Source organism: Urocitellus parryii, unplaced genomic scaffold (assembly GCF_045843805.1).
Source record: "Urocitellus parryii isolate mUroPar1 unplaced genomic scaffold, mUroPar1.hap1 Scaffold_37, whole genome shotgun sequence".
NCBI lineage: Eukaryota > Metazoa > Chordata > Mammalia > Rodentia > Sciuridae > Urocitellus > Urocitellus parryii.
In genome coordinates, this window is record NW_027553327.1 from 12362448 (window position 1) to 12506626 (window position 144179).

Genomic DNA, 144179 nt, shown 5'->3' on the forward strand with positions numbered 1-144179 from the left:
AGTTCAATTGTTTTTCTTTCCCCCATGTTCTCCTCCCTTTACTCAGTCTTTTGTCTCTAATTGCACTGACAATTATATAATTTTTCCTATTAACACCTTTTCATACTTTAGATTTTCCTTTAATCTCATAAGAGAAATACTGCAAATTAATGTATTTTCTCTTTTATCTCTTGATCTTTTCTGTATTCACAACATTTGACACCTTTTGTAATATCAGCATATTATACATAGCTCAAGTCAACATCTTGGTGAACCAGAGTATATAAGTGTGTAGACTTGTTGTGTATGGATGTGAATATGTATGCAAAGGAGGTCACAATTCTACTTATACAGTCATGTAGCTTAATGGTTAGAAACCTAGGGCACTGAACATGGAATACCTGTGATCTTCAAACAGAATTGCCTCTTCATCCTTCTATAACAATAAAGAGATTATTTAACCACTAATTTTATTCAAATTTTGTGAAATAATTTATTATTATCATTGCTGTTACTGTGAGAAAAGGCATATTTAACATTTTGAGAACATATGAACATTATAAATGGATTTAAAGAACCATGGGGATAGAATAATATTTTATAATTACTATTATATTTTTATGTATTGGCAGTTAAAAATAAATATTAATGCAGAGTTCAGTATTTTCCAATGTCATGTAGCAAGAAAAGAATATAAAGCAAAACAAAAGAAAAAGCAATACAAATGATATAGGATATGATTCTAACATGGAAAAAAAAACTAAGTAACATTTTAGCTGCTAAGGTGCTTTGTATTGCCTGCAAGTGAGGATTCCCTTGCTAAAATTTTCTTCTCCTAATACTTAACAATGATATCAGTCAGTCTATAGAAATTACAAAATCTCTAAAATTTCCAAGCTTTGCCCTGATTTATTTACTCTTCATTTTCTTACTGCTAATATATTTATGCTTTTATCTGGTTACATTGCAAGATTTCCAAATATTGCCAATAAATATTTAACTTTGCTTTCTTTTCTTTCCAGATAATTTTCATTAATAACTGAACTAGGAAGTAAAATATTATGCATGTTTGTATATATGTAATTTTCACTATTTTAAATAAGACATACGTATCTTAAGGAATATACTTTAAGAAATTTTATTTTTCACACTGTGTATTTCTCATGATAAAAACAGAGCTTTTCTACAAAGAAATGTTTATATTAAATAGTATTAAAACAGTGAATCTATAGTATTTACAAAATTACTGAGATATTTAAAATTTCTTTAAAAATTGTGGCTTATAATTAATTACTATTTTACAGGAAGGGTATTGAAATTAATTTCATTTTGATTTTCTTTCTAATATTTAAGAAAATAATTACTACATCTTGGATTGGAATAAAAGGTTAAATAACTATTAATTTTTACATCTAATTTGCACATATTTACAAAGGATCAATTGTTTTTTCCTTTTAATCAGAGTTCAAAAATGAATTTATAATAGAATTCACATAATTGTAAGTACAAACACTCAATGATCAAAATCTTACAGTTTATATTACCATGTAAATGAAGAACAACCAATGATTACTAACTTCTTTCTAAATTCAAAAAACTTTTTTGATCAAATCAATTTAATTTTAATTGTTCATAAACATATAAAAATGCCTATTTATATCAAAGTATTTTCGGAAGTGAGTTTAAGTTTAATGCACTATATTCTTTACTAACCTAACATTTTAAAATTTCATATTGACTTTCTAACATAATTCAAACAGGGCATGTATTTTATTAAGTTAAGATGGTTGACTTGAAATTCTTCATAAAAGGGGAATTTATCACTGAAAACTAATGTCAAAATAATCAATTTATTAAAATATCAATGCTTCATAATTAAAGAATAAATGAAGAGAATATTCTTATCAGACATATAAGGAATTGTAAACAAGATCATTTCAAGGATAGAAAAGATACATTTACAAGTTAGTTTTCCAAAGAATACAGCAGAACTTAAACAGAACTCCACGAATGGATCATCATATTCCAAGATACAAAAAAAAAAAAATCGTAGTAGTCCAGATTCCTCATCCATATTTAGCCCATTCAGATTGCTTCAAATTCTTGCTTTTGTACTTTTCCCGTTACACCAACACCACCCTTCACAAGAGACAAACCTTCATTGAGAGTGTCTCATCAATGTTTAATTAAGTGTCCACTCTGAGAGCTCTCAAAACCCACTCATACATGTAGGTCCTCATTAAGGACCAGCCTACACATTCTTGCTTTTGGCTCAGGTGTCACTCCATAGGACATTAAATTGCAATCATTGTAGGAGGATCATATTACATCACCCATTCAAAACTTACACAGGATTCATTTATGAATATTTTGCCAGAGTGGAACTCTAAACATAGAAAAGCTTTAAAGATTCGGTGAACGTTAATTAATTACACAAACATCAAATTTATCTCATTCAGCCTATGTTAATTTTCCCAAATGCCAAATGGCTATATCATGTGACTTTTCAAGACAGTGATGAACTATTGATTAATGAGGAGATTTTGAAGTTTAAAATACATGGCATAATATGATTTATATTTTGTAAATGAATGTTGGGCATTTTCTAAAGAATATAATTTGAAGGGGGAAAGAATGGAATTGAGAGAAAAACAATTGAAAAGAGACAGGTCTAAATTCCAGGTTGTTAGCTGACTAGATTTTTATTTGTTTTCAAAATTGAGATTCAAAATATATATATAAGTAGGAGTAATTTTGATAGAGTTTGTAAAATAAATTTTGGTGACACTGAGATTTTCTTGTCTTCAGGACATCTAAGTTGTATTACAGTAATAGAATTTTAATATCCTAAAAGGAGAAAACAGATAAAGAAATAAATTTAAATATGATTGCAGTTAAAAGAATACTCATAAACATTGTTTTAAAAATGTTTACATTGAAATAACATGAAACCTTAAATCATTAGTTTAAATACTAATTTTAAAACCAATAGAAGAACACTTCTACTTGATTCTCTAATTCAAATCTAAACTCTGACCAGGTTATGCACTTACAATTTTAAGAACAGTTCTGTAGTCCTACTTATGAATGGCTGGAGGCTGAGTGTTTATGTACACAAGAGTGATAAGCTGGGGGGTCAGAGTCACAAGGAAGAGTTGTACATTTTCATTGGCATTACTTCTAGTTTTCCCGCCAAATTCTTATAGCAAAGATTCAAGAAAGTTCCTTTGTAGATCTATCAGGGAACAACAAAAGCAATCATTATGCAATACATTTAGAATGGTCCCCTTACTAAATTGCTAATTTCCAGAGGAAAGAATTTTCTACAACACAGGTTGGGAGAAAAGTATTCTTTGCACTCAAACTTCTCTAGTATTTTTTTTTTCTTCTGCAGAATGATATCACTCTAGTCCACAGAGAGGAGAGGTCAGGACTTCAAAGAAGTAAGTTGGGAATGATAAAGTCAAGAATGATGCAGAGGGGGGGAAAGCCTCTACCACTGGAAGAACACAGCCAAGACATAAGGGCTCATGAAAAAAAAACTGAAATGTAATCATAAAACTATACAGTGCTCCTTTTCCAGCACAGTCTATCACCAAACCACTGGGGATCCATGATACTGAAAGTGAATTATAGCAAAAGGAGCTGAATCGTGAAATCTCTACCTGAGGAGATGGTTAAAGACAATATGGAGGACCAAAACAAGGACACTGGAGCATTTTTAGCTTCTACATCCTCAAGGTAGAGCAAACATTAAACATAGATTAACATAAAAACTTACAACCTCACATTAAAAGCCTATTTAGTTTCTTTCATCGAGTATGTTAGGTCTAACTTTCACCAACAATAACAAAATTACATGCTAAATATGATGAGGAGAAATGTAGTCTGAAGGGTGAAAAAAATCAATAAAATGCAGATATGATGAAGATTTTGGAAGCTGAGGCAGGGATTTAAAATAACTGTGGTTAATATGTTACGAGAACTAATGAAAAAAGAAGACAACATAAAAACACTGTTAAGCAATGCTAATAGAAGGGAACTAAGAATGAACTAAGTATTAGAAAGAAAAACATTATATAAGACACGGGGAATGACCCTGATGAGCTTATCAATGAATAGGATGCAGAAAGCATCAGAGAGTTTTACACACATCAATAGAAACTTCCTAAACTGAAATGCAAAGAGAACAAGGAATGGACGCAAATATAACAGAACATCTAAAATCTGCAACACAAGTTTGAAATTAGTAATGTACACGTAATTTAGATAAGGAAAGTTAGAAAATGGAATAGAAGAAATCACTGAAGTAACAATAGCACAATCTTTCCAAAATTATAAATGATGGTATATCACAAATTTAAATTTAGAGAACACAAATCACTATAAACACAAAACTATAAACAAATGAACACAAACAAACATCATACTGAGGCATAACATATTCTAATACATAGAAAACCAAACACTAAGAGAAATTCTTTTAAGGAGTCAGAGAGAAAATGAGTAAAACAAGGATTCCAAATTATGGCCAATATCTCATCATAAATTATGCAAGCAAAGAAAGGGAGTAAAATATAGTGTTGATTTAAAAAAAATCATCCACACATGCTTGGAATTCTAAATCCAGGAAAACAACCAACAAATAATAAAAGAAAAATTAATATTTCCTGTTTTGAACAAAAACTGAGGAAATTCATTGAGAGTTGACTTTTCCCCAAAGAAATATTAAAACTTCTGGCTTACAAAAAAAAAAAAAAAGACACATCTGAAATTGCAGTCTATATAAAGAATAGTGTTAGGGAAGGAAAACATTGAAAGGAAAATAAAATCTTATATTTGTCTTAATCATACTTAATACAGAATATACGGTTTAAAATAAATGAAAACATAATATTAAACAAATGCAACATGCTCATAAATGAAATGAATGACAACAATGTCACAAAGTATAGTAAAGAGGATTCAGGAAAATAGTATTCAGATGTGAGGTATCTACAATACACATAAAGTTTAATGGTGCTTCAAAATAAGCTTAGATTTGTTAAAATACATATTTAAATTATACATCCATAGATATTGACAAAGCAGTTGAAAAAAATTCTTTAAAATGCTGAAAATTTTTAAGTATATGGAATATTGACAACCAAATAAAGGAAATACACAAACAAAAGCAAATATCATGCTTTTTGTTAAAAAACTGAATACTTTCTTTGATTTCAGGAATAAGACAAACATGTTTTCTCTCATCAATTTAATTTACCATTGAGCTAAGAATTCTAGCCAGTGCAGTTAGATAAGAAAAAATAAATAAATAAAATAAACAAATTGGAAAGGAAGAAATAAAACTGGTTCTACTTATAAATGACATGATCTTATGTATAAAAATCTTTAAAAAAGATACAAAGTCTGTATACAATAATCATCAGTGTTTTAATATAATAGTGTTTAACATTCTCCAATGAAATTACAATATTTCACTGGATAATGATTGCAGAATTTATGCCAATATTTTTTTTCAAAAAAGCATGTGTGACTAGTGAAGATTTTTTTCAATTGTGCCAGTATTACTAAATAAATCATTTATTACTAAATTGTCATTGGTGCAGGATTAGGATGCATGGAATACTTATGAATATACATTAATGAGGTGGTGACAATTATGCAGTGAAATACAGAAAATAAATTATTTATTTTATCAGAAAAACATACTTAAGTACAAGTTTAACAATTTTAAGACTTGTATGCTAATACTAACAAAAACATTGTTAAAAATTAAAATAAGAAAAAAAGATCTAACTAATTGGAAAAATATGCTATGTTCGTGGATACAAGACTTACTATTGTTAAAATGGCAGGGCTCTCAAGTGGACATAAAAATTGAGCAGAATATTCATCAGAATCTTGGATTTATTTCTGTACAAATATACAATATGGTTCTTAAATTCTTATGGAAATTCAAGGGACACTGCGGAGACAAAAAATACCAGGCAAAAAGCAACTTGTAAAGCTCTCATATTTCAATTTCAAAACTTACTCTCAGACAGTTTAATCAAAACACCATGGTAATAACATAAAGTTAGATCTGTAGATCAATAGGATAGAATTAAGAGTCTTGAAAAACTTTTACATTTGTGATTTATTGATTTCAAGGCAACCAAGATAATCCAGTAGGGTAATGTGTCTCTCCAACAAATTGTGTGGCGACAAGTGGATATAAAGTGAAAAAGAATGGAGTCCCACAAAGCAAGAAAAATAAAAGATTAATTGGGGTGCATGGAATTTGAAATATTTTGTGCTGCAAACAATGTCATAAAAAAAGACCACTTACAGAACAGGAAACGCAAAAACAAAAAAACAAAACAAAACCAAATAACCCAACACTACAAATTGTGTATTTGATAAGGGGATTGTATATAGAATAAAAAAATAATTTTAAATGCTATATTGAGACAAAAAAATTGCAGGCGTCAAAGAATTTGAACAGACTTTTCTTAAGTTAGTCAAATGACCATTAAGCACATGAAAAGATACTCAATATTATTTATTAGTCCTTAGCATAATGTGAATCAAAACTACCATGATCTACCACTTCACACCAAGTAGAGTGATTACTACCAAATATACAGTGCCAATACTGGAGTAGATATGGAGAAATTGGAACATTCATGGTAGGAATTTAAAAGTGTAAAACTACTTTGAAATACAGTTTGACAATTCCACAAATAGTAAATACAGAACTACCTTATGACAAGTCAATCCCTCTTCTAGGTTGTGGTAGTATCTTACCATGAATGTTTCAATTTCTTCACATCTACTCCAGCATTGGTACTATATATTTAGTAGTGATCACAATACTTGATATAAAAAAGTGGAAAAAAAACTAGGTGGCTTATAGAAAAAATATATTAGTTCATGGTTCTGGAATCCAGAAGTCTGAAATCAAAGTTGTGGGAATGCTACCTTTCCCCTGAAATTCTAGGGCAGAATGTTTCTTTGCTTTATGCAGTCTTATTTGGCCCAGGTTGTTCATCCCAAATCTCTGCCTCAGTGTCTTCATTTGGCCTCCTTTGCATCTCAAATCTCCCTTAAGCTTTCTTTTATGTAGACATCTTATCTCAAGATTTGTAACCAATTACACTTGCAAATACTCTTTCTCCAAATAAAATCTTTTCCACAGTTTCCTGGGAGTACAAATTGGACACATTAAAGTCAACTATAAGAACAGCTATCATGGGATGCAGAGCCCACTTGCATATCATAGGGATTTTACCTCAAAATCCTTGACCCAGTTACACTGGCAAACAACATTTTCCAAATAAAATTCTATTAATATGTTCCAGAGTTTAGGTCATGAACAAATCATTTGGGTGCCACTATTCAAGCCAGTGCATGTATGTATATATATACAGGTAGTTAAAACATGTTCACAAGAAAACTTACAGATGACATCATCCTCAATTTTACCACTTTTAAGTAAGCATTTGGTTATTCAAACATATTTCCCTGAGAGTTTTGTTTTTTATCCCTTCATAAAAATTTTCTTATACAGGACCTCATTCCTAAAGATAAATAGACATTTATGATTAATAATGATTGAGAAGTATTAGGGCTTCATAAGTCTCATTATTTATTTGTACTTAAACTTAATGGAGAGTATTGTTCCAATTTTAGAGCCAAAGCTAAAGATTTCTAGAGATGTATAATAATTAGACCAGGAGGTCTTACTCTAGAGTGTCTGTTCTATTTTAACACTTACATTGAGATATAATTCACATAGCATATAGTTTTCCCATTTAAATTATATAACTCAATGTGTATTAGTTTATCCACAGGGTTGTATTATACTCACCACAAAATCTAAGTCTAGATAATCCCTAAAGAAAGCCACATATTCATTAGCAGTCATTCCATACCCATCCATTAGGCCCAGTCCCGAGACATTGGCCTTCAGAGTCTACCATGTTTAAAATTTTTCCTCATATGTAGAGGCTGTCTAGTCCCCTCCCACTAACTGATAAGTACTACCTACAATGATTTTCTTCCCAAATTGGTTATCTCAAAAATTCCAATCTCAGTGCTTACATGCAATTATCTTGTGCATCTCCTTCATTCAACCCAAGTTTCTCCTCTTCCCTGCAAAGTCCCTAATCTTTCTTACCAAAGCAATCTTCATATTAGCCTTACCATACATAACTGGACAAGCTTCATTCAATATTTTACTGGCATTCCAACCATTCAGCAATTGACACTGAAATCTTTGTCAATGGTGTCTCATATAAAGAAAACATTTGAGCATCGTTTTTAGTATTTTAGAGTAGTTTCCCAGAAAGACAGGAAGAATATGTATAGAAACAGAGGGAACATGGAAAAGCAGAGGCAAGAAAATTTTTGATAGTTTCCATTGTTTGTTGGCATTTAATTATATCTTCTCGTTGGATTTCTCCCTTTACCAGGATACAGTGGGCTTCTTTATCTCTTCTGATTAACTTTTTTTGAAATATCTATGTCATATAGTAGAATAGCTACTCCTGCTTGTTTGGGAAGTCTGTTTGTATGGATTATTTTTTTCCTATCTTTTTAAGTTCAGCCTATGGGTGTCTTTGCTTAGAAAATGGGTCTCTTGTCCATAGCATATAGTTCGATCTTGTTTTTGATCCATTCTGCTAATTTATGTCTTTTAATTTGGGAGTTGTGATCTTTAACATTTAGTGTTAGTATGGGTATGCATTCATGGTTCCCTGGCATTTATATTTTTTGCTATATTTAATACTCTTTTGATTCTCACTTAGTATATTGCATTTTTATTGATCTTCCTTAATTTGGGATCATGGGATTTGTTTTTAAATTCTTTGGATAATCTTTGAATTACTGGCTGGGTGTTCATGACTTATTTATTTATTTATTTATTGAGATTGTTTGTTTATTCTTGTACAGCTTACAATAAATGTGCAGTGTATACTTTGATATTTGTAATTTTAATTGCTATTTTTGTATGGTGTGTATTTATATACATAAATATACATAACATAATAAATATGATATATATTATATGTATTATATATTATATTTATATTATATAAATATGAATATACTATATATATTACATATAATAAATATATAAGCACACACATACACACCTATATGGGGTAAGCATTTAACAACAGTATCAACAATTGAAAAAAAAATGAACTAGAACAGTCATTTGACAGCAGGCTCCTATTATGTTGTCTACTTTCTTAACCACATCAACTTGAATGGGGTAGGACTTGTGTCATCTATACTATTTCTATTATCTAGAGGGGTTACAATTTCTTAAGTAATATAAAATAGCATAGGGAGGCAAGAGAAAGTTTGAAGTATTTGAAAAAGTGATCATAGGAGAGGCAGGAGATAGGGGGCAGGTATCTACTCCAAAGAAGGAATAATAATAACTATTACTATTTTAAAAAGAAAGAGAGAAAGAAGAGGAGGGAGCAGGATAATAATTTGACTGTTACTGAGGAAAGAGATTAAAAAATTTGAGTTAAAGGGCCCAGACACTAGGTATGAACAAACCAGCAAATTGTAGGGAGAGCTATAAATGTATATGTAAAGTCATACATATGCGCATAGGCACACACGCGTGCGCACGCGCGCACACACACACACATTTAAAGCTCTCTCTATATATCTTGTACAGTGAGAACATATACAACCACACATGTACTCTCATGTACACTCATACGAAAAATCATGCACAATAAAAAAGTGAAAATAATACAATATACTTAAATTATGCTTGAAAAAATTGAAAAAAAATTAAAAAGAGTAAAAGGGAATATGGAAAAAAATTAGAAAAAAGAGAAAATGAAAAAAATATCAATTAGATCAAAGGGCTTTTTTCTGCTGTGGTGGTCTAATCTGTTGGTAGGGTGGTTTATCATTCTTTATTTTTGGCTCTGTATTTTTTAGCCGCTATCCCTGTGTTCCTAACCCAGCTGCCAACTGGATATAGCAGCTCTCAGTTTCAGATCTCCTAGTACTGTATGAGATAGATTTGGGAGTGCTGATGGATTATATAATCAAGGTATCAGCCCTGGAGTGCAGATGCGCTTACGTGGCTTCAGAAAGCATCTTCTCAATACCTTATACGGGATGCCAGCTACCGTGGGATTTTTCTCCCTTTGGGATCCAGAGGCTGAATGGTTTAGGCAAAATGTTCTTTGCACCTGTTTCAATATCTCTGGTTCAGTGACCCTTTGGGGATTTTTTCTTGAGTTGCTGGTAATTTCCTTTATGAATTCCCAATGTCCACCTCCTCCACCTATCTCTCTTCACATCTGCACAAGTTGCATGGGGAAAGCTATCAGCTCCTAGGAATATTTTTCTCACCTTCCAGCATGTCCTGCACTCAGAAATGGCTGTAAAATTGTGAGCAGGGGATGGGAGGAATGTCCATTACATGCTTGTGGAAGGCTGCTTGCAGATGCTTTCCAGCCAAGCCTGAGGAGGGATCACTACCCCTACAGAATGCTTTCACCGAAGCAGAATGCTTTGGATTTGGATTTGTTTTCACTGAGAGGCTTAGCCTACCAACTCTGTGTCTATTAAAATCAGCCTTCTTCTAAAAATCCACACTTTTCCCCAAGTTGATTTTTCTTTATTTTTTTAAATTCTTTATCTGCATCTCAGGTTGCTGGATCTGGCATATCTCTAAGGCATTGTTTCTCATGCTCAATTTTCTGTAGCTCTATAATTTTTTTTTTTAACAGTTCAGTGTTAGGCTTCAGTGAAGTTCTTATTTTTTTTTTCACCTCACTGGGGAGCATGCTTCCTGCTTTGTAAGTCTGATGCTGAGGAGCTGATGGGCCTGCTTCCCTTTTCCACTCCACATCTTGTCCCCAGGATCACCATTTTTAATGTCTTTGTAAGGTATTTTTGTTACAACAATGGGTTACTGGATTAGGTATACTCCAAATTTGACTTTATTTCAAAAGTTTTGTAATTCTGTCAATTTATGTTTTTCTTTTAGGTTATTCATCAGATTTTGGGAGAAATCTTATATTTTAGAACTAAGCCTTAGCAATATGATTTTCTAATAATCCTTATTATAATAGTTATTTTATAATAAATTTCTTTTTTATTAATATTATGTTTTGTTCCTTTCCTTGAGAATTCCATTTGTGCCAACAATGGATCTTTCAGTTTCTCAAAATTAACAGTCTCACCATCTTTCTATATACCTAATAGAACAATATTAGATTCCATAATAGTGAGATGTCCTGTCATTATTAATCCAGTGTAGATAAGATTTCTACCACATGGATAGCAATAAGGGAATGAATATATATTGTAACACCTTCATTTTATATACTATTATAACTCTAACTCTTTGAAAAGCAGCAAGGCAAAGATTCCAGATATAGATCAGAAGTAAGCCACTTTTTAAAAAACATTTTGTAGAGAAAGCACTATCATTAATTTCTTTTAAGTTCATATGTAAAGAAAAAATTAAAAAAACAAACTGTAGTTTTCCCTTTATTTAAAATGTTATTGAGTTTAAATCCTTTGACTGTTGAAGTCATGTTTCTCTCTTCTGTAATTTCTTCAATGGGAGGACAATATGAATGATAAGCTGCAGACCTGGCAGAAGTTGGACGTTTTTTCATATTAATTGTCATGTTAAAATGGAGTTTGATGATAAATTAGCTGTTAACTTGGTAAGATACTTTGTTTCCATTTTATGTGAATATTGGAGATTGAATAAATATCATTGGGTATAAGATTTAGTAATGATACTCAAGTTGAAAACTTTCTATTCAGTAGCATTAATAAAAGCCAATATAGCTATTTAGAAATACACTTGAATATCTTTTATTTGATTTATGTATTTAGTTAATGTTACTCTATCTTCTGTAAACTTGAGCTTAGGGGAAAACAAATGAGCTACCGTAAATTAAGCAGCCTGGATGTTATTTTTCAATGCTGTCTGGATATGTCACTAACATAAAATAGTGAAATAGAGAAAAGTTTCATTAGCCTGTGATATTTTAGGAAAACCCTTAGGTGTTATCCATCAAAGGCGTTTCTCTTAAGTAATATTTGTCTATGCTATGGCTTCAAGTATTTTGGGGGTACATTTTAAATTTGACTCGCATTTAATTTAATCAAAATATAAGGGAATAATTATTTGTTGAATTTAATTAAATCCCAGTTAATTTCCTGAACTCAAATAGTTGGTTATTTTCTCTACCAAAATTAGTATTTTCCAACTGAATGAGCTGTTTTCTCTGTTTCAGCTCAGTTCTACCATGTTGAGTTCTATTAGTCATCTCTATTAGGAATGTAGACTATTTCTTTTAAGAATATTTGTAGACACATTTAATTTTTAATCAATCGAGTTAATTTATAAGTCTATTTAAAGTTTAAAAAACTCATATTTTTTGGTCTGTTTTGCAGTACTGGGGCTTGAACCCATGGGAGTTTTACCCTGAGCTATGTCTCTAGTCCTTTTTGATTTTAAGACAAGGTCTGGGTAGGCTGTCAATAATGACCAGAAACTTAGTGAAATGCCTACCTCAGCCCCCAGAGTAGCTAAGGAGCTGTGACTACAGGCATGTACCACTGTGTCCTGCTAAAAAAGAATTAAAGTCCATTGTAGTTATCCATTCCAGTTTTCAGGCAACAGAGACCTATTGGTCAGTTTTCTGCAATAGCTGCAGGCAACTTCTTACATGTCCATAAGGGAAGACAGTTCAGATAAAATCAGTCTTTGCAAGTATCACCAAACCTGAGTATAATGCCCTAGAGAACTGAGTTCTAGTATAAATGAGTCAGGTGCAAATTTTCCTAGAATAGACAGGTATAAATGGCCTATATGAAAACTCTTAAATTGAAGTCTCTTTCCAAGTGTGAGGCAGCTACAAGCCCAGTTTTCTGAACCAACTGCCAAGTAAAGAAAATATGCAGGAGAAATCAATTTAAAATGATAAAGAGACATTCCAAAGAATGCCACCAAGGAAGAACAACTTTTAATATTCCTCCCAACAAAATGAGAGAATTTCCACTCCCTAAAAAATAACTCCATAATTGTCACTGTCTAGAAACTCCTATTGCTTGAATAATATATCCAATGGTTTATCCCAGGTATGAATTTTTATTTTGGCAAAATGAATATTGTGATTTCAATTTATGACCATATTGAAAAATTGATTTTTTTTTCTGTTCTTGGGATGCCTTTTTCAGTGCTATGCCTTTCTTTCTTCAGACATTTTTGAATCATCTCTTGGTTCTCTATCCTCGGTAGGTTATAAGCTTTCAAGGATAGGGAGCATGACTTATTTATTTTAATAACTCCCGAGCCTGCCATAATTACTGTCATATTTAAAAATTCAAGCTCTCAACTAAGCAGTGACACATTAAATCAGAACCTCTTGCTGTGATTTTTTTTTTTAAGATAACTTAGTTCAATGATTGAGTGAAATTTAAAGGAGGATAAAAGGTCACAGAATGGAAAAGAGATCCTAAAAGCAACACATTCTTTAGTTATAAGCAGAAGTCCTCTTGATCCTTACATGTCTTCTCACTGTGCCAGGACAGAAAGAATTGCTATTAACATACTCCTAATCAGCTCACTTGAGCGATAAACCCCTTTTGCAATATTCCCTCCTTTGTGCTTATAAGTTGAGCTGTCCTTGTCTGAAATGCTTGGGACCAGAAGACTTTCAGATTTGAGATTATTATTATTTTTTAAAATTTTATAGCATGTGCATATACATAATGAGACATTTTGATCATGGGACCGAAGTCTAAACAGGAAATTCATATATGTTTCCTATATACAATACACACATAGCCTGAAGTTCATTTTATACAATATTGTTCATAATTCTGCCTGTGAATTAAAATTTCATAATGTAGCAAGCCATTGGTCTTCAGAAGTTATGGATTTGGGATTTTTAGATTAGGGAAGCCTTATCTAGTATCTTAAAACATATCTTTCATTTTCTGGCCTCTACTTTCTCTCCTGAAAACTCATCTCTCATTACTTTAAATCCTTGGAAAGCAACATCTGAATTCTCCACTTGTGTAACTTCAAGCTTTTATTTAGCATGTACTCATTTTCTCTCTTAATGTCATCTTTCTTAAGGTCTCATTTTCTTCTTATTTCATTTGCATAACTTAGGAGTCTTTCTGGTTTTTACTTTACTATATCAAAGTGCCCTTCATCTTAAATCTGTATTTTGTAGAAACAAATGATATTACCTGAAAAATATATCACATTTACTTATTTTTAAATCTAATTTCTCTTTACCTATTTGTAATATGCATGATAATATAAATATAGAAATATTTTATATAATATGTATATTTACTTTTATTAAACATATATAACTAGTATGTCCTACATTTTAACAACAAATCCCTTGTTTTTCAACTTTCTAATCTCATTGTTTTGAAACATATTATTCATCAGGTGATGTTTCCTTGTATTTATGTGAATTTATACTTAAAAATTATGTATAGATAGATTCCTTACATATACTCTCTGGATATATATCTCTTTTTTACTTTATATAACATTATGCCAAAATATATTCAAATGTGCTAAAGTATAAAATCATAAAATATTAGTCAATGAATTATAAAGAAACCCTATAACCACCACCCAAATCATGAAAGTATTGCAACTCAAAATTCCTTCATTACCCTTGTTAATATGGTGGCTCCCCCTTTCTTTTAAAATGTTATCTCAGTCCTGATCACTAACATCAGAGGTTGTTTTTTTTGTTTTTTTGTTTGTTTTGTTTTGTTTTGTTTTGGTTTGTTTAAATCTAACACGAAATTATACAGTATTTTCTTTGAATAGCATTTTTGGTCTGGCTTCTTCACTCAATATAGTATTTGTGAAATTCCTTCCTGTTATTGTGTATAACAGTGTTGTGGTTTTCATGACCTTTTATTTTTATGTTTACTTATTGCTGCATGTTATCACACTATAAATATAATTTTGCTTACCTGACTTAATGTCTATGGATATTTGGATATTTTTCTATTTTGGATATTTTGAACAATTAAATTACAAACATTTTGTACCTCCCTTTTGACGTATGTTTGTGTGTAATTATCCTGCACATACCGAGTAATGAAATTGTTGAATCATAGGGTGCACATAGTTAATTTCAGTAGATAATAGCAGAGATTTCTACAGAACCACATTTATTGCTGCATCTGCTCAGAAGAATTTAAAATTGACAATCCATTAAATTTTAGCTCTGTGTGTCTGTGTGTGTTGGTGTTTCATTTTTAACTTAGGTTTCACTTGTTTTTAAAGAAATTAAACAATTTATTTGTATAGACTGAGATATCAACTTTCCAACATGCTTGTAATACTCTTTTTGCTCTCTCTTTTTTTTACTTTCCCCCCACATCAATTTCCATGTGTTATCAACCACCTATTAATCTGTTCTTCTCTTTATCTCTCTTACTATTCCTCTTTTTCTTCTTCTCTAACTTTATTATAGTCTATAAATCTTTTCTTCTTTCCAAATACTATCATTGTTTACTCATTAAAAATGCTATTGTTTCTAAATTAACTGTCTATTTATGATTTTCAAAATGTATTTTTTAATGCTTACTTCAGAATCATTGGAATAGGAAGCTTGTCTTATAATCTTACAAACTGCGATATAGTATTATAGCAATATTATAATAGCACACTGTAATAGATTCAATTTGTAGGCATTGTAATCCTTGTTTTTTAACTGATAAATAACATTGTGAGCATTATATATTAAAATCTTATTAAATTGCAAACATATAAACTTTTTTCTTTAAATATTGTATGGTCAATTTTTTTAAGATTCTAAGTTATGAATATGATACCTATGAAAATATAGAAAAAAAATTATCACCAAGGTAAAAAAGGATAAAACTGTGGGAAACAAGCATTATTTTTTTATATTTGTTTGTTTTTCAGTTTTAGTTAGACACAATACTTTTATTTCATTTATTTATTTTTATGTGGTGCTGAGGATTGAAACTAGAGCCTTGCACGTGCTAAGTGAGCACTCTATCTCTGAGCCACAACTCCAGCCCTGGAAACAAGCATCATTAGAAAGTAATGGCTCCTTGGGCTGGGGATGTGCCACATGTGGTAGGGTGCTTGCCCAGCATGCGTGCGGCGCTGGGTTCGATCCTCAGCACCACATACAAATAAAATAAAGATGTTGTGTCTGTTGAAAATTAAAAAAATGAATATTAAAAAATTCTCTCTATATATCTCTTTAAAAAATTTTTTAAAAAGAAAGTAATGGCTCACAAATTATTTCAGATGTCTGATAAAATCCATCCTTTTTATTGTTGTTTTTAATGATAATAATATATTAATATTAAAATCATGCTAACACAAAATACATATTTCAACTTGTAGAGAAAATCAACAAGAAAAAAGTTGCAGAATCCAACTTATTTTTATTTTAGAAATGATTAAGTGATAACATCATAAAATAAATAGCATGTGAAGAGAGCTAAACTAGGTGACCTGATAAGGGTCCCTTTAAATCAACCAATTCTAAGGTTCTGTGAGAAACTATCCATCAAAAACACAGGCTCAGGTGGTTTTAATACATTTCTACTGAAGAAATTGAAAGTAATGAAGAAGAGTGTACACTCAAATGACAAAGATGGAGAGGAATTCTGTAGCAAGGTTTTCTTCCCAAATAATGAGACAAAGGAAAGGGTAATACTGATGATAAAGGACTTTGAAAAGAATAGGTCATCGACTCTATACAAAGCCCCAGAATTTTAGCTTTTACTTTTGATCCCTGAAACATTAACTAATGTTTTCCTGTATTATATGATGTTGTAGAATTTGGCATGGTTATTTTAATATTTTTCCCTTATTGCTTGAAAGAGAACATAATTATAATTCAGTAAATACTTCTACTGAAATATATGCTGTTTCCAAATTTATTTGCTTTGTAACTTTGTAACACATTTCATCTTATCTAGAAATAAATTGATATTCTATTATGTATTTTTGCTAAGTTTCCTTCTTCATAATCAAGTTGAAATCAATGGTTCTAATTTTGAAAGCTCTCATGATCTTGCATTCTATGCATAACAGTCAAACAGGAAAAAATGCAGAGATTTGTAGACATTGACTTTGTTTATTAGTTAATACAAGATTAAAATTTTTTTACCTGAATTTCCTTTCATAAAAGTTACCATGATGCAGACTGAAAATGTAAGTTTTCACTTCTTCTTATGGGAAGGGAAGATCAATTTAAGAAAAGGAGAAAGTGGGATTTTGAAGATCATTGGTGGACAGAACATAGCAGAATATACTTTCCTTTAGATTGCCTTTGTCCTAAAACACAATAATGAGTATATTAAGGGCCATATGACATGATGGAGAGCTGTGGTAAAGTTAGAAAGGCATAAGGCCTATTATACTTGTTCATCCTGTTGAAACCAAAGCTAAGGCTGTTTTCACATCTACCTGTACTGGCAAGGTATATAATAGTGTTTAATGAAATACACATACAAATTTATATATACTTACACATTTATATGTGTGTATGTATGTATATATATATATATATATATAAAACACCTTAATATATATATAACACCTTAATATAACACCTTAATATAACACATTTATATGCCTGTATGTATGTATATATATATAACACCATATACATATAACACATATATATGTATATATTCTCTCTATATATTCATATATATGATATATATATATATATATATATATATATATATATATATATATATCCATAACAGGTATATGTTTGTATATACAATATATATCATGATATAGAATGTTATGTAAATTCTATATTATGTACACACTGTACATGGTGTATGTATATATATTTGTAATATATACATATGTATATATCATAATATAATGAGATATATCATAATATATTCTATATTATGATGTATGTAATGCATACAACCAAGGTTTAGGTAGAGAACAAATACTGATATAAACATTTATTTGACACCTTAAAAATAATCCAATCCCTAAGAATGAGGCTCTAGCTCAGTGATAGAGCTCTTACCTAGCATTCACAGGCCCTGGTTTCAATTATCAACACTGCAAAATAATGTTAATAATCCATGAAATTTTAGACTTTTTCATTAAATCAACTTATATTTCTTTCTATGTATTTTTGATTTGCAAAAGAATAAATGCAATTTAGGCTTTTAGAGTGTAAAATTAGGAATATAAAATCTAAAATTTTATCTTTCTTTACATGAAATCAATGGGGTTTCTGACAACTGAAATACTAAAATATCATAATAAATACCTCTAGGATGTGAACTTCTTCGATTCCTTTTAACATATCGGTCTTTTGATTTTGAATTTTGTGTGTGTGTATTATTAAAAAATTTTATAGAATTAATACAACACAATTTATAACCCAATCTTTTTTTTCCCCCTAAGGAAATCCTAAATATTGTATAGTTTATTTAAAAGAGCAAGTAACACTGAATAGGAGTATGCGAGATGAAAGAAAGATAAATTTCAAAAGTTTAAAAAATTTAGAGAGATTTTCTTAAGGTTAAAACTTTAAGGTTTTTTGTATTCCAATCAAATACTCTCCTTTGAATTCCTGTTGATTTCTCCTCTTTTTACAGAATTCCCATTCAATACATCAGTTTATAAATTTTGCATGCCAGAAGTTCCCCATAATAGAGTTTTTATTCTATGTGAACTTTGTTTTTATTCATTAAACAAAGAAAAGTGCAAGTGTTACTAGAAATCAGATTTTCTTTAAGAAGGAAGTTGGTATTTTTGGCAAAATGAACCTGTGACACATTAAAAATCAGAAGCATTGCAATTGTTCACTCTGTATACTTAACAGTGGCTTGGGTTCCCTGAACAAATAGATATTAGGGTGGTATCATAAGATTAACAGTTTTTCCACAAATCTGTAGGACACAGTGTGTCTTCATGGAGGTTTTATAAAACATGTAGGATGCAGTTTGACTAATGATTTTTCAAGACTGGTTACTGATTTACTAAATTTCCAATTACTCACACTCAGAGATGGCTAGGCTTGGATACAAAGATACATTGGGACATTGTCTCCATTCTTTCTCACTTCTTGTGTTCAAAAAAGAAAAAGAAAAATTACCAAAGCTCTTATGTAGAAAATAGTGTATATAGATAAACTAAAACAAAGGCACTATAAGCAGCAAAAGAATAAGCCATTTTAATAAAAGTTAAACTTTTAATACACCTTTAAACGGAAAGTCTAATGAATTTGAATTAATATAAAAATCTAGTTCTATCTGTTCAAATGATGCACCTTTAAACCGAAATTACTTTATACACAGATCGAGGTTTGACTTTAAATATAAGGATCTAGGTTTAAGAGTCTTACACAAAAACCTGGTTGTTCACAAATTTTAGGATAACAAAGTGAATTTTTCTACAACAGATCAATGGAACTGGTTAGAGGCTGGGTCTTTGTTAAGACCATCTTTAGACCTGACACAAGGTCTAAAAAGAAAGATGGAGTTTTGTTGTCAGTCATCCAGTGAGCGAATCTGTTAGTCAGAGAGTCTCCTGGGATTCTGCCAACTGAACATCTTCAAAACATACCTAACAGAAGTCCTAGAAGTGCTCATAAGATCACCATTCAATGTCTGAAACAAAAAGACTACTTTGAAGTTATTTCTTCTTATAGTAAAGTCAGACACAGTCTCCCTAAATAGAGCTGTCCGGCAATCTTACAATGTGTTTTTTTTTTTTTTTTTTTTTTTTGAAATCGTGGAGACAGCAATTGACAGATTTTCAGATGGGAAAGCATGTTGCCATATCTGTAGAAGTGTGGCTCCTCAGGTGAGATGTCGGGTTGGCACACACAGACGTGTTTATGGAATAAGTCTGTATCTGATTGCTTACTTTCCAAAGCAAAGTTCTGACACTGATGACTGGTTTACGAAAAGATCTTCACTGAGTTGTCAACAATCCACTGAACAGGTGTTAGCAGTTTCTGGTAGTTTTTATCATCACTACAAAGCAATTAATCTTTTTCTGCATATGTGGAAATTTTTCTCCCCAAAGGCATCCTGAGTTCCATAAGTTTGTTTAATGAAGTTGTTGCCTTGTATCCATTTTCAGGTCTCACATAAGTGGTTCAATACTGTCATTCTTGGTCACCGTTGGCCTACTTAAAACTTCTCTGTGCTTGTTTGCAGTTTATCACACTTGTTTCTCATCTTATTGATCCACAATCAAACATGGCTACCTGCTGGTTATGCTAAAACCTAATGGTCAACACCAGGTCTATGTCTGTAAATTCTCCTATTGCACAAAAGTTCCTTTAGCCAATACACAGCTTCCATGGGAAAGTCTAATGCATAATAAATTAATAAAGGCATAGTCCTCAAAAGACGGCTCTCTCTTAATCTGCTGATAGAGTTCTCACCACCTCTGCATCTACCATTGGCCTCCTGTTGGCACTCCTAACCTCCTTAGGACCAATATATAATAAATTTCTTCTGTTTCATGTATTTAATTTCATTTCTTCAGTGTGTCTCACCTGTCATACACACATTTGAATCTAACTTTTTTTTCCATGTCAGGGTCCCTCTTAGAGAGGTGGCTATTCATGGTAGGGAAAAATGGGACAAAGACCAAACAAGAGCCTCAAGGACACCTGCCAGTATAATTGAATCCCCTGAGAAGGACACTTTGGCATTAAATTTGACAGAGACATTAAGCTCTTCAACAGGATAAAGAGGCATCCTCTAGAGGACATGCTATATACCCTCTGTGACCAGATTTCTTGGCATTCATGGCTGCGGGGGGACTAGAGCAAATGACCAGTCTCAAGATACAGATCTCAAGATCAAGGAGGAAAAAAAACCATAGAAGTCCTAGAACTATACTAGGATAAATTTGAAGGATTGCTATAAAACTCCAATAATGGTGATACAATGCATGAAGTCCCAATTACTTATATTTGATAAATTATTTAAAAAATAATTTTGTTTATAAGCACTTGTTTAGAGAAACTTTAGGTTCATCAAATTTTTAAATATGTAAAGTAGCCTCCACTGCAGTTTCACTTTCTTATGATTTAGGTTACCTGAGTTCAACCATGGTCTAAAATATTAAATGAAAAATCCCAGAAATAAATGATTCATGGATTTTAAATTGTATCACACTCTTAAGCCATCTCACTTCTTCCTGTTAGACATGTGAATCATCCCTTTATTTACTGTAGCCATGGTATATATGATGCACACCCTACTTGGCCTTAGTAGCCATCCTAATTTTCAGATCAACTGTGGTAGTGTCATAGTGACTGTATAGGAAAAACAGTATTTATAGGTTAGTGTTATATTCATGATCTCAGGGATACACTGGGGGGTCTTGAAACATAGCCCCTTCAATAGGGAGTCTCCTGTAACATCAGATTTTGTGTTTTAATGAGAAGTCTATAATTACTGAAAGCCAGCATGGGTTTATTTTACTAGTATCAATTCTTATAAAATAATTTCATTTCATTTTTCTTGGAATAATGACTTCATTATATTTATTTAAAAATATTTAATTATTTTAAATAACCAAATAGCACTTTAAAAGAAAATAACACATACTTTTTTATATATCTAAAATAATTATCACTAGTCTTTAGATGATTCCTTATACTAATTCATAAATCCAATAAATATTAGTTTTAGTTTTTTACTTAATCACTTTCAGTGTTTACTTCCCACCCCATCATTGTTTCCATTCCTGTCTTATTTATTGTGAGATGCATTTTTGTACTAAAATTTTATTGTGTTTCTTAAAATTCTCACATTTAAATTTGTCTGCTTGCTTCTTCTATATTTGATGATCATCTTTTCTGAGTATAATATCCACTGGTTTCAATTCTTTTTTGTAAGATATTATGAATTTTAAGAATATTTCCATTGCCTTTAATGTTTTTCTAAAGGAAGATGAGTTACCCCTGAATTTTCTCATTCTCTATTCCATTTAACCCTACAATACTGGAGATATATTCATTCTCCTCAAAGTTCAAGAAGGGAGCCAGAAATGTCAGCAGCCTGTATTGCAGATTCACTGTGTCTACTTAATTTCAATAGTCTTGGAAGATCTCTCACTACCTTCTAGAAGCTAGGAAAAGATTTTTTAAAGTTCCTATCTTTATCTCAAGAGATGCATGTGCATTGGAGTTTTGGAAAAGTTGCATAACTTCAAGAATTATCTCATGAACTACTTATTGCTTTGTAATAACCTCATCTGAGGTAATTACCCTGCTCTTAAATGACCCACCCCTACCATATTTTATTGGTTTTAGTCTCTCCATGTTGTAGAGGGTTGAGAAGGGTATAGTTTTAGCTGCCTTAATAAAGAAACCTCCAAATAAAATATATTTCCTATCACATAAGGTTAAAATATGAGTAATCTTTGCTGGCATGGGTTTTGAGGAAGATCTCTTTTGTTATTCTACAAACTTCTGTGAAAATAAAAAGAAAATATGTTCTATAACCAGGTCCTGCTCCAGGGAAGTATAAAGAAGGAGAATTGTGAGGCAAAAGATTTTTTTTAAGGAGATGACACAGAATTCACACATGATTTCTGAGCATATTCAGTTGTTAAGAACTTAGAACCCTGTCATAGCTAAAGGAGAGGCTGTGAGGCATTGCTTAATAGGGCAGCTATGTGTTCAAATTATATTACCATGAAATCTGGAACTATAGATTTAAAGAGAAGAGTAACAGCTGAGGTGGCAACTGAAGAGTCAAGCTGAAATGAGAATGAGTACATGCTAATAGAACTACAGGATGGTCTGTCCTTTGAGGAGGACTCTCCTTTTACCTTATTATTGAAAAGCTAAGTGAAGTAAGTAAGTAAGTAAGTAAGAGAAGCTTTTAAATGTTCCCAGTGGCTTTCATCAGTAGTCCAGGAGCAAAATCATTACATTCGGCCTTGGTATAGTTCCTCTGACTTCAAAGTAAATGATGGGATTTGGGGATGGATAGAAGTCAAATTACAAAATCCATCTGAAATAGAGAAGTTATGCACTAGTCTTCAAGATTGGAGTGACCAAATGAAATAAGCAGGTTAAAAAATTAAGGTCCTCCTTGGTCTTAATAACCAATGAAGGGCTAGGTCACCAAAGTGTATCTCAAATTACCAAGGTGATCACAACTTTTCCTTCATTTCCAGATCCAAGCATTTAACAATGCCAGCACACTATGTCAAAAAGGTCTGTTAAAATCCTTTACCATCACATGAGTAGGTGGAAAACTTCTTACCAGTCTTTTCTAAAGGGCTTTATGGACATTTAAAACTATTGTGCTCATATCTTTAATCAACCATGACTACAAAATATTATTAATGCTAGGGGACACATAGCACTACTACCATGTTTGCTCTAGTCACTGACTAACATAGCATGGTCAGTTGATAAATCAAATAGAGGTTGAGATCAAGATAATTTCACAGTGAGCCAAGTGGGCTGATAACCTCATTCATTATTATTTCCTGAGAGTTCTTTATAGTAGGAATATGTGGAAGTTTGTAAATGTCTTACATGGGCTATGGACTCATGGACCTCTAAATATTGGGGCCCAATAGGTTTCCTAACTTTGTCAAATGATAGCAGGATTGTATTTTTTAAAATTTTTTTCCTTCCTTATGTACAGTGAATGTTCACTTAAATATTTGGGGTGGCACTGTCTATGACTTCCTTCCAGGGATTTAAGGCATGCATTACTTAAGGAAAAACTGCCCAGTCAGAGTTTTGTGCATTTTCCACGATTTCTTCCCTCCATCTATGCACGTCAAAGGGAGGAGTTCTATGTTCTTCTATGTCCCACGGCTTCTCAGGCATATCCAGGAAAATGGTTATGAGTTATGGAGACTTATGAAGACTATCATATCAGCAATGAAGCAGTAGAGATCATTTTAATTGTAATATTTTGATTTATCATTATTCTCTCAAACTGCTGGTGAAAAGTGGGCTAAAAATATTTGTTGGTCAATACTTTTCAACATTTATCAAATAAATTTATACTACGTTTATTGTTTGATTTCTGATACTATGTGTTTTACTGTTTTTTGTTATTTTGTAAAGTTTAAGGGAGATAGTATGAAACAGCTTTACTCTACCACTTCATCCAGATAAATTATTGCTTCAAAATGTCCTTGATCTATGTATCCCTTAATATATATTCCATTTGAATCAACAAGTTTTATTATGAAAATTCCTAACATTTATTACTATAAATAACACTACAAAAATAGGGCTTCAGGGCTGGGGATGTGGCTCAAGCGGTAGCGCGCTCGCCTGGCATGCGTGCGGCCCGGGTTCAATCCTCAGCACCACATACCAACAAAGATGTTGTGTCCGCCGAGAACTAAAAAATAAATATTAAAAAAAAATTCTCTCTCTCTTTCTCTCTCTCTCCTCTCTCACTCTCTCTTTAAAAAAAAAAAACTAGAAGTTTTAAAAAAAAATAGGGCTTCATATTAATCGTCAATTATTTTGTTAACAATTTCTTCCTAAATCTAATTATTTACATTTACAGTATTTGTAAATATGACGTTTTAGACAAATTTATATGTATAGAAAAATCAATATAAATACCAATTTCTACTGATTCTCATTATGGCTGTCAACTTCATATTTTATTAATTTTATTTATTTTCTCAAAACTTTAACCAATTTGAGAAATTTATATTTTACATTTTTTTACTATTTAATATAAATATGTTTACTATATCCTAATTTTTCCATTTTGTTTAATCACCTTTTCATGTACTTCACTCATTATTTTAAACTAATGATTTATTGATTAATATTTTACACATCTCTAATAGAATCATATGGTGGTTAGACAGGTTGAAAATATTTTTCTTTTTATTTTATATATTTTAAGATATTATAATTTTTATTAATTCAATGTTTGCTTAAAAATTCTCTGAACATTTTTTTGAGTTTTGCTTTTGTTTTTATATCTTTATCTTCACACCTGAATTAATAACAATTATCATCCTAAATTCTACTAATATTCCCATTTTTATTCTAATCATTTTGGTTTTGTTTTGAACTTGGTTAAAACTTCTGAAATGTATTTTTTGCATCTTAACATAAACAATATCACGACATAAAATTCCATACCACTCATCCTATAACCCTCCCTTTTAAAAAGTTATGATGTGATATTTATTACAATTTAAAATTGTTAATATTTGTTAAGACAATTATTATTCACTATTATAGCTACACTATCAATGTGATTCTTTATAATTTAAGAGATAACTATCTTTCAAATTTTATTCTCCCATTTTTATCTGATTTTAGCAACAATATAATATGCATTCTGTATTTGTAGGATCCCATCCAAATATCATAAATATTCTTATTAAGAGTACATCACCAGGCTAGGGCTGTAGCTCAGTGGTAGAGCACCTGCCTAGCACATGTGAGGCACTGGGTTCAATTCTCAGCGCTACATAAAATAAATAAATACATAAATAAGTGAATATTAAAAATAGTACATCATATTAAAGATTTAATCTGAAGAGAACTGGTATTCATGCAATACTGAATTTATTCATTCAAAATTTTATTGACCTTCAATAAATATCTGTAGTGATTTTTGAAAAGTACAGTTCCTGTATATTTCAGACTTTTCCATATTATATTGATCATTGCTAATGTTAATGGGTTCTTTTCTTTTTGAAATATGCTTTCTCACTGTAAAGCATTGATTTCTTTCTATTGATTTGTATCTAGAAATCTTACTAAGTGGTTTTAACAATTTTAATAAATAAGTTGATGATTTTTTTATTTTCCAGGTAAAAAAATAATGTCATCTGAAAATAATGCATATTTGTTTCCTCATCTCAGTTATTTATTATTGTTACTTTACTACTTTTGGCAAAAAAAACCATGCAAAACAATGCAAACTAAAAATGAGTTGTGACCATATATATTTTTCTGAGTTTGATGAGACTGCTACTGAGTATTACACTTTTAAGTGATGTTTTGACTCTATTTCATATAGATATTCTTATTAAATTAAGGAGTTATCTTTCTTTTATTACAGTTAAAGCTTTTGTCCAAATATTAATGGATTTTTTAAAATGCTCTTTTTCAATATTTAGAAGCCTGAGATTACACTTATTCATTTAGCCCATCTTCTGACATTAATTAAATTAATAGATTACTTAATGTTGAATGATCCTTAGATCTCTGGAAAAATCCCAACATTTTCGCAGTCTAGTTTTTAACACTGTGACATGTTTGATTTTTTAATATTCAATTGAAGATTTTTTCATATATTTGAACAAGTAAGATTAGTTTCAAGCTATCTTTAAGGATTTGGGGATTACTTCAAGTGAGTAAATGATTTGGAATATTTTATCCCTTATTAATTCTATTGAAATTGATTCAATAGCTAGGAAATTAAGAGGTCTTCTGAATTTTTGATATATCTTATCTATAAAGCCTTATGGGAACAATGTCACTATGATTGAAAGCTTTCAAGCAATTTTCCCCCAAATATTTCCAAGGCTGTTTTAGATTTTCTCTCTTGTTTTTGTGTTCATTTTTCAACAATTCTCCACAACAGAAATGGAGAATTAATTTAAATTAAATTCCTGAATTTCCATTTGCTTATCTGTTTTATTAAGAATTTAAGAACATTACCTGGAAGAATATTTGGGACACGTATATAACACAAGTTCAACCATGCATTAGCCTAGAACATGGCAAGGGAATGTAATGCATCAGGGTTAGTCTCTTGGAAGTGAGTATTCCCTCAATGTGGTTTGTCCTATATATGAAGAGAAGAAAAATGAATCTGAATGCAGTTTAACCCAACAACTGCATTTCATACTTAGAAAGGCAAAGGTGTTATGCCTGCTAAACATCTACAATCATGTTTATGTGAGGTCTTCCAGCATATCTGCTCAAATAGTGCTTATTTAAATTAGCCTTCAGTCATGAATAATGACCTTCTTAAGTTTCCTATATCTTACATCTGTCTCTGCTTCACTCCAGAGAGTGATATGATTCTGACAACACCTGTTTCCCTGACGCTGTGCAGTCTTTTTCAGTCAGTAGAATTTCCAAGTCAGAGGGTGAAAATGTCTTTTTATCTAATAACACCTATTTGAAATTCACAAGAAATTGATTCAAGCATCTGATGAATATATGAAACGTTACTTTAATTGTGCTAATACTAAAAAAATACATATATAGGTCTTGAAACATTTCTGTACTGAGATCTGAAATATCAAATATGAACATTTATCTGTAAATGAAATGAATGGTTGTTACTAATGATTGGATTGACCTTGAGTTCCCATTAATCAGTCTGAGGAAAAAGTTATAGAAAATTCATAAACCGCATACATAGAAAATTATAAAAATTTTTAAAGTTCCAAATACATCAATCTGAAGAACATGAATAAATATAAAATAAAAGATTGGCATAGAAACTACCAATTTGTTCAATTTTACTTTCATGTATAATAAATGTATTAGAAAGTCCTTAAATTAGCAATAATATTTTTTCTTTAGTTTTGAACAGGATATTTTAATAATGTACACATAAGTGAAGTTAATTTATATATCTAATAAATATAAAGAAAACCTTTATATTTTATAGTTGGTCTCCAGTGTACAATAGACTGTTATCAAAGCCCTCTCTATATTAGAAAGATTACAGAAAACCCAATGTATGTAAATGTTTCTAAATTGTGCTTTTTCTTCTTGCCCTAGTTCAGATGGCTATTCATGTTGGGTCAGTTGAGTGTTGAGAATGCCCCTTTTTCTTTGTGACAGGAATTGCACTGCTGAACTCATCATTTTAGCTACCTCAGTCCACTTAGGATATTGTTTATTTTGTTTATAAATATAAAATGCGAAGGTGAGCTCTTTGGGTTTCTGGTAGCCCAGTATATGCTTCTTCTCAGGTTCATGAGAAGGCATACTTTTTCAGATTTTTCAGTATCTGAGAATTGCTAATGTAGAAAACTTCCTTTTATTAAGAGTTTTCTATTAAGCTAATTTAATCTTGTTCTGCCACTCGCAATGAGATGATATTATGCATCTGGAATATATATAAGGGGTTTATGAATTCATTTGATGTTTGTCCTGTGGATAAGTCTTCATACCATTAGTTACTGTTTATCTTGTTCATATCACATCACCATCAGATAGATCAAATCTTGTATAGTGATAACATACTGGAGAATGCCTAATGCCTTGCAACTATTTGGCACATCTATGTCAAATAAGTTTCAAGTTTTATTAAATCTCAAGTGGTATATAGCTATTACTGTTCATCAGACTTTGCACTTGATAGTTCATATAACAACAGGATCAAAAGTCTGTCAAGACTTACATCCTCAATTTAAGGTAAAGGCATTTCTGATTAAAGTACTATTTCATAAGAGAAGAAATAATAGGTGGCAATTAAGGCACATGTATGCTTTATTGGTCTGTAGTAAATGTTTAAAGTAAGTAATAAAATATAGCACATTTTTAATTTGGGTTTCAATTTGGAATTTAAAGTGCCCTCTGACTGTTCTAGACAGTGATGAAAATAGTAAAATATTATTTTAGTAAATATCCACCCTTTGTGAGTATGTGTAATAATAATAGAAGAATGCTAATATTTTCTGATTCAAATGACACAAATTTGATGTAAAATACTTTTTCCAAAATAAATTAGAAATAAAACCCATGATAACGTCATTCAGAGAGATTATTCAGGGTGTTCATGTATAATTTCATGCTCTTCAGAATACAAATAAATCTTTCCACTTGGTTTTGGATTTGTTGTTGTTTTCAAATTTTAAGAGAAAATGGAGTTTTAAAACATCATTCGACTCACTGATACTGATCCATGTGTGATTTGGAGGATAAAAATATCAAATCAGTACTATTTGTGTATATCTCCAAAAATCAGGAAAGTTCTGTGAAAAAAAATTTTTTTGACTAGTTAGGCTATTCTATAGTGGAGAGCTCACATAATTTATTTCAAGTTTGTTGAATATACATACCCCTATGTGAGGGATGTTACTGTTAAACTAAGGGTCTGAGCCTTTGGTATTGGCACTCTACCTTGTTGGTCCACCGTGGGCTCTTCAAAGAGACAATCCCTCAGATTGAAGATATAGTTGTGTAAAACACTTCAGTTATTTACAATATAATATACTCAGCATTGTTTGCCCCCTATTTAAAGCTGAGCCATTGGGTTTGTATTCATTGCCACTGATGTCTTATCATTTATCCATTTTTAATATGTGTATTTAACAAAGTACTTAACTTTAAGGTTGACATGTGGGAAGTAGAAGCACTTGGCTCCTTTAGCGGAACATACATAGTCCTTTTCTCTTCATTCCATGTGAATTGTTTGATAGTACATTCAGCCTCAATGAAATATTAGACATCTGTTACATAGTACAGTGAAGTGTGACTTAAAGTTTCCCCCTGAAAATCAGGAGGCAGTGGGAAAGGAAGCCAAAGGAGGAGACAAAGGGGAAGGGGAAAGTGTAAACACTTTATGTGTATGATCACATTTTTAGAACAGTATTATGTATGTAATATCATTATTGTCATTTAACAGGTGTTCAAAATGAGGTTAGTGTTGTCCATGGTCACAGTGCTAACAAATGATAAAGCCAGGATTAAAATTCACCAGCTTTTAGGCACTAGAATATTATTTTCTCATTTGTGAAAAATATAGTCTCATAATGAAAATGTATGAGGTACAAATTTATAATGAGAGGTCCATAACAATAATGGGAGAAAAAAGAAAGAAAAGAAAGAGTCCTATTCAGGGAGCAAAACTTTCTTGTATACTATGGTATCTAACTTTCATAAATAACTAAGTGTTTCTGAATTCGCCAATTCCTTTTTGAGGTAAATATCAGTGTCCAAAAGCAGTATCATAGATTCATTTGATACCAGAATGCTCCAATAGACTTGTTTTCAAGCAGTGATGTGGTGAAATAGTGAAAGGAAATTAGGCTTTCAAATCAATATAAAACAGTTTTTAACCTAGCACAGGTCTCTAAAAGGATTTACAGATGTGTAAGGTAAAAATAATACTTATTTTTAACACAGCGGATAAAATAAGGCAAAAAATGTTTAATGATTATTATTATTGATAGATTATCATAACTAGGTTATATATAAATTCAATGAAACTTTGGGAAGAACTTATTCTACTTTGCTTGAATTAAAAGAAAACTGGTGAAGTGAAGGTTTGAATAATTTTTAAGAGGTTATTTAGGAATATATGCATATGTGTAAGTATATGTATTTATGAATATATAGAGGAACATATATATGACATTCTGCATGTAAAAATATCTGAAATATTCATGTATGTTTTTATATGTATATATGTACACATTTACATGCACACGTAAGTATAGTCATTTCTGTGTATCCTTGGATACTACATCAAGAGATTTATCATAGATTTAAAATATTATTAAAAAAACACATCTGTACTAAACATATTTTTCTCATAATTATTCCTTAAAACTATAATATAACAGCTATTTTTATAGAATTTATGTTTTTGGAGGTATTATAAGTAACCTAGAGATTATTTAAAGTAGGTGGAGGAAGTACATAGGTTATATGCGAATACTAAGTCCTTCTATAGGGACTTGAGTATCTGATTATTTTGATATCTGTGAAGGTCCTGAAATGAATAGCTTGCAGATACTGAGGACAACTGTTTTGATATGCATATTATACACTTATAAAATACACATTTTATATATTTTCAAACAAAAGTTGAAAGGAAACCAATAGACATTCCCACATCTGTTCAATAGAATAGTTGTTCTGATTTTACTGGATATATTTTGCTTCCATATACTCAAGAATCTTTTATATTACAAAATATAATTTAGTAACTTCCCCTGTACTATTCACCTCTAAGCATGAACAGGAAATGACAATAGCCAAATTTTAGTCATTGCGGAGAAGGCAACAAACAGAAATGAGGGCCTCAGTATTTTCCAATTGGGTTTAATTCTAATTTTTTTTTGTACTGGGGATTTAACACAAGGGTGTTTTACCACTGAACTACATCTCCAATCCTTGTTAATTTTTTTAATTTTTTGAGACAGGGTCTCAGTAAGTTGCTTAGGACCTTACTAAATTGCTGAGGCTGAACTTAAACTTGCAATCTTCCTGTCTCAGCTTCCCAAGTCGCTGGAAATACAGGCATGTGCTATAGCAGCTGGCAGGTTTAATGCTATTTTTTTTTGGTCAAGGTTTTTCAGGGCCTGATCCTTCCACAATCTTATGGGCTTACTTTAAATAAGAGAGCACAAGATTGCTAAAAAAAAAAATAGGGCTTTGAGTGAGGCCACAGAGCTTTTATACTTTATCAACTTCATTTAAAATCTACCTTGCTGGGCACAGTAGTGTAGGCCAGTATTCCCAGCTTCTCTGGAGCTGAGACAAGAGGATCGAAAGTTTCAGGCCAGCCTGGTCAACTGAGTAAGAACCTTAATCAAAATAAAAAAAACTGGTGTACAACTCAATTGTATAGCACACTGGGTTCCATCCTCAGTACCACAACAATCAATCAATCAATAATTAACGTTGGCCTTCAGAGTCTACCATGTTTAAAATTTTTCCTCATATGTAGAGGCTGTATAGTCCCCTCCCACTAACTGATAAGTACTACCTACAATGATTTTCTTCCCAAATTGGTTATCTCAAAAATTCCAATCTCAGTGCTTACATGCAATTATCTTGTGCATCTCCTTCATTCAACCCAAGTTTCTCCTCTTCCCTGCAAAGTCCCTAATCTTTCTTACCAAAGCAATCTTCATATTAGCCTTACCATACATAACTGGACAAGCTTCATTCAATATTTTACTGGCATTCCAACCATTCAGCAATTGACACTGAAATCTTTGTCAATGGTGTCTCATATAAAGAAAACATTTGAGCATCGTTTTTAGTATTTTAGAGTAGTTTCCCAGAAAGACAGGAAGAATATGTATAGAAACAGAGGGAACATGGAAAAGCAGAGGCAAGAAAATTTTTGATAGTTTCCATAGTTTGTTGGCATTTAAGTTTAGAGTGGGCAGATTTGAGACTGGAGACATTGTCAGATGCCATTTAGTATCTTGTATGCCATGCTTAGTTTTTTGTTTTTTTCCCTAATGGCTGGAGAAAAGGAGGTGACTACCAAAGATTAAGGGCCAATAAATTATTTGTCTTTAAAGAATTCTAATGGAAAGATGGAGCATAGATTGAAGGGAAACCAAGTAAATAGACATAATGACCAATCAAAGGTAACTATATCTAAAGGTGTATTTAGTGAAGAGAGAGAGAAAAAAATAATAAATGTTTTTTCTTTTTTCTTTTTTTTTGTGGTACTGGAGATTTAATCCATAGATTATCTATTACTGAGCTACATTTCAAGTCCTTTCTTTTTCTTGATACAGAGTATTACTAAATATCTTAGGGCCTCACTAAGTTGCTGAGGCTGTCCTTGAACTTGCAGTCCTCCTGTCTCAGCCTCCTAAATCTCAGGGATTACAGAAGTGGGTTACTGCACCCAGCATAAACATAATTTTGAGATAAATTCGATAGTGTTTAGATGTGGATTAAGAGTAGAGAATGAATGAGTGAGGGAAAATGGGAACCAAATTATTTTTATCATGTTTCATTCTTAGAAATGCGAATGAAAAATGGTTCCAGGAAATAACATAGAGAACTTGGGAAAAAATAAAAGTTTGTTGGTAGAGGAGATGTTTTGTAGAACCCACACTGATATTTGTGAGTTATTATTTATCTGAAGTCTCTGCAAATTATGTTGTCTGTTGGAACCTTTATGAAGTGATCAAAAACATATTTAAAGAATTCTGGCCCTCCTCTCTGTAAAACTGTAGAAAATTATAAACCATTCTATCTTTTCTAAAGGCTTATGCTACTATTTCAAGAGTCCAGAATCCCTGTGCTCCTGGCTCATTTGAAGTTACTTTTTTCATGCAAAGGAGAAAATTGATATTCTAGTATGATAACTCAAGTGTTAGACTTCCATTATCCATCATAACTCAAATTAGTGTAAATTCTATCATTTTATTAAATTGAATTATCAAAATGCTTACCTGACTGGCTCAGTCCTCTGCAGAAATTCCTTCAGATATGCCTTCATGGAATTATTTTTAATGTTATGCCCTTGTCTTTTATTAAGGTTAGATTCAATAAATGGACACATGAAGAATGATCCAGCATTGCTGAGAAGTTGCTGTTGAAGGCATTGTTCTTTATCCTGGTCTTTGTCACTCATATGAGTACCAAGGGAACATATTACTTTTAGAATTTTGTATTTGAAAACTTTGATTCTATTAAAAAGCAGGTTAGATATTTTGGTCAGGGCATAGAAAAAAACAACTCAATTTAGTTTTGCCTCTAGTCTCAGAGTAGACTTGGGACCAAATATACTAATTATGCTTAGATTAGTTTAACTTTAGCAAAAATGCCAAACCTATTGTTTTAGTCAGCTTTGGTGTTACTGTGAACAAAAGACCTAATAAGAACAATGTAGAGGAGGAAAAACATGATTTTCATTAGATGATTTATTACTTATTTATATATATATATTTACTTGTTTATTTATTTTCAATTTTTGCAATGATTGGATCAAACCCAGGGTGTCACAGATGCTAGATAAGGCACTTTACCACTGAGCTGAACTATGACATCCCAGCCTTGCAGCCTTGTGTGTGTGTGTGTGTGTGTGTGTGTGTGTTTGTGTGAAAATTTCAAATATTGATTTGATGATATTCCTTCTGAGTATGTCAATTTTTACTAAGCAATGCCATTATATATTTCTTCTGTGCCATTATTTCAACCCACCACATTTTGTGTTAAAATATCTTAATTCAAATTGAAATTTTACTCTTATTAGCTTTTATTCAATTAAAAATTTAACGTGTGAAATTTGAGTCATTGGTATTTTTCTAATGATTTTGTTATTTGTACTGAGTCATAATTAATAGATTATGCCATTACCAATAAATAAATTTTATTTAGTTATTTTGCTTGCAACATTTAGTAGTGACCCTTAGTTTTACAGTAGAGCAAGATGGGTGAAAACCATTTAACCTTAAAACAACTAAAATTGTTTGTGACTTCAAAATATCAAGATGAGTGAAAATACATAAAATTTTCCATTATTAAGACAAATAGGAATATGTGGTTATTTTGCTGTTTATAGGGAAGCTAACTTGCAAGCCTTTGGAAGATAATTTGGTTGTATCTATTTTTATTTAGAATAAAAATAAACAACATGATCTAACAATTTAATTTCTAGGAGTCTTTCTGTGGATATAATGCAGAAGTAGGTAAAAACATATATGCAATATTGTCCTTAGTAGCCCATATAGTACAAGTGCAGAAACAACTTCAGTGTCTATCAAGCTAAAAAAAATTGAATAAATTGGGTACTCCCAATTTAGTGCCAGGGGCAGAGAAGCTGTGTCCAGTGCCCGGGTAGTGAGGCCACAGTGGGCACCAGGCAGAGGTGAACAGGGTCGGATCAAGATGGCAGTGCAGGCAGTTCATCTCAAGTCTAATGTATTCCTAGTTTGTCTCAACCACAGTCTGAGCACAGAAAAGGAGGAGGTAATGGGGCTGTGAATAGGAGAATTGAATGCTGACACAGGGAGTGACTCGAAACTTGCATATACCAGAACTGAAATGCCAGAGTTGCTGAAAAGGTTGGCACCTTCAGAATTGTTCATATTCATCCTGTCATCATCTTGCCATGTTAAGAGGATGGACCGAATAGAAATTTCTCCAGAGCAGCTACCTGTAGCATCAACAGAGGCAGAGAGGTTGGCTGAATTAACAAGTCTCCAGGAGAGTTGTGCGCTGGTATCAATCGCATCCTCATATAACTGTTTGGCCTTCACATGGTGATGTTGGCACCTAAGCCAGGAACAAGATCATGGACCAAGTTTTTGTGGGACTTATTTTTTCCTGTTTCATAGAGAATAAAAACACAAAGACTAGTCGGGTACTTTACACTTGATTCCAATCCATGCAGGCCCCAAAGCCCTCAGAGTATGAGAGAATTGACATTCCAATCCATATTATACCTCATGTCACCATGGGAACTGTATGCCTTGAATCAGTGGTGGAGCTGCCCAAGATCCTATGCAAAGAGGAGCAGGAAGCATATAGAAGGATCACAGTCTTACACATCTGGACTCAGTAACCATGATCCATAATGGTTGAGTGTTTACCAACAATCTGTTCAGTTAGATGTCAGCAGTCAGTGGCCTCTCTTGAAGTGGTTGGAAGACAGATTGGAGCAAAACCAACAGCATTTGCAAGAAAAAAAAAGAACTTATGAAAGAAGTTTTTCTTCCCTAGAATGAAGAGACAAAATGGGGATGGAGATATCCAGTGTAAAATTAATTCAACTAACTCAATTTTGAATGAAGAAAAAGTTGGAGGACTCACATTACTTGACTTGGACCTACTATAAAGCAAGATGTTAAAGTATTGGCAGAGGTATAGACACAGAGAACAATGGAACAGAAGAGAACCTAGAAATTGACCCATATAAATATGCCAAACTAATTTGACAAAAATAACAAAGACAACTCAATGAAGAAATCATAAATACACAATTCTTTCTTTTCTTTTCTTTTCTTTCTTTCTTCCTTTCTTCTCATTTTTTTTAAAAGAACTTCAACTTAAACCTCACTAAAAGTTTCTATAAAAGCTACCACAAAATGTACCATGGATTTAAATATAAGGTGTAAAGCTGCAAAATTTGTAGGAAAAAAACACAGGAGAAATTTTTTCAGGAGACATGTTCTTCAACTTCACTTCAAAAGCACAATCCATAAGAGAAAAAATCTTCTATATTAAGCTTCAATAATATTAAAAATTTTAATTCTGTAAGAAATTTTTAAGAACAAAATACAAGCTACAGATTGAAAGAAATTATTTGCAAACAATATAATATCTAATCAACATGGAGTATTGAGCTCAAAACTCAACAGTAAAAAAACAGTCCAGTTAGAAAATGATAAAAATATATAAATAAACATTTCATTGAAGAGGATATATGGATGGCAAATAATCACATGAAGATGTTGAATTCCATAGTCATCAGTGAATGGAAATTAAAACCACGATGATATATGACTTACACACTTTTTAGAAGGCTTAAGGAGAAGATGGTGTTGAGGATACAAATTATACTTCTCATATATTCATGATAGGAATGTAAAATGGTACAGCCACTCTGGAAAAGATATTAGAAATTTCTTACGAAATTTCTTACCTTACAAGCTAGAAATTGCCTTCCTGGACATCAATCCTTGAGATATGAACACCTATGCTGGCACAAAAACTCATACATCAAATTTCATAGCAACTGTATTAATAATAGCCCTAAACTGGACATAACTCTGATGTCCTGCAATGCATAAGTGGTTAAACAAATTGCCCATTATCATGGAATACTACTTTGTAATGAAAAGAACAATAACTTAAATGGACCTCAGGTGTATGGTGTGGTGAATGACAAAAAAAAAAAATGAAGGGCTGGGGATATAGCTCAGTTGGTAGAGTGCTTGCCTTGCATGATGGACAAGGCCCTGGGTTCAATCCCCAGCACCAAAGGAAAAAAAAAATCTCAAAAGTTCACATACTGTATAATTGTATTCATATAACATTCTTGAAATGACAAAATTATAGAATGAATGAATTAATGGTTGCCAGGCACTAGGTGTGGTGTGGCATATGTATGACTGTACATGGGTTGTAGGGACAGATGAGGCAAGTCACTGAAGATAGCAGGAAACAGTTTTATTTGGCTGCAGCCTAGGTTCAGAGGACACAGATAGTTTCAGAATTTTATACGCAGTATGTAAGCGGAGGGGCTCAGAAATTCCCAACCTGCAGAAGTTTACATAAAGCTTTGTTCTTCCACTGTTCTGGGTAAGTTAACCCTTCAAGGACAGCACCTGAGAAGGGGAGAGTTTCTTCTCCCCTTTCTTTTCTCCCCCTGAAACTGTTACCATGGAGTCCAATTGGTAACTTATTTTAGATATGTAGACATCGCCGTGAAGCTCCAGCTCAAGGCCAGAGACCTTGTTTACACATTTCTACAAACTACTATACTGGATACATGTTTGTGAAAACAAAGTAAGGGGGTGTCCAGCACCTGGAGTGCTGATTTCTCCCGGCTAGTGGCCAAGTAAAATAGACAGCATGAAAATTGGAAGTTTATCTACATTGAACTCTTTTGTAGAGACTCTTTTGCTGACAGTCCTAAAATCAGCCTGGTGAAGATTTCTGGAGAATCCCAGTTAAGACTTATCTTAAGACTACACATGGATGGCACAAAGCATTCCTGTGTGCTGATCGAATAGTTTTGTATCTTGATTGTGTTATTGTGTACATAAATCCGTACCTGTGCTAAAATTATATAGACCTATATACACATGAATGCATGTAAAATCTGGTGACACTTAAGAAATTCTGTAGTCTACTTAGTAGTATTATACTATTGTCACTATTTTGGTTTTGAAGTTGGACTACAATTGTGTAAGACTTTACCATTGGAGGAAACTGAGCAAAAGTTACATGGTACTCTCTCTATTATTTTCACAACTTCCTATAAGTCTATTGTTATTATTGCAAAATTAAAAATATGAATTTTAAATAAAAAATTAAAAGAAGTAAATTAAGTCTATAATAACTATTTAAATAAAAGTAAAACAAATGTCAAAAGTGATGTAAAAGTCACCTGTCATAATTATATTGGCATCATTTTTTTTTAATTTTTTGTAATATCACAAAGTGTATCCTTGTAAAATCAATGGCAGCTGAGATTCTCTGAGATACTGCTTAATGGGTACATTTTGTGGTGATGAAAATATTTTGGAATTAGATGGAAGTGATGGTTGCACACTTTGAATGCACTAAATGTCAATGTAATGTTCACATTAAAATAGTTTGATTAATTATTAATATCAGAATTTTACCTCAACTTAATTTTTTTAAATAAAAAATAAAAATTTCCTCCAAAGCTAGTCTGATCACTTATCTGATTATGATTGTTCTATCCTTCTTTACCCTGATCTCTCTCTTACCCAGGATGCTAGTAATGTTTTGAAGTGCTACCGAGTGGCAAATATGGAAATGGCAGCAGAAAAACTTCTAGGTCCAAAGTGGACCTAGAAAATACATAAGCTGAGAACTTGATTATGTTAAGTGAAGTGTACACTCTTCAGCCTAACGAAAGGGAAGAACCCAGGGATTCTATAAGACTCCATTTCTCTGATTTTAACATCTAAATATATCAAAAAGCTAGTTTTAGGAAACACACTCTGTTAATAATCTAAATCTTTATGTGGTAATAAGTGAATCATATATGCTATGCATAGAATATGAAATCTATAAGTTAATAAATTATATTAGTGATCAGGCATAAATTATAAAGAATATCTGGGTAAATGCTGAAACTTCTAATTTAAACAAAGGATTAAGAAAAATAGTAATTTGTATATTTTGTCAACTTTGGCAGTAAATGATACTAAATAAAGTGCCCAGACATACTCTTTGTATTTTACTTTTTCAAAAACAAAAACAAAAAAATTCAACAAATTATGCTTATGGAAGTTGTAATTTCCATTTAACACCCAAGTGGATGATTTAAAAATATGCTCATAGGAAAATAATACAATTTTTTGTGTTCTACTAGAAGTAAGTTGTAATTCTTAAGCTAGAATGTAATTTATAAAACACTTTAATGGAACATAAAACAATCGCATGAAACATAACCAGGCAGACACATTTTAAACACACTTCACACTGAATTGTAAGCAATGTTGTATAAACGTAGACTAAGTTGTATATGAGAGAAATCCATTCAGTTATACTGGCTATGGATATAATACTCTTGCAAAAATAAAAAAATAAAAATCAGAGAATTTCCAGAAACGGAATATTACTTCATAAACAAAAGATAAAGTATTAGCCCATTCCACTTTACTCCGCAAATGTTTATCTTTTAGATTAAAAAATACATGCATTTGGTGGTGGCTATGTTTCTTCTTTCTCATGCAGCCACAAAGATTCATATTAGGATTCACTCTTCTTTGCATTTTCAACTACAGATATTTTCAAACTTTTATGGTACTCACAGCATTTAATAGAAATTCATGCCTCCAGTGAGATTATTTAAACAATCTAATCGTGATCACCCAGCACATCCTACTCTGCTCTTCTTTTGCACAGAGCATTTTGAGTTCTCGGGGTCCTCCTGCTTTGTTAGGCTAGAAGGGCCACAGCACATTGTTTATCGTTAATGCATATCTTGAAGGTAACACCTGTTGAAATAAAAGCCACTAAAATTCTCCTATATATAAGAGAAAGCTGTCTCTTTATTAAAAGAAATTAAAAGAAACTCAAGCTTACCTAAAAGGCTGAGGCTTGCTTTATTGATCTATCAAAATATTAAGCCTGTACCTTAAAGCAGAATCCATAGTTAGTTTGTGTTCCGTGTTTTTTTTTTTTTTTTTTTTTTGACCACCAGAGACACATAAATATCACTAGTGCCAAATTCGCTGAAAAACTGCAAAGGCCATGGTTCCTAAAAAAATACATAGGAGTCTTGAAATGGATACATGTTTTGCAATATTTCTTTTTGTATGTTTATAATGTTACATAATGTATTCCTTGGGCAAACATTACCTAAATACAATTTCAATATAATATGACAAAAAGAAAAGAAATTTTTTAAAAAACCTATGTCACTACACCCTTAAATAATCAGGAACTTGATACAGTTTTATTAAAATTGACAAGTGACAATTTCTTTATAATGTAACACACGCATATGTGCGGGCATACACACACACATTCTATTTTAAACTCTCTATTGTCTTTATTCATCATTTCCAGGATTCAGAGAGAGAAGATAGGAAACAATGACTTTTGAACACGTTTTCCTAATCCAGGTTTCAAATTATGGTATCTCCGTAAAGGGAAGTAGGTTGGTTTGAGCTTCTGTAGCAGTTAGGAAAAAGGTAAAGGGGACCATGTGTCCTGCTTCATTAGGCTACAACCACGCCTCATAGTTGTGTACTACGTAATACACCGCAGGAAACAACCAGAAGGGCTGTGTGACTATCTTGCTTTACAAGAAGGAAGCTCCTATGGCTGAGCTCAGGGAAATTATCTGGCAGTGGACTGTGTGTGATTTTCAAGGCAAACTGGTAACATGAACAGCTATTTCTTTTCTGGGAAATCTCTGAGAGTTAGAGCTGGTCATGGGAAATCATTGGGTCATATTATTCTGTGATAGGTTAATAACTTGGAGAAGTACTAAATTCTGAGGTTCAATGTATAATCAAAATTGGACAAAAAGCATCTGTTCTCTAAAACTTTGCCATAGCAGTATGGTCTCAGGTCAGGAAAATCTTTATCCTCTAGGATCTTTTTGAAAATGCAAATTATCAGGCCCCACCCCAGACCTAGTGAATCAATATCTGCATTTTAACAAGATCTCACTGATCCCATATGCACTAAACTTTTGTAGCAGTGTGTGTGTGGGCGTGCGCACACATGCACACAGAATGAGAGAGAAAATATTCAGCAATATTAGCAACCTTATCCAAAGACAAAGAAATTTTATTGTAATTTATAAATAGGCTTTCACAACTATGACAACTAGTAGAGCAAAAATTTATCTGTATGTCTCTGTTCTTAAGCATTTTAATCTAATCAATGACCATAGTTCTTAAGACCATTGATGAATAAGGCAGAAAAGAAAATAACAAAGATCTAGCATAGGACCAATGGAAAAATGGGGAAGGAAGGAAAATGTACTCTTACTGTTATGTTTTTAAAAATGTATTCCTTGATAGACACTGATTTGATAATTAAATGTCTGATTTATATGAACATGGGATAAAACCATCCCTGTCCAGTGATGCTGTAGAAGTGAATATAACTCGATCATTCAAATGAAAGGAAAACAAAGCTTGAGAAACACTGGAAGGCAGTAAGAAGCATGATGAGTCTTTTTGTCTTGACCAATTTTTGTTCTTCTATTTAAGGCATAACACTACAAGCCTGGGTTGGCATGGTTAGCAGAACCGAAACATGTATGTGAGGGTATAAGGGAAGAGATGGAAATATAAGTAGAGATTTCTCTGCAAATCTAAGTTACAGACAATCTCCAACACTTACAGTAGAGGTATTTAACTCCCAAACAGCTGTTACATCTTCACAAAGTGAAATCAATCAAACCTCCTCATTGAGAAGGACAGGACACAGCCTCCATGCCAGGTAAAAATGTTATATTTGACTTTAGATAATCTACACATTTTGTATCACAATCACTGAAGAGATCTAACATCCTCACATTTTTCCTTTGGCAGAGAACATAACGTCATTTCCATATATTGACTGAAACATGAGCTAATTAAAAGAATATTATGCACTGATGGATAGCAAAGTCAGACCCTGAATCTTTTAGAAGGAACATGGCCTGTTCTGTTATATAATTAATGAGTGGGAGGGAAAGGAAATGAAGAGTAAAGTGAAAATAAAATGGGCTGTGTGTTTTAAAGAGAGACCTGTTGAAGAAGTAAGAATATAGGAATTAAAGAGACATTATCACATCTTCCAGTCAAGAATCACTGTGGTAAGAATGAGATAAACATGATTGACTGGATTGAGAAGCCATTTCTCTCAGTCTTCCCTTCGTCCTCTTTTGCAGTACTGTAGATTGAACCCAGTGCCTCATGCATGTTGGGCAAGTGCTCTTCCCCTGAGCTACAGGTCCAGCTCTAGAAGCCATTTTTTTTCTCATAAGTTAAAAGTAAAATGTTAATCCCAGCAAACATTTGTTTAAAATATACCTATTATGTTACTGTATATAATAGAAACATTTAGGAAAAGAGCAACCTCATTGAAATGGTTAAGATGGAGCTTAAAACCTTAATAATAAAAGTAGACAGTTATTCATCCTAACATTTTAATGTAGAAATTTGTAAACTAGTTTAAAATGCCCAAGAAAAGCTCATCAGAGAATAATGGCTTCATCCTTCTCGAACTAAGATTACTGTTTCTTAGAGAGTGACTTCTAATGATTTTTTAATTGATTTTATTCCTTTCTCTATCTCTTTCTCCAGGAATATTTCTCTAAGAACATTATTAACTGCTTCCTCTTCTTTTATATCAGCCTGTCCATGTGCCATTTAATATGGTAACCATTCCTCTCTTCTCTCCAATGCTGTCCATTCCAGGTCAGATTCCACTACCTCCACTCTGGATTACTGAAATGATCTTCTAATTAGTATCCATACCTCTGGTCAATTTCTGTCTCCCTCTTTCCTCCAGTATTTCCTCATTGCCTCCCCTATTTCTGACCCCTGTTTTTCTCTCTCCCTCTATCACTTTCTCTTCTTGATATCTTAAACTCCTCTCTGTGCCTATCTTAATCTTCTTAAGATACTCATTTGATCATTTCTCTCCCTTGTTAATGCTATTTCAATGGCTTTCTGTGGTGGGTTGAATGGTGGCTTTCCTTCCCCAAAAGAAATGTCCATATCCTAACCCTGGAAACTTTGAATGGGACCTTATTTGGGGAAAAAATAAAAAATAAATAGTCTTTGGAGATGTGGTTAAGATAAGGATCTCGAGATAAGATCATTCTAGATGATTCAGGTGGGCTTTAAACATAACTAGTATCCTTATAAGAGATACAAAAAATTAAAGAGAAGTCCAAGTAAAGAGAAAGGCAGAGATTAGAGTTAGCCACAAGCCAAGGTATACCTGGAGTTACAACTGGTCAAGACTAAGAATTTAAATGGTCAAATGATGAGAATGGGGAAAATTGTCAAATAAACAATAAATGAACATCTCCAGCACAAAAGAAGAATATGAGTTTGCAGATTGCATGTATATGCAGACAATCAGGCAAGATTTAACATACTTATTTCAACAGACCTAGAAATGCAACAGGGGAAATTGCCAAACACAAATAATTATAAGAATAATTATTTCAGAGAAATGACAGTTCATCCATAAAGAAGGAACAGTGTTGTCACTGACAATAACAAATTCATGAATACAAAATTAAAATACCCTCTTATGAAAATCTTCAAAGGAATATTACTTGAAAAATCTCAATGGATTGCACAAAATATCAACACTTATAAACCACAGACTATTAGTGGTCATAGACTATACATAGAAACATAGAATAGACAGTGCTAAAAGCTATGGAATATACACATGTCTAAGAGACCATATGTATGGGTGTGATTATCTCCACATGTATATCTATGTAATGGTGTGTATAGGTCCAACATACCAACAAACCAACACATCCATTATTCCCTGATCATAACATCATAAATTCTTCTAGGAATTTATCATCTACCTAAGGAAAGACAACAGCACACACAAAATAACTAAACAGTAATAAAGGACTCAGATGGGTGTTACTAACTGTTCTGTTGATGTTGATTAAGAGAAGGTCAGAAGTGAGCAAGACCAGTCTTATGACTGGGATATGTGGAAAAGTTGTAGCTGGGCACAATGGCACACTCCTGAAATTCCAGCCATTTGGGAGGCTGAGGCAGGAAAATCCCAAATTCAAGACCACCTTCAACAACTTAGCAAGACCCTAAGAACTTAGCAAGACCCTATCCCCCACAAAAAAATATGAAACTGACTATGGATATAGCTCAGTGGTACTGAACATTGAACATCCAATCTTTAGTTCCAAAAAGAAAGAAAAAAAGGTGCAGGTGCAGGGAGAAAATTAAAGGTATAATCTATGTTGGACCTCAAAATCTTCAGTCTTGGATAGAGAGAAAGGAGTAAATTCAGGGTAGGGAAAAATTAACAACATATGTGGTACAGAAATAAGAGCATCCAGATATCCTCAAAGATATATAGAAACTAGTTTGAAATAAAACTGAACAATTTTTAAACATATCATGATAAATCTTTAAAATACAAAAAATATCACCACCTCCTGATATCAGGTAATAAAATCATAAATATAACAAAGTAAAAAGTCTGTTTTAATTTACAGCTAATAATCTTACATAACATATTACAGATACTTAATTTACCTTTGATGTTCCTTTAGTAGAAAAATATAAACCATATCTTCTTAGAAGGATGTAAATTTTTTCCAGGATTTCTTTCCCTGTTCTTCTGCATGTAAGAAGCCATGGATTTCAGTATATGTGCTTGAACTTAGAAATATCTGGAAGAAAAAGTTAGACTCTCCCCTAATATTATGGAAACAATGATTTTGTAGCCTTTTACCAATCAAATGTAAGTATGAAAAACTAAACAATATCAATATCAAACATCAAAATTATAAACTAGCTGATTGTCTATTTGTAAAGCTGGATATCATCTATAGGGTGAAGTCCTATATTTCTCATCTTTTCCCATGTTTTTTTTTTTGTGAGTTGACAGGTTTACCTATTGATTTCCTTGTGTTATACCATAGAAGACCACAATCCTGATTCAATTATTAAAGACAGGAAGTTGAGCCAACTTCACTTTGCTGATGAGAATATACAACCTCTTATCTTCCATAGTTCTGTCATGGGGCAGTATGGCAGGCTGAGTTTTTTCCAAAGAGGACTGCAACCATATTTCCCATCCCACGTGTCCTTCTGCAATTGCATCTTGGCTTTAAACCATGAAAAGGTGGATTTTGTTTCTCCATCCACCCTGAATCAGTGTAAGCCTATCACTGCTTGGACCAAAATAAAATTGTAGAAGTAACCCTTTGCCAGTTCTAGATATGTCCTAGCCTGATGGCTTTCAAACCAACTTGATTTCTGTAAGTCAGATTCCACACAGAAAATGTGATTATCTGGAAACCCCCATAGGTGAGAAGCCCAGTGAAACTGGAAAAACTCTGGAAGATGAAATGCCTCACAGAAGGAGTAAGAGAGGACAGGAGTTGAGTGTCACAGCATGTGTGGTAAAAGGGACAGCTTAGAAGGGGACCTTGAATCTTCTCTAACCACTGAGACAAAGTGCTTCAGAGATGAAGCAAACTCTTCTTAAATCCCTGCCCCTCAAAATGGTTGGCAAAATGCAGGTGGGTCCTTTAAACCATTAAGGTTTGGAAGACTGGGTTATACAGTAGTATTAACTGAGATGGGGGCACACATTGGTCACGGAAAGGAGAATGGAAGGGAGTCACTCTGTGTGTGTGGCCATGCTCAGTGTCCTTAATAAGACACTGGAAGTGCATTAGTGTCTCATTAAAAGAAGAAAATATAAATCCCTATGAATAAACAAATGGAAGAATTGAAAGTAAGAGAAATTATTAACTACAAAAATGTACTTTATTTTTAAAGACTATTCAGGGAAATGCCAATAGTACATATTTACATTTTAAAGTAATTTACTAATTTTTTTTAATTTAATCAGCTACAGATATTAATTAATTGACATGTAAAACAGGCAAATAGTTTCTTTTTAGTTTGAGTGCTTTCCAAGTTATTAAACCAAACCAATTAAATTTTAAAAGGAGAGTCATGGAGGTCACACTAGACAAAGAAGAAACCTTTTAAAAAGTGGAGACATTGCCTCAGTGGAGAGAAGAGGTCAGGGGCACATGCAGGACTATCTAATTCCAAAGCCTACATTTTTTTTGTTTTTAAAATTTAGCATTAAAGCAATATAACTATGTTAGAGGAGAATTTGGGAAAGGAGATAGAAGAAAACCTCCACCCCACCACTGAGTCACAATACAATGGTGAAGCCTACAGGGAGCTGAGAGTTGGGAGTCCTGAGGTTGTCATTTACCCTAACATTCAGATGGAGGGGGGCTCTGTGAAACCCAGTGGCATAGAAGCAGCCTTCAGAAAAACATCTGGGGATTAATCATATTTCTAAAATATTCTGAAGTATGAAAATAAAGCATGCTCATATTGAAAAGCCCACAGGAAACAAATCTATGGTAGATATGCCTGACTAATAGATTAAAATCATATTATATTGGAAATATTAAAAGTTATCTTTATGAAATACCAGAGAACACTGAGTGAGTTCAGGAATGCCTAGAGCTTAGCTTCAATCCTTATAAAGACATAGCTCAACATTAACCTGTGAAAAACAACTGCAGAGCTTCTGATACCAAATCTACCAATCTAACAAAATTTAAATAAACTGTTCATTTATTGTAATGTCAATATCTTAGGAAAATGCCCCCCCCCAAATAACTGCTAGTTTGGAAAAAATGAATCTAACAGACACAAAAGTAAGGAGATTTTTAATTAGATAACCAACATTCATGATTCAGCTAAGAATATCTTACAATTCTACGCCAGTATTTCTGTCTCAGCTATTACAGATGTTGGTATATGAAACAAATATATCTGAATATCCCTCCATTCATTTAATTGCTAAGTATTTTATCACAAATAGAATTGAAGGTGTTTATTATGAATGCTAATACTATGTATCTATTGATAAAATGTCTTCAATTTACTGAGAATTCTGATTTTTTCAAAAGAATAACATAACCTATACACACATCACAAAGCAAAACTCTAAAGTTTCCTTTCATAGTGTACATTTTTAAATGTTTAAAATCCTTCGACAACTGGCCAGAACTGGGAAGAAAAATATTTTTAGGGGGATGTATTGATTTAGGGCATTCTTTACCCAGCTTTTTGTTTGGTTGGTTCTTTGTTTGTTTCTTTGTTTGGTTTGTTGGTTAGCTCTTTGCCCCACCCCCCTCAAAAAAATTAAACATTCAAGTCAACATGTCAAAATATGAGCATGCCTAATAAGGACCTAAAGTTTTCCCATTATTATGTGATTTCTTACATATTTTAATGGAAATATATATTTACTTGTAAAATTTGTGTTGGGGATATTTCACCATTGGTTTCAGTTGCAAAAGACACCATATGCTCTGGAAAAAATACTGGCAAAACATAAAGGATAAATTATCGCTAAACCCATGCTAGAAAAGTTTGAATTATGACCAGTATAGAAATCTAAAGCAGAAGATCCTTAAGCCAATGTATCTAAAATCCACATTAAATGCTTCTGAAAATGCTGGTCCTTGGACTGTACCCTCAGGCATCTTCCCAGGTAGAGTTGGGCCCAGATGACAATGATGCAGATAGATGCTCTGACCTGGAGTCATAGGACACTGCCCTCAAGTTGACAATGAGCTTGTTCCCACATCTCTCCCCCAAATCCTCCAACTACTCTACCAGGTACAAAAAGACTACTGACCCATTTTACAAAATCAAGGCTCACAGAAGTCAAGGGCAAAGGCTGTACCCAGGTTCACAGTCAAGAACATAGAGAAACCAGGACTCAGTGTGGAAACTAAAAGTCCAATTCTTTCCACCTACTGTTTTTCCAAACTTGTTTAATCATAAAATTCACCCACAGCAGTTGTTTAAAATAGAAATTCCCAGACCTCATTCCTGGAGTTTCTGATTCCATAGGTCTGGCCAGGTCTTGGAGTCTGTGTTTTTAATAAGTACTGGGACTCCCTTAGGTAAATTTTATGATCAGACAAGTTTGAAAAAATATATTCTACTATATTTCCTCTGGACAGGGTTTTTCAACAGCAGTTCTACTAACATTTTGTCTAATAATCCTGTGTTGTGGGGCTGTCCTGAGCCTTAGAGGATGTTCAGCAGAATTGGAACTTTGTCCACTTTGGCACTGCTCCTGCTGACCCCAACCCTACCCCCAGTCCTACAACCAAAACTGTATTCAGATATTGTCAGATCACCCAGTTGAACCATTGGCTCCAACTATACAAAGTGAATGTCTCATCTTATTTAAGTTACAAATAATAATAATAATAATAATAAATCAGAAATGAGCACCAAACCATATTTCTTTAAATACAACTTTTAAATTCTAGCTTTTAATAAAGATTTGCAACAAGAAAACCCCTTTCCTTCAAATCTATTTAATTTTTGTTAGAACTCTTATTTTCTTTGTCAAAGATCATCCCATTATGTTTCTATTAATAGGTTAAAATAAAAGAGAATGTAAGAGATCCTTCAGGGTTTGAAAATATTCTATTATGGTGTGTATCATATATTTTTCATAAAGGATCATTTCAATCCAATTATCCAAAACTTCGTGTAAAAATATGCTACTGCTGCAGAGACAAAAACAATTTAAACTAATGAGCCCAGAGGCTATTCTAACTTCTCTAGATCTCTAGTCTTCATTAGAATGTGACATACATTTATTTTCTTTTAAAGAGAATTATAATGAAAGTAGTATTTGCTATATAATATGCTACTCTTTATCTCATTTCTATGTAGCTCAAAAATTATTTCACTAAAAACAAAATAATTTGAAGCATCAAGATTTATGTCAATCTTAAATTTCTGGCTAAGCTACACATTTCCAATAATTACCAATCTATTTTTGTTTTAGAAAATTTCTTACTTAAGTTTCCTAAATATTGTGAAAAAAACTTAAACTACATTTTGGAATACATTTGAGGACCTATAATAATTTATCTCAAAGTAAAATGTACAGTTGCTTTGTCTAGTTTTCCTCTAAGGCAAGGTAAAAGCAATAATGCCTCCAAAGTAGGTTTACCTATATTTTTTAAGTTAAATGACTAAATGCATCTCAATTGAGATTCTGGAAGTAAGGCTAAAGAAATGTTTTATATGTGTCTGAACTTCTTGTATCATGGTGACTAATCATTGTTAGAATAAGGAATGTGAGTATAATTTTAAAGGGCCAGAATCACTAAATGGAACTGTATTTTATTGATAGTGACCATATTCTTCATGTAAAATTTAACTGATTCATTTTATTTTCATTGACTTTTAATGGAGATTTCACTTACCATTGGCTTTTTAAAGAATTCATATTTGGCATAATTTTTTTCTAAAGTACAGCTTATTTTCTTTTTCCATTCCCCAGTTAGACAGAACTTCAGTCACCCACTCATGGTCTTCTAGTGTTCTTTCTGTGAAGAATGCTTCAATGAATATGTTAACAGATAAACAGACACACACACAAATAACTGTACAAACGTTTAGAATAGATTTTGTATACATGTCTCATATGCATAGAAAATTTAAACTCAATTCCTAAATATCCAGATTGATAAAAATTCCTCATCAATTTTGAATTAGTAATTCAATTTTTATACCAAAGCAGTCATCTGAAAAGAAAAATTTCATATCACAATGTACATTTTGCTAATTCTCAATTTCCTTTTATTGCTATGCAAATTATGATATAAATTTAATAACAAACTGCATTAAGATACAAGAACTATTCTTTCTCCAACTCATCATGGTACCCAAATTAAAATATTTGTTTCATGGTTGAACAATTCACCTCATTAAGGGATGAAGAATTTTGACAGATTCAACACATATTTAAGAGGCATAATCTGGGTAGATGAGAAAAAATTAAAATAGATGCTTTAAAAAGAAAATGTTAATGAAAGTAAATACAGATTTTTTAAAAGAACCTCAGTTCCTTATGGTACTTTGTACTTTCAAAACTAATATTAAGGAAAACATATCTTGTATTAACAATAAAGATAATTAGGTAAGGGGGAAAGCACTGGGTAGAAAAGACACTTGAATGATTGAAGCAATGGCAACTTAAATAGGTAAAACATAATACCAAATTCCTATTTCAATAAGAAACTGTAATGATGTTCATATATTTTTATTTATAATAGCCTCAAACTGGAAGTTACCCGAAAGTCTAGTTACTTGCATATGAATATGACGTGAAAATAAATGAGTTGTATAAAAGCATTTCCAGAAACGTGGATTAATTTCAGAAACATTAAGTGAAAGAAGTCAGGCCCAAATAGTACATGCTGCATGATTCCACTTACATAGATTCAAAACAGGAAAAATTATGCTATGGTGCCAGAAATGTGAACAATGCCGATACAGGATAAATGAGGCATGAAGGGAACCACTGGGGTAAGGTCAGTGCTGTGTTTCTTAATCTGGGTGTTGATTACCTAGCTACATGGCACTCTTTGAGAAGTCACAGAGTTATCCACGTTAGCTTGCTCACTTTTCTTTATGTGTGTCATAATTCCATAAAACATTGGAGGAAAATGTAACTATAAAATTATTAATGCAAAAGAGGAAACGGAGAACAGCCAACAAAAGAAAAAGAGATTCTCTGCTTTTTTTAGTATTTCTAGGACCTTTTGAAAAGTATCTATGCCTCAGAAATTCAACGCTCAGTAGTGATCTGTGACCTACTGCACCTGAACCCTTGAAAGCAATGTCATTTTTAAATAGAAGCTTATTCATCTGAAAAGAAGTTCTTGACAGAGTACTCAGTGAATATGGATGAGTTTGAGTTAAGTGTATATCAACACTCTTGGTTCTGTTCTTAACACTGATTGCTCCTTTTCTGTCTCATTGATTGGCTCCCTTCACTGCTTCTCTTTCCTATGACTTGACTTAGTCCTTCACTCTATAACTTCCTTTGTCCTTCCTCAAACTAATTCACCACCTCCCCTTTTTCATCACATCTGGGAGGCTCCTTCAACTGGAATCTCTGCCTAGAAGTACCTTCAGCCAAGGTCCAGTCCTACCTTCTGACACTCTCCACCAACTCAACCACAGTTCACCTGAAATGAAAGTCAGTATAATGGTTCTTCAAAATAGTAAACATGGAATTACCATAGGATGCAGCAATTCTAGTCCTGGGTGAGTACCCCAAAGAAGTAAAAGCAGAGATTTAAAGATATTCGTACAACAATGTTCACAGAAACACAATCCATAAGAGCCAAAAGGCTAAAGCAACCCAATGTTCATCAAGGGATGAATGCATAAATACAATGGAATAGTCACTTTAAAAAAAGGGGTGAAGTTCTGACATATGCTACACCATGGATGAACCTCAAAGTTACTATGATAAGTGAAAAACTACAATCAGAAAAGTTCAAATACTGTAATGCTACCATTTATACAAGACACCTAGAATAGCCAAAGTCACAGGGACAGAAAGTAGAATGGAAGTTGCCAGAAACTGGGGGTGAGGGGGGCAAGGAGTTATTGTTGACTTGGTATAGAGTTTCATTATGAGAAGATAAGATGTTCTAAAGATAAATAGTGGTGATCATTGCATGACAACATAAATGAATTTAATGCTGCTGCACTGCACATTTAAAAATAGTTAAAATGGTAAATTTTATGTGATACACATTCCATAATTTTTAAAAACACTTTAAAGCAAAATAAATTCATCTTTCTTTTTATATCTTAGTTTTTTCTCCACTATAAGTGTTATTTTTACCACATTCTCTCAAAGAAATGTAGAAGTAAGTCACACTTTCATTTTTCTCAACCTCCTCTCCAATAATCCTTTACTCCTGATATTGCAAGCTATCAGGTGTTCTTACTCCAAGTGTCACTCATAACCAACAACTCCTACACACACACACACACACACACACACACACACACGCTTTTCCACCATCACTACTATTGTTGGACCATCATTTTTTTCTTGTAAAGCCTCTTATCTCCAAATTTCTTCCAATCCAACCTGAACACTGTTATCACAGCAACTTCCTGTCTCTTGAGATAGTTGTCTGAATGTGAATCCTGCTTAAAAAATTTGTCTACTTCTACTTGTTACAAGATAAACCAACGTAGTTTGGCAACTGTAAGTTATTCATCCATTCAATGAACAAAGATTTACTAAAGGCCTGTAATTTATCAGGAACTCCTCTTAGAGCTGAGATTTTTGTAGTGGATAAATCAATAAGAAATAACTGCCTTCATGAGGCTTTGGGGAAGAAATTGATGATAAATAAAAGGTAAATATTAAAAGGTGGCAATAAACTCTACAGAAAAAAATGGAGCATGGAAGAAAGAAAGTGCTAGTGCTAGCTAGAAAATGGTGAAAGGAATCCATTCCCAATACCTCATAACAGAAGGGCTTATTGAGAAGGGAGTCTTTAAACAAGACCCAAGGAGAAGAGAGCATGAGCCCAGGGGATACTTAGAGGAAGAAGAACAAAGCCACTGAGATAAAACCAAGGCTGGTATTTCTGAAGCTTGGCAAGGAGGTTAATGCTGAGTAAGCACATGAGACAGTACCTGGAGGAGGGGCCAGAGAAAAAATGGAGATGATATGGGAGGCTGTATCGGGCCCTGCAGACCTTAGTAAGGACTCAGCTTTTCCTCTGAATTATGTGAAAATCATGCTGAACTCAGGGAAAACCTGAGCTGACATGTTTTAACTGGATTATACTCGCTACTGAGAGAAGAAGTGACTTTAAAAGTTGTAAGCATTGAAAAATAAAGTCTTTTTCATAGGCTACTTCAATGAACCCAGAGTGAGGGTGCAACTTAGATGAACATAACAATAGTCAATTTTGTAAAAAAACAAACAAATAACAACAAAAAATAGGCAGACTCTGGTTCTATTTTGAAGATGGAGCCAACAGAATTTGCTGGAAAATAAAATAGGAGTGAAAAAAGTGTACCTAAAGAAGACACCACGTTCTGGGTATAAGCACTTTGAAGGGCTGTATTAAGAAGATATCAAATGGCAGGTTGCATCCTTAACAATATTCCAATCCCCACTTGACTCTATTTCTCACACAAACCCTGCTGGGATTTTAAAGTTTATGAAACACAGGTATGCACTAGTAAGTTCTGTAAGTGCTGGAAACTGTATCTATGATCCTTGCAAGTACACTGAGAGAATGTTCAGGAAGGATTCAACATGCTGGCTTGTTTGCTTTGCAAACCTGTTTCTTTGCATCCATTTCTCTCCCACCAAGGAAATAGCTATGTTCTGTATTCAACATACACTTTAAAGAAAGGAAAAAAATGACAAAGAGGAATTTTATTGGTTTTTGAGCTTCAAAGTAGACTTTATTGATATTTGGCAAATGCAACTGCTTAGGGAGAATCAGAGCAATTCCAATCCTCTGTTTTCTCTTACAGAGATGCACCCTCTGCTTCCTGGGAAAGAAACAAGGATAAAGGAATTGACAGGGGATGGAGTGAAAGAAAAAAATAGAGAGAGACAGGACCTGTATGGTGCTGGTCCCAAGTGACTCTATATCCTGTCCCTTTCCAGCACTAGAATGATTTTTGGTTGTTAAAAGTCTGATAGATTTAAACATGTGATGTGGCTCAAACCATAGTCTAAAGAATATATTCTCAAAGGGCTGGGGATGTAGCTCAGTGGTAGAGGGTTTACCTAGCACATGTGAAGCCTGGTAGGTTCAATGTACACCAGAACAGAACAAAACAAAACAACTCTCCTCAAGAAGCCCTGCATCTAGCACAGCGAGAAGCAATTGCTGAGTCAATGTTAACTCTAATCAAAAAGCATGGACATCTCAAATGCCCCAGAGTGGAGGGAACACAGAGAACTAAGAAAAGGCCATGAATAAAAGGGTCTTTATGCTTCAGGCAGTAATCTTGGAAGGAGCAAGAGTTTCCAGAACAAAAAAGAATTGGATAACAATCAGACAAGTACCTCTTTCGGGACTTACATGCCCCACCACAATGTCAGAAATGTGAAGGTGGGTCTCAATGTTCAACTCAGAACATTTTAGACCTGTATGCAACTCACTGATAGAATCTAAATTATTTATCCCAACAAGTCTAGAGAGTGAGCAAACAATAGAAAACTAAATTGTCTGCAAGGGCAGAAGAATCAGAGTGCAAAATTAGTTCCATTTTGTAAAATAAAAGTTGCATTTTGGCATGTCTCACTCTGAGATCTGTTTTACTACTATATTTGATTCTTATAACACCTTTAAGTAGATGAATAGTGGCCCTAAAGATATCACATCCTAATTCATGGAACCTGTAATTGTTACCCTACATGGCAAAGCTTTTGCAGATGTTATTCAGGGCTTTGAATTGGGGAGAATATTCTAGATCAATCAAGTGGGCCCTAAATCGAACCAGAAGCATCCTTGTAAGGCACAGGCAGAGGAGAATAAACACAGACAAAAAAGAAAATGCAATGGGATCACAGAAGCAGACATTCAAGAGGTGTGACCTCAAGCCAAAGAATGCAAACAGCCACCAGAGTCTGGATGGAGCAAGGAACAGATTCCCCTTAGAATTCCCAGCAGGAAAATAACCCTCCAGATTTGTGAAACTAAACATCCCTATTGTTTATGTCACCAAGTTTGTGGTAATTAGTTATAGCACTCTTAGAAATTAATACAATAATCTAATGAGCAAGCTGTATTTCCATTTTACTGATAATAACTGAGGTTTAGAATAGCCAATTTTCCCAAAGGTTGAACAGTAGCAACATATCTGACCCCACATGATGCTCTCTCCCCTGCACAGAATTACTGCTACCTGCCTAGAGCTTCCCAACCAAGAGACATTCTCTGCCACCTACACTGTGTCTATTTATATCACAGGCATTCTTTCTGTATCAGCTAAAATCAATTTCTTGGTTTTTTTGCAGTTTTCATGTTTCCATTGCCTCAATATTTTTTATTTTGAAACAAATTCAAAAACTATTTGCTAATAAATTTAAAATAAACAAACATATTTAAATTGTAAGGTAAAAATAATGGGCAACATTTCAAATTATATCACTCTTCATCTTCCATGAAAGTAATTATAAATCATTTCAATTTGGACTGCATTAAAAGGTAAATACAACTACACTTTCATCTCCCTCCATTCAGAATGACAATTTTCAAGAACAGAAACAATAATAAATGCTGGCAAGGATGTGGAGAATGTACACTCATACATTGTAAGTTGTGATGCATATTAGTATAATTTCTCTGGAAAGCAGTATACAGTAACCTCAAAATATTAGGAGTGGAACCGCTGCATGACCCAAATATTCCCCTCGTTGAGAATTATCAAAAAAAAACCTAAAAGCAGCATACGTCTGTATTTATTCACAATAGCCAAATTCTAGATTCACCTCGATGTCTATTGATAGACAAATGGATCAAGAAAATGTGGTAAATATATACAATGGGGTTTTACTCAGCTATAAAGAAAAATAAAATCATGGGGTTTCCCAGTAAATGAACAGAAATGAAAAAAAAATCATGCTAAGTGAAAAATGCCAAACTCAGAAAATCAGTGTTGAATATATTCACTCATATGTTGAAGCTGTAGCAAAATAAGGGGAAAAATGGGGGGATCGAATGTCATAAACACATAGGGAAGATCAGTGGAGTACAAGAATAACATTGAGAGGGAGGGAGGAGGAATGGGAAAGGGGAGAAGGATGAAATGAATTTAATAAATTCAGATTATATCCACATAATATGACTATACCACATGGAATTTCACCTTTTTAAAAACACCAATCAAAAATAAATAAATAAATAAATGTGCAAAATGAAGATCAGTGTAATAGAGGAAAGAGCAAAGGGGGAGTGAAGAGAGGAGTGTAAGGAAAGGGAGCAGGGATTGAAATCAAATTTCATGCACCATGCAACTTGTCAAAATATCTCCAACTACCATGTAGAACTATAATCCTCTAGTTTAAAAAAAAGATAAAAAAGTAAATACAAAAAGGATTCAAAAATCAAGCTATAACAGATGTGTAACTAAAATACTACTACTACTACTACGACTACTACTACTACTACTACTACTAATAATAATAATAATAATGGTAGTAGTAAAATGCCCATGGACACCAAAAAGTGAAATCTAATAACCAGGGTTTTTTTGTTGTTGTTGCTGTTGACCACATGGAAATAAAGGTCAGAATTCCAGTCTAGAAAGGAAAAATAAGGAATAAAATCTTTCAGAAAACTTCATTGAATATTTAATGCCATTACTAACATCAGGAAAATATTCTCATAATATTAAGAAGAAAAAAATGTCTTCAAAAATGTCATAAACTAGAATACATGTAAAAAAGTAAAAGATGTACTTTCCATTCCTTCAATGAAAATTTCTGGTACCATCCTACTGAAAATTCAGATAACAGATAGAGGAAGCAAATTAAAATACAGAGGATTGAACACAATTAGGACTTTTGCCTCATATATCAGCCTGGTATTGAAAATAAAATTTTCCTGCTACAGAATCTGGCTTTTAAAGTCACATTACATTAAACATTCTTTTTAAATGTACACATTATTATCTCAATTTGGATGCATTGTCACATATTGTCCCCCAAGCAATCTCATGACATTAAGTATTAAGACTATAATAACCCAATAAACCCAGGTGGCATAATTGATTATCAGTAAATCACATTCTACATTAAAAATAGTATTTGTTATTTAACAAAGACAGCTATCTAAATACAGGCCTTTATACGCAGAAAGTTCAATAGGAATGTACAAGATGATGAGGTGGATTACTTTACCAGAAAAGGAAAACACTTAAAGGGAAAGTGAAAAGTTGCTGGTCACCAGCTTTTTCTTGCCCAGGCCTGGCTATAAAATATCATTACCAAGAACTAAGGAAAGTGGTGGACCAGCCAATAAGCTTTCTCTTGACCATCCTTTAGCATTATCATAAATGCAAACAAATTTTAATCTATTAAGTAATCCTACTAAGAAACTTACAATGTATTTTTCTAAATACCAAAAAGAAACAAATTAATCCTACAACCAGACGCTCTTTACTGCAAAGTTCAAAACCAAGATGAACTCAAACATGGAGTTATTAGCATTTGAGAAAAGACCCCAGGTAAGTTTCACACAAATTCAACATAATTGTTTTAAATACTTTATTTTTTGAAAACTCCATGAAGTTCACTTAAAATACCATATCAAAACATTATTAAAACTTTAAATACACATTTTTAATCATTTAAATCCTAACCTCATATTTCCTACCCCTAACTACCTGATCAATAATTAGTTAATTCTATTTTTAAACATTTTTCTGAAATTATTTTCCAGACATTATAAAGTGAATTATAATTATCAAATATTACATATATGTAGACAGAAAAACAGGAAGAAAGTCTCCTTAAATTACTTAAAAATAGCAACTATAGAGGCAGAAAGGAAAGAAAAGCTTCAAAGAGTTTAAACAGCTTCTTTAAAACAAAAACAAAAGCTTCATACTGTTTTTAAATTTTAGTTTTGTTTCAAATATATCAGTGAGGTCTAATGGCAATTGAAAAAAACTGTACCAAATAATAATAATTATGTGTAATTCTGTTTAATTTTCAGGAACTTTATTTCTAAAAAATAAAAGAAGGTAAAGAAGAATAAAGATAAGTTTTTTTCTGAAACTGTTGATTTAACTTCAAAGTCTTTTAAAAAAACCTCAATCCTCCAAGAATGGAAAGTGCTCACCTGTGATCTTCTGCCTTGATTTCTTTGCTGAATCTACTGAAAGTACAGCATGGGGCTCAAATAGAAACCTGAGTCCCTACTCTTCTCATCACTTGATAAGAGAAGAAACAAAAGTGGCTTTTACCTGTAATTCTCCCAGAAAACAATTCTTTTGTATATCTTTGTTACAGGAAACTCCAGGAGACAAATGGTCCTTGTACTTCTCTGCACTGGGTAGAAACTACAAACGTTTTTGTCAATCTTATTTTCAGATAAAAATGAACAGCCTCTGACCAAGCAAAATAAAAACTGAAGAAGCAAAGAATAAAACAGGGCTCAATTTCTAAAAGGTTCTTTAACCTAAGAATACTACTTAATACCACCAGGATCTCCCATAAAATTGCCACTGCCAGATTCATCTCCCCAAGTGTGATAATAGGAAAATTGTGACACTTTGGCTTGATGACTATAAAAGCCCTGTAGTTGGTTCTCCAGTGAATTGAAATACACTTTGTATTAACTCAGACCCCAAAGTCACCACTTATATTCATAGAAAGCCTTATTCTCCACAAAATGTTTGCATATATGTTATCTGAAGATGAGTGGGTAAATATCAGAAGCTCTATAAACAGCTTCCATATATTCCAAGCTATCCAGTGCATCCTTAAAGGATTCAGAGTAAATTTCCAGCTGGGCATGCCATGTGGTTTCTTTGGCCTCCTTTCTAAGCCTCTTCCATTTCTGTATTTTTGCAATCCATTCTTTAAATAATAACAATAATTACTATTATTATTATTGATACCAGGGATTGAACTCAGGGGCACTCAAGCACAGAGTCACATCCCCAGTCCTATCTTCTATTTTATTTAGGGACATGGTCTCACTGAGTTGCTTTGCTGAGACTGGCTTTGAATTTGCGATTCTCTTTCTTAGCCTCCTGAGCCTCTGGGATTACAGGTGTGTGCCACTGCGCCTGACTCTTTAAATTATTTGATATAAATATTTTACAGTTTAGTACAACTTAGTTCAAAACAAACTTATTTGTTTTGACCATGAATTTCAAAGATGTATGTAATGCAGAGTCCTTGTTCCCATGGAATTACTATCTAATTTTAATAATATGATTATTAGTAAGATCATTGTAGGAAATGGTATAGAATTTGGCCCACTTTGGGGCTTCAGGAAGATAACTTAGCTAAGTCTTTTTAAATTTCTTTATTTTAAAATTGTCTCTGTTTCTTATTTTTCTTATTTTCTTATTACTAAAAGAATACATTTTTATTAGAGAAAAGAAAAGTGGTAGTCACAATTCATGTTTAAATATATCAATCAGGAATAACCGCCTCTTGTCTTTTTCTCTGGTTCTACAAGAGGGTATGTGTGTACATTTTTCATAAAATTTAGAAAACATTATATACTTTATATGATATTTTTATTTAATCATCATTACAAATTGTATATTTTCCCACATCAGTGTTTAAAGAATAACTTCAAAAACATAACCAAAAGCTATATGATAAATAATGTTGTAGCTCATGAATATACAATAATTTATAACATTCTATTATATATACCATTAAGCTTCACTTTCCTGGTTAATTGATATTGTAAATAATTTGCTTTGAATAGCCTAATGTCTAATTCCTATCCAAAGTACTTGTTTCCCACTCCTGCAGATAGCATGTACTTGTGGGAGCAGCACCTCCCAGGACACAAAATATTGCCAATACTCCTAATGCCTCCTATATCTCTCTCTGCTTTTCAGTATTTGCAATTTCCCAAGGGATGTATGAAAAAAAGTGGTTCCAGCAAATGTGCTAATCATCTCAAGAAATAGCTTCAGAGCACCTGTAGTGTGCATCTAGGGGGAGACATATCTGTGAAGGAGGTAGATGTGTCTCCCTACTTGCTCTCAGATGGAAAAGGTGACTATGATAGGTTGAGTGTAAGAGGCTCCCAACTGCTTTTTTCTTTTGAACTTCCTCAGACTGTGGTACTATGTTAGCTGTCACTCACCCTGAACAACTGAAGGTTTCATTTTTACTTTGTTTTTATAGGTATTTTATGAAAGGGCTAGGTGAAATAACTAAGCCATGGAAAATGCATAGCAGTAAGTCAGATAAACATGGGCAGAAAAGGGACTCCTGGGAATCACAACAGCAGGAGCAAGGACACTGAGAAGAAACCTCAGTGCATCAGAAATTTGTAGGCAGTTCTTGAATTACAAACAGTGAGGCTAGATGTGACATGGGCTGCAGTTTCAAGGGGCAGGCAGGTTACAAGGTACTATAAGGCCCACAGAAGAACTTGGCCCCATATGGCATGAGAATCAGATCTGCATTCAGAGAGATAACCTTGATACTACTAGAAGCATGAGAACCAGGAACAGAATCCTGAGGAGAGAACTGGTAGGATCTGAACTCAAGCAGCAGAAGCTATGAGAACCGAAGAAGGAAAATTGGCTGAATCAGGAGGTACATGCAGGCAGAGCACTTCAAATTCTTGTTGCTTAAGAATTTTTTCATTTCCAGCCTTACATGTGCTACCAGGACACTATGGTCTTTTAAAAGCTGCAAGGTCAGGGCACATAGTTCACTATACAGAAGCCATATGCCACATGTCCTAAAGGCTTCAGGACTTTTTTTTGCTGGTGATAACGGTGATCACAAATCTGAGAGTTGGTAAGTTATACACAGCACAGAAAGCACAGCAACCTATCAGCCCCAGAAAACAAGAAAACACTGCCTATTTTGTTAAGAAGAAAAAAAATGTGAAGAATCAACTTGAAAGCAGGCAGCAGTGAACTGTCCCCTCCCTGCACTGTACATTGCTTTTGTCTTAAAGAGATCACGTGGACGTGGCTGCACACATAAAAACAGTTTCATTAAAAGCCTCCAGTCATTCATTTTGCTTATTAAAGCCACTCCACAATGATATCCACAATGGAAATCTCAGCTGTTCTAGCAATAATACTAAAATGCAATTAATTCCTTTTCCCAAAGAGTCTACAGGTATGTGCTAGAGGTATGTACTAATTGCCACTGCTTCGTACCATGGCTTCAATTAGGAATCAATATGGGAGCATGACAAACATGGATCCCATTAAGTTCCATAGGACTTGAAGCTGAAGTCGACTCCCCCACCAAGTTCCTCTTACAGTGATTATAAAAAAAAAAAAAAAGAGTACTCCATCTGATGAGCTATAGTGACATCCAGTGATTTTTGAGCAAAGCACACCAGTTACAAAATCTGGTATATTACAATATAAAAGAAGGGAAAATATTTGCTGATACAGCGACATTAAAAATTCAATGGCTATTTTTGACTGGAGAGAACTGGGGATGTGGAATATTTGTCATAAACAAATAGTGAGAAGTCAAAAAATTCAATGTCTATAAAATATTGTGTACATCTAGAGTCACAGTAAAACATGCACTCAAATTAGGAAATTCAGAGAACAAAATCAGGGTATTTAGTTGCTTTCAATGATTTATTCTGCCTATTAAAATTCTAAAAATCAGAATGGGGGATATTCAATGGCACAGTGTGAGTTTAGCACACATGAGGCTCTGGGTTCTGAGCACTAGCACCAAAAAAAAAAAATTCTCAGAAGTATATATTAATAATTATGACCAGAAGATATGACAGGTTGCTATTACATTCAAAGTTCCAAACATAATATTTCTACTAAGTTATACAAATTCAAGAGCAGGTGATTTCCAACATGATTTCTTGTGTTGTTCAGATAAAATAAGTTATCAGCCTTTTTTAAAGTGAACCAGATTGGCTCAGTTTGATCTTAGTAACTTCAGTACCACCTTGGAAAGAAAGGCTATGCGAAAACGTTCTTGGAATTCAAGATTTAAATTACAGTATGCCTGAGTAACAGAGATGTAGAATGATACAGAAACAAACCCACCACATAATACTAGGAACATGAGCTTTGACCAACTGGAGTGAGAGAAAAACTCTCAACTCTCTTCTATTCTGAAAATCTAAATGTTCTTTCTTATAAGGTCTCAAGATAGCTCAAAATCACTAAATTTCATAAATATGCAGAATACATGTAAATGGAGTACAATGGGTCATGCACAACTAGCACAAATGATAAAGAGGGGCAGGGATAATTTCCATAAGCCACAGGCAGTTTGCTGTAAAAGCAAAGCAAATTTGCTTATCCTCCAAGGGTCAAAATTTTAATTCTGGCCTCTTTTGTGGATCCAGCCCAGAATCTCACACATGCTAGGCAAGTGTTCTGTCACGAAGCTACATTTCCAGCTCAGAAGTATATATTAAACTAAATCAGATCATATTGCTCTCTGGGCTCACACACCCCTAATTGCTTTCTCTCTCAGGATAAAATCCAGGCCACTCCATGCCTATGAGATCCTATAGGATCTGGTCCTCTGGTGGCTCTCTGCTGTGTTATGCCATAACATTCCACTTTAGTGACACTACTCAAGGCACACTGGCCTCTGGGCTGCTTCCTGCATACAAGCACATTGCCACTTTGGGCCCTTTCCATTTCCCATATCCTAGATCCACAACAATCTCCCTCTGGCCTGCTTGATGTGTGCTTAAGGTCTGCACTCAAGCACCACCTTCTCAGGGAGGTCTTCCCATGCCTCTATTTAAAGCACATCTCTCCCACTCACTTCCACTTGCTGTTCTTCACCCAATCTTCCTTCCCTGGAGTTTACCCACACCTAAGAGATAACAAATATTAATGTTCTTATCCTTCTTTCCCCATGACATACTGTCTCCAGGATCTACAAAACTATACAAAAGTCAGTATAAACCTGTCTGTAAATATTTGCTAAACTGTTTATGGAGGACAGCCAAGGGAAGCTGGGGAAGTTCCTATGTTCCTACATTAAATGGAATCTATAAAGTAAAATGGGGGGTGGACACTCGAGGTTTTTTTTTATGCACATATACACAAAAAAGAAAGCAGTCTACGAAAGTGAGAACAAAAGGAGAGTTTGTTAAAATAGGAAAACTATTTAAAGACATTTTTAATGCTAACAGAAGTTATTTCAGTGTTGTGAAATTATGGATAATTATGTTTAATTCTTAAGATTATTGTTTATTTCTCAGTTATTTACAGTGAACTGATTTATTTTTGTATTTGAAAATATTTTTTAGGGTTGAGGATGTAGCCAGAGGTAGAGTACTTCTCTGTTTTGCACAAGGCCTTGGGTTTGGTCTCCAGCATCATAAATTTTATCAATGGAAAACTTATCACTTTGGTCCAAAAGAGGTCAAGGATGTCTCCTGAATAACATGCAGAGCTAACTAGCTAGTAAAAAAACTTTTGGCAAAGAGTTTGTCCTTTGGTTCTTTATATCAAGGGCACTCATTAAAGACTTATAGGGAGGTATCAGGAGTCATTCTATTGACAAAGGATATCTGTCACTGCATATCATATTTAAGGAAGAAAAAATAACCTCATTCTACTTCTTTTTATTCATTTTAATATGCAAATGCAAAAAAATGTTTCTTATTTCCATTACTTGATTAAATATATATTGTAAGAGTATTTATAGGTTTGTCAAAAGCACAAACAATAACAACAAAAAAATTTCAAAAACATATTTGTTTATATTTGGTGTTCAGGAAAACCACAGCACCTCCATAATGGTTATTTTCCTATTACACTGTTAGACAAAGAACTGGAGGCTGTGTAATATTATATATGTTAGCATTTGGGTAGAATTTATGTTTGCAACTGTTTTGCTTAAATATATAATATGAATGCAAAAAAAAGAAGAAGATGCCAGAACTAAAATTCCTTCTCATTGTTTGGTCTAAAGCATTGTTGATGAAACCAAGAGATATTATGCTCAAATCTTTGATTTTATTTCAGCAACTTCTAGAAAACATAGTAATGGAAAAATACATTGATATTATTATATGTTTAAATTAGGTATGTAGCTCAAATTAATTTTGCAATGTTCCATTTTAAGTTTTTCCAATAAAAGACTTGTATATTTCATTCTTTAGTATAAATAATTTTCAGTGTTCTCAGTGAAAACTGCTACTCAATTTGCAGAGCAGATCTATGTTATTGAACTTCAAAGCTATTTGCTAGGGATAAATTGTAGTGATTATAACCAAAAGAATAATTTTAAAGTTCCCCTCCAAAGAAAAGAGGATGAGATACTATGGCTATATGTGATGCTAAATAAAAGCTATATTCTTGTCAGTATAAGTAAATTAAATAATTTGGGATATGGCAGATATCTTTTGAGAGCATCATAGTTTGTGAGATTGATTATCACAAAGAGAAGTTAAATTAGTCAGAAAGGGCAATGAGGAAAATACACAGTGAGCTTTCTCTGTCCTAGGATGCAGGGAGCTGAGCTGGCCACTGCAGACTGCTTCAGAATGCAGGATCGCTGGCAGGTACATAACCATCCTCACTCAGGTGTCATGATCAGCTGGCACTGCTGCAACTCATCAGCTGTCAACTGCAGAGGTGCTCAGGTTCCAAATCCCCATGGAGACTGTGGAACTATTTTAACTTCTCTTCCACAGGTTTCACTCTGTCCTCTCCTGGGGTTTCTGACATGTCCCAGGACAGCAGTCATAAAACCTGAAGTCTACCAACACTTTTTAAGGGTTTAGGGAATGCAGGCAGCATGAGGTACATCCACTTCACAAGGGTCTCTTCAATATGAATCCTCCTAAGAGCACACTTCTGCCAATATCATTTTTTAAAATTCTGTTTTATCAGAGAATGGCAAATCTCTCATCTGACTAGAACCTTTCTTTGGAAATAATTCTCTGGGGTGTAAACTCTGGAACCTATCAAACAAAGGGACAATTTTGTATACTGGCAGTCAGATGAGAAAGCGAATGACTCTAATGACTAGTTATAAAATTCTTTCACAATTCTTCAAAAAAATTGAAGGAAGTAATTGAGCTGTGAATGATAAGTTATTTAAATGACTTTGATGATGTATTACTAAACGTTTTTAATGTATAATGAGAAGGAATTTGCAATAGGCTGAATAATAGACCCCCAAAATAACTCCATCTGAATTCCTGTGAATGTCATCTTTTATGAATAAGAAAAAAAAGTCTGCAGATGTAATCAAATTTAAGATCTTCAAAATGAGGTTTTCATGGACTATCTAGGAGGGACCCTATAAGAAAGAGGGATTATATCTGGTGCAGATAGAAGAGGAGAAGGCACACAGACAGAGATTAGTGTAAGGCAGCCTTGAGCCAAGGAATGCTGACAGCCTCCAGAATTTGTAAAAGGCAAGGAATGTATCTTCCCCAGAGTACATGCCTGCTGACACCTTGATTTCAACCCACTATTACTGATTTCATATCTCTAGAGGTCTAAAAGTAAATTTTCTGTTATTTTAAGCAACAAAGTTTGTGATAATTTGTTATGGCAACCACAGGAAACTAATATAGAGTTCAAAGAGTTGAATGGAATTGCCATAACAAACTCCTTCCATTCTCATCTACTTATCTATAAACATTTTTTTAAATCAATGCCATTAAAAATAAACAGGGAATAAAACTATTGTCGAATCCTGTATCCCTTGTGTAATGAATTCTTTATAACTTATTAAAAGAAGCTTTAAAAACTCTCCAGAGTTCATAATACAAAACCTCATTTCCAATTAAAAAACAGAAGTTCAGTGGATTAGACAAAGGGGAATGTAGTAAAGGGATAGAGGATAGAAATAGGAAAGACAAGTGGTTTAAATCTGACGACACTTTCCTATGTACATATATGAATAGAACACAGTGAAACTCAACATTGTGTACATCCACAAGACTAGCATCTGAAGCAGAATAAGACATACTCCATGTTTGTATAAATATGACAAAATAGACTCTACTGTCATGTACAATTTAAAAGAACAAATAAAATTTTTTAAAAATTGAAAAGGTTAATCTTTATATCTTCAAAATATAAAGGAGTTCTTTAAAATTTTCAAGTAAAATCTACAGTGCACAACACTATTAAGAGAATGACAAGCTGGGCACAGTGGTACACGCCTATAATCCAACTGGCTGGGGAGGCTGAGGGAGGAGGATCATGAGTTAAAAGCCAGCCTCATCAAAAGCAAGGCACTAAGTGATTCAGTGAGCTGTTGTCTCTAAAAAAATACAAAATAGGGCTGGGGTATGCGGATCAGTGGTTATGTGCTCCTGAGTTCTATCCCCAGTACCCTCCACTCCCCCCAAAAAGAGAATGACAATTGGGAATTGAGGGTGTAGCTCATTGGTAGACAGCATGCAAGGCCCTAAGTTTGATCCCCAGCACCACAAAAAGAGTAAAACAAAAAAGAAAGGAGGGATGATGGGGCGGGCGGAGAGAACTACTATGGATACTTATAATTGCCCATACTGCCATCAACATAAAAAATAGTCCAAATAACATTCTGCTTTGTCAACTTCTCAAAAAAAGTTTAATTGTGTTTCCAAAGATTATTATGAAATCATCTTTCCTTCAATTTGAACTCAGAGCTGGTATGGCTCTGTGAACCTATACTCTTGAAGTTGAGGCAGGAGAATCCCTTGAGCTTAGGAAATCAAGATCAGCCTGGGCAACATAGTGCAATCCCACTTCCAAAAAAAGAAAAAAGAAGAAGAAGAAGAATACAATTTAAACTCTATGTTTTAGTTCTAAAATTCTGATATGTCATTATTTAAACAAGGAACAATGCTATATTTATAATATTTCTATTCTTGTTTCCATTTGGTGCTATATTCTTGACTAATCACCAACAATGAAAAATAAAAAGTAAAGAAAAGATCTGATCATATTCCTTTTTGTTTACTTTTATATATCTGAAGAAAATCTTTGTCACATGACCTACAGGGCACAAAAAATGATGCAATATTATGATTCTGTATCCTTACCTAGACTTATATGAGGCAGGTGTTCAAAAAGGGTCCAACTGTGGTCATCAATGTAATGATTCTTCAGGATCAACAGCTGGCAAACATCTCAGGCTGTTATGTCACTGGGTACCTCTAAAGCCCTGCTGGTTTCATCTTCACTGTACACTTTAATCACCTGTGTAAGGAGAAAAAAGAGAGCTAAAATATTCTTGTTTGTTTTTTTAAAATAAATTTTATTGCATACATTAAAGGTATACAACATGATGTTTTAAGATAAAATATAGCTAATTAATTAGTTATTATAGTGAAGTGAATTAACATATCCATCATCTCACATGGTTACCTATTTCTTGTGTATGGCAAGAACAATTTAAATCTACTCATTTGGTAAAAATTCCAAAAACAATGACTAACTTAGTCCTCATTATATACATTAGACCTTTGGAAATGTCAGTCCTATATATCTGATAGTTTGTATCTTTGATCTATGTCTCCCATTCCCCTTCTCCTCACTCTTTCCCTATTTCTGTATTTTAATTTCTTAATAAAAGAAGATACCACATGCAACTGAAATCATGTAATATTTTTCTTTCTATGTCTGGCTATTTCACTTAGCATAATTTCCACCAGGCTCAGACATGTTGTAGTGAATGACAGGATCTCCCTTTTTTAAAGCTTACTAAATATTCCATTGTGTATTTTTATGTGCATATACGACTGAGTATATACACACATACACGGTTCTTTTTATCTATTCATCCTTTGATGGAACATTTAGATTGTTTCCATATCTTGGCTATTATTAATGATAATGTTGCAATAAACATGGCAGTGCAAATATCTTCAAGAAGTAGTGATTTAATTTCCTTTGGGTGTACCCAGAGGAGGGATATCTGGGTCATATGGTCATCCTGAATTTAATTTCTCTAGAAATTACCAAACCATTTTCCAAAATGCCTGAACTGATCTAAATTCCCACCAACATTTCCCTTTCTTTATATCCTCACCAATACTTCCCTTATCTTCAGAACAGCCATCCTAAGGACTTTTTGGTGATATTTCATAGTGGGTCCACATTTCCTGATGGTTAGTGATGATCTGCACCTTTCCATATACTTTTTGGACATTTTTTATGTCTCCTTTGGAGAAATGTATATTCAGGACCTTTGCCCATTGTTTTTTTCTGCTATCAGGTTGTAAGGATTGTTCTTTTACATATTAACCTTCATCAGATATGTGATTTTCAAAGATTTTCTCCAATCCATAAACAGCTTTTTCACTAAAATATTTAATTAAAATAACATTCTAATAAGCCAGTTTACTAGTTTACTAATTTTCTTATACAATGAATGCTACCTAACCAAAAGTTATTTGTCAAGGTCACTTTGTCCAACAAACTCCATTTTTTTTGCATTGTCTAAACTAAAAGCCATTCAATGAGTATTCAAAAAATTTTCCCCACCACTTTGCTCTATTTAAAAATCTATATATCTCTTATCAATACTTTAAGTTTCACATTCCATATTTAAATCTTGTACATAATCCCAGCAATGTTAGTGATTTATTCCCAGGTACACTTATGTAGTATGGAACAAAATCAGACTGTTTGAAAACATTTTTCCATTTCAGGTATAGAAGTTTGGGCAAATACTGGATAGATGCTCACCACATCCTTTTTTTTTTACTCCCTTGCAATTAATGTTGCCAGCTGATTGAGTTTGAGTCAGTGGAATGTGTGTGTAAGGACTGCTGCACTTCCAGGATGCCATAAAATTCTCCCAAATTTAATCCCTTTTTCATCCCCCCCCCCCCCCCCGCCACTGAATGGAAACAGCTGTGTGGATAGCCCAAGGGAAAAGGAAAATCATGGGACAGAATGAGGTTTTGTCCTTAAATGATTTCGAGGAAGATGTTTAACTGATAAAAATCATCATGAAACAGTAACATGAGCAAGAGATAAATTTCTATTGTGCTGACTCACTGTATATGAGGATTTATCTATTAGAAAAGCCAGTGTTATCTTCAATTATATAGAATCAGAGTTTTATATAAAATACCCCATCAACATTTATCAAGCTGTGCTTTGGACTAGAATTTCCAATATTATCTATTCTATGTGTTAATTAAGTAAAAGAAGATATAGTGTCCCCCTCGCGCACCACTGTCTTCCGGGGCAGGTTCCGCGTCAGGTTCCCTGGGATGGGAAGAGCCCAGGCTAGTCAGCCTTGCCCCTAGCTCTACCGGCGGCCAGCATACTGGCTCGCCATCAAATTTCCCCATCCTGCCCCTGACTTGCCCCTGCCCACCCCCGCCAGGCCAATCCTCCCACCCCCTCCCCAAGTCCCCAACTTTCCCACCCCTTCACTCCAGTCCGGCTCTGTCCCATCAGGTGGTTCCCCCCACCCCACCCCCATCCGCTCTATCCCGTGCCGGCCCCATCCTCGCCCCTTTTGTGCGCACCTGCGGTGCAATCTGCCCTCCCCGCCCTCCACCGCCTGCCTTGGACAGCGAGCTCCGCCACGGTGCGGCTGCCCTCCGTGGTCTCGCAGATGTACACGGGGTCGTCGTCAGCCGAGACATTGTGCATTGTCGGCCTGCGCTCGGTGCCCTCCTCCTCGATGCCGTACTTGGCGCTCGCCCACAGCCGCGTCTCCTCCTTGAACCACGCAGTTTCGGTGGTGGGCTGCGGCACCTCGCACTGGAACGTGACAGACTCCTTCTCCCGCACCTCCAGGTCCTGCAGATGCCTCTTGAAGGGCACGGCAGGCTCTGTGGAGACCGGCTGGTGAGAGGGGCCGGAGGATACCGGAGGACAGGAGGCTCCAGAGTGCAGGAGTTGGGATCTGGGAGTTGAGGAGTGTGGGGGGGGGGCAGAATTCGGAGACAGAAGAAGATGGAGGAGGTGGGAAGGGGTAAAAAGGGTGTAGGATATAGGATGGCCGGGGGCAGGGGGTCCCAGGGGATGGGGACCAGAAATGGGGAAGAGGCAATGTCGGATAAAGGTGGGGAAGTGGGGTTTGGCAAGGAAAACGTGATAAGGGAAAGACAGTGGGCTAAGTATTAAAGTTCCGGAAATGGTGAGGTTTGGAGGGGTCTTGGCAGGGTAGGGATAAGTGCGGTGGGAGAGGGGCAGGGACTTGGCGGGTTGCACTGCTGTGGTGGAAAGCAGGTCCCTACAATCAGCAAAGACGGAGGATCTTAGCCCCTGCATTATGCAAATCAGAAACAAAACCTGTGAAAGGCGAGAGCCACCCAGACTTCCAACTCTGGTCTATATTCCACGACCGACTTGCGCCATTGGGCTACCTATGGCAGCGGCGGCTAGGGCCAAAGGAGGTGGGCACAGGGACCGGGGAGGACCCTTGCCTGCGCGCAGGCAGCTTCTCGCTGGGACCGCCACCTGGCACCATGGTCCTCACCTCGCACCACCACCAACACGGAGCTGTAGGTCTGGCCCACGAGGTTGGACGCCGTGCAAGTGTAGAGGCCGCGGTCCGACTGCTTGCAGAACAGAATCTTCAACACGAAGTTCTCTTGCGCTTCCTCATACACCACGTGTCGCCGTCCCTCTGTCACCAGCTGCCCATCCTTCTTCCACACGATCTCAGGCTTGGGCTCACCCGTCACGTAGCAGCTGAGACGCGCGTGTTTGCCCTCTGTCACCGTGCAGATGTGGGTGCCGCGCCAGGTGGTGAGGCGGGACGCCCTCTGCGCGCATGGCTTCACGTCGCTGCTGCAGGTGAGCCAGGAGCGCTGCCGTGGAGGCCCCAGGTGGGCTGGCAGTTTCCGTGTCTGATTCTACCACCAGCGAGGCAGCAGCACTGGCTGCACCCAGCGGGTTCTCTGCCCGCACCTCGTAGGTGCCACCGTCCTGCGGTCGCGCCGCCCGGATGCGCAGCTTGCTCGCCTCGCCTTGCTCCTCCACGTGTACACGGGGGGCGTCTGGTGCACCCAGGCGCTGCCTGTCCTTGGACCAGCTCACAGCCGGTCGTGGCGAGCTGCGGCTCGAAGCAACTAAATGTGGCCTCAGCGCCCTCGCGCACGCGGATGGACGTAGGCCGTAGCAGAAAGTGTGGTGCCTGCTCAGCACACGCGGCCTCAGCGTCCACTTGCAGGCCCACGGCCGCAAAGGCTTCGCCAATCGCGTTGCGCGCGCGGCACACATACTGCCCTCTATCGCCAAGCGCTAGGTCCAGGATAGTGAGGCGGTATATGTCGCCGTCCTGGGCCAGACGGAAGCGTGCGCCTGCCTCCACCCGCTGCGGGTCCTTCTCCCAGCTTACGTGTGGCGTGGGGTTGCCCACGATCTGGCAGCTCAGTGTGGCGTCCTTGCCCACAGACACCACCAAAGCCTTGGGCCGGGTCAGGAAGCGCGGTGCACCGCTGAAGGAGTGATCCATGGTGGTGGCAATGTTGGGGACCTGTGAAGGAGTGGAAAGACTGTCCCAGTGGTGTTGGGATGAGCCCCTCGCCATGCCCCACCTACACCCCTCCCTTCCTCAGTGCCACCTGCAGAACCCAGTTTAAGGCGGGGTGCTTCCTCCCCAGGGGTCTCTTCTTGTCCTGTACATTACCCCACCCACCAAGCCTGGCCAGATGGCACCATGGCCCAGCAGTGCAGAGCTCTTTAACTGTAAAAGCATCTCCTCTTCCTCCCCCTTCAGCTCCAGTCTCCCCAGTTAAGGTTCCTCCAGCAGCCAGGCAGCCCTGCTTCTCCAGCAACTTGGCACTTGGCCTTCTGCCTTCTGATAGCTCTCCCCACAGACCTACCCAGTGCACCTGGGCCACGCTGCCCGTGAGTGCCATCCCCTGCCACACACTGCTGCTACCAGGGTCTAAAACTCCAATTTGGCTGTTTCCCTGGCAGTAGGAGGGGGAGGCCAGGCAGGCTGGGCCTTAGAGTCCCCCAGTGGGCACCAGTTTTCTGTCTGCTCCCACTGTGGATGCCATTGTGTACCACAGGTGGCAGTTATCTACACAACCAGCTTTGCTCTGAGCCTCCTCCAGGTGTGCCCACATCCTTTATCCCTAACCTTTTCTGTGGGGTTCCACACATCCCCTTGACCCCATTCTTCAGCAGCAGAAGAAAAGGAAAGGAACCCCCCAGCTGGCCAGGCTCCTCTTAGCCAACAAGCACTCCAAGCCCACTCAGCTGCTCCAGACCCCACACCCTGGCTCACAGTGCCCATCTGCTGCCTGCCCTCCTCATACAAGTCTCTGGCCCAAGTAGGAACAGGGAGAGTGGGACAGTGACATGGCTGGAAAGGACAGCTGAAGGATCCTGGCCAGCTGGGGCTGGCAAGGTCAGCAATATCCCCTGGAACAGCCTGGGGTCTCGAGCTAGTCTGGGGCTAAGTGGCCTGGTCACTCCACAGATCTGTCATAGCTCTGCCAGCTCTGGGCTGGGAAGGGGTCAGAAGCCTCAGTCAGCCTGAGGCTGAGCCCCAGCCAGCACCCAGTACAAGAAAGGAGACTTCCTGCCTGCACAGGGTCTTGCCTAAGAATGACAGGAGGAAGCACTGACGCTTTCCACCTGGGCAGACACAAGCACCCCACTACACAGAGGTCGTCACCATGTACCCTGCAGAGCCCCCAGTTTCTTGTCTCTGCTGCCCAGGATGTAGTAGTTGGATCCATGTTCCCTGCAACCCTCCAGCTCCCAGTGCTCTGATTCAAGTACCTAATCTCCCCTAATTCCCTTACAGGAGGCTGAGCCTGGAACAGGGCTGGGCTGCAGTTGCTGTCTGCTGACTCACTGTGCAGTCAGCACCTCTGTTTCTCCACCACCACAGCCAGGCCCCATCTCTCTGGGCCTCGGCAGGATTTGGGTAGGAGTCGGGGGTCACCAGGCAGCACAAATCAGGATCCCAGTGTAGAAGCTGCTGAGGCACCTTTATATGAAAGTACTACTTTGGCATCAACATCCAAAAACCCTAAGCACCTAGGTCTTAACAGTGCTTCCTGAAATTATATGGTCAATCTGTGGGTTCCCAACCCCCCATCACACCCAGAGCCTGAGCTGCCAAGCCAGAGAAGCTTCAACAAGCTTATGCAGGCAGCCAGTCACTGCACAGGTTTAAGGGGACCTGGCCACAGCCCTCAGCAGGTACACAGGTTGACTCTGGCCTAGCAAGAGTGGTGGACACCCCAAAGTGTTTTTAGGCTTCTGGGGGACAGTGTCTTGCCCTGCAGTCTGCTCAAGACCTACATTCCAGCCACCAGTATGTTTCGAGTGGTGATTTACCCCAGTAAAGACCATGGGGCCCAGGGGTTCATCCAAATATATCAGCTTCAGGGGACCTCAGCCACCCTGCAGGTAGACATCCCCACTGGTCAGCAGGACTAAGGCCAGAGAGAGGCTGTTGCATGAATATGCTCCAGGAAAGGGCAGCTGCTCACCTTCCCAGGCACCCATTCAACAGAGGAGGAAACTGAGGCCCCAAGAAACCCACCCAGGGACACATGCTGAAGCACCTTCCTCCTGCCTGGTTTGAACTGGGGTCTTAGGAATGTGCTTCCTCATAAACACAGCAGAAGCTTCTCAGCAGGGGAAACTGAGGTCAGACTTTTTCCTCTCTGATGTCTATGGACCACACTGGGTTCCTCAGCCTGCAGAGGGCTTCTCCAGCCTGCAGGACTCTTGGATCCCTCTCCCACCTGGGCTATCCCCAGGAGCTCCTGAAGCTGGCCCCAGCCCACCCATGCTCCTCACCCCACCCCATCCCAGGGAACCCCTCTGAGCGAACTCGCACAGAACTTTGCTATTCTCTGCTCCTTGCAGGGTTGGGCCTGTATTTCCAGGTGAACCTAGAGTGGGAGGTGGCTCAGGGACCCTGCAGAGTACCTCATCCCATTCCCAGGAACCCCGCTTGCAGGCCCTCTGCCTCCACTGAAACAGATCCAGTGACCTGTGACCTCTGTGTCCTTTCAGAATGTATTTCCAAGGGCAGCTCCTGAGCCTGTGCCTCACCTTAGACCCTGGGCCTACTCACCGCCCCCACTCCAGGGGAAATTCTTTCCCAGAATCAAGTGTCAGTGCCCCACTGGCTGTCCCCTCCACTGAGCCAACAGGCCCAAAATAGCCCCAGCTGTCAGCAGGCATCTATCTCGGTACAGCTGGGGGCAGGGCCGGCCGGACCCCCAGGCAGTACAGTGAGTACAATTACTCATCCATTGGCATTTCCCTTTTTGCTGTGCAAAGGGTATATTCATTCTGAAATATTTTGATGTGTATTTTGTCCAGTGTGTGTTACTCAAGCTTCATGGAAATTTAATTATCAGTTTTTTTTAATTGGTTGTTCAAAACATTACAGAGCTCTTGACATATCATATTTCATACATTAGATTCAAGTTGGTTATGAACTCCCAATTTTACCCCAAATACAGATTGCAGAATCACATCGGTTACACATCCACATTTTTACATAATGCCATATTAGTAACTGTTGTATTCTGCTACCTTTCCTATCCTCTACTATCCCCCCTCCCCTCCCCTCCCATCTTCTCTCTCTACCCCATCTACTGTAATTCATTTCTCTCCTTGTTTATTTTCCCATTCCCCTCACAACCTCTTATGTGTAATTTTGTATAACAATGAGGGTCTCCCTCCATTACCATGCAATTTCCCATTTCTCTCTCTTTCCCTCCCACCTAATGTATCTGTTTAATGTTGATCTTTTCTTCCTGCTCTTCCTCCCTGCTCTGTTCTTAGTTGTTCTCATTTTATCAAAGAAGACATTTGGTATTTATTTTTTAGGGATTGGCTAGCTTCACTAAGCATAATCTGCTCTAGTGCCATCCATTTCCCTGAAAATTCCATGATTTTATCATTTTTTAGTGCTGCGTAATACTCCATGGTGTATAAATGCCACATTTTTTTTTATCCATTCATCTATTGAAGGGCATCTGGGTTGGTTCCACAGTCTAGCAATTGTGAATTGTGCTGCTATGAACATCGATGTGGCAGTATCCCTGTAGTACGCTCTTTTAAGGTCTTCAGGGAATAGTCTGAGAATGGCAGCAGCGGCTTTAATCTAATTATCAGTTGTTTTTGTCTTAAAATGGGAGATAAACTGTAGTTGAAATGGTCAGGTTTTTAAGGCATTTATCTTCTGGTGACATTTTGCTCTGTTGTGACATGCATTTTGTAAGTACATGTCTGTATAATAACACACATATTTCATGTCAATATTTTTGTTCATAGAACCAGTTTTAGTAAAAAAAAGGTTTTCTATTTTTTCACTTCATCATTCGATATGTTTGAGCCTCTGTTCATGTTCTACAGGTGGGAATTTATTATGATCACCATCTGATAAAAGAAGCTGGTAGCAAAGTTAGGGTTAATTTTTATTTTTACCACAAGGTCATTTGTCATAACGAGGTTTTACTTAGGGGTTTTACAAGTTAGCATCAAAGTAGGCAATTAAGAATATTAACATTAACCAGCATTATTATAATTAATTCTTTTTTTACTTTTGGGATTTCACAGTGGGATTGAGAATATATGAGGAGTATCATTTCTTAGAAGTATTTTTAAGTGTAGCAGATGCAACCAAGCTTACATATTTCCATTAAAATATGTAGCCCTGAATCTGGGCTGGGGTTGTGGCTACACCTCAACATATATGTGTGTGTGTGTGTGTGTGTGTGTGTGTGTGTGTGTATGCTTTGAAATCCTGTCACTTTTGATTTTCAATTATGTAGAATACCTTTCTGAGTGTTGATTATATTTGTATAAGTTCATTTCATAGTTTTTGCTATTTAGAATACCTCTAAATGCAAATGAGGGCTCTCATGAGGAAACTAAATGTGTAAATTTTGGTTTCCCACAGCAGTTCTGTGATGTAACCCAGGGCCTCCAAGCCCCAGCTTAGTGGTTTGGTTTAGAATGATGATGGTATAAATGGAGAAAAGGGATGCATACTTGATTGTTTTATTTGTTCATATGCGTTATAATTGAGAATAAAATATATTTTGACATACATAAATGGAGTATAACTTCTCATTTTTTTTTTTGGTTGTATATGATGTAGATTCACACTGGTCATGTAATAATATATGTATATAGGTTAATAATGTCTAATTCATTCCACTATTCTTCCTACCCTCCTACCCTACTCCACTCCCTTCACTCCCCTCTGCCTTATCCAAATCACCTGTATTCTTCCCTAGAGGGCATCCTCCTATCTCAGTCTCTAAACTCATGGACATTACAGGTGTGCAACACAGTGCCTGGCTTTTCTTCTCATTTATTCTGAGGTCCCAGGCAATATTTCTTCTCTCAAAGATTTATATTGTTTAACACCTCATAAGTACATATTAGTATGTACAATGTAATTACTTTGATTCCTGGGTAATATCTATCTCAATTTTTATGATTTTTTATTGTAAATATATTTTAAATATCCTCCTTTCTATCTAGTTTTAGTTATTCAATGCTGTATTCACCTGCCTCTGCCATAGAACACAAGAACTTATTCATCCTAACTGTAATGGTGTTCTGGTTGACCAATCTCTCTCCATCCTCCCACCCTCTACACTCTTCCCAGCTTCTAGTAACAACTATTCTCTCAACATCTATGAGATTGACTTGTAGAATTCACATATAAGTGGAATCAGGTAATATTTGTTTTTCTGTGCCTGGATTATTTTATTTAACTTAATGTCCTCCATGTTTATCTCTGTTGTTGCGAATGACAGGACTTCTTTTAATTTTGTGGTCAAATAATATTTCTTTGTATATATCACATTTTCTTTATCCATTTGTCAGTTTATGGGCACATCTGTTGTTTTCATTTCCTGGCTATTATGAACAGTGCTGCAATCAGTAGGGTAGTGCAGGTGTTTCTTTGCCATGCTCATTTCATTCATTTTTGTATACCCCCAATAGTGGAATTTCAAGATATGTGGTAGCTCTATTTTTAGTTTTTGGAGGACTCTCCATACTTTTTTCTATAATAACTGAACTAACTACATTCCAACCATCACACTCTTAAAAAATGATTTTTGTATCTTGCCTCCCACATTTATCCCAATATTTCCCTAATATTATGGCTTTCCAAGTATGAAAATATCTACCTATCCAAACCGTTATCTCACTGTCCTCAATACTGTCATGTAAATAAAAAGTTTTTACAACTGTTTCTCAAACACACAATGACAGTTTCTGTCTGGAACTTTACTAGATTTTTTTGCAACAATATCTTTGACTTTCTCAATAATTTACATAGTTTATTCCAGTATACTTAATTTTAAGTGTTTACTGTGTTATTATAAAATTGATTTGTCATTTTTACTTTACCATATTTGTTAATAGTACCTTAATTTTACCTTTATATCCCAAGGGATGGAATCTAGGGCCTTGTGCATGTGAGGAAAGCACCCTACCAACTGAGCTATATCCCCAGCCACAGACTACATTATAAAAATGGAGAATTTCATAGATACCATTGAATTTATGTATTGAGATGCAAGAATAAATAAAATGGCCACATGAGTCATGAATAAAGAATAATTTGAGATTATTCAAAAATAATATCAATAATGATGATATAAATTAAGATTTACTAATAATTAAAATGTCTATTTTTCTCGCACTTAAGACAAATAATCAACCTAGTCAGCAAGAAAATGAGCACATACATTATTATCTAGGCAGTATATATATCCATGTAAGGTCTAAAAATATTTGGCTTTTATTTGGTGCTAAAGTTAAGAAAAGTCACACATCACTATTGCTGCATTATTTAAATAAAATTCTTTTTGTTAATCTTTTCTTTTTTGCTGGCATTGTAAGGATTTCTAGTAGAAATAATGTATTAATTTATTGAGGTATTCTGCTTAACTTGCATCATAGACTCCTCAAGATTTACATTTAATATGTAAAAATATTTTGACATGCATAATCTATTTTTATTTCATCAACACATTTTCTTAAGTTATGTATTTATGAACCACATAAACAAAAATATTCTACAAAGGTGATAACAAAATGAAGAGAAATAAAACAATTCTATTAAACATATAATAATAATCTATGTTCACCATTGAGCATCAAATTTTTAAATTATCATATCTTGGCATTTTTCCCTTTGTTTCCTACCACAAATTATATTATTCAATACATCTTATACAAAAACCTTTATTTCTTATTAATAATGTTTTCCAGCTAAAGCAGAATTTTCTGAATATTTCTCTCTGTGTGTGTATGTTTGTGTGCATAAACGTGTATGACTGTGTGTGTGTGTGTGTGTGTGTGTGTGTGTGTGTGTGTGTGTGTATAGAGAGAGAGAGAGGGGAGAGAGAAGGACAGAAAGACTTTTTATGTTAGGTAAATATATTTGTATTTGTATGGAAACTCTGGTATAATTTTGCTATAAAATTTGAACTTAAAAATGAAGTATCTGATATAAATCGTTTATAAACAGAAAAATGAAATATCTGATAATAAACAGAAAAATGAAAATTGAAAAAGTATTATCTGCTGGTACATTCTTTATTTTGTAATTGATCTTTTAATATTAGATATTGATCAGATAATATCAGCTACTAAAAATAGCATTGTTGGGGCTGGAGTTATGGCTCAGTGGTAGACTGCTCACCTAGCATGGGCGAGGCCCTGGGTTCAATCCTTAGCACCACATAAAGAATAAATTAATTAAAAAGATATCCAGTTGTAACTGAAATAAAAATTTTACCCATCTTTCCTACTTCCAAATCATACCCATTCCCTAAAAATGAGTGTTCTTCTAATAAAGTTCACTATATAAATCTGTTGAAAATCAGATTGTCTATGTACTTTGTTAAGCTATTAATACTTGATGTGCAGCCTCCAATCTAGCTCCTATTGCAACCTGTTCTCAGATGTTTCCTTTACAAATGTCCACTCCAAAATTCTCACATCAGGCCACAGTGTCTCACATCTTCTGAGTAGGCTCACAGCTTCCTCCTAAATCCCCCATACTGTTTCCCTCCACCAGAGACGTTGACAGTCCTGGTGTTCTCTTGCCCTCCTGTTTCAAGGTTGATTCCTTCCACTTTTCAAGGCCAATCCTGCCTTCAGAACCATCCAGCTATAGCTACATAATGCTCTAGTCAAATGGACCCACTGGTTTTTCTTCAACCATCTCTGTGCTTCACTCTGAAGTCACTGTTCAGGTAATTTCTGAACCTCATGTAAAAATCTTCCTTTTAACTGAAATCTCTGCTCATAAAAATTTTACCCATCTTTCCAGAGGAACCAAATCAAACATTAATTCCATATAGCATTTCAGAGTTTTTAAACTCATATAAAGTGATTTCTCTCTCATTTCTATCATCACCTTTTGAACCTCTCTCATCACCAGAAAATGGGGCATCAGAATGTTGTCTTCACATACCTACTGCTCCTATGAGGCAAAAAGCAGAGGGATGGTCATGTCACTTCTCCACACTTCCCTCAGAATTTAGTTTAATGCATATGTACACAAGAACTACTCAAATTTTTGTTAAATATAAAAACCAGACTAAAGTCACTAAACTGGACTAAAGAAAACAATATCAAAACATAAACTACTTCTCTGAATACTACTATTGCTGGGGCTTCTAGTTTAAGGTTGTGAATTAAATACATGTACAAAATTGTTTCCTATTGTTTCTGAGACCCTCTGAAAATGACAATGAATACAAACGGTAAGCTGGGTGCAGTGGCACATGCCTGTACTTCCAGCTACTTAAGAGGTTAAGGCAGGAGGATCACAAGTTCAAGGGCAGTTTAGACAACTCATGGAGACCATGTCTAAAAATAAAAAGAACTGGGAATGTTTATAAGTGGTAGAGCATCCCCGGGTTTAATCCCCAATACCTACCAATCTAAATAAGGTAAAAAATAAATAAGATAAATAGATACATAAACAATATATAAATATAAAAAAGGGCGGGAATGTAGCTCAGTGGTAGAGCACTCCTGGGTTCAATTACCAGTCCCAAAAAAAAAAAAGATAACATGTATTTATTTAACAAAAAAGGGGAAAAATCTCCATGGAAGAGATGAAGACATTTAACAAATTCATGAAAAATGAAGAACAGTAACTGATATCTTCAGTGCTAACAGAGAAAGCAACAGGAGAAGATCTATCTATTAGAGGCACTGGACTCTCAAGAGGACATGTCCCTCTCCACAGAACAGAGGTAAGAACTGAGGCTGAACTTCTGTACGAAGAATAGAGGACCTCTCCAACTCCAGGCAAAGGGGTGAACAAACTAAACTTGGAGAACCAGGCAGCAAAAGTGGTTGCTGAAACCCTAAAGCAAAGTCTCTATATTCTGGCAACTAGGATTCTACCTCTAATTTATTATCAAGCTTGCTTGTCTAATTTCCTTAGAGCCAAGCCTAGTCAGTTGATATCCCTACTGAACACAATGGATACTTACTTGGCTTTGAAGTCTCATTTCTAATAATGAACATAACCAGGAACAATCACACTTAAAAGGAAAGCCTACAACATGAAAACATCCAGAACAGACTGCAACTTACTACTCCCCCAAATGAACTAATCCAGGGAATGAAAATAAATAGAGGGCTCAAAGAGTAACTTAAAGAAATCTGCAGTTACTGCATTCAGGATCCCCTCAATTAACACTGATGATGGCTATGAGAACTTTCCTAACATCACAACAACTGTACACTGAGGGATACCACAGTCTCAAAAACTCAGCCTCTGCCCACTTTAACATGTCAAAACTGGTTAGAGCTATGCTGAATCATCTTCTCTTTCTGCCTTCTGTCTAGGTGATCTCATCTGCATGCTGCAGGGTCCATCTGATCCTCACCAGTGTCTCCTAATGTATTAAATGTGCTCCTCTCTATGTCATCTGTCATTTTTTCTTTCCATTCTCCCTCCCTGTGCCCAGGCCACCAGGAAGGCCTACTTTTAAACAATGTGAAATCGACCTATTCCCCTCCATCTCTGATGTCACCTATCTAAGCCAAGTCACTGCTTGCCTGGTTATCTAACCATCACAGGCTCCATATTTCATTTGTGTCCTTCCAATACAATCATGAAATACTCTGACATCTTTAAGAAACCTAACCTACCACCCTTCACTATTTGACAAAATTCCTTCCTATGGATAACAAGGCCTTGAGCCCCTCCTCATTTCATCTTTCTCCTGCTTCAGTTCTCAGCTTTTTTTGACCATTTTATAAAGCAGTCCAAATATCTGTTAAGAGTATCCTGTTGATTTTTTTAGAACTTACCATAAGCTAAAATTACCATTTTAAAACCACTAACCCATGTCCTTTTCCCATTTAATTGGTAGCTTCACAAAGGCAGGGATCACATTAATTTCCTTTTTTGGGTGCCAGGGATTGAACTTGGGGGCACTCGACCACTGAGTCACATCTCTAGCCCTATTTTGTATTTTATTTAGAGACAGGGTCTCATTGAGTTGCTTAGTGCCTCACTTTTTGTTGAGGCTGGGTTTGAACTCATGATCCTCCTGTCTCAGACTCTCGAGCTGTGGGATTACAAGTGTGCACCAATGTACCAGGCTCATATTACTTTTTGCACTGTAAGCACAGTGAGTAGCATAACTGTCTGGCACCAAGGATATGCTCAATAAATATTAGTTGGTTAAGTAAAGGATACACCTGTTTTCATCAGTAGGTTAGACAGTGAATTAACCCAACAGGAATTCTTACAGGAAGCATAAAGATAATAACATAAAGATAATAATAAATACTTGCTTTGTCTAGCTGCATTCATTTCACCAATATAAACCTGCCCCTTAGTCCTAGAGTTAAGAGACATTTTTCAAAATTTTATTACCAACTACAGTCTTCTTAACATATGTCTCAGAGCAGTGTTTGAAATGAGTCCTCTTCATTTATATTAGCAGGTTTGAATCAGTTACTAGAGTTCACTGCAACCCAAACTCCCTTGTAAAATATCATACATTAGAATCTTACTATGTTATGGAGCTCAGTAACAGGCCCCTCCTATGCAAAGCATTTCCTTACTAATGTGCTTAAAGTATCATAGGAAACAGTTTCCTCTTACTATTCCTGTGAGCCTTTCATCAATCCACTAATACTAAAGTTCAGCAAACTTTTTATGTACAGGCACCAAAAAACATAGCAACTAGCCAAAACTACAAAAGATATAATGAGACACAGAAACACAGTAATTACGTGAGACTGTAAAAATGCCACTCTCAGTACAAGATAGAGCAATAGGATAAGTCAAAGTAAAGCAATAAGAAAATCCAAACAACATAACTGCTATAGTTTGGATCTGGAACATGCCCACAAAGGTCTCTGTACAAATGAAGTCCTGATGTCCAGTGTGGTGCTCGTGAGGTAGAGTCTAGAGGGAGGTCACCAAGTTCCTCGGGGTGTGGCCTCCAAGGACTGTGAGCCAAGTTTCTTCCCCTCTCACTTCCCCACTACTCCCACCACAATTCACTCTCAACACAGGTTCAAAAGCCCTCATGGATTGGAGCCCCCCAAACTGTGAGCCAAAATAAAGTTTTACTCTTTATAAGTTGATCATTTCAGGTATTTCACAGTAACAGAAAGCTGACTAACACAATAATCAATGCAGACCTTATGAACATACAGTAATGCTGTGACCTGAAAAAATAACACATATTCTCACATACCCATATAACAAGCCACAAAAATTGATTATATACTAAGCAAAAACAAAATAAAACAAACTCCCCAAACCTAAGGCCAAGTGACTCCATAAAATTACTAATGTTACAGAAAACTCTTTGATCATTATGCAAAAGCAACATAATTTACTAACAGAAACAAAACTCAGAAAGGCTTCTCTGGAGATTTAAAAGCTTTGTCATGAAAATTAAAGAACTTGTTAAAAATGACCCATGAAAATACTGCATTTCAGAATCAATGGGATCCACTGAAAACAATGATGAAATACAACAAAAACCAAACAAGAGGAGTGAATTAAATTTTGACCCCCAAAGTAGAAAAAGAACTACAGAGTACAGAGAACAAAAGCTAAAAATGAGAAAAAAACAAAACAGATCTAGACCACACACACTGGCTTAAGTAAAAACAAGATGGCACAGATATACAAGAAGTAAGATAACCAATGAAACAAGAGAAATTTAAAAATTTTTTAAAGAATATCTTCTTTGCAAACCTGTAAACAAATACACCTGGAATTCTACATAAAATGCACAATTTACTACAAAAATACAATTTATCAAAATTCATTCCATTAGAATTAGAAAGCCTAAACAAACTCATTTTCATAGCAAAAAACAGTTATCAAGAAACTGCTCCCCTGAGTGCTCCGAGGGAAGCTGCGAGGCTGCGGCAAGGCAAGCTGTTGAGACGCTACTTCAGGCAAGCTCAAGATAACCGGTTCTAACAAGTTCAAGCTGAACCAGCCACCTGAGGACGGCATCTCCTCCATGAAGTTCAGCCCCAACACCTCCCAGTTCCTGCTGGACTCGTCCTGGGACACGTCCGTGTGCCTCTACGATGTGCCGGCCAACTCCATGTGGCTCAAGTACCAGCACACCGGTGCCATTCTGGACTGCGCCTTCTACGATCCAACGCATGCCTGGAGTGGGGGATTAGATCATCAGTTGAAAATGCATGATTTTAACACTGATCAAGAAAATCTTGTTGGAACCCATGATGCCCCTATCAGATGTGTTGAATACTCTCCAGAAGTGAATGTGATGATTACTGGAAGTTGGGATCAGACAGTTAAACTGTGGGATCCCAGAACTCCTTCCAATGCTGGGACCTTCTCTCAGCCTGAAAAGGTGTATACCCTCTCAGTGTCTGGAGACTGGCTGATTGTAGGTACAGCTGGCCGCAGAGTGTTGGTGTGGGATTTACGGAACGTGGGCTATGTGCAGCAGCGCAGGAAGTCCAGCCTGAAATACCAGACTCGCTGCATAAGAGCATTTCCTAACCAGCAGGGCTATGTATTAAGCTCTATTGAAGGCTCCTAACATCATTTTGTGACTGTAAACAATTATTTATTAGCAAACAATTGATCCCAGAAGGGCAAATTGTTTGAGTCAGTAATGAGCTGAGAAAAGACAGAGCATATCTGTGTATTTGGAAAAATAATTGTAACATAATTGCAGTATATTTAGACAGGCATCTATTTGGACCTGTTTCTATCTCTAAATGAATTTTTGGAAACATTAATGAGGTTTACATATTTCCTTGACATTTATATAGTTCTTATGTCCATTTTAGTTGTCCAGCCACTGGTGATTAAGGTTGAAATGAAAAAAAATGTAGTGCGAATGAGACTCATTTCAAAGTAATTCCTTAAATCAGAACACGAACTCAGCTTGGCCTATTCTGAGTAGTTCCAAATAGTATTATACAGTCACGCTTTTTATTTTTAATTTACATTATTTGCAAATGTATATCTTTGATTAGGACTTAGACTATTACTAAAATTTTATTTTATCCATGATGTATTTTTTTTAATTCTTTGATATAGAGAAGGGTCTTATTTTTTAAGTATTTCAGTGAAAAATGAGTTCATTGTGAATGCATCTTTTGAAATGTATTTTCTTCATTGCAGGTCCACCTAATCATCTCATGAAAATGGTTTCTCTATGGAAAGCTTTGTTTGCTTCCTACAAATACATGCTTATCCCCTAAGGGATGTGTTATAGTCATTGTGAACATGTTATTTAGTATGTGGATTTGTTTTTTGTTTTACAAGAAATTTGCCTGTTTATTTTTTAATAGATTGTTTAGGATGAGGAGTCTTCGTCCTTACACAGTAGTGTGAAGAATTCCTCCTATCATCCCCCATGTAAGCCCAGTTGCTGTTTATGAGCAGTTCCAGTTTTTTTGTAGTATAATCTAAACCTGTTATTTCCCTGCTGTATAATAAATCAGATTCGGAACAAAAAAAAGAAACTGCTCCCCCCCCCAAAAAAAAATTTGCCAATTCCAGATATACACAATCTGTGTGGGAAAAATTTCAACTGTATCTGAAAGACACAAAAGGAGATTTGACCAATGGCAAGATATCCCTGTCCTTGGATACAACTCAGCACTATAGAGAGTCCAGTTTTAAGATGTGTCACCTGAAGCGACACATCTGCATATATCTTGTTTGAAAAATGGTCATACTTCACAATTTCAAACAATAACTAAATCAACAAAAACACAGAATATAAACAAGCAAATAAACTTATTTCAAACACATAATTTAACTATACTGAAGTGGAAAACAAAATAACTCAAATAACTTCTGAACATTACTTTGACTCCATGCTATCTGACAATTATAAACAAATCATAATTGCCATTTCTTTTGTTTTATAACAGTGCCCCATTTAACTCTGAACCTACTTTCAATGCATTCTAGGATCGAACAAGGAAGTAAAAATATGAGATCCAGGTTTCTCACTTTCAAGAGAAAGGAAGTACAAAAATAAGAAAATACAACACAACTCTATTGTACTGCACTGGAACTTAGATTCAGTACAAACTCATAGCAAGATACAGAGAAAAAAGAGAAGAGACGCATGTACATGGAGGGTGTGTGTGAACACACACACACACACACACACACACAAACACACACACACACACACACACACAAACACACACACACACACACACATTTCCTGACTGTCTGCACTAAGACCTAGAATCAATGACATTCTAGTAAGGAATCAACAGTACACCTAGCACCCAGATCCTAACCCTCAATGCCATCATTAATGAATAAGGAACCACAGATGGCTGGAATCATAGCTAATTCAGGGTGGAGCAGAATTACAAGGTGAGTCTGGAAAATAAGGTGCCAGAAATCAAAAATACCTGAAGAATGAAGAGTCAATGTCAGGACACAGAAACCACTGCTTGAAGCTGGGCACAATGGCACATGCCTGTAATCCCCGTGGCTTGGGAAGCTGAGGCAGGAGGACTCCAAGTTCAAAGCAAGCCTCAGCAATTTAGTGAGACTCCATCTCCAAAAGGAAAAAGGTGAGGAGGGGTTGTGGATGTGGCTCACTCTAAGTGCCATAAACAAAAACAAAAACAAAAAACAAAACCACTGCTTTAAAGGACTTCCCACTGGCCATATATAGAACAATTTGAGCATAAAAATAAATTACTGTAAAAAAAAAATAAAAAAAAAAATAAATTACTGTAATAACAGATTAGATTCCACTGAATAAAACATGAATCCATGAGTCCATGCTAATGTCAATATATTAAAAAAAAGAGTGAAAAAGAAAAGCTCTTTCTTACAGAATTTCAACTAAAAAATGCAAAAGAAATAATCAAATTAGAAAAACCACTATTTCACATAGTAGTAAATGATTTAGACTAAATCATCAATGGATATGAAAATCCGAGCAGCAAAATAGTGATCTAATCTCACAGCATTTCCTGGCAAACTATTTATTAATAAGGTACAAAAGAGTAACTTTTCAACAAAGAATTCTGACTGACACTATTTTATTTTTATTTATTTATTTATTTTTAAAATATTTATTTTTCAGTTCTTGGCAGACACAACATCTTTGTTTGTATGTGGTGCTGAGGATCGAACCCGGGCCACATGCATGCCAGGCAAGTGCGCTACCGCTTGAGCCACATCCCCATCCCACTGACACTATTTTAAAGAAATAACAAAGTTATCATGATCATCAGGAATGAGACAAACTGGCATCATACTGCCACATAATGGCACACTGAGAAGACACAGCACCATTTTTGTAGTATTCCTGCCTGAAATGCATAACCTTAAACTAACAATGAAGAAAAACAGACCAACTCAAACTGGGAGACATTCTATAAAACAACTGGATTGTACTCTCAAAAAATGTCAAGATCATGAAAGTTAAAGAAAAAACTAAGGAACTGTTACAGATTAAAGAAGCTTTGAAAGAGACAAAGTACTATTTGTGTTCTTGGATTGTACTCTGGCTTGATTTTTGGTTTTTTGCTCCAGACACTATGCAAACCTAACACTCTCTAAACCATTGAGACCATGAATATGGTCTTCACATTAGGCAGTGTCATTGGCAATATCCTGATTTTGTAACTGTACTATGGTAATGTAAGAGAAATGTTCTTATTCTTAGGAAACACATGGAAGTATTTAGGTGAAAAGAATCATGACAGCAACTTACTCTCAAGTGGTTTACGAAAAGTGTGTAGAGACAAAACTGTAATGAGAATGTACTAAAATGTTAACTAGGAAATCAGAGAATGGTATGTGTTACTATTCTTGCAACTTCTCAGTGAATCTGAGCTTATTTCAAAATAAAAAAAAATGCTTCAGACAATGTATTCATTTTATATGTTCCTTTATCAGTAAGCACAAAAATGTTTCATGCAGTAAAAAAGAAATCTAATAAATTTAAAAACATTCTTTTCATTGTACAGAAACTCTAAGTGATAAGAGAGAACAGTCAGTTTATTTGGCAGTTCCATTTGTTTTTAGTGGTACACAAAGTAACAATGTATCTTGTAATCAATGGAGTCTTATGTTCAAAAAATACAATACAAAGTCTCATAGAAAAAATTGCTCAAAAAGGCAAAAACAACTAGCCCTACCATATGTTCTCAGAAAAAAATACCAATTCTAAGAAAATATAATTCAGTAAAAAAGCCAAAGTAACTTCCTTATCAAAATCACTATTAATACCTTGTGTTGCTAGAATAATCCCACATGGCCACATCTAGGAGGCTTCAAACCCAGGTCTTTGAGGGCTCCTTGAGGATTTTTTGCTGGTAGATCCCTACTACAAGATCCTCTACAGCGAGAAGTTCTAGATCTTGCATGAATTCTTCCATATGTAAAGAAAAAAACAATTAGTGAAGGTGTGTATCAAAATGGAAACAGGTACTATAACACACTTCTGCAGTGACCCACAGTTTTACTTACCTAATGCTCGTGCCATTCGTTTCAAACACCAATTGACTCTGGCTCTATCATCAGACTGGACAAGGGGAAGAAATTATTTGTATTGTATGCCTACCTTAAGTTGCTTTTAATTAATTAATGCTGTCCTCTCAAATGGGTGGGGGGAGATATAGGGAATAAAGACTGAAAAATTTGATAACTAAATGATAACTATTAAAAACAAGTGATATACATTAGAAAAAAAAAACTATTGTTACTACTCACCAGTTACATTTACCTAGCAATGCTAACAAAGTGAGATTTAAGATACGCAAACGCATAAAACTATTAAGAAGGAAAATATTATATAATCTGCTCATGATTAATAAGTACAAAAGTTAAAACCCAATTTCTCTGACTCCTAGCCTAGAAGAATTCAGATAAAATAAATAATATAGTTTTCTCTCAGCATTACAAAAAAGGGGGGATGCTACATTAGACTTTCTGTAAAAGATAATCTTGTGTGGAATAATAGATGTTCAGAATACAGCATCCATTCTTCAGGTTAAAAAGACACTGCAGATATTTCAAAAGGAAAAGCTCAGAAAATATGTTATCTATCCAAGTGAAAATATATTCAGCTTTATAGTCTTCAAAATCTCTCCCAAATCAGTGAAATTTAAAAGAAAAGGAATTATATATTAATCACTCTGAAACTACTCAGAATTAATCTCACACACACAGTTAATACACAGACAAGAATTCTTTTTCTAGGTGCTTTCTGTGGATGATCCGGTATCTAAATGGATACCTTAAGAACTATTAACTGGAAATTACCTTGCAGTAGATAGGTGGCCAGTTCCCTGGGTTTGGATGAATAAATCTATACAGGTTTTGTAATACAGTTGCTTGGTCATGCCCCAATTCAAATTCTTGTGACTAGAATCACCTGAAGGAAATACAAAGGAGGTAGAAGTTCAAACTTTGAACAATATAAATATTATGGTGTAGTCTAGAAGTAGGAGTAAGAGAAGAGAATAGTGGGTAGTTCATATTTAAGCACTTGTTCCATGTGCTGGTATGAATAGGTACTTAACATTTTAATTCATAGTCTTAGTCACTTTAGGAGATTGATGATATATACAAAAGTAAAGGCCACTGAGGATCCCAGAAATGGGTAGAGAAAGATAACAGTTGGTAAATGTGGGGTCAGGACCCAAAACACAGGCTAAAGTGAGCAAGCCTGCAGTGTTTTCACTATTCCCATGCTGCCTCTTGGGAATATTTTGTTAGTAGGGCTGGGGAACACTGTAGTAATGACTACTTTTTAAGAGGTTGTATGATGAAGACTTTCATTTCCAGAATAGACCAAATAATTTGAACCAACTATCCAGGAAAAGAAATAAAATTCCTTGGGAATATTAAGACCATATGACAAGAGTAAACAATTACTAAGTCAAGGTACACAAGAATACAGAAATCCAGAGAAGCAAGGCTAATTTTGGAAAAGTTTTCCCCTGGGTTATTTTACCAGTTCCAAAAGAGAAAGCAGATGGCTGAGCAGTGTGCTTTTGCAGTTTTGGGGTTTCAACTTCTAGAAGCACAGTTTCTAGAAGCCCAGCTAAGATAACAATATTACAGGTCCCAAATTACTTACTTTTTCAAATACTTTATAATCAAGGACAAAAAGACAAGAATGAGAATCAAAATAAAGTTGATAAAGATCCAAAGGTACTCCAGATAAATAAAAATGCTTATGTTTGACAAGTTCAAATTATGAATTTCAATGTAAAATTAAGAACTATAAGAAGAGAATGCAGGGGGCTGGTATTATGGCTCAGTGGAAGAGTGCTTGCCTTGCACACATGAGGCACTGAGTGTGATCCTCAGCACCACATAAAGTAAATAAATAAGCAAAATAAAGGTCATAGTTGCATCTCTGGGATAAAACCAGCTTGGTTATGATGTACAGTCTTCTTACTTTGTCGTTGAAAATTGTTTGCTAATATTTTATTAAGGATTTTTGCATCTAAGTTATCAGTGATATTCATATGTAGTTTTCTTTCCTTGATGTGTCCTTATCTGGTTTTAGTATGAGTGTGAAACTAGCTTGATGGAATGAATTTAAGTGTTCCATCCCTTTCTCCCTCATGTAATTATTTGAGGTTCATTGGCATTCGTTTTTCTTTAAAATTTTTGTAGAATTCAGCTAAGAATCCATCTGGTCTTGGACCTTTCTTTTTGGAAGTCTTTTACTACTATTTCTCTCTCATTGCTACTTATTGGTCTTTTGGGATTTCTGTCTTCTTGATTCAGTTTTGGCAGGTTGTATATATCTATATATAGCCAATTCTTCCAGGCTACCCAGTTTATTGGAGAATAGTTTCTAATGTTCCTCAAGATTTCTGTGATGTCTCTGTGATTTCTCCTTCTTTATCTCTAATTTTATTAATTTGGATCTTCTTTCTTTTGATTGATTTTGCTAGGGGATGATCAGTCTTGTTGCGGCCTCGTTCCCGCCGCGGCCTCGTTCCCGCCGCGGCCTCCGGGGTGGCGGCCTGGTTCCCGCCGCCGCCGCCGCCGCCGTCAGGGTGGCGGCCTGGTTCCCGCCGCCGCCGCCGCCGCCGGGGTGGCGGCCTGGTTCCCGCCGCCGCCGCCGCCGGGGTGGCGGCCTGGTTCCCGCCGCCGCCGGCGGGGTGGCGGCCTGGTTCCCGCCGCCGCCTCGTTCCCGCCGCCGCCTCGTTCCCGCTGGCAGCGCGCCAGGCAGCGGCAGTTTCCTTCTGGCTCCGAGGTAAGGGGAGGGAGGAGCCTGGAGTCCGCTTGGTGGTCACAGCCAGGGCTGTGGCAGCGGAATCTTCCTTCCCACAGTGAGGTAAGTTGGCGGGGCTTGGGTCCCGTGGGCGTCAGCCAGGGCGGCGGCTGCAGCTTCATTCTGGCCCCGCGAGGTAAGGCGTAGGGGCTGGGGTCTGAGTGGGGGGCAACCGGGGCGTGGCAGCGGCAGCTTCCTTCCCACCGCAATGTAAGCGGGGCCTCAAGTGCACATGCGGGCAGTAGAGGGGGGCGGCGGTGGCTTCCTTCAGGCAGCAAGGTAAGGCAGGAGGCTGGGGTCTGGGCAGCGGCAGCTTCATTCTTCCTCCAGGTAAGGCAGCGTATCTGGGCTCCTGTGGGTGTCAGCCTTGGTGGCAGCGGCAGCTTTGTTCTTGCCACAGGTAAGGCAGCGGGGGCGCGGGTTCGGAATGGAGTTGGCGGCCTCGTTCCTGCCACGGCCTCGTTCCTGCCGCGGCCTCCTTCCTGCCGGGGTAAGGTGGCGGGGCTGAGGTCGGCTATGGGGACAGCTAGGGCTGTTGTAGCGGCAGCGGCAGCTTCGTTCTCGCCAGGAAGTAGGGCAGCGGGGATGGTGTCCGCGTGGGCTTCAGCCAGGGCGGTGGCGGCACAGCTGCTTTCCTGCTGCGAGGTAAGTCGGCGGGGCTGGGGTCCGCGTGGGGGGCAGTAGGGGCGGGGGCAGCTTCCTTCAGTTGGCATGGTAAGGCGGTGGGGCTGGGGTCCTGGGAGGTGGGCAGTTAGGGCTCCGGCAGCGGCAGCTACGTTCACACCGGGCGTCCACGCCACCGGTGTCCCCGAGGTGTGGGGCCTTTTGGCTGCTCCTATTGGCGGCTGGGGTGGCAAGCTGTCCGTGGGCGGCCTTCCCCACAAAGGGCCGCGGAGCTGCGTGGACGCCGGCAGCAGCAGCAGTGGCTGGCCTATGAGGGCGCTGACATTTGTTGCAGTTCTTGGGGCTTTGTTGTTTTTCCTTGGGCTTTTACCCTTCTTTTTGTTTATTTTGGATAAAATGTCCCCGGTGATGTAAAGATTGAGCAAGGAACCTTGGTGACATGGGAAGCTTTGCCAAAGTGCAGTTTGGATTCTGCTTTTCCCATGGTGGCGGCTGGATGAATCTTCACTGCTGGCCCTGGAAAAGGCTAGGGAAGCTTGTTAGTTGAGTTTTAAATTTCCCAGTGTTGTGTTTAAAGGTTTTACGTGCATAGAAGAGGAATGTTCACCTTAAATAAGCATATGAGCGGTTAACAGGGAATGTTTTCCTCTGGGAAAGGGAATTTGGTAGCTCTGACCCATGTCAGTCTGTGAATATTTAGACGTGTAGTGACTTTTTAACATTTTTCATAAAAATATGTTATTTACAGTGTGTCATATGTTGTTAATACTCCTTGCCTTAAGTTCCCCGGCAAATCTTTTTCATGCCTTCTGAGAAAGTAGACAATTGATAGATTATCCAAGGAATGGAAAAAAATGTGAGTGGGTGATTTCGACAATCCCTGAGAGCTGGCATTGTAAGACTCATCCTATCCCCAGTAACATTTTCATACAATAAATGTGAACACTTTTGAAGCCTTTTTATAAAGATACAATTTGGGAATAATATTAAGATAAGCAAAAGCTGTTGATTGATTTCTTAGATTAACATTTCTTCCCTTTTCTCTTTAAATAAAAAAGTTTTCCAAGTGATAACTTCATGAAGATGGCCAGTGATAAGCAAATGTCCGATGATGATGACAGCCCACCACCAGCACTGGCAGTTCAGATTCGGACCCTGCTGCTCCAGATTCTGAAGATCATGAAGAAAGAACCTTCTGCCACCCAGCTGAAGAACTATCTAGAAAAACCACTGGTAAGTTATCCACTAGTGCTAAAAGGTAACATTGTCAGGTTGTCTTCCAAGTAATTGGATGCTTGTATTTTTATTTACATCAAGAACAATACTCCAGAAATACTTCATGACCAATTTTATTTGTACTTGAATGAATTGTCATCCTTTAGGAAGCATGAAAACGTCCTCACTAAAATTATGCTTCTAAGCACACTTATTCTGTACTTTGGTAATTTCAGCAAGAGTCCTAGAGACTGAATTCTCATCCTGACAGTTTAAGGAGTTGGCAAGGAAAATTTGTGAAACTGAATTAGATGGTTCACTCATTTGTAGGTTAGGGAATTCCCAGATACAGGATACAACAAATGACTACAGCGAATTTTGACTCGTTGGCTTTATGAAAATGAAGGTGCATTTTCTGTCTCTCCCCACCCCCCACCCCTCCCAATCCCCAAAAGATTTCAGGTTACACACTTACGATTCAAGCTTCTGATAATGGCAGTCCACCCAGGGTCAACACGACGACTGTGAACATTGACGTGTCTAACGTCAATGACAATGCCCCCGTCTTCTCCAAGGGAAACTACAGTGTGATCATCCAGGTAAGCTTAGAGTACCAGAGGATTTGGGGGATCCTTTTTGAAATGAGCTCTTTCACTGGGGTCAGATGCTGATTTGAAATATCTTTCTTTTCCAAAGTCTTTCATCTCCCCTCCTTTTGTGCTTGGGTGTTGAGCTGTTCCCACTGTCCGAGAACTAAGAGCGTTGCTAATCCTGTCTTCTTCTGCTGTTGCTTTTCCTCCCCCCCTTCCTCCCCATCTTGGCCTGGCTTTGTCTTCCCTCCCACGACTCCACCCTGCATCCTCCTCGCTCCCACCCCTCCACACCACCATTACCTTCCACACACCCTTTTCCTCACAGGCATTCCTCCCCCTTCCCATTCTCTCTCCCCACCTCAACTCCAACTGCAATCCCCTCTACCCCACTTCTTTTTTCCCTCTGTCAGGTCGATCATCTGTAAGACTTTCCCCCTATGCTATATTTTATATTATTAAGAAACTCTCAGGTACCCCTTCTCAAATGGATTTGGTTGTGTTGAAGTAGTTTTGTGTTGTTCTGTTTTTAATTGGTGCAGGAAAATAAGCCAGTGGGTTTCAGTGTCCTCCAGCTAGTCATGACAGACAAGGACTCCTCTCACAATGGTCCACCCTTCTACTTTACTATTGTGAGTGGAAATGAAGACGAAGCATTTGAAGTGAACCAGCAAGGAGTCCTCCTGACGGCAGCCGCCATCAAGAGGAAAGTGAAGGACCATTACTTCCTGCATGTGAAGATATTGAAGTCTTTCCTGTTTTATGGGAGAGCCTTAGGGAAGACCTGATTGGCAGTTATCTTCCCACATTAAACAGCTTACATTTCATAAAAACAAAAATTTATACGTTTGTGGCATGTTTTGTGCCACACCTTCATTTTTGAGGTGACTCCCTTATTCAGTTGGTAGCCTGATCATCTACAGTGCTGGAACTGAGTTTCTGTATGAATTAGTGGAAGACTATTTGTCCTTTATCTCAACAGGCCTTTTTCTCATCCAGAGGAATTGGTATAAAACAGTTGGTGATTATTTATTTATTTATTTAGAATTTGAACAATGTAAAGACATTTTTATTAAGCAGTTATAAACAAGATAATCAAAGTGATTTTTTCTTTTCTTTTTCTTTTTGTAGGTGGCAGATAATGGAAAACCTCAGTTGTCATCTTTGACATATATTGACATTAGAGTCATCGAGGAGAGCATCCATCCTCCTGCAATTCTGCCCCTAGAGATTTTCATTACTGCATTTGGAGAGGAATACTCTGGTGGTGTCATTGGGAAAATCCATGCAACAGACCAAGATGTGTATGACACTTTAACCTACAGTCTTGACCCCCAAATGGACAACCTGTTCTCTGTTTCCAGCACCGGGGGTAAGCTCATCGCACACAAAAAGCTAGATATAGGGCAGTACCTTCTTAATGTCAGCGTAACCAATGGAAAATTTACCACAATGGCTGACATCACAGTGTATATCCGACAAATAACACAAGAGATGTTGAACCACACCATTGCTATACGCTTTGCCAATCTCACTCCAGAAGAATTTGTTGGTGACTACTGGCACAACTTCCAGCGAGCTTTATGAAACATCCTGGGTTTGAGGAGGAACGACATACAGATTGTTAGTTTGCAGCCCTCTGAACCTCATCCACATCTGGATGTCCTACTTTTTGTAGAGAAATCAGGTAGTGCCCAGGTTTCAACAAAACAACTCTTGCACAAGATTAATTCTTCTGTGACTGATATTGAGGAAATCATTGGTGTTAGGATATTAGATGTATTCCAGAAGCTCTGTGCAGGACTGGATTGCCTTTGTAAATTCTGTGATGAAAAGATATCCATGGATGAAAATGTTATGTCGACGCATAGCACGGCCAGACTGAGCTTTGTGACACCTCGCCACCATAGGACAGCCCTGTGTCTGCTAAGGTAAGTAAATGAGAACAGGTATTTCATGTACAGCCTTTGATGATTATACCATACACATCATTTTGTTGAAATTCCTGTTTTTTTATCTCTCTCCTCTCTTTTATTTAATTAAAGAGGGGAAATGCCCACCTGTCCACCATGGATGCGAAGACAACCCCTGCCCTGCAGGATCCGAATGTATTGCTGATCCAAGAGAGGAGAAGTACACCTGTGTCTGTCCTGGTGGCAGATTTGGTCAGTGCCCAGGTAGGTTCAATGACTAAGCAAAATTTTATTTCAAAAAATCAGTTCCAATCTTTCTTAATTTTTTTATTCTTTATTTGAGAAAAATAAATGATGCAAAGTATGTTTATTTAAGTCAAATGTAGAGATGAATAAGGAAAAACAGTAATGACTTTTTCTTCCTCTTATATAACAACACATTCTAGTTCAGTTTGATGTTCCCCTTTTCGTATCATCGGTGCTTGAGTAGATTTTAGAGGTTTGTTTTTCCTTTTTCTCTTTCATCCTCTCTTAAATAAAACAAAATAAAACAAAAAAAGCCTGAAGAAAATTATATCTTACACAATCCTAACTTCTTGCTTTTTTTTCTCTCTACGTAATAGTGTATTATGGGCATATTTCTGAGCCAGTATTCTTTTTAATATCTGTGAAATATTTTCTAGCATGATTCTTTTTGTGATTTAATCAGCATTTTCCTTATGTAGAAAGATTCCAAATACTCTGTGTAAAAAAAAATAATAATCCTTATACATATATTCTTTTCTATTACAGTAGATCAGGAACTGCTGGGTCAAAGAATTAAGTGCATTTAAAATTTTAAAGATAACATTATGTTAATTTTCCAAAAAGGTGAAACAATTCTTATTTTTTCCAGTCATGTATGAAGGTCTCATAACCCAGTCTTCTGCCAGCATTGACAGTTTCCAGTTAAAAAAAAAAAAAAAAGAAAACTCCTTTGGGGCTGGGATTGTGGTGTGGCTCAGCGGTGGAGCGCTCGCCTAGCATGGGCGGGACCCAGGTTCTATCCTTAGCACCACATAAAAATACATTGTGTTGTGTCCATCTACACCTAGAAAATAAATGTAAAAAAAACCTCCCCATCTAATGAACACAAAATGATATCTCGTGATTTTAATTTTCACTTCTCTGGCTGTTTATACCTTTTTATTAGCTTACCTGTTTGTATTTGTTTTGATTGTCTGGGCTACTTGTTTATTATCAACGTGTAGAACACTTTGTGCATTATGAGTAGTGACAGTCTATATGTTATTGACCTCTTAATTTGTTAAATCTTTTTTTTTTTGGTGTATTGCAAAATGTTTTATTTCCCCTTCCCCTACCAGAAGTACAAAGGGATTTTTCTCCAGTTAATTAGAGACTAGAGGGAGTTGACTGGGAATTTTTGTTAAATATTTCGTCATTTTGGAATTTAATTTTTATCTAGTCAATTCTACTTGATTTTACTTAGCAATTTTCACTTCTGGAGAGAGCGATCAGTTTTCATCTTATCTGAGGAATGGGAATTGGTTTATCAAACTATCTTGAGGCTATGTAACTATTTTCTGAAATTGTCTTCTAATAATTTCCATTGAATATGGTTACGTTTAGCTCTTTTGTTATTTTAGAATTTATTTCTCTGTGATAAAGTGGTCTAATATATTCTTGCAAATGGATAGCCAGTCAGGCTATACTGTTTATTAAGTAACTAGATGTTTTGCCATGGAATTTAATTTTATAATTTTATATGTGACCTTAAATTTAAAAATCAGAATATAGGAGGACAAATCCTACTCTAAAAACTATACTTAAACTGGCTTCTTTTGTGATTCACAGGAAGTTCATCTATAACATTTACTGGAAACAGCTTTGTGAAATACCGTCTAATGGAAAATGAAAACAAATTAGAGATGAAACTGACAATGAGGCTCAGGACCTATTCTGCTCATGCAGTTGTAATGTATGCTCGAGGAACTGACTACAGTATCTTGGAGGTATGTGATTGTCTGGTTTTAGTCTTACACCTCCAATTATGGCAGCCTTTAAGAAATATAAATTCCATTCTATGTTTTGATTGTTCACTTTTTAAAAACATTAAGCCAGATGGGCAAATTCCACATTTAAAGAATTCATTGACACTTTTACAAATTTTATACTTCATGGGATGAAAAGTTCTTTTTCGCTTTGCAATAATATGGAGATTTATTTCTGTTTTTTACAAACGTTTTTAGGCATATGTGAGAGTTAATATTCAAACTCTGAATATTGTATCTTATTAGTTATACAGCAGGTTTATAGAGAGGGCATACGTATGTTTGAAGTGATAATTATCATGACTACTTTTTTTTAACTTAACTGGGTTTTAACATTTGATGCTACATGGTCCTTTCTGTGGTAGGTGTGGGTGGTTAAAAACTAGTCACTTCATATTTTTTGGATATGTACTTGGTACTAGAACTTGATACCCCTAAAAGATACCTTGGACAAAATGAGTGTGTGCTTTATAAAGTATTTAGATGGAAGCCCTTATCTTTTTTTTTTTTTTTACCTTCATTCACCAAATATACCTCTCCTATAGACTTGTGGTCAGAGATTACAATTGAAAGTTCTGTGAAAGTAATGTGAAAGTGATTGTTTTCCTTGTAGATTCATAATGGAAGACTGCAATATAAATTTGACTGTGGAAGTGGCCCTGGAATTGTCTCTCTTCAAAGCATTCAAGTCAATGATGGCCAGTGGCATGCAGTATCTCTTGAAGTAAATGGAAACTATGCTAGATTGGTTCTAGACCAGGTTCATACTGAATCAGGCACAGCCCCGGGGACTCTGAAAACTCTGAATCTAGATAACTATGTGTTTTTTGGTGGCCACATACGGCAGCAAGGAACAAGGAATGGAAGAAGCCCGCAAGTTGGTAATGGTTTCACGGGCTGTATGGACTCCATTTATTTTAATGGGCAAGAGTTACCTTTAAATAGCAAACCAAGAAGTTATGCACACATCAAAGAGTCAGTGGATGTATCTCCTGGGTGCTTATTAACAGCTACGGAAGACTGCTCAAGTAACCCTTGTCAGAATGGAGGCATATGTAATCCATCGCCTACTGGAGGTAGGCTTCGTAACATTATAGTGATTAAAATGTTGTATGTGTACATTTAAGGGGAAGAATCCCAAATGCTTTTGGTTTTCCCCCTCCTTTTGTTCAAATATTATTGTCAGATACTGCAGCAGAAATGAGTAGGAGCCGGGCACAGTGGCACATACCTTGTAATCCCAGCAGCTCAGGAGGCTGAGGCAGGAGGATCGTAAGTTCAAAGCGAGCCTCAGCAACTTAGTGAGACCCTAAGCAACTCATTGAGACCCTGTCTCTAAATAAAATATAAAAAAAAGGGCTGGGGATGGGGCTCAGTGGTTATGCAACACTGGGTTCAATCCCCAGTACCAAAAATAAAAAAAGAAAAAGAGAAAGAGAGAAAGAAGGCAGAGCAGGGCTTAGTATTCTTCCCAGAACTAGGCTGAAGAGATCAGCTTCTCTGGCTGCTGAACTTCTACAGGCATGTCTGAGGTGTTTGAGTAGAACATACTTCTGTACACAGTTCATCATGCCCCCGAACCACAGCCACCTCTGAACTCTTCTTCTAACTCCTCAGACATAGACCCTGGGAAATTTAGAACTGGTATCGCTTAGTTCGTCTTGGTTCTTTGTACCCCCTTTCATCCAATGCCTCAACATGGAGGTCTGCTAGACTCTTGCTATCCATTAGAGAGTGTGAGTTTTCAAAAGGCCTCTAATCCTCCTCAATTGCTGCATTGTCTGTCTGTCTTAAAGCCAGTGGGGACTCTAGAGCTTCTGTATTCTGGGTTTCCATTGGACCATTTATAATCAAAAATAGTTAGGAAGAAAATGGCAGCTATCAAAGCCTAATAAGTAGAGCTTTGTGTAACTGATAGAACAAAATGTTTCAAAATAATACTTTAAGTGAGATTTCAAAAAATTCTGGTTGTCTGCTATTTTCTTTGGAGAGAATGTATGTGCATTAAAGCTAATAGAGTAAGTACACCAGCTTATTCCCATAGTAGCACTCTGAAAATCCTAGTCATGTCACACAACAAAAGCTTATATTATGTTCATATAAATTATGTGATCAAATCAGGGCAGCAAGGAGGCTGACCTCACTGTGTCACTTTGGGATGAGACTAAAAATCTGAAATGCTTCAAGATCCAAAACTTTTTTAGTGCCAACGTGACACTGAAAATTTTCACATTTTGGAACATTGTGGATTTTGAATTTTCAGGTTATGGATGTTCAACTAGTATTATTGTAATTTTCTGAAATTAAAATACTCCAAAATCTGAAATATTTATGGTCCCAGCATTTTGGATAAGGGATATTCATCCTGTACCAGCAGTGGAAGGCTTGTCCATCAGGCTTCTACCCAGAAGGAATGGGAATTTTACCAGCTTTATAGATCTTGGAGAATTAAATCTTCACTTAGATGTAAAGGTAAAAATCAATATAACAAGACTTATTTTTGAATCATGGAATGATAGGACTATTTTGTTCCTTTTTTACTGATGTAGGCTATTACTTCAAGTGCAGTGCCTTATACATAGGGACATACTGTGAAGTGAGTGTCAACCCATGTTCCTCCAATCCCTGCCTCTATGGTGGCACATGCATCGTAGACAATGGAGACTTTGTTTGCCAATGCAGAGGGCTATACACTGGTCAAAGGTATGTGTATTTTTCAGAATGAATTATATTATAAATTAATTATAAATTTCAGAATGAATTATAGTTTTAAATCTTTTAAAACATGTAATTCTGCATGTAAAACGTCTCTACATTCTTCATGTGTTAGTATTTTGTTTTGTTATAGACTCATGAAGTTTATGCATGTTTTTCCCTTGTTCTTCAGATGCCAGCTTAGTCCTTACTGCAAAGATGAACCCTGTAAAAATGGTGGGACGTGTTTTGATAGTTTGGATGGTGCTGTTTGTCAGTGTGATTCAGGTTTTAGGGGAGAAAGGTAAATGGTTTCTTTAAAATTTATATTTCTACCTTTCTGTGGTATTATATTCATTAGCAGACACAACCAGCCTTCATTAATGTAGACTACATTACTTCAGAGTTGGATAATCCTCATTGGCAATTTTGTAATTTATCTTCTTGCTCTTGAGATAAGGGAAAATACCAAGCAGATTAATATATATTATGTTTGAAAAACCTACTTCTATACTTTAGAGGTATTATTTATAAACAAAGAATGTATGTGGTTTTACAGGCAGCAAATGCTTGGAGTGAGGTGAGTTTCTTGTTTTCTACAGTAGATGCTTGTGAAGCTGAACCATCCATCTTCAATAGCAGTGATAATGACATTTTATCATCATATGTTATAACTAACATTTATAGAGATCTAGAAACCTTTTTCAATTCCCATTTTGCAATAATTACTGTAATTCTAAGAGGAGATTATTATTTTCTAAGGGACAAAAATAAGGCATGATGTATACCTTAAAAAAGTGGATGATGTCATCTTATGTTAGACTTTTCACCAGTTCGGTTTTAACAAAATTACTTAGTGCATATTATCTATAAGTGCCTAGTGTAGCTTGCTTATGTATGTATGTATGTATGTATTTATGTGCTTGGTACTAGGGATTGAACCCAGAGGCACTTAATCTGAGCCACATCCCCAGCACATTTTTGTATTTTATTTAGAGACCGGGTCTTGCCGAGTTGCTTAGGGCCTCACTAAATTACTGAGGCTGACTTTGAACTCATGATCCTCCTGCCTAAATCTCCTGAGCTGCTGAGATTATAGGCATGCACCACCACGCTGGGCTAGTGTAGCAAATTTAGATAAGCCTTTGCTATCAGTCTTATTAGGCTGTTGGTGGCCACACCTTGTAGGTGTTCCTGTATAGTTTAGCTCTCGTAGTATCATGTCTTGTGTTTCGGCCCTAGTCACATGGCCTTAACTCATAAAGTGACTTTTCCTAATTCTAGTTAATGGATACTCTTATCATATTTGACAAAATATATCATTAATTAGAATTTTTATACCAGAGTATGAGGGATGGTAAATGGATAAACTTTATTGAAGGAGGAGGGAAGGTTTGATAAGCGGCAGGTAGATCTGCATAGGTATATGATGTGTCCCTTTTCAAAAGACAGAAGGGACTTGCTTCTAACTTATCCTGAATAACATTTTTTAATGGAAACCATAAGAGTTTTCTATGCTTTTATGTGTGTTATGGAACTGTCATATTCCCAAACACAAATATTCTCTTAGAAATTTAGTCTAGTCTATTACAAGACTTTGCAACACACAGGTAATTTTTCAAAATGCACATCCCAAATTTCTGAATGATAGCTTGTCTGTGAGAACTAGAAACAAACTGATGTTTTGCTTATGGGATTGATGTAGTTGAATCCTATAAAAACAGTTAAATATTGGCTTGATAAGTTCATCTCCCCCAATAAATATACATTCAAAGCATAAAAGCAGCTGATTAATTAAAAGCTCTTTTGTTGTTATTGTTTATTTGTTTTCTAGATGGTTTAATCTGATTTTATTGAGGGGTATCTTATTAAGAGGGGATCTTAGCATTAGTCTCTGAAGAATTATAGGTCTGGCATAGTCTGACATACCAAAACAGTCTCTCCACTTTCTTGGCAGGTGTCAGAGTGACATTGATGAATGTGCTGGAAACCCCTGCCGTAATGGGGCCCTTTGTGAGAACACACATGGCTCCTATCACTGTAACTGCAGCCAGGAATACAGAGGAAAACACTGTGAGGATGCTGCTCCCAATCAATATGTGTCCACTCCATGGAATATTGGACTGGCCGAGGGAATAGGGATTGTGGTTTTTATAGCAGGGATATTTTTACTTGTGGTGGTGTTTGTACTCTGCCACAAAATGATTAGTCGAAAGAAGAAACACCAGGCTGAACCAGAAGACAAACACTTGGGACCAACCACAGCTTTCTTGCAAAGACCATATTTTGATTCAAAGCTAAATAAGAACATTTACTCCAACATACCACCCCAGGTGCCTGTCCGTCCTATCTCCTACACTCCAAGCATTCCAAGTGACTCTAGAAATAATCTTGACCGAAATTCTTTTGAAGGATCTGCTATACCAGAGCATCCTGAATTCAGTACTTTTAATCCTGAGTCTATGCATGGACACCAAAAAGCAGTGGCCGTCTGCAGCATAGCACCAAACTTGCCTCCCCCACCTCCCTCAAACTCTCCTTCTGACAGCGACTCAATACAGAAGCCTAACTGGGACTTTGACTATGACGGTGAGAAAAACTATTTTCATCTCACTAAAATGTTACTGAGATATAACAGTGATTAGAAGTTCTGCCATAGCCACTGGTGGTTCAAGTCAAAATGTGGAGAGATATATGATCAGAATCTGAAATCCTTATGATTTGGGAAACATTTTCAGATGTCTTGAATTCTCACTGCGCATTGTGGCTGTGATGTTATTTTAATGAATGTTCCAGTTAATATTCTAGTGTCATGTTCCAATTAATTTTCTGAAAAGATCATTCATTTTTGTAACTGACAAAAGCTCTCAACTGGATCTTTTTTGGACTTATTATAATAAAAAATAATTGGAAGGGAGCATTTCCATGTTAGAATTATTTTTTAATATGGCCAGAAGAAGTAGCAGTATTTAAATTACCAAGTTAACATTTATTTTAATGCCTTAAAAAAAAAGCTCCATGTGCTCTCTACTCCTCCTCCTCCTGTACTGGGGATCAAGGGGAGGAGGGTGCTCTACCACAGGGTCTTGCTAAAATTGCCTAGGTGGTCCTTGGATTTGTGAGCCTCCCCAGCCTCCCCAGTAGCTGGGATTATTGGCACTCAGTGCCACAACCAGCTTCTATATATCATTAAAAAAAATCAAAAGTTTTTTGTTTTTTTTTCTTTCTAACAGTATCCATAGGCCTATTTATAGAGAAATTCTATCCTTTGAATATCACAGAATACTTACTGACTAGACTCCTTTGTTTGGGTTTTTGTTGTTTTTTTTGTTGTTGTTATTTTTCTGTTGTTTTGTTTTTCTGTTGTTGTTTTTCTCTTTTTTAAGTTTCAGTGGTTCATTTATGAATAAATTTTAGGCAGTCACTTGGTAAAGCTCAGCAGAGAACTGAAGATTCCTGGCCTACATAGAACTTATTGCTTGTCTCTCATCTCTTTTAGCTAAAGTGGTGGATCTTGATCCCTGTCTTTCCAAGAAACCTCTAGAAGAAAAGCCTTCTCAGCCATACAGTGCCCGGGAGAGCCTTTCCGAAGTGCAGTCTCTTAGCTCTTTCCAGTCTGAATCCTGTGACGACAATGGTGAGTGTGAGAAAGGTGACGGGTGGAGGCCGCTCGCTGGTTGTGCACGGTGCTGCTCACATCATGTCACATAACAGTGTGGATGCACCAGGCCCCCAGTTAAGTCTTAAAATATTGCCATAGTTCTCTTGAACCACTTTTAAACAATACCTTGTACACACCTGCATGAACATCTGCTGGGGAAAATATTAAAGTGTTCCTAATGAATAGGTACTTTGACTGTAGCAACATGTCAGCAGTAATAGGAAGGAAAATGTAATTAACTGAAACATCATTTCTGTCTTATTGACTAATCTTATTTTTGTTTTTGTTTTTGTTTTAACCTAACAATAAATGTTTTGAAAGTTTTATGGGTTTTTCAGAAGTCCTTTAGGCTTTTTTGACCACACAACATGCACACATACACCTGCATCCTTTAAAGAAGAGATATAATAGTCTGAAATGTTCAATTTCAGTTGCACCTTTGGTATTACAAGGTTTTATTTGTCTCTTCCCCCAACTCCACTGCGGCCCCAGCTCCCATTTGGATCAGAGCGTACTGACTGAGAGCACAGTTTAAGAGATTGCTAGTAAGTTTGATTATATTTCTAATGAAGAAAGTTTGACAGTGGGATCTGTGACTTCAGTTATATTTATCTGATTTCCTTAGGGTAAATTGCTTTGGTAACCAGCTTTGACTTATTTACACATACCAGTAGAGAAAATGTCAATATTCAGTGACAAAATTAAGTGAATTTTTAGTGGAAATTTTTGAATCTCAAATTAGTGGTTTTAACCATAATTTTTTTTTCTTGCATGAAAAATCTAAAGTTTTATTTTATTGGAGGAAAGAAGCAATAAATATCTGATCCAAAGTAAAAAAAGTCCATAATCTAGAGTAACATAATTCATAATACATTGCGTTTGAAGAGTTCATAAATCCACATTGTTCATAATACATTACAGAGCTCTTTTCTAAACTCAAATCATTTCTGATTTCAAGCATGTTTTATGTATCTCAGAGTGTACCTGTGTTGTGTGTGATGAATATATGGGTATATCTGCACTTGTTAATCAACAAAAACAAGTCTCCAGTTCATTTGAATTCTGAAAAGTTTGTAGTGCCAGTAATTTACATTTTCACCCTTAAATGTTCTTCATTCCTGAATTTTGTCACTAGTATTCTTTCTTTTTTAGTTGTCTTTTTGAAACCATGTTCTTCTTACTAATACTCCTAAATTCTTTGAACACATTATAGCCAAATTATTTACAAAAATTAATTACCAGATAATACAGTGTGAGGAAAAGACATGTACAGGAATGGTTAATATTTTAATAATTTAATCATTCTCGATCATAAAGTTTTGACCATAATATGTAGGTCTTGTTTTTAATTTTGTGGCATTTTTTGATATATTATCTCTATAGAATTCTATGAACTAGGATCTGTGTTTAATTTTCTTTCATTACATCTGAGAATTTATTAGCTATTATCTCAGAATATTACCTCTCTCTTCCCCAACTGCATGCATGTTAGTTTCTTTAATTTTGTCCTGCTTTTCTTGGGTATTCTGCTATGTTTCATTGATCTATTTTCTCTTTCTGTTGCAGGTTGACTAACTCTGTTGCCCTATAGTCAAGTTCACTGCCGCTTTTTTCAGGCATTGGCCAATCTGCAATTTAATATCTCTAATATTGATTATGTTTCTCTAGCATTTCTATTTGAATATTTATAATATTTTCTATTTTCCTAATGAAATCACTCATTCGTTTATGTCTATTTTCCGCTAGATATTGAGATGTATTGATCATAGTTATTTTAAGTTCCTGTTTGACATCCCAACATCTTGTTTATCTCTGTGCCTTCTTCTGTTGATTGCTTTATTTCTTGATGATGTGTTGATTATTTTCTTGTTACCTCATGTTTTTTTTAATGACCCTCATATTTGCATGATGAACAGTAGTGATAGAGGGAATTTACTTTATTTTTTTATAACCAAAAATAGGTACACGTCTTCTGTCAGGGCACTTACGCTTGGGTTTTGTTATGGCTGTAATCTTGGCCTATGTGAGGGGACCCAGGCCTATGTTGGGATGCCTGGATGTTCCAGAATATAGGCCTATGTGCCCAAGCTATTGCTGTTCATGAATATGGCCATGAATGTGCGGGTCACTATCTTTAGATAGGCAGTTCTGGGTTTGTTGCTGCATTGTTGTGAGCCAGGTGTGTGTTGTGTTTGGTAAATTGCTGATTTCCACAGTGGGAATTCCGGGGCGAGGCTTGCATGGATAGGATAGTCTGCAGGGTTCATAATGTTCTCTGTTCTTACTTGTTTCCAGGTATCCAGATACTTCTTTTAATTGTAATGAACTAAGCTATAATTAGAAGTGTCATTACTATTAGTACTTGTGTTATAACTTATTTTATTGATAGTCTTATTCAAAGATTACGTGATGAACTTAACATATTTAAGTACATTTAATCAGAACTCAGTATGCTAAAACCCTTCTTCCAAAATAGTTGAAACTAAATACTTTGTGAAGAATTTCTACATTTTTTGCTTGCTTTTTTCCAGATGATTGTAGAGAATATATACCCAGGCTATAGATTTTGTTAAACAAGCTTAAAATATGCACATTTTGAATCTGGCGAAAGACAACTTCCCTACTCTTTCACCGAACAAAAATAAGAACCATCCCTGAGACTAAGGCTTCTTGACTGAGTTTATTCAGAGGCTAATTTATCTAGGGTCTAATCAGGGTCAGGTGATGTTCTCAGACATTGAGTCCACACTGGATAAGATTGTGTTACCTGGAACTTACCTTGCAACTTCTGATTTGAGGAAAAATTTTGAGCACATCCTTTTATTAAGGCTTCAGATCTGAAAGGCTACAGCAGCTGGATTTTCTTGTATTCGGGCTTAAGGGTCACTTGTCTTTGACAAGCCCCTCCTTGCTGAGCTAACCAAGTCTGACCCCTAGCTCTGTAATTTAATAGCTCCACGATCATGGCTAATCCCTTAAGTTCTGATTTTTGTTTTTATCCTCTCTAAGTTGAGCAGTTTGTTGTTTTTATCTTAAATGTCCCCAGAAGTTCACATTTGAAGGTTAGTCCCCAGTGTAGCAGAGTTCAGATCTGGGCCATTGGGAGGTGATTGGATCCCCAGGGTTCTGACCTCATGAGTGGATTAATGCATTTATGGATTCATAGCTCAGTGGGGTTTGAGGAAGGCACTAAGTTACAAAAGCAAACTCTTCCCTACCCCACTCTCTCCTGCCTGGTTGCCAGGAGGTGAGCAGCTTTCCACATGCATTCCACCATGATGTTTGGCCTCAACACAGGCGTAAAAGCAAGGAAGCCAGCTGACCGTGAACTAAAAACTCTGAAACTGAGAATAAAAACAAACCTTTCCTCCTTTTAACTTGTTTATCTCAGGCATTTTGTCACAATGACGGAAAGCTGACTAACATGATGACCTTCTCATGGGACCACAGTGAGAATAAGGTCATGTGTAAGCATTTTCAAATCACTGAAGTCTCACCTTGTCTAAATTGATTATTACTGCTTTACATTAAAAAGAACACAACTTGCTGAATGTCAAGCTTTGGCTGAAGTAGAAACCAGTTCTAATCATACTTCAGAGAATTATGCATGGGCAAGGATCTGATTTCCCCTGCCACTGGGAATACACATTCCTTGACTTGGAGGAAGAGGAATTGTCTTCTATCTTCCCTCCTTCCACAGAGATGCTCTCTCACCTTGGTCCATGGGGTTGAGGAGGACTTTAATCAAATTCCTGAAGAGTGGTTTCTTAGTTTTCCAGTGGCTTCAGGTGGGGAAGCCAGGGGTGGGGTAGGATAGGGTGAGACAGCCTCTGCTTTCTTAGCAGCCCTATCTCTACGCCCAGTTTCAACTTAGTCCTTTTTCTGGACATGAGCACATTTACCAGCCCTTAGAAACACACACTTACCCCCTGTTTGGGAAGAAGGAGTTTCTTTCTACCCTCCATATTTCTTAACTAGGACTCCCTGTAACGAAGGGCAGATTACAAGAGAAAATCCACCAGGAGTATTTTCACAAGTGCACAGTAGGAAACCACGGGCTCATCAGCACACATGTGACACAGCACTGATGGTGAAGTGATAGGATGTCGAAATATAAGACACCCCCATGCTTCTTGGAATACTTTTATAGAACTTTTTAAACAGATACTTTTCTTGCTTTCTTTTTCATCTGAAATGGCATATTTAACAGCACTTTGCTTTTTAAAAAAAACAATCTTTTCTTCAAGTTTTGTTTGTGCTAAAAGTACAAGTGACTTTTAAAAGTGACTCCATTCATAACTGCCACCCAGTGACAGCCCTGTGCAACTCTGGAGTCTGGTGCTTGCCCTGCTGTGTCTGTTTTTTGTTTGGATACCACGTTCACGTTCAATCAGCCTTGGGCCTCATGCTCTGTTGACTCAATTGAGCTGACGCTAATTTTTCTCCAGGGAGGTAGCGATGGAAACAGGATTTCTTTTCAGTCTGAGTCTGATAAGAACGTCATTTACCCTTTTGGAAAAAAGCAATACATTGTGACGACTTATCTGTGTTTTTTTTTTTTTTTTTTTTTTGTAATCAGACCTCCAGTTGCTAAGACATATCTTTTGCAGTTTTTTGGCTTCCCTTTATATTCTTTATTTCATTTAAAAGGGGGGGGAATGGAAAAATGAAATATCACTGTACCATTTGGTCTTATTTAAAGAGAACTTTAAATTGTTAAATAAAAAAAATCATCAAAGAACTCTTGGTTTCTCGCTTTTACTTAAAAAGTGTGTGGCCTCCACCTTGCCTCTGACATCCACCTTGGAGACTCTTCTCTCTGTTAGCACTTTACATGCAGGTCCCAGGTCACCTCAATGAGTGTCATGCCCTGGCTACTTTTTGTCAGTTGACAGAAATCCCAGCTCCAGAGCAGGGACTGGAGACTTGCTATTTCCACTGTAGGATTCCATAGAAAAAAGGGGTGCAGGAAATGGGTTGGTTTCACCCACATATAAAAGTGTCCATCAATCAAGAATGAATGCAAATTTGGAAAGGTGACTGTTCCTGTATAAAGCTGGCTTCCCAGTGACTTGTTCTATTTGATGTCGCACTCAAAGCAACAGCTGGACTCCACTGAAGGAATAATGCAGATCTATACTGAACAGTGTGGGGGTTCTTACCATGGAACCCAGAGAGAAGCTTTCCAGTCATTCTCCATAAACAGCTCTCCTTTCCTCCATACTTTCTGCTCAAGAGATTTACCTGGATTCATATTCTCTCCGCCCACCCCCAGGCCCGCTCCGTAGCATCTTAATGCTGTTAATTTTTCTGACAGAGGTAACACATGATGTTTTAAGCCTAAATGTAAACTGCCTTTTCAATATGTACTTTGGAGGTTCAGGGTACTCTTTGAGCTGTCAGAAAAGCAATGGAAAACATTGTGGGAAGTGTGGGGAAAAAAGGGGGGAAACTTATGATGGAAAGTGATATCAAAAGAGTATTCAAAACGGAGTTGGGAGGCCACTAGGAGTCAGTGTACCAGAGTCCTAACCTAAGTTAGAGGCTCAATACTGGTGGTCCCAACAACCCAGGTTCCACACTTGTCCAAAAAACCAAATGGAAAAGATCGTGGTGACAAGCAGGAAAGGAACTTTAATTAGTGTCGTTATACTGGATAGACCAGCTCACTGAGCCCTATCTTCAGGGGCACTGACATGGGTGCCCAGATATACAGACAAGGGGGTGGGCAGAAGTAAACACAGTTAAGCAGTCTTGGTCAAACTGGGGTCAAGTTGATTATTATCACAGGATTGGTCAGGAGGGAACTTGTGGACAGTGATAAAAAAAAGTTACCATTGTTTGGGGGATAGTTTTAATTCAACACCCAATGTTTATTGATCAGGCCTGCTGTTCCTGGAGTCGAAGGTGATGAGGAGCAAAGGAGACAGATGAAAAACAGAGGCAGAGATACCAAGCTTTTTAATCCTGCTTTTAGTTGCTCATTCACAGGCCCAAGTGAAGAGACACTGTTTTAACAAAAGCAGCCTCTAAGTCCTTGTCACAGCAGAGTTTATACATGATTCCAGCTGTTGCTGTAATTATCACCTCCACCTTTTGATACCAGGCATCTGAAATCACATGAATGACCAATTACATTGAGCCTAGAGGCTCAATGCATATCAAGAGGTTACAGACCCTTGTTTTACCAGCCTTTCCATTCTATTTGCACATTCTGTTCTTTATCTTCTGTGGGTTTCAAGATCTAAGATTCCTTCTCAACCTTCAATAGTCCGAATAATCTCCTGCTTTTCCTGCTTTTCTTAGAGCAGTGATTCAGAGTTATCAGAACCAGTGTCTCCTGAATTACAATTCCTAAGACCCATAATAAAGTCCTTTTATTTTTTTATTTTAGTTTGAATTTATCAAAGTGGAGGCAGAAACAATGATGTCTATTTTCTTTAGCTTCCTGGGGTTCAGCCCCAGGAACTGGTAGACCTAATTCTGCAAGAAAGAAAAGGGTGGGGAAAATTCACTACCACCCAAGCTGCTCTTCCCTATTGTCTCCTTCTATTTCTTTCTCCTGGGCTACTTCATGCTCATGCACTTTCCCCCCTGCTCTGCCTCCCTCAGTCTTTTGGAAACTTCCTCTCTGCTGGATGCACTAGTAAACCACCAATACTATTTACTGAATTCCTGCTTTTCCTAATGGTATTGTGGAGATACAAAAGAGTGACAAAAAATAGTAACCATATACCTTGTTATGTGTGCAGATGTGTATTCTTGTCTAGTTCTCAGAGCCTTTATTTTATTTTATTTATTTTTTAAATACACAACAGCGGAATGCATTACAATTCTTATTACACATATAGAGCACAAGTTTTCATACCTTTGTATATAAAGTATATTCACACCAATTCATGTCTTTATAAATGTACATTTTTGGCATTACAATTCTTTTTTTTTTCTTGGTGCTCTGTCTTTTTTTTTCCATTGGTTGTTCAAAACATTACAAAGCTCATGACATATCATCTTTCATACATTTGATTCAAGTGAGTTATGAACTCCCATTTTTACCCCAAATACAAATTGCAGAATCACATCAGTTACACATTCACATTTTTACATAATGCCCTATTAGTAACTGTTGTATTCTACTGCCTTTCCTATCCCCTACTATCCCCCCTCCCCTCCCCTCCCATCTTTCCTCTCTATCTCATCTGTTGTTGTTCAGTTCTCTCCCTTGTTTTTTTCCCTCCTTTCCCCTCACAACCTCTTATATGTGATTTCGTATAACGTTGAGGGTTTCCTTCCATTTCCATGGAATTTCCCTTCTCTCTCCCTTTCCCTCCCACCAATCATCTCTGTTTAATGTTAATCTTTTCCTCATGCTCTTCCTCCCTGCTCAGTTCTTAGTTGCTCTCCTTAAATCAAAGAAGACATTTGGCATTAGTTTTTTAAGGATTGGCTAGCTTCACTTAGCATAATCTGCTCTAATGCCATTCATTTCCCTGCAAATTCCATGATTTTGTCATTTTTAAGTGCTGCGTAATACTCCATTGTGTATAAATGCCACATTTTTTTTATCCATTCATCTTGCCTTACAGGTATGTAGGGAATCCTCCAGCTGCTGAGAAGCTCAAAGGTAGATGCCGAAATGATCCCTGGAGCAAATGTAGGCAGCTAGGTAGGACCTGTGAGGTCTAAAGTCATCTCCCATGGCCAACAACCCAGTCAGGATGAAGGGCTGTGGCTGAAACAGCCTCTCTTCTCAATGCAGGGAAGATGGACACAATCAGGCCTGGGTGGGTTGCTGATCTCTGGCTGCTAGGGTATATAGACCATTATGACTTGTGAAAATGTCACAGGAAGGTGGGGCAGCCTCCAGCTCATGGGACCCTTGGAAACAACTGTTAAGACAAAGTGGTTGCCAAGGCAGTGACCTCATTCACTTCCCTGAAGGAAGTGACCTCACTTCACTTCCTTGGTGATGGAATTCTCTGAACTTGGGATCCAGGAGTCAAGGCACCTAGAGGCAGTTCCAGTCCCAGTGGGCTCACTTGTTTTTCTGTACCAAGGCCAGAGTCATTCTTTCTTGGCACCTGGTGATGTGTGGATAGCCAAATGCCTTGAATGGACTGAACAGGGTCCTTTCCTGAGAAAGAAGTGTTGGCTCATTGCTGGCTCCTGACAACTGCACAGAGATGTCCAAGGAGACCAGAGCTGAGACAGGACAGGCCACTGCTGGGGAACATATTTTCACCCACCTGTGAGAGGACAGAGTGGATAGATGCAGACCAAATACAGGGGTGGTTTGTGTGTCTTAGTGGGTGTGTGTTTCAATTTGGCCTTTTGTCTCATGTTCTGAGAACATGAAGGAAATCTTTTGTTGTTTTTGTTGTTGTTGTTTGTTGGTTGGAAATGGACTGTTGTTGTTGTTTTTTGTTGGTTTGAAATGGACTGTTAACTAGTGAGTCTTTCTATGTCAGTGAATCCCCCTGGGTTTGTCGTTAATGAGAGTAGAGAGAAGAATGCAGCCGTGAATGTGTCCTGTCTAGTGGAAATCTTTGCAGGACTCCTCATGGCCAATTGATGAATGGACTGCTGCTTGCCTTGCAGATGGGCAACACCTACCAAGATCCTAAGTTCCTGTATTCTTCCTGAATTTTGGCCACTCTCTGAAGGGGTTCGTGTTTTTGTGTCCAAGATGGGTACCACCTTCAAACTCTGTGACATGGCCATGGACTAGATTGGTGATGAGAACCCCAAGCATCTCACAAAAGTCAAAAATTAGCATGACTGGTAAGGATCTCTCTGGAGAATCCCTGCTTGCATAGATAGCCACCCAAGATGCAGGATTAGGATCTGTCAGTGCCACAGTGTTCAATTCAAGAAAAGTTTTTCTCCAGGCTTCTTTCCTCCCTATTATTCTGTTCCCTGAATGTCAGGCAGGTGTTTGCATTAGAGCACTCCTTTGGGAATCCTCAAGAAAAAGGTTTCAAAGGGAAATGAAGAGGCCCAATCTGTGCCTTTTAGGTAATGTGCTTTGTAAAAGCTGTGTCTGAATCAGACTCTTGGCCTGTGTGTGGCTGTGAATTACATTCTCAGCACCCCAGGAAACTCAAGAAAAGTCCCATGTGTCCATCCAAATCTAAAAGGATGAAAAAGAAGTGTAATATAGGATGAAGTCTCTTGCCTTGCTGTGGTCAGGCTCCTGACCCCGATGAAAGATCTTTTGCCATTGTATATGGATTCAGAGGATTCACCTCTTCAGATCATAATTCAAAATTATGTATCCAAATGAAGGGCCCAACACCCTTGTGTGCTTCAGATCTTACCTAGTTTTCTATTTTCATACTTACATTTCACCTTACATTCTTATAAATATCCCAGTTGCCCAATACCTGTACTCATCCAGCAGAATGACTCCTAACCCAAATCGAACCTGATATGACCCTGAACCAGACTCTGTTCCCTCAATCTATTTTCACATAACAGCAGGTCCTGAGTTGATCTTGCCTTACAGGTATGTTGGGAATCCTCCAGCTGCTGAGAAGCTCAATGGTGGATGCAGAAATGATCCCTGGAGCAAATGTAGGCAGCTAGGTAGGACCTGTGAGGTCTAAAGTCATCTTCCATGGCCAACAACCCAGTGAGGATGAAAGGATGTGGCTGAATCAGCCTCTCTCTTCTCAATGCAGGGAAGATGGACACAATCAGGCCTGGGTGGGTTGCTGATCCCTGGCTGCTAGGGTATATAGACCATTATGACTTGTGAAAATGTCACAGGAAGGTGGGGCAGCCTCCAGCTCATGGGATCCTTGGAAACAACTGTTAGGAAATGTGGTTGGCAAGGCAGTGACCTCATTCACTTCCCTGAAGGAAGTGACCTCACCTCACTTCCTTGGTGATGGAATTCTCTGAACTTGGGTTCCAGGAGTCAAGGCACCTAGAGGCAGTTCCAGTATCAGTGGGCTCACTTGTTTTTCAGTACCAAGGCCAGAGTCATTCTTTCTTGGCACCTGGTGATGTGTGGATAGCCTAATGCCTTGAATGGACTGAACAGGGTCCTTTCCTGAGAAAGAAGTGTTGGCTCATTGCTGGCTCCTGACAACTACATGGAGATATCCAAGGAGACCAGAGCTGAGACAGGACAGGCCACTGCTGGGGAACATATTTTCACCCACCAGTGAGAGGACAGAGTGGATAGATGCAGACCAAATACAGGGGTGGTTTGTGTGTCTTAGTGGGTGTGTGTTTCAATTTGGCCTTTTGTCTCATGTTCTGAGAACATGAAGGAAATCTTTTGTTGTTGTTGTTTTTGTTTTTGTTTGTTGGTTTGAAATGGACTGTTAACTAGTGAGTCTTTCTATGTCAGTGGATCCCACTGGGTTTGTCGTTAATGAGAGTAGAGAGAAGAATGCAGCCGTGAATGTGTCCTGTCTAGTGGAAATCTTTGCAGGACTCCTCATGGCCAATTGATGAATGGACTGCTGCTTGCCTTGCAGATGGGCAGCACCTACCAAGATCCTAAGTTCCTGTATTCTTCCTGAATTTTGGCCACTCTCTGAAGGGGTTCGTGTTTTTGTGTCCAAGATGGGTACCAACTTCAAGCTCTGTGACATGGCCATGGACTGAATTGGTGATGGGAACCCCAAGGATCTCAGAAAAGTCAAAAATTAGCATGACTGGTAAGGATCTCTCTGGAGAATCCCTGCTTGCATAGAGAGCCACCCAAGTTGCAGGATTAGGAGCTGTCAGTGCCACAGTGTTCAATTCAAGAAAAGTTTTTTCCAAGCTTCTTTCCTCCCTATTGTTCTGTTCCCCTGAATGTCAGGCAGGTGTTTGCCTTAGGGCACTCCTTTGGGAATCCTCAAGAAAACAGTTTCAAAGGGAAATGAAGAGGCCCAATCTGTGCCTTTTAGGTAATGTGCTTTGTAAAAGCTGTGTCTGAATCAGACTCTTGGCCTGTGTGTGGCTGTGAATTACATTCTCAGCACCCCAGGAAACTCAAGAAAAGTCCCATGTGTCCATCCAAATCTAAAAGGATGAAAAAGAAGTGTAATATAGGATGAAGTCTCTTGCCTTGCTGTGGTCAGGCTCCTGACCCCGATGAAAGATCTTTTGCCATTGTATATGGATTCAGAGGATTCACCCCTTCAGATCATAATTCAAAATTATGTATCCAAATGAAGGGCCCAACACCCTTGTGTGCTTCAGATTTTACCTAGTTTTCTATTCTCATACTTACATTTTGCCTTACATTCTTATAAATATCCCAGTGGCCCAATACCCGTACTCATCCTGCAGAATGACTCCTAACCCAAATCGAACCTGATATGACCCTGAACCAGACTCTGTTCCCTCAATCTATTTTCACATAACAGCAAGTCCTGAGTTGATCTTGCATTACAGGTATGTTGAGAATCCTCCAGCTGCTGAGAAGCTCAAAGGTAGATGCCGAAATGATCCCTGGAGCAAATGTAGGCAGCTAGGTAGGACCTGTGAGGTCTAAAGTCATCTTCCATGGCCAACAACCCAGTCAGGATGAAGGGCTGTGGCTGAATTAGCCTCTCTCTTCTCAATGCAGGGAAGATGGACACAATCAGGCCTGGGTGGGTTGCTGATCCCTGGCTGCTAGGGTATATAGACAATTATGACTTGTGAAAATGTCACAGGAAGGTGGGGCAGCCTCCAGCTCATGGGACCCTTTTAAACAAATGTTAGGACAAAGTGGTTGCCAAGGCAGTGACCTCATTCACTTCCCTGAAGGAAGTGACCTCACCTCACTTCCTTGGTGATGAAATTCTCTGAACATGGGTTCCAGGAGTCAAGGCACCTAGAGGCAGTTCCAGTCCCAGTGGGCTCACTTGTTTTTCTGTACCAAGGCCAGAGTCATTCTTTCTTGGCACCTGGTGATGTGTGGATAGCAAAATGCCTTGAATGGACTGAACAGGGTCCTTTCCTGAGAAAGAAGTGTTGGCTCATTGCTGGCTCCTGACAACTACATGGAGATGTCCAAGGAGACCAGAGCTGAGACAGGACAGGCCACTGCTGGGTAAGTGGACAGAGTGGATAGATTCAGACTAAATACAGGGGTGGTTTGTGTGTCTTAGTGGGTGTGTGTTTCAATTTGGCCTTTTGTCTCATGTTCTGAGAACATGAAGGAAATCTTTTGTTGTTGTTGTTGTTGTTTGTTGGTTTGAAATGGACTGTTAACTAGTGAGTCTTTCTATGTCAGTGGATCCCACTGGGTATGTTGTTAATGAGAGTAGAGAGAAGAATGCAGCCGTGAATGTGTCCTGTCTAGTGGAAATCTTTGCAGGACTCCTCATGGCCAATTGATGAATGGACTGCTGCTTGCCTTGCAGATGGGCAACACCTACCAAGATCCTAAGTTCCTGTATTCTTCCTAAATTTTGGCCACTCTCTGAAGGGGTTCATGTTTTTGTGTCCAAGATGGGTACCACCTTCAAGCTCTGTGACATGGCCATGGACTGGATTGGTGATGGGAACCCCAAGCATCTCAGGAAAGTCAAAAATTAGCATGACTGGTGAGGATCTCTCTGGAGAATTCCTGCTTGCATAGATAGCCACCCAAGTTGCAGGATTAGGAGCTGTCAGTGCCACAGTGTTCAATTCAAGAAAAGTATTTCTCTAGGCTTCTTTCCTCCCTATTGTTCTGTTCCCCTGAATGTCAGGCAGGTGTTGCACTCCTTTGGGAATCCTCAGAAAATCAGTTTCAAAGGGAATTGAAGAGGCCCAATCTGTGCCTTTTAGGTAATGTGCTTCGTAAAAGCTGTGTCTGAATCAGACTCTTGGCCTGTGTGTGGCTGTGAATTACATTCTCAGCACCCCAGGAAACTCAAGAAAAGTCCCATGTGTCCATCCAAATCTAAAAGGATGAAAAAGAAGTGTAATATAGGATGAAGTCTCTTGCCTTGCTGTGGTCAGGCTCCTGACCCCGATGAAAGATCTTTTGCCATTGTATATGGATTCAGAGGATTCACCTCTTCAGCTCATAATTCAAAATTATGTATCCAAATGAAGGGCCCAACACCCTTGTGTGCTTCAGATCTTACCTAGTTTTCTATTCTCATACTTACATTTCACCTTACATTCTTATAAATATCCCAGTGACCCAATACCCGTACTCATCCTGCAGAATGACTCCTAACCCAAATCAAACCTGATATGACCCTGAACCAGACTCTGTTCCCTCAATCTATTTTCACATAACAGCAGGTCCTGAGTTGATCTTGCATTACAGGTATGTTGGGAATCCTCCAGCTGCTGCGAAGCTCAAAGGTAGATGCAGACATGATCCCTGGAGCAAATGTAGGCAGCTAGGTAGGACCTGTGAGGTCTAAAGTCATCTTCCATGGCCAACAACCCAGTCAGGATGAAGGGCTGTGGCTGAATCAGCCTCTCTCTTCTCAATGCAGGAAGATGGACACAATCAGGCCTGGGTGGGTTGCTGATCCCTGGCTGCTAGGGTATATAGACCATTGTGACTTGTGAAAATGTCACAGGAAGGTGGGGCAGCCTACAGCTCATGGACCCCTGGAAACATATGTTAGGACAAAGTGGTTGCCAAGGCAGTGACCTCATTCACTTCCCTGAAGGAAGTGACCTCACCTCACTTCCTTGGTGATGAAATTCTCTGAACTTGGGTTCCAGGAGTCAAGGCACCTAGAGGCAGTTACAGTCCCAGTGGGCTCACTTGTTTTTCAGTACCAAGGCCAGAGTCATTCTTTCTTGGCACCTGGTGATGTGTGGATAGCCAAATGCCTTGAATGGACTGAACAGGGTCCTTTCCTGAGAAAGAAGTGTTGGCTCATTGCTGGCTCCTGACAACTACATGGAGATATCCAAGGAGACCAGAGCTGAGAAAGGACAGGCCACTTCTGGGGAACATATTTTCACCCACCAGTGAGAGGACAGAGTGGATAGATGCAGACCAAATACAGTGTGTGGTTAGTGTGTCTTAGTGGGTGTGTGTTTCAATTTGGCCTTTTGTCTCATGTTCTGAGAACATGAAGGAAATCTTTTGTTGTTGTTGTTTGTTGGTTTGAAATGGACTGTTAACTAGTGAGTCTTTCTATGTCAGTGGATCCCACTGGGTATGTTGTTAATGAGAGTAGAGAGAAGAATGCAGCCGTGAATGTGTCCTGTCTAGTGGAAATCTTTGCAGGACTCCTCATGGCTAATTGATGAATGGACTGCTGCTTGCCTTGCAGATGGGCAACACCTACCAAGATCCTAAGTTCCTGTATTCTTCCTAAATTTTGGCCACTCTCTGAAGGGGTTCGTGTTTTTGTGTCCAAGATGGGTACCACCTTCAAGCTCTGTGATATGGCCATAGACTGGATTGGTGATGGGAACCCCAAGGATCTCAGAAAAGTCAAAAATTAGCATGACTGGTAAGGATCTCTCTGGAGAATCCCTGGTTGCATAGATAGCCACCCAAGTTGCAGGATTAGGAGCTGTCAGTGCCACAGTGTTCAATTCAAGAAAAGTTTTTCTCCAGGCTTCTTTCCTCCCTATTGTTCTGTTCCCCTGAATGTCAGGCAGGTGTTGCACTCCTTTGGGAATCCTCAAGAAAACGGTTTCAATGGGAAATGAAGAGGCCCAATCTGTGCCTTTTAGGTAAAGTGCTTTGTAAAAGCTGTGTCTGAATCAGACTCTTGGCCTGTGTGTGGCTGTGAATTACATTCTCAGCACCCCAGGAAACTCAAGAAAAGTCCCATGTGTCCATCCAAATCTAAAAGGATGAAAAAGAAGTGTAATATAGGATGAAGTCTCTTGCCTTGCTGTGGTCAGGCTCCTGACCCCGATGAAAGATCTTTTGCCATTGTATATGGATTCAGAGGATTCACCCCTTCAGATCATAATTCAAAATTATGTATCCAAATGAAGGCCCCAACACCCTTGTGTGCTTCAGATCTTACCTAGTTTTCTATTTTCATACGTACATTTCACCTTACATTCTTATAAATATCCCAGTGGCCGAATACCTGTACTCATCCAGCAGAATGACTCCTAACCCAAATCGAACCTGATATGACCCTGAACCAGACTCTGTTCCCTCAATCTATTTTCACATAACAGCAGGTCCTGAGTTGATATTGCCTTACAGGTATGTTGGGAATCCTCCAGCTGCTGAGAAGCTCAAAGGTAGATGCAGAAATGATCCCTGGAGCAAATGTAGGCAGCTAGGTAGGACCTGTGAGGTCTAAAGTCATCTTCCATGGACAACAACCCAGACAGGATGAAGGGCTGTGGCTGAATCAGCCTCTCTCTTCTCAATGCAGGAAGATGGACACAATCAGGCCTGGGTGGGTTGCTTATCCCTGGCTGCTAGGGTATATAGACCATTATGACTTGTGAAAATGTCACAGGAAGGTGGGGCAGCCTCCAGCTCATGGGATCCTTGGAAACAACTGTTAGGTCCTTTCACTGTTGTAATTTAACAGTCAGTTTTCTTACTGAAAAGAATACCAAATTATAAGATATCACAGCAGTTGGTGTTGCATATATTTTTAGGTAAGCTGACCTGTAACAGAGACTTGTGAAATGAATTTGGAAATGATGTACACTGAATCAAAAGGGCAGAAAGGCAAAACTTTGATCAACTTCTAAGTCAATAATCAAATGACAAACTAGCTCTTAAGGATAATTCTTACATAACGTGACTTGGAAAGTAATAGTTTATATAGGTTGCACTGTTCAAAGTGTTGTTTGGTACATCCTTTTTGCAGGAAATCTCTCAGTCACAGAACCTAATGGGTAAGCTTCAGAACCAGTTATGACAAACTTACTTCCTCATGTGTGTAGTGTAGTGGGGATGGTTGTTGCCTGGCAGCTTTGCTTTAGGATGAGCAGAGTTGTGGTTAGATGTTAACCTGGGGCTTCCAAAGGCCAGTATACAGAATGCTGTGTTGTGGGAGCAGTGTTGGTAGAGGTGCTCTAGTGTCCCCTGATGGTCTGTCTGGCTCTTTAGAGGGGAGCCCTGTGATTCTCCCATCCAAGTTAGGTGTAGATATCTTCACCACATAGAAAAAGTTATGAGGGACATATGAGGGCAATAGTTTGTGATAGAAAAACATGGGTCATTATCTCATTTTCCTCTCTGGTCTTTTATAATTCTTGTTGACTGAGTCTAGATCCTCCCTATGGTTCTAGGCAGATGGGCTTCCTCTTCAGCTGCAGCCCCTCTGTGTTCCTTCTGGGCTCATTTTCCTCTACTCTATTTAAAAACTTGCTTCAGGCAGATTTTGATAATTCACTTTTTTGTTGTTGTTGGAATTTGTTAACTGCTCATAGGCCCCTATTCCTTGTTGCAGATTTTTATCTTTTTTAAACTTTTTTTTTTCCTTTTGAATGTAATTTTGGGTGGCAGGGCATATAAATTTATGGGCTCGGTCCCACATCTTTAGTTGGAACTATCTAAAGGATTATAAACTCTTTTAGCTTATCTCATTTATTTTATGTCACTTACTCCTTGTATGGTTTCCCTGTATATTTAGTTACACGACAATTTCTTAAACCTTACCTGCCTAATTCTAATTCTCTAGATTGGTATGCTTAATTTCCAACTATCCACCCTCTTTAGTATCATATTTTTCCCTGAGGAGTTTTGAATAGATATTCTTCAAAATTAGAATTGCTGCTTGTACCAACATCCTTTCAATTTTAACTTTGCTCAGTTTGTTACACTAATTACGCTCTCAAGTTACCTTGCTTTACATATTGCTCTTTGTATTTTTCGGTACTTTGGATTGATTGCTGAGCTGGGCAGTTTTTGAGCCTTCACTGTATTCTTCAGCTTGCCTCTCTGCAGGCCTCAGCTTTGAAGAACAGAATCTCTGCACATATGCACATCTTCCTGCTCTACCTTTACTTGAGCCGGGATAAGCAGAGCTCTTACCTGATAACTTTTATTTATAAGGTCTTCCACTACTTATGTCTGTCTTCCACTTTAGCCCTGGATGCAGCTGTTGCTGCTTGGGCCAGAAATGAAGAAATTATTTGCATAGGTGGCTTAATGAATGATGAGGACCAGAATAAAGGCCTTTGGTCAGCTTCATTCTAGTGTGTTCCATGATCTTGCCTTTGTTCTTGCCCTGTGATTGAAAAGCCACCATGCCCTGGTACAGACCTTCCTGATCTTCACTGCCAGCCATTTTAAACCACATTCCTTTTATTATTTTTTTTCTTTGTTCACTTTGGCACCATAATGTGGTTCCAGAATTTATAGAATAGTATTTGTCTTTAGTAGTCACAGATTGAAAACGAGTTAATTTTTTTTAATTGAGAAATAATTCATAAACAGTTCACCAAAGTGCATAATTCATTGGTTTTTAGTATAGTCACAGATGATGTGCAACTATCACCAGTGAATTTTTTAACATTTTCAAATGATTGGAATCACATAATATGAAATCTTTTGTGCTTTTGTGTCTGGCATTTTTCATGTAGATTTTTCTTTTTTTTTCTTTCAAGTGGTCATGTTTATTTATACCAAAAGGTTATATTAGATTATTAGTACCATAACTATATTATTGTTCATGTAGATTGTTTATGTTTATTTTTTTAAGATTTGTCCATGTATCAGTACCTTTTATAAAAATTGTGGTATACATAATATAAAATTTACTGTTTTAACCATTTTTAAATGTATTTAGCTCAGTGGCATTAATATATTTATATTGTTGTACTACCCTTACCACCATCCTTCAGAATTGCTGACACTTTGGGTGGGGAGATACAGGGAAACAGTATGGTGAAGGTTTTATTTATTTTTTTGCAAATGTATAACTTTCTCTTAGTTGTTAACATAGTGGGGTTTAAATTCCTTTAAATTGTGTAGCTTGTATTCTTAGATTCTGTTTCCAATTCTAAATAACAGCTAAGATCAAAAAGTGAAAAAAAGTAAACTGAAACTTGATACCCATTAGATACCCATTAAACAGTAACTCCTCTTTCCTGTCTCCCTCAGTCACTGGCTAATTTTTTTTTTATTTTTGTGAGAAAGTGTGAGTGACATAGGAAATAGGCAGAGGACTAGAAAGCAGTGATAAGGAAAGCAGCAAGAAACCTTGGAGAGCAGTTCTTGAGTATTTTTGGTGGTGGACCAGTTTTAAGATACAAAGTCCATGGCTGGGTGTGGTGGTGCATGTCTGTAATCCCTTTGATGGAGAAACTGAGGCAGGAGGATCACAAGTTCAAAGCTAACCTCAGCAATTTAGTGAGGTCCTGAGAACCTTGACAAACCTAAAGTAAAATATGAAAGGGTCTAGGGATGTGGCTCAGTGGTTAAGTGTCCCTGGGTTCAATCCCCAGTACTAAAAAAAAAAAGATACAAAGTCCACAGGATCTTCCCCCTAGAGTATCCATGAGATGCTCAGTCCTATTGCATTAAAAAAATAAACTTTATTTCAGAATAAGATGATTCCCAGAAAGTTCTTGCACACCCCATACCTAGTTCCCCCATTGCTAGCATCTTAAGGTTACTAGGTACATTTGTTAAGAAATGGCATTTATGGGTCACTATTAACCACACTCATAGTTTTTAGGATTTCACTAATTTTCCCATTCCAAGATCCAAACCAAGATACTATATTCCATTTACTTGTCATGTTGCCTACTCACTGGTTTCTGACAGTGTCTAGTCTTTTCTTATTTTTTTTTACTACTTTGACATTCTTGACTAATTCTGGCCAAGTATCCCATAGATTGTGCCCCTGCCTGGGTTTATCTGTCTGTCTTGTCATTAGTTAGCCCCATAACTTTGCATATAATTTTGGATGTTTTACACACTGATGCCCGGGCTAAGACCATAAAACAGGTCAAGGTCCATGGAGGAACAACCACAGCCATGATTCACTCCAAAGACTTAGAGGCTGAGAAAACTGCCTTATCCAATAAGGACCAACCCCAGTTAGACACCATCGTGTTTTTTGACAAAGCCAACACAACAGAAGCCATAAGCTGTATTAAGGAAGTCTTATGTGACCAGACTGTAGATGGCCAATCCATGGAGGAGGACTCAGGCTTTCACATACATCATAGCTGCCTGCAATCCTTACAGGAAGCACTCCCAGGAGACCATCTGCCTTTTGGAGTCAGGTGGTTTGGGATACAGGGTCAGTGCAGAGGAGACAGCAGACAGGCTGTGCTCTATTTCCCTCAGGCAGCTGGTGTACCATGTCCATGCCCTGCCCCTGAGGCTGATTCCTCTAGTGTGGGATTTCAGACAGCTGAACAACACTGCTGAAAAGCTCTACATCCAGCAGATTGTGCAGAGACTGTTGCACTACATCAGGATCATTGAAGATGAGACTCATGTGATCACAGAAGTGCTCTATGCCTCTCAGAGGTTCATGAGGAACACTGAAAGTAAGTACAGTTTTGTCAGCCTCTGGGATGTGGAGTGCTGTGTGAGGTGTTCACTTGGTTTCATGGCCGCAGCGAAATGCTATTGGTGAAGCTGAACACCATTCTCTGTGAGATCAGTGTCAGCAAAAATAACTTCAGGAGAGACCCCATCTTCTGGTCTCTGGTGCTGGATGTGGGGGTCTGTTACCATGAATCCCTAAAGGAGAAGGAATCCTGCTGCAGAGCCATTTGCAGGTATTTTCTAGAACCATATGATGACAGCAGGATCATCCTGGATGAGATCATGCATGCACAGGATCTTTTCCTGAGTTAGATGCCTCTGAGAAAAACCATAGCCAGGAACATGGCTCTGAAGGAGAACTTATTTATGATGATCATCTGCACTGAGCTAAAGATACCCCTCTTCCTGGCAGGAAAGCCTGGCAGCTCCAAATCTCTTGCTAAGACTATCATGGCAGATGCCATACGGGGCCAGGCCTCACACTCCACTCTATTCTGCAGCCTGAAGCAGGTCCACCTGGTGTCATTCCAGTGTAGCCCCCACTGCACCCCCACATGGCATCATGAACACCTTCAAGCAGAGTGCTCACTTTCAGCAGGGGAAGGACCTGCAGCAGTACGTATCTGTGGTGGTGTTGGATGAGGTTGGCTTGGCAGAAGCTTCCCTGAAAATGTCCCTGAAGGCTCTGTACCCACTGCTGGAAGATAGGTGCATTGAAGGTGATCCTGCCCCCCACCAAAAAGTTGACTTCATAGGTATTTCCAACTGGGTCCTTGACCCTGCCAGGATGAACCAGGGTAGTTTGTGTCCTATGGCAGCCCCAGTGAGAAGGAGCTCATAGAGAGTACCAGAGGGATGTGCTCTTCAGACAGTCTGGTACAGGACAGGGTCCAAGGTTACTTCGCTCCTTTTGCCAAAGCCTATGAAACAGTGTGCAGCAGGAATACGAGGAAATCTTCGGGCTTCACAACTACTATTGCCTCATCAAGATGGTCTTTGCCACCGCCAGAGCATCTAACAAGAAGCCTTCTCCACAGGATATTGCACAGGTAGTCCTTCAGAACTTCAGTCGCAAAGGTGACATTCCCACTTTGGACATCTTCATGGCCAGTTTACCTGAGGCCAGATGTGTGGGAGAGGTCAGTCAGCACCCTGGAACTCATCAAGCAGAGTTGGGGAACTGGAAGAAGCTGAATCCCGCTACTTGCTCATACTGACCAAAAACTACATGGCCCTGCAGATCCTGCAGCAGTCATTCTTCAGTGAGGACCAGCAGCCCAAGATCATCTTTGGTTCCAGTTTTCCCCGGGATCAGGAGTACACCCATATCTGCAGAAACATCAACCAGGTGAAGATCTGCATGAAGACAGGCAAGATGGTGGTGCTGCTGAACCTGCAGCACCTCTATGAGAGCCTGTACAATGCACTCAACCAGTACTACATCTACCTCAGGGGTCAGAAGTACGTGGACCTCGTGTTCGGCACCCATGGTGTCAAGTGTCAGGTCCACCCTGACTTCCGCCAGCTTGTCATCGAGGAGAAAAATGTGGTGTACGATCAGTTCCCCATACCCCTCACAAACCAGCTTGAGAAGCACTACCTGGACTTCATCTCAGTGCTGCAGGGGTGGCAGAAGAGCATCGTGCAGGAGCTCACGTAGTGGGCAGAGGAGTTTCCTGATGTGAAGGCCCATCAGTTCCTTGCTGGGCACAAGTACAGCCCTGCTGATGTCTTTATCAGCTTCCACTTCGACGCCTGTGCCTCTGTGGTGCTGCAGGCTGTGAAGAGGCAGGGCCCTGGGGACCTGATGGAGGAGATGTACCCCAGGGTGTCTGAGAAGGCCAAGCTGATCCTACTGGACTGTGCCACACCAGATGCTGTGGTGTGGCTGAGCACCTCGACTCTGGGCTCACTTGTGGCACAGGCGCTCTCACACAAATATTGGAACAAGCAGCAGCACCACTCCTTTGCAGATTTCCTCCAGGCCCATCTTCACAATGTAGACCTGGAGTGCCATGCCATCTTCGCAGAGGTGACTGCCCCCACAGCCTTTCCTTTTTCTCTTTCACCCATGAGCCCTCTATCTCCAGTGCCAGAAGGTCTCAATTCTGTTTAAGGCACTGTTCAGTCTAGGAAACTCGTGTGTCCCTCCATGTTAGGCACAATGAGGATAAGTCCATTTTGGCCTCTCTCACCTGTTTGTGAGCAGAGATCTACTCTGAGAGCAGCACTGAGCACAATGTTCAATTCCCAGGATGCTGGGCCCACCTGGGATATAAGTGATTGGCCTGCTTCTCATCCTTGGACAGCCTAAGAGTAATGGATGAGGATGCCTCCCATTCAGATGCCCTTAGTGTCACAGGTGAAAGCTGTGCAGCCAGGTGGGGGCATGAATCATAGTTGGTTCTCCTTAAAAGACATCTCCTGGGCTGGCCATGAGGGCTGGCTGGGTAGATGTCAGAAGCAGAGGGCTCCTTGAGGCACAGGTGTTGAGTCTGAATCTGCATCTGTGCAGGAGTCTAGGAAGGGACTGCTGACAGAGCTTGAAATTCAGGCTGTGAGTGCTGGGTTGTGGAGATGGGATAGGTGGAGAGACATGTGGAAGGGCTTGTGGACAGCCTTGGGCTTGGTCTTGACTGCACAGAGAGGAGCTATGAAGGAAAATGTATGTAGACATGCCCTAATGGCTGGGTGATGAAAAGACAGTGGAGTAAGAGAATGACATTGAGAGGAGGGATCTGTCAGGAAGCTTCTGGCATGGTGCAAACTGCAAATGGTTAGCAAGCAGTTTGGCTGGGCTAATCATCAATTCCATGGAGGGGTGGCAGGAGGTGGAGGACAGCCTTCCTGAGCTCATTGCAGCTTTGTGCAATTATCATGGAGAAGGGGTCTGGAGCCAGGCGGAGTGGCACATACCTGTAATCCCAGTGGTGTGGGAGGTTGATGCAAGAGGATTGAGAGTTCAAAGCGAGCCCCCGAACTTATGGAGGCCCTAAGTAACTTAGCAAGACCCTGTCTCAAAATGAAAACTAAAAGGAAGGGTTATTGCTCAGTGGTTAAACCCCTGCATTGTTCCCTGGAACCAAAAAAAAATGGGGTCTGGATAGCTGAGGTCCTATGTGCCTGGGAATGTCTGGGTTTTCACCATGGGATATGGTCCATGGCAGAGAATGGAAAACTACTGAGGGGAAGTGAGTAGCCAGTGGCTAACTCCATTTGATAGCATGAAGTCAGATTACAAGATGAAATGGCATTGTGCTGGGCCCTAAAGTGTCAGAAGGCTCTCAGGTAGGGTCCAAAGCTGGAAGAGAGACATTGGAATCTCAGGAGGAGATCAAGGCTTCTTTTAGTCAGGGCAAGGCTTCTTTCTGTGGAGGTCCTGCTTGCCTCAGCCACTCCTTGTATATAAAAACTGCTCTAGGTTGGGCTTCTTTTCTGTCTGAGTGCCCACTGGCCCTGCGTTCTGATCTGGTGCTCTGTGCCCTTGCTTGAATTCCAGCTGATGACTTGTGTGCCCATGTTGCATGCCCATGTCCAGATGCCCTTAGTGTCATAGGTGAAAGCTGTGCAGCCAGGTGGGGACATGGATCATAGTTGGTTCTCCTTAAAAGACATCTCCTGGGCTGGCCTTCTCCAGACTGCTGATGAGCCATGACTGCTAGGCCCTATGAGTAGATGTGAAGGGCTTGGCCCTGAAACCTGTGATCTTGTCACTGCAGCAGTTTGACACTGAGTACTCATTCCTCAAGGAAGTTTGGTGAGGTGTCATATCTGCCCATTACCCTTGGCCCCTGCCCTGGGAATGTGGTGTTGCACGCCAGAGTGTGGTAACTACCAGTAAGGAACTCTGAGTATGAGAGGGTCATTGCTCAGCTTCCTGGTATGCCCCACTGGCCCCAGTTGTAAGACAGTCATGTCCATCTGTCTCCTGAGCATTTTGTGTCCCTTTTCTTCTCCAGTGGATTGTATCCTCACCTTGTGGAGGGAGACCCCACCTGGATGCTGGGTTCTGCATGGCCTGTGATTCCCTTCATTTTGTGGAGTGTTGTGATCAATGTTTTTTGTTTTGTTTTGTTTCACTTGTGTTTGGGATTGAACCCAGGGCTGCCCTACCTCTGAGCCACATCCCCAGTGCTAATTTTTATTATTATTAATTTTGAGATAGGGTCTTGCTGAGTTGCTGATGCTAGCCTGGAACTTGTGAGCCTCCTACTTTAGCTTCCTGAGCTGTGGCTGCCCATGTTTTTGGACAGAGGACTCACTTGGGTGATTCCCTTTTTCTTTCAGAGGAAGCTTAATGAAGACAGTCAGATGTAAAATCCTTATTGTCCAGATGGATTTTGATGATGGTACTCATAGTGCTCAGCTAATTGTGTCAGCTAGTAATTTTCTTGGAAAAACAGGAAGCCAAAATGTCCCCAGGACATCCTGAAGAATTTCTTTCCATGAAAACAGTGTGAAAATATGAATGACTCTCCCTCCCAGCTCTTGACATGGGCTAGAAAACCTAGAGAGAAAAGGATGAATAAAAAGGCCATTAATGGCACAGAATTTGTGGAATGCAAGATGTGTCAATAATGGAATATTTGTAGTGTGTAGGAGAATGTGTTAAAGCTGCATTTGCAGTCATTTGCAGTCTTTTTTTGATCATTTTTATTTTGAATCATATAATTCAAATTAAAGTTCAGTCTGGGATGTAGCTTGTTGGTACAACACTTGTCTTGTATGTCTGAGGCCCTAGATTTGATCCCCAGCACTGCATAAAAAGAAAGAAAAGAACTTATCATAAGTTTAAGGGCAGTAAGACTATATAAATAAATTAATATTTATTGGATATTTTTCTGATATCCATAAATCTGTTGCTTTCATAATTGCTGTGTTCTGTTACCTCACATAATGTAAGAGTGATTTCTGCCCCTTTAAACATGGGGAACCTGTTATAAGTTAAGGCCCAGCCAGATCCTTTAGGGAGGTGGTCTTTGGCCACTGGGTGTTCAAGGGGCACCATACCACACTGTACTATCTCAAAATGGGAAGGCCAGTAAGCCCCATCCTCTGGCATATGGATGCCCTGAGGCATTCAGGGTGAATGGGGGTTCTGATCAGCAGTGAGAGGAAGTAATCCTACAAATTGGAAGACACCCTTCTCTCCTGAGAGATGTGGTGGCCCCTGGCATTGTGTGGAATGTGGTAAAGCCTCAACAGCTCCTGAGACACCCATCAGCCATCGCACACATTAGATTTTGCTCCATTGCTTTCTTTGCTTTGATTTTTGTTTTCTCAATAGGTATTCTACTATTAATGAAATCAACAAAATACAAGGAACTCAGGGCTGTGTCTTTGTCTATATCATCACAAAATGTTGAGAGCCACAGCGGTCAGAATGACACCTGGCATTTGCCAGAGGGAATGTTTGAAAGGTGATGCCAGCAAACCATTCAGATGATGATTTGAGTTAAGCTATATATAATTGCTGTGATGCTGGATTGATTGTATTGTATATTTGACCTTTGCTGTCGGGAAATGGGGCAGCTCTTGGTGCCTCTGCGCCCCGCTACTTTGGAGTTTTTGCATGAAGTTCTCTGGGGATTCCTGGAGAGATCCCATTGGTTGGGGAAGTGCTGTAGGAGGGATTTCCACCAGTGTGGGGTTTTTCTGGAAGCGCCGCATGAGAGTTGAAATAAAGTAGTTGCTGTTTGAACCTACAAGGCTTTGTGGCGGCTCGGTTATTCATGCCCATCCAGACTGCAGTGTTAGACCAGGACGCAAGAAAAGACCACTGACTCCAATTAAAATCAAATTAAAGCAAGCTTATTATTTCGACCGGCCGGGCTGCCTTTCCCTCCCAAAACGGCAGGAACAAAACAGCCCCGAAGCTTCTTTGTGGCCCAGTTTTATAGCCCAAAAAGTTACACAAAGGGGGGGTTACAGATAACAACATTCTGAAGAGCATAACACAAGTTTACATTTTTGCTGGAGCCGGCATCAGAATTTATGGAGATCTTAGAGACTCAGAGAGGGTCGTTATCTGGCCAGGGAGGGCCAGAATTTATGAGGAGTCACTAAGGTTTAGGAAAGGGTTGTTATATGGTCAGGGAAAACCGGACCTGGGTGAGTTCAGGGCAGGGGCAGGCATTCCAATCAGCTTTACAACATCAACTAATGGCCAGGCCATACAGACATCCTGATATTTTTACAGAAAACAGAAATGAATCCTTCATAACTTGTGACAAGCTGGCTTCTAATCTTATGAGATAACTAGGCTAGGTATATCATGCAGCAACAAAACTCTCCTGGATGAGGAGCAGATCATCCAACGTGGGATTCCATGGAGGTAGGGCCAAAAGATGAGTGACTGTCTTTAAATATGTCTGGGCTGCTTCTTGGGGTCCCATGCTGCCCATATCTAGGTATGACACCAACCCCAGCTTTCTCTGGGCTTCTCTGGGCTCACTGTTCACAGCCATCACCCTGGGACTTGCTGCTGCTATGTCAGTATGGTCTGGCCTACCTCAGGAGTGCACAGGATTCACACCTGCTCCTACTCTTTATTATACAAATGACTCAGAGATCTTCCCCTTGCACTTAGTGTTAACTCTTTGTGCCTGCTCCTTGGGGAAGTACTGTGTTCAAATCAGTCCATTCCTTTTTCTATGGAAGGTCACCAGCTGGATTATATAAGACCATTGGTATTTTGGAAAGAAGGAAATAGTTTAATAATTTCATAGATAGAAAGCCAAACTGTCAGCACCTTGCAGCACTTTCTAATTATGGGACAGTAAGTATGATAAGATGCACATAAAAAAACTGTGGGCAGGACCCATGTCATGTAGTCTTTGCATGGCAGTTAATCAGCCTTGATACCCACGTTGATGGTGTGTGGGCTGATGTGATGTAGGGGGTCTGATGGGTTTTGGTGTGTTTGAGGATGTAGACTTTGAGGTACCCTCTGACAGTAGTGTGATTAAACATCTGGACAGAGGTGTATCCCTGAATATAACAAGAAGAAACCAGACAGATGTGAGAAGACTTGGTGGCTTTGTTCTTCACAGGGCTATGGTGGTCTGTGCACATTGATGACCTGAAGAGGTCCACAGTCATAGCTGCTGATGTGACTAAGCTGTGGAGTGTCACCATCAGCCAGCTGTTCATGCCAGGAGGCAGCCTAAAGCATGAGTTGCAAGGTGGCAGTCTGCAGAGGTGGGGGCAGAAAGGCAGGTGAAAAGTGCCAAGTTAGGCAGCCTCCTGTGAAGCTGGAGTGATGGCTGCCACATTTGAGTCACTTTTGAGTCTTGACACCTGCCCATATTAGGAACTCAGGATGTGGCACTGAACTGCCTGGTGCATGGTCAATATAACCAGGGCCTTGGGAAGGCCAAGGAGCAGCATCCAGTATATTAGCTGGTGTTCTTTGGGTCATGTGCCAGGCCCTCAGCCCAGGCTGTAGGGCACCTGACTAGTGGATGACAGATGTCCCCTTAACTGGGGCTGCCACTGAAATTTAGGACAGGAAACCCTGGTGAGGCTCAGCCTAGGCAAAGACCTGGTACCACCCACCCCCTTCCTTCTCCAAGAGGTGACTTGATTGTGTTCCCTTTGCTTGCATCAAAAAGCAACCAGGAGGAGGTGATGGAGGCAGAGACCAGCAAGTCAGGGGAGGTGGCAGGAATGGAAATGAAAGAGGAAAGTCCGGAGGAGATGGAGTGAGAGGCCACCAATCTGAGGGGAGGTGATGTGAGTTCTCCTCTGTTCCCCTGTTGGCTGCAGATGGCTGAGCTGGAGGAGCTCAGGCAGCTGTGCCAGGGTCATGCTGAGCCCTGCCTTCTCTTTATGCTGGAAGTGTTGGGGATTTACCAGGACAAGATCTGCCTTTTCCTTCTTTATGAAGGCTCCTAGTTAGCTCTGCCCTGTCCCTCAACCACTGGCCAAATCCGTGACATCAGCTACCACCTTGACAGTGGTCCTCTGGGAGTTGTCCAATTCACAGGGATCAGCTGGGGGAGGTCAATAGGTCAGCTTCACTATGGAGACTGGCCACTGTTGCTATGTGCATGTGGACACAAGGTCACCTTCTTATGTGGGCAGCATAGTTTTCACCCATCCTGGAGATGGCAGCAGCAGATGATGTGCTGTCTCCCTTGGCAGGCACAGGTTCTGGACACCACCAGACTGCTGAGGAGTTGTGTGCAAAGTGGGGATGCTCAGGGACCAGGAGAGCTGCACACGCAACATGATGAGAGTCACCGTCCTCCTCAGCCTCTTGAACAGGGACATTGTGTGCAGTAGTACGAGACATGTCCCTGCTTTTCATCCTACCCCAGCAGGCCCTTCCTGAGCAGTGGGGATAAGGTGGCTGAGTGTGGCAAGCTGCCCTTCTAGGTTCTTGTGTCTTGGCAGATGCAGCTGGCATAGCGGGAATCTAAGGACATCTCTTGAATTCTGCTCTAGAGTTGGCCTGGCCAGGGGACCTGTGGCTTCCCTCTGCAAGAGAACTGGTCAAGCAGCACAGCAAAGCCTCCAATTTGGTGCTGACAGGTGGCCAAATTATGTACCTTTTGCCTTTTCACAGCCTTGTTTTTGTGGATATCCAAGATGCACCTCTCCATCCTTCTAAAGAAGCAAGAAGAGAACAAGCTCTGCAGTCTGAAAGAGTGGGTGGGGAGAGAAGCTGCAAACCAGGATGCACTCCAGGAGGCCGGCACCTTCAGGTACTATGAGCAGTGGGCAGTGCAGGGACCTGCTATACCGTCTCAGGGGAAGGAGCACACCAGGTGTATTTTTCTCCACCTGAGGAGGGCAGAGCTATGTTTTTGCTCCAAGATCCCAAAACAGACCTGGATGGTGGTCATGTGTGGTTGTTGGCCATGCAGGTTGTGGTCCTGGGGTGTTTATTGACCACGTGGAGTTGGTCATGGAAGATTGTTGGCCACCTGAATGGTGGTCATGGTGATTGTTGGCTTCCTTTCTCTGCTTTTGTGTGCTTTACTTTATTTCATTATAGAGAACTTAAAAAATATTGTTCTCATAGGATGTTGGCCAGCATGTCATAAATAGCAGCCAGGGTTTCCATTCAAGGTTATTAAAATTGAGATGGAGATGTGCAGAGAAGTAACAGAAATTATCTTCTCAGGCTACTGCTTGAAGTAACAGAAAGTACAAAAATAGGACCCAGGAGTGTCATTTATTGTCCATGATCCTTTTTCTACAAAACCGTAACCTTTTTCTTCAGACTTGAGACAATCTTTAAAGAGCCTGTGCTATGGGGATAGGAGGTTTGCTCAGGGTCTCAGATGGAGAGTCTAAGGGTCTGAAACTACCTGTGGGCAGGGTGATATTAGGCCAATGAGGTCCTCCAAGGTCCCTCCAGTTCTGCTCTTCTGACCCCATGGCTCCAGGTCTGCTGCCTCACGTGGTTCACAGGGGGAATGTGGGGGATGGCAGAGTCCTGGGCGGCCAGGGCCCATGGGTGCTGGCTTCCTCACCACAGGACTTTTCCATTTTGAGTTCTCTCTGCAGTGCTCCTTGACTTCTTTCCTAGTAACACCTTCTGAAGGACGTTTGTGAGCCCAGAAACTGAATATGCTTTTGTCTCCCTGGATGGTCTCCCTTTCCTAGCATATGTCCAAGCCATGTTCCCATCACCCCTTTGCCACTGTTGCTCTGGCCTTACTGGGTTTGCCAGCCTCCCTTTTCACTGTCCCATGGTCCACAGCACCTTGGACCAGTTTCTTCTGGTCACCAGCAACACCCAAGAACAATTGGACCTGTTTGCACTGTACGCTCAATGCCCATTTCTGGGGCTGGCAGGCCCTTGGGAAACTGCTGGTCTGTCACAGGATCTTGTGACACTTCACCAGCACTGTGTGTCTCAGACTTAATGTCACATAACCTTGGGGCTAGATAGCTGGCCTCCTTGGAGTCCTTTCTGGCAGAAGTCTTCTGGTTTTTAGTTAATCATTTTATATAGCCTGTTGCCTTCATTTTTTTTTTAATTCTCAAATTATTTCAAATTTGGTCTCCTGGAGACACTCTGTGGTGACTGCATTACTCTGGATTACTTTTCAGGGCTCTCAGCTGCTTCAACCCAGGGTCTTTTCACTGCCTCCCCTACATCCTCTGTGCATGTTCTAGCCTGGGGTCATAAGACAAGGGATGTCCTTGACTAATGGGATGTTTGTTTTCTCAGTAGATATTTTTAAATTCACTGTAGAATCCTTTGTATTGTATACTCAGAAAAAAAATTTTCCTACAAAAGGCTTCACTTTCTTTTTCAACATAAATATTTATTAATTATATCCTTTACCACAAGAAATTGTGGCACTTTTCATTATGTAAAAAATATATCAATTTAGCATGAACGTGAGATGTAGTAAATTCAACCAATTAACCACTGTCAGTCTAAAGTACTCAGGGTTAGTTACAGAAACACCTTTAAGAAAAGCCGAATTCTTGGGCTGGGGATGTGGCTCACGTGTTAGCACGCTCGACTGGCATGCGTGTGGCCTGGGTTTGATCCTCAGCACCACATAACCAACAAAGATGTTGTGTCCGCCGAGAACTAGAAAATAAATATTAAAAATTCTCTCTCTCTCTCTCTCTCTCTCTCTCTCTCTCTCTCTCTCTCTCTCCTCTTTCACTCTCTCTTAAAAAAAAGAAAATCTGAATTCTTGATAAATATATTTTCTTATTTAACTTTGTCTGTATCAAATTTAGTTTGGTCTCTTCATCTTTATTATATTGTATCTATAGCTACATTTAAAAAAAAAAATATTTATTTAATTTTATAGTGAAATTGTTCATTATTCGATTTGTTTTTAGAACCTAGTAGGCTTGTTCTGAAAAAATTATATAAAATGCAGCAAATACTTCTTCACCTTTTCAAGGCACTAGTTACTATTACTAGATGTAAAATTAAGTTCCATACATCCTGCTTATAATGTTAAGACAATTGCATTTGTGAGTCTCTTATACTTAAAAGTGATGGAAACTTCAATTTGTAGCCCTGGCTTGTAGGCTAGAAAGCTTGTTGACACAGAGGAAGGAGGTGTCAAGAACAGCACTGGCTATGATGCTGAGCCACTGTCCCCTGTCCCCTGTCCCACCCCTGCTGCAGACATACCCTTTGGAAGTGGGTCCAAAGCACAGTCACCCCTCTGCTGGCCAGCATAATTTCTCTCATTGACAGAGATAGCAACCAGGAGCTTCTGATTGGACCAGACTCACCAGCCTGGGCAGCTGTGGATGTATATTTTTAGTAACAGTAAGTTGTTGAACATTCTGCTTGTGATGAATAATATAAGGTGAATGAAAATCCACAAAGCACCCTCAGTTGCTCTCCTGGGCTTGAGAATGTAGACGCTGCTTTCCAAGGAATGTTTCACCAGCTCCTTCTGCGAGGTTGTGGCATCTTGGCAGGTCTTTGTCCTGTCTCTCTCCTCATTTTCTCCTCTCAGGGCACCTGTGTTAGTTCAGAAAGTCAGGTTGGATTCTGTGTGCAGTGGGGACACTGCCCTTTGGAAAGAATATGTCCTTGATCATGCTCATGTTCCATTATACTGTTCCCTATTTTGTGTGGGGCCTCCACCAGCTTTCTGTTCAGATTGCAAGGACTTCAATTCTGGAATGTAGGCCAATAAGATGCAGGAGAGAGACAGGCACAGGCCCTAGAGACCTGGTTCTGCCTGAGGCTTTGGACCCCTCCTAGGCCCTGCATAGATGGCCTGCTTTCATTCTGTCCGTAAACAGGGGTTATGAGTAGCCCTCCAGTTATTGTTAAGCAGGAGCCCTGGCCATAAAGGGAGACAGCAACTGTCTGTGCAGCCTTGTTTTATTTTTATGTGTTGCAGGGGATGGAACCCAGGCCTTGCACATGCCAAGCAAGCAATCTACCATGGAGCCACCCCTGTCCCACAGCACCTTCACCTCTCGTTCACCTCACCTCACTGCAGATCCAAGAGTGAGATGTTTACCATCATGGTGCAGAACCATATGAGCCTTCCCGAGGGTGCTTGCAACAGTGTCCCCTTCAGCTGGAAAATCAGGGACTATCTTGAAGAGCTCTTGGTCAAGGCCCAGTATATCACAAATGTAAAAAGTGAGCACTGCTCAAGATTGGCCTGATGCAGACTTTACCCACAAAGACACTGCCTTGAACATTAGCGGGCAGACAGCAGCTAGCACCTAGTAAATTCCAGGACTTGTAGTTTTCACACTTTCCATGTGGAATAGGCTCAAGTTCATGTATTGCCTTCATTCTGAAATTTCTGCTGAAGGAGTAAAAGTCTCCAGGAGGTGAGAAGCCTTTAAGTCACACCATCAAGGGAGCCTGTGAGGTGATTTAATGGTGCACTGACCAGCAGTATGGTGAACTGGAACATGTTCCAGCAGGCACAGGGCTTGCTACCTGCTGCAAGTTGACCATTCCAATCATGTTGAAAACGCAGCTACCTAGAGGGCCTGTTGGCTCCTCCTCTGGGCACACAGTTTTAGGTGGTTTGAGCCCACATGAGCTACCCAGATTTCTGTTACTGTGGTAAAATAAGTGAGACAATTACTGTAAAGAGGGAACATTCATGTCTCCAGAGGTTTTAGTTCAAGGTCATCTGGTCCTGTTACTTTTGGGCCTGTGGCAGGGCAGCACATCATGGCAGGAATGAAGCTGCTCACCTCACAGCAGCCAGGAAGAAAACAGGAAGAGATCAGGGGCCCACTCTTCCCTAAAGAGCACACTCCTATCAACCTAGGACTGCCTACTAGGCCCATCCTCTACGGGTTCCACTACCTCTGGATAGGGCCATGGGCTGGGGACCAACCCTAACACATGGGACTCTCAGTGACACTCAAAGTCCAAACAATGGCACCACTGGGCTGGGCTGTCTGCCTGGACTGCAAGGTGCTGGGCCACCTCCTCCAGCTTCACTGCTTATCAGCTTCTGTTAGCTTCCCCTGTCCATGGCTCTCAGCATGAGCAGCAGACCCCTGAGCACAAAATGGAGCCATCCTCAAGCACACTCTGCTCCAGGCCTATCCTTTGACCAGGTTGTCATCCTCCCTGGGAATTCCTCACAGTCTCTCATGTGGGTGAATCCTGGAGCAAGAATGTGCAGGTGTACAAGCCAAGTCATCCTGTGTATGATCAGAACTCCAGGTCACTTGTGATAGAAACCACCTGAAGCAAAAGTGAGTCCTGTGTATTGACTCCAGGGTGAGTCACTCCAGGGCCTACCAGTCTCCTGGCTCTTCACCATCCCTGACCCATGGGGGTTCAGCAGTAACTCCAGATTCCCTCCTTCCTGCATCTAGTGACCCCATGCATGGGGATGCTCTAGCTGAATGGCTTTAGCTAAAGCCACAGGTGGTGTGCCTTGACTGGCCCAGCCTGTCACAGGCCTTTCCCTGAGCATGTCACTGTGGCTTGGGGTGGCCAGAGCCAGGGTCAGAGCCAGCCTCCACCCACCCATGGAGATGGGGTTTCTCAGTGTAAAATCAAAGCTCTGTTGCAAGAGGAAAAAAACACCAGGTGGGGAAACTGAGGCTGGGGCTTTTTCAGAAGTGTAGAAGCTCCACGGACTCATGAAGCTTTATTCCAAAGGCCTAGTAAGGCACCGTCTCCTCCCACTAGCACCCTGTCCCATCTCCTGGTAATTCTCTTCCAATGCCAGCAGGGAAAAATGTGTTTAGGGCCACATTATTAACTTGCCAATCTCATTTCTGGGACACAAATGGTAAAGGCTTAGGTGATCCACTTGGCATGTAATGAGATCTCCAGGACAAGTTACTTGAGGAAATGTCAGGCAGGATCCACCATGCTCACAGGGAGAGAGAGCCAATCAACTAGGGCAACAATGGATTCAGCCTCCAGCAGGGCCAAGAAGGAGGGCAGGGCCTCACTGTTCCCTTTACTGGAGCTAGGAACGCTGGGCATGCACTCTGGTATCTACTACCTCATTGATTTCTTTGGCACCTGCCCAAATGAGTCATGGCTGAAAGAGAGGAATAACAGGGGACAGAGAAGTGCTGAGGAGGGACAGATGTTCAGGCAGGTGGGCGAGATCAAGTGCCAAACTCAGCTCTTGCCTCTCTGGCCAGAAACACTCATGTGTTCTGGGTGCCTGGGATGTGTCTCCCAGATGAGGACCAGTGACCACCCTCACATACCCTACCCATGGCTTTGCCCATGGTGGAGCCCCAGCACCCCCTCTGGTGCAGGAGATGACCCCACCCTGATCTACTCAGCAAGTGATTGAGAGCTATCAATTTCCAGTCCCCCAGCCTTATGTCTATTCATGACACTGACATATGGTACCTCCACATGGATGGAATGGTCCAAGGAAGCTGCTAATTAAGAGAGTGAAGCATGTCCTCATTAGACCCCTGCTAAAGCAGAACAAATATAAGATGCTAGGGGGCAGAGGGCAGCCTGGGGATACTGCATGTGTCTGCAAGCAGCATTGCAGGGGTAAGGGAGGAAGGAAGGGGGAACATGGGCAGGCTGCGGGCTTGGCAATGGGTTCTGGGTCTCAGAAGATTCCTGGGCCTCAGTTGATGAAGTCCTAAGGAAGTGGGTTGGCCATCCTGGCCTAGGCAGGCTGGCTTGTAATAAGAGCTCAGCTGACAGCAGGCCCTATCATCTCCCTTCCTTTCATATCAAAGAAATGCTGAGCCAGTGACCATAGATGCACCAGAGGCTCAGCAGCCCAGGAAATAGGCCCTAAAATGTTCTAGTTCTTTCTGCAACAAAGATGTTCTATATCATATTGAACCAAAGTCCTGAGAGCTCTAGACCAGAGTCTTCTGTTTTTATTGGGGGTGGCCTGGCCCCATATCAGTGATTATGGTAATGCCATTCACCAGGGGTTTCCCCACTAGGCCCCCACTCCATTCTGGTTTCCCTCCCCAGTGCCCAGCTGAGGATTAACCACCAAAAAGCTCTAGTCCTGGGACTGGAGAGGGCAGAGCTGAGACAAAATTCAGGGTCTCAGGGTCCTAAGCAGCCTTTCCTCCCCACCCATGTCTGGAGCTTGCTGCCTGGAAAGAGGCTTCTTCACCAACTGGCCACGTGAATCCTAGATGACTAGTGGGTTTGAGATTTATGGCCACCACCTCCCAGGAGGTGTAGGATAATGGTCCCCTGACCTAGTATGACCATCTGCCCCTGCAGTGATAGGAAGTCAGAGGAGATGGAGATAGGATCTAGGACATGAAAGGCTAGGATGCTTAGGCTCTCTAGGGGAAGCCCTGGGGGTGGGGCTTGCCCTTGGCTCCAGCTGAGCTTCTGAACTTCTGGGACACTAGAAAGCTCTGGATGCCCTTCCATTGGCCTGAGCTTGCTCTCTGAGAAGTGGCAGTCTCATGGGGTATGACTGAGGGGTTCACCTACTACTTCTTGGCAGGGGTAGGTCTGGGGCCTGAAACTAGCACCCCAACACTGTGGGCTTTTCCCAGGGAGTCAAGCAGGGGCAGAATCTTATCCCTCAAGGGCACAGCCTGCTAGAGAGGGGCCCCCATCAACTCCCTCCAGGCAGCTGGAGTGAGGGGCTACTGCCAAGACAGCTCTAACTCCAACTCCACCAGCATCCTTATTCTAGCCCTGTTGGGCCATTTGGGTGTTCTGACTTGCCCAGCTACACCCTAGACAAGGTGCTTCTGTCCCAACAGAATGTTTAGGGGGCTCTGCCACTGGCCCTAGCCCTGGCTGGCAGTGTTCACATCTGCTTCAGGTGCTGGGCCAACCGCATATCAGGCACTGCTGTGCAATGAGGCATCTGCTGCTACCATCTTGGGGCAGATAACTGCCAGTGAGCTAAGTGTGTACAAGGGAAGGGATGCCATAGGAACCCTTTCTTGCAGGGAGAATGGGGTGGAAGAGGCAGGCACCTGTTAGCTGGGGGAGCAGGGACTACACCTGAGGGAGAGTGCTAGGATCACATGGGCTCCAAGGTTGGGTTGGGGTCCAGAAACCAGATCCTAGACACAGGTAGCTTGAGCCCAGCCTCAGAGAGAGTGCAGGACCCTGCAGGACAGGATTGGCATGCCCCTATCATGCCTGGTCGGGTGGTATTAGGCATGTCCCTTTCTCAGTTCTTCAGGGCCTGAAAGAAAGGGTTTGGTGTCTTCAGGTGCTTTCATTTTCTGATCCTGAGCTCGGAAATATAGGGGCTTCATCAGCACACACACATGCTTGCTGTCTGTAGGGTCCTCTGGCCAGGAAGTGACAGGTCCCCAGCACACCCTACTAGACTCCCTTCAGGACCTCCACCCTGCACTCAGAGGCTGAGGCTCCTACAGAGCTTGAAGTGGTGGTCATTGAGGTCCCCATGCAGAGCAAGACCCTTTGTCAGCTTTCCTCAGCCTCCGAGGTTGCACCAGGAACCACATGGTGCAGGGTATGGCCAGGATGCTAGGCAGAAAGCTGATTGAAATATGAGATCCTGCCTGCTTTGTCTGCCTGCAAAGCCAGTCCACTGGACCCAGAACCCCTCAGAGATATTGGGCCCCAAGGAAAGAGAGGTGTGGAATGTCATCAAGGAAACAGCCCAGTCACCAAAGCCTTGTTTTGTTTGGGAGGGTCTGAGGCTGGAAGAAAGGCCCCATGGGCACCCCCAGAGTCCCTGCTCTAGAGTAATGCCCACTCAGGCCACGAGGGCTTCTCCTTGGTGTCAGAGAACATGGCAGGATGGCCTGTACTCAGTCCTAATGTGCTGGACTTGGAGTCCTGGGCTCTCAGCCTCCTGTAACCAGCACACCACAGTAGGACAGAAAACTGGGCCTAAGAAAGCCTGAGTCACTTGCCCAGGTCACTCAGGGCTACTTATTGCCAAGCTGCACTATGAATCTAGGTTCTGGTCAGCTTTCATGCAGCCCAAGGTATGTAGACCTGTAACACCAGACCAGAAGAGCCTACATTCTCTGGATTATCTGCCAGCTGCATCCAGAGGTCCAAGGGAGCATGGCAGGTGGGCCCATTTCCCCTCTTCCCACCTTCCAGTAACCTACACCCAGCCACTGACCATGTGCCAAAGGTCTCTGCCTGCTGTGACTCAGCCCAGCTGTTACTCAGCCTACTGTTTGCTAGTTCTTGCCTTTTTTTTAACTTGTCAAAGTATGACTTCACCATTGAGTCCTGGCAGGGTGACTTCTGCAGCACTGGCAGGAACTCCACTCAGGCCTCAGTCCATGCATGCCCAGGAGTGTCCTTGGCTTCGTCTCACCAAGTGGCTGAGAATTAGATGCTGGGATGAGGCATCCTTGGACTCTGGTCCTGGACAGACTGTCACCCCCAGGGCCAGCAGTCTGTTCATAGTCACCCTTCCTAGGTGCCTCCAAATCCAAGGGCCCAATGTCCGTGACATCGTAGATTTGAGACCAAAGGCCAGAAACCCTCCAAGGGAGGAGCACCCAAGAGTCCCCTTCGGAAGGAAGAGGCAAGAAATGGGGTTTGTCATGAGAAGGCTCAAGAGGTGGGTCAGTGCCATGAGAAGCTGGGGCATCATGTGGATAAGGGCTGTCCCTGGGGGAAGGCAGCTTCCCTGAAACTCAGCACGGGCAGTAGAGGCTGCTGTTTTGTTAGGCACTGAGCCCCCCTACAGTGTTGAAAAATGGCTTATTTACAAAGCTAGGGAAGTGATTATTTTCATGGTCTCCAATAAAAATATAAACCAATTTCCATCAGTTGTAAGCCATTTACCTCTCAGCTTCACCCAAGGGCATCAGCCCTTGAATGATCTCCAGAATGTCCTCATCTGTCAACCATAGCTGTCAAACAAGAAATCCAATATATGTCATACTGAAAACATAATGAATTCACAGATGTAAGTGACCAGGATATTGGAACAGAAAGAGTAATGAGGAAAAAATTTATGTCAACCACCTTTTGCTTAGAGAACTAAGAGTGAATATTTTTGTACCCTAGAGTGAATATTTTATTTCAATCTCTACTAAGGAAAAAGAAAAAAAATAAGAAGAATTAAATTTCATAAGGTGAAAATAGTTCATGTCAGCAATCCCTTCACTGCACTCAGCATTAACCATTAGTCAAACTTTTATAAAGCATGGTAAGTTGCAGCATATTTGTTCTTTCTATCTCAAATTCACTCAACTTGAAAGCATTGCTCATGCAGAATGACAGGATGACAAACTCTTAGATAAAGAGAAGAAAAAAAAACTCTAATAAATCTGTATTTTACTAAGACCTCTTGGCACCAATTCACATGGTATTCTCATCAGCATGCTTGATGAATTGTAGAATGTATACAAGAGGTTCAAATCCAAATAGTAGTCATCAATGACCCTGTCAGTCTCAGGCAATATGTTTAAAAGGTATCAAAAGAATTGAAAAAGAAATACTATTTTTATATCTTACCAGAAGTATGATGATTAAAAAAAACAAATCAGATTAAATTAGAAGACAATATCATACCAAGTGTAGTTTCTGTTACCTAAGAAAGCAACAATAGACTGTGATGTATTAGATAATAACTTCATGGAAATATATTTGACTATTAAAGTATATAGTATAAGTATATATGTTTGACTACTAAAGTACTATATATTTTATATATAAAGTATACTTTATATATAAAGTATAAAATTATAAAATATACTTTATATATAAAGTATAAAATATATAGTACTTTAGTAGTATGTAGTACTTTATATATAAAGTACATTTTATATATAAAGTATATTTCATATTTTATATATAAAGTATAAAGTATATAGTACAGTCACATGCTGAATCCATAGTGTTAGAAATTGTTTTTTTTTAAACATGCTTCAAACAAATGGAAAACAATTAGTAATTTACTACTGCATTTCTTCTTTGGATTTTTCTCAGTATACAGTGGATCTATCTGAAATATAATTCAGTTAGTCATATCTAATTTTACTTATCCAAAAATTTCAAATTAGTACACATGCAACAGGTGAAATTAAGCAATTCTGCAACTAAAAAGATTTACATTATCTAAATGTATGATAAATTTTATTATCATATAATTTAGTATTAAGAAATAATTAGTAGGGCTGGAGATGTGGCTCAGCGGTAGCGCGCTCGCCTGGCATGCGTGCGGCCCGGGTTCGATCCTCAGCACCACATACCAACAAAGATGTTGTGTCCGCCAAGAACTAAAAATAAATATTAAAAATTCTCTCTCTCTCTCTCTCTCTCTCTCTCTCTCTCTCTGTCTCTCTCTCTCTCTGTCTCTCTCTCTCTCTCTCCTCTCTCACTCTCTCTTTAAAAAAAAAGAAATAATTAGCATCTTTTTACTTCAATAGATAACAAAGAATAAATTGTTTTGTGTAAATAACAACTTAAAGAATATTCTCTTATGCTAAGTGTTTTCTGATACAGAGAAAGATTATAAATACTATTAAAATTTTCTTTTATTGTAGAAGGCACTTTGCAAAATGGATCCCAATGATTTTTGGCTACAACTATTCACAATTTTGTGAAGTCCTGTCTGCTTGAGTAGAGGTTGGATTTAGTGCCTTTCTTTTAGAGAATGTAATATGAGTGAAGTAATGATGTATTATTATAAAGGTCAGATTATGAAAGTCTCAGTTCTGTCTTGGTTGTGCCCCTGTCTCCCTTAAACTACCATATGGGGAGATACCAGATGCTGTATTGTAAAGTAACACTGTAGGGAGGAGCCCAGGGCAAAACATCAAGGCCTGCCTACAGTTATGTGAATGAGCATGGCTATTTATTCTTATATAATCAAGCTTTTGGTTAAAACTTCATCTTAGTTGACAACACAACTTTTAATTCATGCTGAGTCAGAAACTCACATAACTCAATTCTGTATCTTTGACTGACAGAAACTGAGGGATAAATATTTAATGTTATAAGCAAATATAGTGTGGGGGTTTGGGGTATTTTTAATAATATAAATAGATAACCTTTACAAAATTTTTTTTATTAAATGGAGTGTTATTAAAAATGTGGTAATTTCCTTAGAGTCAAGCAGTGAGTGGGAACTGAAGCAAATTTAAGGAGAGAATTACAGAAAGTCTACATTTACCTGGATGGACTATTAGTAGCATTTTAGGCTTTGTGGATAATTCTCTTGAGGGCTTTAATGAAAGTGAGAAAAAAAATTTCACTTTAAACTAGATCATGAAAAATATTTATTGTGCAGTGGCAGAAAGTATGGTGTTATTGCTTCCTGAACATATGTTGAATCAGTGGGGAAAACCCTGATAAACAATGACCAACCCAAAGGGATATGTGGTATTATTTGTGGAGAGTAGATTCTACTCATATCCTATCAGTTATCTATTGCATTCAGGTAGAATAGACTTATTTGTAGAAGCTTGAAAGAAAAAAGGAATAAAGAAGGGATCTCACAAAATCAGAAAGAAGAATTATAAAGTAGAGGAAGAAGATGAAGGAGGAGAATGGTGAGGAAGGAGAGGGGAAGTGCTAGGAAGTGAAATTGGGCAAATTATCGTGTGTGCATCTATGAATATGTCACAATGAATCCCACTCTTATGTATAATTCAAATGCAGTCATAAAGGCACAAAATGATAGAATAGATAATAAGTGGGCTTTAGGTAAAACTAAATGATAGAGTCATAAAATTATTCAGATCCCAAATGAATACAAATTAATATAAAAAATAAACAGTGCAGGAAAAATGAGACATGCCTGTTTTAAATTATGATAAAAAATTCCTATTAATTTGAAGCCAAATATTGAAATGTTTTATTTAGATCTAAATGTCAGCTTTACCTCAAGAAATACTAAAAATCAAGTGTAACAACATTATTTTGGAGCTTTGAGATAAGTAACTATTTATTGAACCATACATTTCAGGTTCTATTGGAATTGAAGATAACCAAAATATATACTTATTCAGAGCATCAAATTATAAAAATGAATGTAAAAACATATAAAAATATAGTTGCATATACAATACTATACTATATAATGATAATATACACCAGTATAGATGAAAAATCTAAGTTCTGAACAAATGTTAACCTACAATTAGATATACAGTGAAAATGTCCTTCAAAAGTACAAAACAAATCAAGAATTTCTTAGACAAACAAAACATTGGTGAAGTTCATTGTTTGCATACCTGCTCTACAAATATTTAAAAAGTTCTTCAGATAGAAGGGATGTAAATCAGAACTGGAAAAAAGTAATAAGCAAAATAAAATTAAGAAATAAAAAAATATTTTAAATTTTATTTTTTTTTATTATTATATTTATTTTAATTAGGTATATATGACAGCAGAATGCATTGTACACATCAATAGACTTAACGATAAGAATCATGTGATTATATTAATTGACACAGAGAAAGAATTTGACAAAATACAGCTCACCATCATGTTAAAAACACTAGAAAAATCAGGGATATTAGAAATATACCTCAACATTGTAAAAGTTATCTGTGCTCAACCCAAGGCCAACATCATTCTAAGTGGAGAAAAATTGGAAGCATTCCCTCTAAAACCTGGAACAAAATAGGGATGTTCTCTTTTACCACTTCTGTTCAACATAGTGCTTGAAACTCTAGCCAGATCAATTAGACAGACAAAACAAATTAAAGAGATACAAATAGGAGAAAAAAAAAAGAATTTAAACTATCATTATTTGCTGATGACATGTGTCTGTACTTAGAGGATCCAAAAACTCCTCCACAAAACTTCTAGAATGAATTAATGAATTCAGCAAAGTAGCGGTATATAAAATCAATACCCATAAATTTTATTTCTATAAAAGACAACAGTAAATTTAGAGTAATGCTACTAAAATTGTGTTGGGTATTTATAACAGATGTGCAACAAAAATGACATAAGATTGGAAGGTGAAATAGTTATAATGACCTTACACTTTATGATGGAGAAAAATATTCAAATTTTGACTCTGAATATTTTATAAACAGCATTGTAAAATTTTGTTTTAGAATTTTTTTAATTGTTAAATATAATAGTTAACTAAATGAGCAATATGGGATGCAAATTCACTTGGAAAGGCAGAATAAGAAGGTGATAACCAAATATGAAAATTAAATAAAGGAATGGAAAACAGCTAGCAATGTGGCAGAATGAAAATAATTTTGAATGTGAGCAAGCTCACTACACCATTTAAAATAGAAATTATCAACATTCAAAAACCAGTCACTGCAAGCCATCATTTTAGCATACTAAATAATGAATATTAAGAAAAAATAATTGCACAAATTCAACATAATTCTTTTTTTAACATTTAT

General features: G+C 38.0%; 1 protein-coding gene and 3 pseudogenes across 1 annotated transcript; 3 read left to right on the forward strand and 1 right to left on the reverse strand.

Annotated features, from left to right (window-relative positions):
* The first annotated feature begins 34568 nt into the window (after window positions 1-34568).
* LOC144252088 (lys-63-specific deubiquitinase BRCC36 pseudogene) lies at window positions 34569-35407 on the forward strand (annotated as a pseudogene).
* A 3819-nt stretch (window positions 35408-39226) lies between these two features.
* LOC144252089 (growth factor receptor-bound protein 14-like) lies at window positions 39227-68442 on the reverse strand (annotated as a pseudogene).
* A 10376-nt stretch (window positions 68443-78818) lies between these two features.
* Window positions 78819-83136, forward strand: LOC113183352 (mitotic checkpoint protein BUB3 pseudogene; annotated as a pseudogene).
* Window positions 83137-91533: 8397 nt separating this feature from the next.
* Window positions 91534-104145, forward strand: LOC144252090 (protocadherin Fat 1-like). The gene is given in 12 exon segments (XM_077794651.1): window positions 91534-91683; window positions 92121-92264; window positions 92798-92993; window positions 93385-94190; window positions 94303-94432; window positions 96023-96180; window positions 96833-97295; window positions 98769-98922; window positions 99107-99217; window positions 100871-101502; window positions 102413-102550; window positions 104141-104145. Coding segments are annotated over 12 exon segments (3087 nt in total).
* Window positions 104146-144179: the final 40034 nt, after the last annotated feature.